The sequence below is a fragment of the Castor canadensis genome, chromosome 12 (genome assembly GCF_047511655.1).
Source record: "Castor canadensis chromosome 12, mCasCan1.hap1v2, whole genome shotgun sequence".
NCBI lineage: Eukaryota > Metazoa > Chordata > Mammalia > Rodentia > Castoridae > Castor > Castor canadensis.
Window position 1 is genome coordinate 76,840,555 of NC_133397.1, and position 144,179 is coordinate 76,984,733.

General features: G+C 39.9%; 2 protein-coding genes and 1 non-coding gene across 4 annotated transcripts; 1 reads left to right on the forward strand and 2 right to left on the reverse strand.

The window, feature by feature from the left end:
- The first annotated feature begins 42,972 nt into the window (after nucleotides 1-42,972).
- Nucleotides 42,973-46,172, forward strand: Spmip9 (sperm microtubule inner protein 9). The gene is made up of 3 exons (XM_020188455.2): nucleotides 42,973-42,999; nucleotides 43,817-43,909; nucleotides 45,605-46,172. The coding sequence occupies exons 1-3, from the start codon at nucleotides 42,973-42,975 to the stop codon at nucleotides 46,025-46,027; spliced, it is 543 nt and encodes a 180-aa protein (XP_020044044.2). The 3' UTR covers nucleotides 46,028-46,172.
- Nucleotides 46,173-61,118: 14,946 nt separating this feature from the next.
- On the reverse strand, nucleotides 61,119-121,335 carry Eif2ak3 (eukaryotic translation initiation factor 2 alpha kinase 3). 2 transcript variants are annotated; one of them, XM_074050153.1, is made up of 17 exons: nucleotides 120,805-121,335; nucleotides 108,976-109,105; nucleotides 96,168-96,362; nucleotides 94,423-94,556; nucleotides 92,465-92,702; nucleotides 92,107-92,269; nucleotides 90,982-91,122; nucleotides 90,079-90,201; nucleotides 87,858-88,078; nucleotides 85,526-85,638; nucleotides 81,965-82,087; nucleotides 78,458-78,607; nucleotides 76,872-77,652; nucleotides 72,590-72,757; nucleotides 64,645-64,746; nucleotides 63,588-63,650; nucleotides 61,119-62,295 (listed from the first exon to the last, which is right to left on the reverse strand). In XM_074050153.1, exons 1-17 carry the CDS (start codon nucleotides 121,110-121,112, stop codon nucleotides 62,095-62,097), a joined length of 3,354 nt encoding a protein of 1,117 aa, XP_073906254.1. In that variant the 5' UTR covers nucleotides 121,113-121,335; the 3' UTR covers nucleotides 61,119-62,094. The 2 variants fall into 2 exon arrangements, with proteins under 2 accessions (XP_073906254.1, XP_073906255.1); XM_074050154.1 differs by lacking the exons at nucleotides 108,976-109,105; nucleotides 120,805-121,335 and adding an exon at nucleotides 106,219-108,937.
- Nucleotides 68,766-68,956, reverse strand: LOC141415127 (U2 spliceosomal RNA). The gene has a single exon (XR_012440152.1). It is a non-coding gene; the product is annotated as a U2 spliceosomal RNA (small nuclear RNA).
- Nucleotides 121,336-144,179: the final 22,844 nt, after the last annotated feature.

Here is a 144,179-nt window from a genome sequence, read left to right on the forward strand (position 1 = left end):
CTCCCAAAGCCTTGCTTTTTTAATCTTAGGAATAAAAGAGCCACCCCCCCCACCACACACACGCACACGCACACGCGCGCACACACGACTATCAGGGGATGCAGTTACCTTTATCTGCATGAATAGGGACACTCTGGTGTTCTCCATCCCCACCATTGAGGTTCCAATCAAAGGGCGGGGTGCTAGGTTTTCAAAATGATTTGTGTCTAGTCTTGTAACCCTACTTGTATGCTACTTATATGCAAATATGAGCTTTAAGCTTCCAGGGAGTTAAGAGATCTGGATCTCATGGACACTGTTACTTTTTTTAGACAGTACTGGAAGAGCTCTCAACAGGGATTCTCTGAGATAAAAGCTGCATAAAAAGAGTATTGAACTTTTCAAAGACAAAGCCAGTTCTATCAGTAGTGTGTGAAGAATGGATCGTACCTCAGAGAAGAAGAAAAGGAAGCAACACCACCTCCAACTGGTGCTCTGTGCTCTCTACATTATGCAAAGCCTCCCAGAGGACCTTGTTTCAGAGCTTTAGCATATAGACTGCAGTCCATCCGTGGATCCTTTCTCTAGCTACCACACATGGCCCTGGAGGGCCAGGACTCTGGCATGGTCCCTATAGGATCCCCTACTCCAATACTGAACCTAACACATAGTTTGCTGGTGATGACTGCTTGCTGTGAAATGTTTGCTGCTGTTACTAATCAGAGGTGCTGATGACACTGACTCCTTGGAGATGATCATTTAGCTTCCTGTGTTCTGTTTCTTCGAAAGGTAAGGAGTGTTTATTTTTAAACTCAAGCTTATCCTTGAAGGAGCCTAAAAGAAAATTCTATATAAAGGAGGAATGTTAAAGTCATTTTCATGTTCAGGTCATTTCAGGTTTAAATATTAAAATAAATTTCTAAACCTGGCACCGGTGGCTCACACCTGTAATCCTAGCTACTCTGGAGGCAGAGACCAGGAGGATTGTGGTTCAAAGACAGCACCAGGCAAATAGTTTGCAAGACCCTATCTAAAAACAAAAACAAAACAAAACAAAACCATTACAAAAAGGGCTGATAGAGTGGCTCAAGTGGTAAGAGCACCTGCTTAGCAAGTGTGAGGCCCTGAGTTCAGACCCCAGTTCCACCAAAAAAAAAGTAAAAATAAAAACAAAATGAATTTCTAACTAAGTACTCTCAACAGAAAGAGTAAGCAGTACTCTGCTTACTCAGAACTTAGTAACTTGGTGCATAAAAGGGATTAATCCCAGATAATAAATTTTAAAATGCATCACATGAAACTATGTCTCAGTAGTGTCCTAGTCATAGAGTTAGCTTCAGAATTGAAATTGAATAATTAATTGAATTGGAGAAACAACTACTTAAAGAGACCATAGCATCTAGAAGGCAGGAACCTGCACTCCAGTAGTTCTGTTACCAAGCAGATCAATTAAGAGTACATCTCAAGTCATCCAGCATCTTGGACAGCGGAGAAATCAGGGAGGTGTTACAAAGGTAACAGCCAGTTCTCTATTTATGTAAAACCTATGCAATGGCTCTAATGTGCTCACACTGTGGAGCACTGGACACTTTTAACTCAGCACCACCTGGGAAGAAATAGTAGGGAAAGTGAGCTGACTTGCTCTATAAGGGCAGGAACACATCTTTAGGAACCCCAAAGGAACAATCACCTTGGTGAAGCATTATTATTTCTATAACCCAAAAAGAGGGAGAGGAAAAAAATTTTGTGGTACACACTAAAACATAGCCTGATTCTTATTGCACCAATGCTGGGAGTAACCTGATAAAGTGGAAGTGCAGTTGTCCCTTGGTATCCAAGAGGGATTGGTTTCAGGACACCCTGCCCTAATCACCCCCTCAGATATCATAATCCAAGGGTGCTCAGATCCCTTACCTAAAATGGTGTAGTGTTTGCATGGAACCCACGCACATCCTCTCTTATGCTTCACGCAAGCCCTCTACCACTTGAGCCACAGTCCAGCCCGACCTCTCACACATTCAATCAGCTCCAGATTATTCACAGTTGTAAATGGCATGCAAATATTTGTTAAACTGTATTATTTTGAGATGCTGTCTCAAAAATAAAAAGTTTAATTTATAGATTAGGAACAGCGTCATTCAGGAATAACGGTGAGGAAAATACCTATCCATGCTTGGTGCAGAGGCCACCATTGGCCACAAGGTAGCATTTTCTCTCCTTCAACACTCTCAGATCTCTTCCCTAATCTACACATCACTTCATTCTGGTGCATTCAGTGTAATGTTTGGCATTCAGTGAGTGGAAAATTAAAGTTCTGCTTTTTGGAACTTTCTGGAATTACTTTTTCTAGTATTTTTGATACCAACATAGTTGGTTGACTGTGTGGATGTGGAAGCCAAGGACACAGCGGGCTGAGTATAAACTTCTAAAGATATTTCCACATTTAGATTTTAGATGTTGTGTCTGGTTTTCTTTTCCTTTCTTTCTTTTTTTGGATTTGGGTTTTGAGACAGGGTTTCACTACCCAGTCCAGGCTGGCCTTGAACTGGTGAGCCTCCTGACTCATCCTCCTGAGTGCTGGGATTGCAGACAGGAATCTCTGTACCTGGCCTACATCTTTTTTTCCCCTTGCTTTTGTTGCTTCTTTTCCCATTGTTCCTCCCTCTCCTCAGATTCTTTCCTTTTATATCTTCTTTTACTTAGTTTAAACTGGCATAGAAACTGTGCATATTTAAAGTGTATAAATTGAGGTTTTGACATATGAATGTACTGTGGAGCTATGATCACAATTAAGTTGACATTTCTATCACCTCCAAAGATGCCCTTGCTGTGTGCAGTGCTGTCCGTACCCCTCCCATCAACCACTTCACAGGCTAGTGTACATTGTTAAAAATTTTGTATGAATTGAATCATATAATACATAGCATTTACTGTTTTTTTTTTTTTTTATTTTCAGTTCTGGGATCAAACCCAGGGCCTTGCACATGGTAGACAAATGCTCCACCACTGAGCTACGTACCCAGCCCCAGCATAATTATTTTTAGATTCATCCATGTAGTTTTATCTATAACATTTTATTTTATTTCTGAGTAGTGCTACATTATATGGGTGCACCATGATTTGTCTCTTCATCTATTAATGAGCACATTACATATGACATTTGGAGCTATTACATGTAAAGCTGCTGTGAGCATTTGTGTACAGGCCTGTGGACATATGAGTTCTTTTTTGAGTAAATACCTAGGAATGGAATAGCGGTGCATATTTAAATTTAAGAAACTGCCAAACTCTGTTCCAGAGTGGTTGCACTACTTCCATTCCCAGCAGTGTAGAAGAGTTCCAGATCCTCCTCCTCTTCACCCGCACTTGAAATAAACCATCTTGATCCTATTAAGCATTGTAATAGGGGTGCAGTTGTATCCCATTGTGGTTGTAATTTGCATTTCTCTGATGATTAATGATGCTTGCTCCTCTTTGTTTCTTCCTGTTTTTTTCTTTTTCCCCTTTTGTTGATCACTTTTTTTCTGTACTCAGTTAATTTTTTGTGTGTGTGTGATTGGATCACAGGTATGTGTATGCCTTTGAGGTCTTTTTCAAGTACACATAAGGTTCCTACTGAATTAAAAAGAGTAACATAGTTTTCCTTTTCCTCATTATCTCATAGTAGTATTATAAGGAATATTTTATAGCAAATGGACATATATTAGCCTTCCTAGGTTTCAGATGTTCAAAATTCACTATGAACAAGAAGTCCAGCCTTTCTATTTCAGTATCCACAAAATTGAAAAGGGAGTAACTTAAATTCACTCTTGTGAATACTTTTGAAATTCTATATGGGAAAGATGCATGAGGTGGGGTGGCATTTGTGGAGATGAAAGCCTAAATAATACATGATGATACCCTCTCTTAAAATCTTATCTACAGAAGGTTTCTGTATTATTTGCTGTTGCTGTTATAAAACCTAAAAGACACGTTGTCCTGCTTTGTGTTTTACCAGTCACGTACTGTAGCATGCCATTGGCCTGTGCAGGGACAGCTCTCAGAGCACTACAGGAGCAGGTGGACAGGTGCTGGTGGCAGGGGCAGGGGCATTTACTACAACAGCCTGCAGCCTCTGCAGTCTGGGTCCATGACTGCTCAACCTGGAGTGGCTCTCCAGCAGGCAGAACAATCATCAGATTCTCTCAAGCAAGACACAGCAGTGAATGTATATGCATGTGTTGAGGGGGTGGGGGGGTGCTGAGTGGAGGGGAGACAGAGGCTGGATTGCTAAACATCTCAGAGAAGTCAGAAAAGATTCTCAGACGAATACATTTGTCCTCTCACTCCATACCACCCCAAATCAGTTTTGTTTTCCTCTGTTTCAGTTACCCGTGATTAACTTCATTCTGAAAATATTACTACAATGCAAAGAGAGAGAGAGAGAGAGAGAGAGAGAGAGACCTTATTCACATAACTGTTTTTGTGCATGTGTGTGTGTAGAGGGGGTGAGGGGTTGGCATTACTGGGCTTTGAACTCAGGTCTTGAACTCACTCTACCACTTGAGCCATTCCATCATCCCTCACGTTCAATAACTTTTATTAATACCATATTGTAACTTTTCTATCTTATTAGTTATTGTGTTAGTATCTTATTATGCCTAACAAAACTTTATTTTTGAGAAAGGATCTCACTTGTGTAGCAATCTGGCCTTGAACTTGCAATCCCTGCCTCAGAGTGCTGGGATTATAGGTGTATGCCAGCATTTCCCAGCAAACTGAACTTTATCATTAGTTTATATGTATAGAAAAAAATAGCATTTATAGACTTCAGTACTACCCATGGCTTCAGGCATCCACTGGGGAGTCTTGGGACATGTCCCCTATGGATAAAGGAAGACTACTGTGTATGAAATGAAGCAAGTAGTTAATCCCAATGCAAAGCAGAACTAAGTTAAGTCTTCCAGAGTAGGGCTAATCAAAGTAACTGGTCCATAAGTGATTTCTTAGTTGATCTTTTGGAGATTGTGCTAGAAGTTAAGTCAGTGCCCTATTTTTCAATTGAAAGCTCTTGTTTTGAATTGTTTTATATATGTGTAATTTTCACTAAAAGGAGTGCTTGGCAGCCTGGTGGATTTGCATTCTGGTTTCAGTTTCTCAGCTTGCTCCTTGCTGACTGGTAAGGACCAGGCTGCAGAACCTGGCCTGCAGAACTCATTTTATGTGGCTCTGCTACTTTCTGTGTGACTACAGGAGAGAGAGTTATTAATTCTGAAAGGTATATGTTCACTTTTGTCTTTATGACATTTGTTGTTTGGCCTCAGGGCAAGCAGTATATTTCTGGAAATTGCAAAGAACAAAGCAGTTAAAAATTACATGTTTGTTTTAAAATGAAAAGAAGCTTATTAACATTAACTCTGCAATGCATGTTGCAAGCAATAAAGAATTAGTTCTTTGAGAAATAAATGTATAATAAACATAATAGTATTTTTACTTATTAGTCTTGAGAAACAAATGAAATTCTAAAAGGCATCATATATATGTAGTTATTATTATTATTTTTTAGCAGCACCAGGGTTTGAACTCAGGGCTTACATGCTTGCCAGGCAGGTGCTCTTACTGCTTGAGCCACTCTGCCAGTTGTTTTTTTGTAATGGATTATTTAAAGATAGGATCTTTGTTTTCCCAGGACTGGCTTCAAACCTCCTGATCTCTGCCTCCCAAGTAGCTTGGCTTACAGGTGTGAACAGTTGGCACCTGGCTTATATGTGCTATATTTGCTAAGCACTGGAGTATCATCTGCATGTTATATAACACACAGAGACAATGGTTGCACCAAGCCTTGCAAGAGAGCTGTGGCATGCAAAGTAATGCCCCCCCAAAGATGTCCTCATCCTTATCCCTGGAACTAGTCAATATGTTAATTCATTTGGATGCATCTAAATTTAGGATCTAGAGAAGAGAGATTATCCTGAATTACCTGAGAGGAGCAAAGTAATTATCAGAGTCCTTGGGAGGGGAAGTCAGGAGGATCAGAATCAGAAAAGGGAGACTGACAACAGAAGCAGAGGCTGGAGTGACATGCTTTGAAAATGAAGGAAGGAGCCATGACCCAAGGCACACAGGTGACCAACAGACACTGGAAAAGGCCAGGATTGAATTCTGGATCCTGTAGAAGGAACATGGCCCTGCAGACACCCTGATTTTTAGGACTTCTGACCCCAGAACTGTAAGATAATAAACTTGTGTTGTTTTAAACACAAGTTTATGGAGATTTGTTCCAGTAGTGAAAGTAAACTACTACAGAGGATAGAGCTACCCATTGTGGGCTTACCTGCCTAGCAAGCATGAGGCCCTGAGTTTAAACAAACCCCAGTGCCACCAAAAAAAATTTAGAGATACCCATTGTGTTTACTGATTGCTTGATTGGCTCTCTTCTGTTTGCCACGTATCAGTACATCTAACTTACAACCAAATGAATGCCTTCTGTTATATTTTACTTTTTTTTTAAGTGAGATGGGGGTATTACTAAGTTACTCAGGCTGGCCTCAAACTCCTGGGCTCAAGCCATTCTCCTGCCTCAGCCTCCTGAATAGTTGAGACATACAGGTGCAAGCCAACACACCTGGCTTGCAAATGGCTTCTGTTATTAACCTCACTTTATAGACAAGGAAACTGAAGCCTAAGGAAGGAGTTAAGGATGATGGTCCCTTCTTTAATGCAATTCCCATCAAAATCCCAATGACTTTCATCAAAGAGATTGAAAAATCTACCCTAAAGTTCACTTAGAAACACAAGAGACCATGAATAGCCAAGGCAATACTCAGCAAAAAGAACAATACTGGAGGTATCACAATACCTGACTTCAAACTATATTACAAAACAATAACAATAAAAACAGCATGGTACTGGCACAAAAACAGATATGAAGACCAGTGGAACAGAATAGAGGACCCAGATATGAAGTCACACAAGTATACCCAACTTATTTTTGACAAAGGAGCTAAAAATATACGATGGAGAAAAGACAGCCTCTTCAACAAAAACTGTTGGGAAAACGGTTAGCAGTCTGCAAAAAGCTGAAATTAGATCTGTGTTTATCACCCTGTACTAGTATTAGCTCAAAATGGATCAAGGACCTTAATATCAGACTCTAAACTCTAAAGTTGATACAGGAAAAAGTAGGAAACACCTTGGAAATAATAGGTATAGGCAAGGACTTCCTCAATGGAACCCCAGCAGCTCAGCAACTAAGAGAAAGCATAGACAAATGGGACCTTATAAAACTAAAAAGCTTTTGCTCAACAAAAGAAATGGTCTCTAAACTGAAGAGACCACCCACTGAGTGGGAGAAAATATTTGCCAGCTACACATCAGACAAAGGACTGATAACCAGAATATACAGGGAACTCAAAAAACTAAACTCTCTCAAAATTAATGAACCAGTAAAGAAATGGGCGTGTGAACTTAACAGAACTTTCTCAAAAGAAGAAATTCAAATGGTGAAAAAACACATGAAAAAATGCTCATCATCTCTAGCCATAAAGGAAATGCAAATCAAAACTACACTAAGACTCCACCTTACCCCTGTTAAAACAGCCATCATTAGAAACACCACCAACAACAGGTGTTGGCGAGGATGCGGGGAAAAAGGAACCCTCTTACACTGCTGATGGGAATGTAAACTAGTACAACCACTCTGGAAAAAAATTTGGAGGCTACTTAAAAATCTAAACATAGACTTGCCATTTGATCCAGCAATACCACTCTTGGGGATATACCCAAAGGAATGGGACACAGGTTACTCCAGAGGCACCTGCACACCCATGTTTATTGCGGCACTATTCACAATAGCCAAGTTATGGAAACAGCCAAGATGCCCCAGCACTGACGAATGGATTAAGAAAATGTGGTATCTATACACAATGGAATTTTATGCTGCCATCATTGTGTGCACATATGAATAAAGGAAATTAAAAAAAAGGATGATGGTCCTTGGCTTATAAGAGCTGAATCAGTATTCGAATGAGTCCCTCTGGCTTCAGACTGTGTGCACACAACTATGCAGTTGCCACTCCCTGGAGAGAGTGCAGCCTTTGGGATGGTTAGCAGAGAGGGGAGGAATTACAAGCCAAATGTCCCTCCTAGAGGACATGTTACTCTACAGCTTTACCAGCATCTTCCACAAAATATTGGATAAGACAAGACAAAAATAATGGCAACTTTCTCATTCTGTCTTTCTGCCTTCTGCCAAGGGAGCCAACTTCCCAAGTAGCAGGGTAGCCAAGTGTAGAAGAACAAGCAAGTTGAGAACTGGTTACCCATAAGCTGGATGGTGAAATTTTTTTCAGCAAAAGGTAGCTTACAATTTAACTGCAATAAGCAATCCTTTAGATCAAGGTCGAAGGTATTTTCTAGAAATCAGACAAAATAGGTAAGAAAATTAGAGTGTCAGGCCAGAAGGTCCAATATCCAATAACAAGAATTCCAAAAAAAAAAAAAAAAAAGCCAAGAAAATTGGAAGAAAAAAGCATAAAGAAATAATTCAAGATAGATTCTTAATTTTTTTCTTTTTTTGGTACTGGGGTTTGAACTCAGGGCCTATACCTTGAGCCACTCCACCAACCCTTTTTTGTTGTTGATGGTTTTTTTTTGAGACAGGGTTTCAAAAACTATTTGCCTGGGCTGGCTTTGAACTGCTATCCTCCTGAACTCTGCCTCCTGGGTATGAGCTACCAGTACCCAGCCAAGATGCCTAATTTTGAAGCCTCTTAAATTAAAAAGCTCTACTGAAGGCTGGGGATGTAGCTCAGTAGTAGAGTGCCTGCTTAGTATGTATGAAGCCCTGGTACATTGTCATGAAATTTTAGCTGTAGGAATTGAGAGAATATTTCAAAAGATAACAGAATAAAAGTTAAAAGTAGCATACTAAGGACTCTATCAGAGTATAATAATAATTCTGGATAGTAGAGAGAGAAATTTAGATATATCTTTAAAATCTAGAGGTATAGCTAAAAATGGTAAAACAACCTAAGTGTCCATTAACTGATCAATGTATAAATAAAGCTGGGGTAGCCACAAAATGAAAAAAAAAAAGAATGAAGTGCTGATACATGCTATGAACAGGCATGAACCTTGACAGCAGGATTTTAAGAAGTACCTCGGGGGCAGGGGGGAGAAATGAACCAAGCCTTGTATGCACATATGAATAATAAAAGAAAAATGAAAAAAAAAATAAGAAGTACCTCCCACATGTTGTAGAGCTTCACTTAGATATACCCAGAATAGGCAAATCATTAGAGAACATAGATTTGTGGTTGCCAGAGACTAGTCAGTAGTGGGCATAGCGTAGAGGGCAGGTAGGTAATAACTGCTCATGGGTACAGAGTTTCTTTTTGGGGTGATAAAAATGTTCTCAGATAGATTCTAGGGTCCGTCCATTCACTGTCCGAAAATATCACTGTACTCCTTGTGCTCATTTGACCATTATACTTTGTTGTTGCATGGAAATGTCTTTGGAAAGGGTGTGCTGTATTACTAGCACATCATTTATCACACAACACTTGCTAGGAGTTGGCTGGCTGATAGTGTGCAAGAATCCCTAGCCAAGCTTGCCAGTCAGAGACTAGAGCACCTTGTCCTTCAAAGGCCAATGACAGGTGGCTGCAACAAGTCCTTTTAGGTGGCAGAATGAGAAGAGATGGAAAACACATACCTCTCCCTGCAGGGGAGGTAACAGAGAGGGTGAGCTCTCATGCTGTGCCTGAAAACATTAATGCACGTTTGTTCGTAAGGAGCTGGGCTTTCACAAACTCAAGGCCCTCTGTCTGTCGTCGGCTAGGCCAGAGATGAGGGTCCCACCTGGGCCATCCCTCTTCGTCATGACGCTTCACCAACCAGGCCTCTGAGAACCATAAATAAAGACCACTATGAATGGCTGCTCTGTCTGACCCTTTAACCTGAAATAAAAATAAAGCTTGGAGAATGTAATCCCAACTCAAGTCTCCTTCATGGGCTTTTCCTTCCCTTACCTGTTGACAGGTACCTGCCAGACCTCACAGTAACCTTTGATTCAGCTGTAATGGCATCTCCACACTTAGCAGAGGTCTGCCCTGTAATCCTTTCTGAAGCTTAAGTCAATTTATATGGTAACCTGAGAGCCATTTCCTGCTTCCCAGTGATGTCACTGTCTGTTAACACGTATTGGAGTGACCACTAAACTCATGCTTAGGGCGACAGAGCCGAAGATCACACCAAACTAGAGCTAACTTCAAACAAATATCATGTTTTCAAAATGAAAGAGACATTTTATTCCCATACATCTTTTGTAAATCCTTAGGATGTGTCATTACTTGTTTTCAGAGCATAAAGGGTAGATTTTGTAAATAAAAAATTTGCACTAGAGAGGGCAAGTATTTTTGGAGATAAGGATGGCAAATTTGAAATTGGGGTGGAAAGTCATGGACATAAAATCAAATCATCCAGACCTCCAACTGAATTTTAAATCATGTCTCCCCTGAAATGGATTTGCATTGTTAAAAGTTATACCCAGCAATTTGTGTAAAAGAAGATTTGAAATGTCTTTGTTCTCACTGTTGGGGATTCTAGAGTAGATAGTGCTGTAATCTCTCTATGTTTTATAGTGTCTCTAATGCAACTCAGTGACAGAATTTGCCCAGCATGCCTGATGCCCCTGGGTTCGATCTCCAGCACTGAAAAAAAAAAGACCAAAAAAACCCAAAACAGTATCTCCTAAACAAAAAAGACCAAAAAAACCCCAAAACAGTATCTCCTAAACATAGCAAAATTATGATCATGTTGTTACAGGACAGATGGACTATACTGATGATGTTGAGGGCAAAGATGTGTGTGGTGTGTGTGCATTTTGCTTAGTTCTTTGTTTTGTTTTGTTTTGTTTTAGAGATAGGGTCTTACTAGGTAGCCCAGGCTGACTTCCAACTCATGATCCTCCTTCAGCCTCCTGAGTGCTGGGATATAAGCATATGCCACCATGCCTGGCTTTGCTTTGTTTTAAATATAAGACCATGATTAAAATAATATTTGGCTTTAAATTTTCTAAATATGCCTAATTCCAAAATGTCAATATTCTCCTTCCCTACAATATTAATATCCTATTGCTGCTGTAACAAATTACCTCAGGGCCTCAGTGGTAGGATGTTTGCCTAGCATGCACAAGGTCCTTACTCCAGTCCCCAAGCCTGTCTGCCCCAATGGTGTTAAATTACTGTGATAATTTACTGATGGTAAAAAACTTAGTGGCTAAGCAACACAAAGTTCCTTTCTTACAGTGCTGGGGCCAAAAGTCTGAAATCAAGGTGTCAGTCATAATGCATTCTTTATTGAGGCTTTAAGGGTAGACTCCATTTCCTTGCCTTTCCTGGCTTTTCCCAGGTTGCCTGCATCCTTGAGTTTGTGGTCCCCTTCCTCCATGGTCCACGCTCATGACTCCCCCTGTGCTCCATCTTCACCTCCCCCTTATAATGACTCTGGTGATTACCCTGGACACCAAGCTAATCCAGGATAATCTCTCATTTCCATCTCTCCCTAACCCCATTTGCAAATCCCCTTTCCCAGGGGAGCTACATTTCCATAGTTTCCGAGGTTAGAATGAAGGCATTAATGGGGAACGTGTTCATGCTACCACACCTTTTACCAAAGGTGCCCTTGCCTTTTAAAAACCTGTGAAGTGGCAGTGGGACTTCATAAGCAATAGCTGAGATGCAGAGGAAGATGTGTTTATACCTGAAGCATTTTCACTGCAGCTCTTCCCAGGAAGTAGTGTGCCAGCTGACTGTGGGCCCAAAGCCTCCTCGCAGTGGGTCTTCCCTTTGGAGCTCTGCCTTTTGCTGTGGGAGGGCTGAAAGGGCATTGGACTTAGAGTGACTTTACCAAAGCCTAATCCTCTCCAAGGCATGCTCCTTAAATTGTGAAAGGGGAATGACACATTGCCTGGAGAGAGAACGGAGGCTGGCGTCAAGAACTCCAAATCTAAAGGACTGAGCAAAGGTATATTCCAGAAACCCATTCTAGGATACAAATTTTGTAGCTAGAAGATGGCTAGAGGCAGAAGAGATTGGAGGTCCTATCATTTCAAACCCTGCCATCAGATGTGGAGTCTGAGGCTCAGGTGGCTTCACAGGTCACACAGTTCATCCCTTGCTGGGTCATTCGTGGAAGCCAGGGATCCTGGTTCTTGGTTCCATTGCATCCCAATGTAATGACAGCGTAATGGGCTCAGTACACAGCGGTGCGTTCGCTGGGTTTCTCTCTCTAGGGCTGCCCGAGGTGCTTGTGCATCACCACCACCCACCAGACTCTTCCTTTTTGCAACACTGTTCAGTGAATAATTAGGGCTGAGGTGGGGCAGCCCCACAGCTCATGATCGCAATTCTGTTTTTCACAACCAGAGATTCATCCAAATAGTCTTCTCCCCAACTCTCATTAATTTAAACCTTTACCCATTTGTTGTTTTCGTGTTTCCAGCCATTTCCTGAAACAATTGCTATCCATTTGCAAACAAATATGAAATCCATATTTCATATCATGTGCAAAAAGATAACTCAGAATGGATCCTAAACCTACCCTATAAAACCTCCAGAAAATAAAGTACAAGAGAAAATTTTGTGACTTTGGACGAGGCACAGATTTTTTGGCTGTGACGTAAAAAGCTCCTTGGAGGAGCTGTAATGCTGACTGTGACAGTGATTACACGTCCGTATGTGTGTCTTCAAGTTCATGGAAACAGAAATGAGAATGGTGACTTCAGTGTATGCAACCTAAGATGACTTGTTAAAAGAGAAAAAGAAAACAGAAAAAGGAAGTCGTGTTACATGTAAATATCACAGCTGTTTACATGCAATGATAATCAGAGACTGGTCCTCTTGGAGGTGGCAAATGAAGTGGTATCAGCTGAGTTTGAGGCAGAGACAAGGGAACGGCTGAAAAGATGTACTTCAGAATAAGTTAGGGCACATTCCTCCTCTTCATTTTTCTGGGAGGTTTTGTGGAGAGTTATAATTTCCTCCTTAAGGGGTAGAATTCACCAGGGCGGCCAACTGGGCTTGGGTTTTGTGGGGAATTTTTATGTGAGGTGGGTTTTAATTGCAAATTCAATTTCCTGCAGGGCCTGGTAGTAAACATGTCTGTAATCCCAACACTAGAGAGACTGGCAGGAGGATTTCAGGTTTCATGGCCGGCCTGGGCTACATAGTGAGACATGTCTCAAAAATAAATAAATAAATAACTCATAACTTACAAACTCAATTTCTTTAATAAATGTAAAACTATTCACTTTATTTATTTCTTCTTGAACAGGTTTTTGTAGTTTCATCTTTCAAGGAATTTGTTTCAACAGAGTTGTCAAATTTTCTGTCACAAAGCTGTTCATATTGGAAAACAAAAAATTAAACTATTGCTCTTTGTAGAAAATACCAGAAAATATACAAAGGAGCTCCTAAATCTAATGTGCCCTCTCTCACTCCTAATACTTGCCATTTTTGTCTTTTCCCTTTATCAGTCTGGCTAGAGATTTATTTATATTATTGATCTTCACCAAGGACCAGGTTTTCGTTTCATTGATTTTTTTTTCTTCTGTTTTTCTGTTTCATATCTCATTGGATTTTGTTTCCACTGACCCCTTCTTCTGGTCACTTTAATTTCAATTTGATTTTTTTTGTTTTTTTTGATTCTTAAAGCAAAAAACTGAGATCTTTGATTTAGGTAAATTGCATGATAGAATACAAGAACCTTGGTTAAACTAGAATTTCAAGGAAGCAAGGAATGGTTTATAGTATAAGTATGTACCAAGCATTGCACAGGACATACTTATACTAAAAAAAAAGCACTATTTATTTGAAATTAAAATTCATCAAGTGTCAGGCACTAGTGGCTCATGCCTGTAATTCTAGCTACTTGGGAGGCTGAGATCAGGAGGATAGAGATTCAAGGCCAGCCTAGGCAAATAGTTCTAGATACTACCCCATGTCCAAAACAACTGGCGTAAAATGGACTAGAGGTGTGGCTCAAGCGATAGAGCCCCTGCTTTGCAAGCACTAAGCCCTGAATTCAAACCCCAGTCCCACAAAATAAATAAATAAATAAATAAATAAATAAATAAATAAATAATTCAGCCAAGTGTTTTGTATTTTTATTTGGTAACTCTAACAACCCTAACTTAGGAGTTTTCTTCTTTTCTAATATTGGTATTTAAAGTTACAAATTTTCCTCTAATTTTTATTTACATCATACAAATTTTGATACTACATTTTGATTTTCACTCTGTTCAAAAACTTTTCAATTTCCTTTTTTATTTCTTTTTTAGTTATCTAGAATATATTATTTAGTTTTAAAATATTTGGAGATTTTCTAGAGATGCTTGATTTTATTTTTCAATTTCATTTCATTATGATCATTGAATATGCTTTGTATGAGCTGAGTGTTTTAAAATTTACTGAGGGCTGGCGGAATGGCTCAAGTGATAAGAGTGCCTGCCTAGCAAGTGTGAGGCCCTGAGTTCAAACCCCACTGCTGCCAAAAATAAATAGATAAACAAATAAAATTTACTGAGATTGATCGTATGGACCAAAACATGATCTGTTTTGATAAAAGTTCTATGAGAATTTGAAAAGAATGTGTATACTGCATTTGTTGGATAGAATGTTCTATAAAGCAATTCTCTTGATCAAGTTTTCTACATCCTTACTGATTTTACTTGTTCTATTCAATATTGATAGAGGAATGTTGGAATCTCCATCTTTAACTGTGGGTTTGTCTATTTCTTCTTATTGTTCTCTCAGTTTTGACTCCATCTATTGTGAAGTTTTGGTATGTGGTGCAAAACCAATAAGGAGTGTTAAGTCTTCTTGATGAATTGACCTTTTCATCTTCATGAAATAATCCTCTTTATCCTAGTGATAATCTTTGCTCTAAAATCTACTTTAATATTAATATACCCATTGCAGCTTTTATAAAGAATTTGCATGCCATATATAAGCACATATATGTGTGTATGTATATAATGTATGTATTATAATATACACATAATATATTATATATTATATAACAATAATGTATATATTGTAATGTATACATTATACATGTGTATATTATATACATCATACACACACATACATATATATATGCTTTCCCATGCATTGAATTAATTTTGTTTTTGCCCATTTTTTGAATTTATTGTATCTTTATGCTTAAAGTAGGCTTTCAGCTGGGAGTCATGGTACACACCTGTAATTCCAACCCCTGGGAGGCTGAGGAAGGAGGATTATGAGTTCCAGGCCAGTCCACGTTATATAGCGAGACCTTATCTATGTATGTATACATATATATTCACACACACATGTGTGTAAGTGTATACATTTATATAATATACATGCACACACAAATATTTAAAGCAGAATATTTGTGTGTCTCTGTGTGTGTGTGGTACTAGAGATTGAACCCAGCCTCATGCTTGCTGGGCAGTGCTTTACCACTTGAGGCACAAGCCAGAAAGCCCCAGTTCTTTTGTTTGTATTTTGTTTGTGAAACAAGGACTCACTGTGTAGCCTAGGCTGGTCTTGAACTTGGGATCCTCCTGCATCTGCCTTCAGAATAGCTGGGATTACAGGTGTGCACCACCATGTCTGGCTTATTTTATATTTCTATAAATCAGTGGCAAATGGGAAACTTTGGTTTTTAGTTGGCCTTTTTTTGTGGTATTGGGATTTGAACGCAAAGTTTAACATTTGCTAAGCAGGCATTCTTATGCCTGAGTCACATCTCCAGCTCCTCTTTCTCTTTCTTCCCTCTTCTTTCTTTCTTTCCTTACTTCTTCTTTCTTTTTTTCCTCCTTCCCTCCTCCCTCTTTCTCTCTCTTTTTCTCTCTGCTTTTATGCCCGGGATCAAACCTAGAGCCTTGCACATGCTCAGCAAGTACTCTACCATTGAGCTACATCCCCAGTCCAAAGCAGGCTTCCTGTAGGCAATGTATAGCTGCTTTTTATTGATCTGATAACCTCTGACTTTTTTTTTTTCCTTTTTTGAGACAGAGTTTCACTACATAGCACAGGTTGGCCTCAAACTCATGATCCTTCTGCTTCAGTCTCTCCAGTGCTGAGATCACAGGCCTTTGTTACCATACTTGGCTAATCTCTGACTTTTAACCACAGTTTTTAGATGTTTATCCTGTACTTACATGTTAGACATTGTCTGAAAGAAGGAATAGTAAGCCAGGTGCTGGTGGCTCACGCCTGTAATCCTAGCTACTCAGGAGGCAGAGATCGGAAGGATCAAGGTTCAAAACCAGCCCCAGGCAAATAGTTCAAGAAACCCTATCTTTAAAAACCCACCACCAAAAAAGGGCTGGTGGAGTGGCTGCCTAGCACCTGCCTAGCAAGAGTGAGGTCCTGAGTTCAAACCCCTATGCTGCCAAAAAAATAAAATAAAAAAGGCTGGTCTTGAGTACCAGAAAATGTTTTCAAAGCTGCATTTCATTCCTGGTATATTTATTTATCTGTATTAGTTTTCAGACTTGAATGAGTACAAAAATCTCCAGGTTTTAAATTTTTAGATTCCTGGGTCTCACCCCCAAAGAGTCTGAAATGGAGGCCTATATCTGGCCCTGGAACCTATATTTAATGACATATGCTACACTTCCTCTGCCATCACCATGATCACATCAATGCACGAGGCCTTCATCACAGCTGGAGGAGTACTGGATACTTCCCAACAGGTAGAAAACAGCAGGTCCACTGCATATACCATTGTTTTTTCTTTAGGTTACCAAAAATACTGTCAAATATGCTTGGGTCTGCCTGGCTACTCTCAGTATGAGCTGAGAGCATGAAGTGCCAGCACAAACCAGTTACCACTAAACATAAGGCAATATTCATTGGCATAAGTAGAGCCATTTGAGAAGGCAGATTTATTTTTTCAGGGCCGAGTCTCTATTGTTTCACCAAGAAATGGGAGAAAGGAAGGTGACTATTTAGGCAGTGGCTCATACCTATAATCCTAGTTACTTGAGAGGCTGAGATCCGGAGGATCATGGTGTGAGGCCAACTCAGGCAAATAGTTTGGGAGAGCCCATCTCCAAAATAACCATAGCAAAATGGACTGGAGGTCCAACTCAAGTGGTAGAGTGCCTGCTTTGCAAGCACAAAGCACTGAGTTCAAGTCCCAGTCCCATAAAAAAAAAAAAAGACACTCAAATGAAGACTAAAGGTTTTGAACAATTTATGCAACTGCAGCAATCAGAGCATCTGTAGCACTGGAAAATATTCCATATTTGCATTTATTTTGAAACTGATTTTCCTTTTTTGGAAAAGTGGGAGATGTTGGAAATTCCAAACAAAATGACTTTTTGTTTTTCTTTTTTGTGCTCATGCTGGTTGTCTCTCCCGGAATGTTCCTTTCTGCTTATCCCTGGAATGGTTCATCCAAATCTTGCTAGTTCTTTGAGGCTCAGCCTAAATATCCCTCTTTCCACAAGTCTACCTTTCCAGATTTACAACTGAACTAGGGTCAATTCTGCAAATTGGTTTTTTGATGAATGATGTTTACCCAATGGCCCTGCTTTATGTGTAACCTTACAACCAATCAACCTTGGAAGACAGATGTCAAATGAGGAGGAGAAATTATATCCTGGGCACATAAGGGGAAAACAATTCTCAACTGCTGGTTCCCTGGCTTCTGGTAGAGGTGAGAGATTCCGCCCACCAAGCAGGCTCTGAGAAAGAGCCATAAGTATGAGAAAAGAAGTGCTAAAGACTCAAGAAGGAAAGATTGGGGCTCAGTGATAGAGAGCTTGCCTAGCTTGCATGAGGCCCTGGGTTCAATTCCCAGCATGGCAAAAAAAAAAAAAAAAAAAAAAAAGGAAGAAAAAGATAACATTCTAAATATTTTCAGTAAACTTTTATTCAAAATTCTAGCAATAAAATATATAGGTAAGTATTTTTTTTTACTTTGCAAAAGTGTTTATTTATTTAATTTTGTTATACTGGGGGTACATTGTGACATTTACAAAAGCTTCTGCAATATATCATAGTTGAATTCACCCCCTCCACCATTCTCCTTTATCTCTCCTCTCCCTATTCCTGGAATAGTTTCAACAGGACTCACTTTTTCACTCACATGCATATATATACAATATTGGCACCATATTCACCTTCCTACCCCCTCTTCCCACCTCCTCCTCCCTCCCACTGGTACCAGTCCCTATTCTGCCCTCCTGTTTTGTTCTCCATTTTTGTAAAAAAAAAAAAATTCTGTTTGCTGAAGATAGCTATATAGGAAGTTTCCTTGTGACATTTCCATGCGTTATAACCTGAATTGGTTCATCTCCATTTTTCTCCTTTCTACCTTAGTCCTCCTTCTTATAGTGATTTCAAGGTAAATATCTTCAGTGAACTTTTATCCAGTATTCTAGCAACAAGGAGTCATTTAGCACCTCCCATGCCAGAAGGTCTTGGTCTGTTTGGGACACCAGTCCCGCACACGCACAGACTACGCGTGAAAATCTAGGCACTTGGAGGAGGCATCTGTGGGAAGTGGCATTTGAACTGATGGCCAGTGAAGAACAACAGGTTCATTCGGACAAACTGAACAGTAAGAAGAGGTGACAACCAATAAGAGGAAAGACTTTTTTTGGGGGTGCCCAGAAGTGGCAAACAAGGCTGGAAAGGCAGCAGATCGGGATGGTTTATACAAATTCAGAAAAGAAGTCAAGGTCTTTCTGTTCAACAGTGGGACCTGGTCAACTCATCCAAGATCTAACAGGAGCCATCCAGCGTTACAGAGATAGTATCTTCCATTTGCAGTAATTAAATCATCATTTTATTTTTTTTTAAGTCTATTGAAGTTTCTAGGCCATCTCACCAAGAGTGGGCAGTGAACCATGCACAGATCAGGCAGTGTGAGAAGACAGATCACCCTAGAAGGGGGCTCTGTTTATCCACAAACACCTTGATGACTTGCAGTGATGGAAAAGCAGACGCAGGTAAAATGTAGGTAGCATAGGCTTTAGCACATTACCAGTGCTTCTTTTAACTCTCTCACCTTTGTTCTTTTCCTTGTCACCTTTCTGCAGCCCTGTGACTGCTTGGTTTCTGTGAAAATGACACAAATACAGAGATTGTTTCAAGGTATTACTTTGTGCAGGTGTTATACCCTACCAGATATAACCCAGGCAGCTTCAAAACCAGGAATGAAGTGGTGGAGCACTTGCCCAGCAAGACTGGGTTTGAGCTCATCATCAACAACAGTGAACACCAAAAATATTATGCCCGAGTCCTCTTTGTCCTTCTATTACTCAGTACGTCTTGCAAATAGTATACTCAATATTCAGTAAAAACAGGCTTCTCATAGTAGTTATTTGCAACTATGCCCCAAATTAGGATACTGCTCGTGGGAATATAAAATGAGAAGGAGTATGTAGGGGTCGACTGGGCAGAATGGATGCTTAATATGTTTTTTTTTGAGAAAGGGGGTCTCATTATATAGCCCAGGCTGGTCTTAAACTTGTGATCTTCCTCCCTGCCTCAGTCTCGCAGTAATGGAATTACAGGTGTGTGCCACTGTGCTAGACTAAGGCTTAAATATTTATAATATACTTAATTACCATTGACTCGGATTATCAGTGAATTGTTTCTTCTTCTTTTTTTTTGGTGATACTGGGGTTTGAATTCAGGGCCTCGTTTGCCTAGCAGGCATTCTACCACTTGAACCAGGACCTCAGCCCTTTTTGCTTTAGTCATTTGTCAGATTGGGTCTTGCTTTTTGCCTTGGGCCTACCTTCCACATAGCTGGGATTACAGGTATATACTACCACACCCAGCTTTTTTTTTTTTTTGAGATAGGGTCTTGTTAACTTTTTTGCCCATATTGGCCTTGAACCTTGATCCTCCTATCTGTCTCCTGTAGCTCAGATTCTAGTCATATGCCACACACACACAATTTTTTTCTTTTAAAATTTAACTTACAGGGTTGAGGATGTAGCTCAGTGATAGAGTGTGTTCTTAGCACATATGTCCAGACAGCCCTTTCCCTTCAGCCCCGTCCAGCTTCTGGTGAATGTGGGTTGCAGGGAAGGCTCAGAGGGACCTGGATTTTCTTCAGAGGAACCCTGCTTTTCCCACTGTATGCGTACCAGACCCATCTTCCACTCTGTACCTCTCACCACAGCTACCCTGGACGTAGATAATGTCACCCTCATTGATTGATGGCAGCTCAAGTCCAGAGAAGCCAGTGACCTGCTATCCACACAGCCCACTCACTGTGGGAGTCAGGATTCAAACACATCCCCTCTGCTCCCAACTCTGAGTGATCATTTTGAACAATTAGCAGCACCTAAGAAAATATCAATCACATCATCAGGTGTCACCATGCCCCCATCTCCCACCAAAAACAACAAACTCAAAAACATAACTGCAAATCATAAAGCAATATCTCCATGTCTTAATCAGCTAGGTCTACAAGAAGAGCTAATTGCTTGGATCAGTGTCACCTTCAAATTGTATTGGCAAATATTTTATTTATTCTTGATGGTGCAAGCTAAGAAACAGAAGTGTGGAACCTAGAGAACCAATGCTTTTGTTCCCATGTTGCTTCGTCTAGAAATACTAGTGATCTCTCTGCTCCTTTCCAGTATTTCTGATCTATAAAATTAGGATAAAAGCTTTTTTGACTAAGTCAGCTAGGGTGGGGTAAGAATTCCTGGGATACAGGCTCTATTCCCTCAGGCTTATCTCTGTTCTGCCTAATCACTTTGAAATTAATGGGGCCTCAGGGCCTCGCAGTTGGGGGTGGCACAAGGATGCATAAAGAGAATTTTTAGATTTTATTGCATTGCCAATGGTATGAAGGCATGAGAAGGAAACAAAAGATAAGGAAGCTTTAAAACCAAGTAGTAGAAATCACCTCCATCAGTGGCCTCCTAAATCAGATAAAAGCTTCTTTTTGCATACATATAATCTGCAAGATCTTCCATTCCTGGCAATATCCATGGAGTGAGGAACAAAGAGGGAAGTTGTGACTGAAGGGTTAAACAAAACACTGAGACCTTTAATTAATGTGATTGTGATTATGATTTCCAGTAGTATAGAGATGTTGCTTTTAGATTCTGGTACTAAAAGATTGCAACTTTACTGTATTGGGGCAGGGATGTTACTCAGTGGTAGAACACTTGCCTACATGTGCAAATCTCTAGGATTGAACCCTGGTACTGAAAAAAAGAAAAAGAAATTTTACTACATTAAAAAAAAAAATCACAAGGGTCTTCAAAAACTGTACTGCTTGTCTTAGAACTCACAAAGTTTATGACATTTAAGTCGGAAGCCTTTTAGAAAGCAATGCCTGTGTTGAGCATCTTGAAGTTTTGGGAAGGGCAGCAGAAGAATGCCAGGAGACTTTCATTAGGGAATATGGAGGGTAGATTTTCACTAGAGAGGAAGTGAGATGAAATGTCTGGGGGAAAACAAACACTTCACACTTCAAGGTGGACTGAAATTTCCCCCTTGCCCTGCCCCTCTTCTCCCATGACCTCTAAGACCATGAGGCACCTTAGCTGAAGTACAGATCAAAGGGGGCAGGTGACTTTTGACATAAAACGAAACAGCCCAGTTGTTTAATTATCTCTTCATGTGAAAGGCCAGGTTTTACTCTGCTTGTCTGTCAGGATAGGCAGGTAGTTGTTCAGTACTGTGGTTTTATTTTCCGGTTGGGTTTTTGTTACCAAACAGGAAAAGTGAGCCAATGGCAGAAGATCTTGGAATTAGTTATGTTAGAGTGATTCTAGTGAACAAAAAAATTTCAGATCAATAGAATGTACACCTAATACTTTCAACTCAGAAGCCTGCTAACTGCAGGCTTAGGTTTAAAAAAAATTTTTGTACGGTTGAATTGCCAAATACTTTTCCATACTCTGCAGTGAATTATGTGGCAATATTTAAAATGTCAAGCTCAAACATTCTTTGCTAGTTTTGCCTGAGTGTCTCCTTTGACACCTTTAAGTTTTAAGGACATGAAGGGGCAAATGCAGTGCAGCTCTAGTTAAGAAGGAAGTAAACATATCATTTGCAGTGAAGACATTATAAATACCAGTCTGAATCAAATTGAGGTCAAAGGCAGGAAAGGCAATGAGGTAGCTGAAGAAGTGTGTAGACTTCCTAAGCAAACAAATCACACACCACTTCCTAGCTGTGTGACCTTGGGCAAGGTAGTTCAGTTCTGTGGTCCTCAGCCTCTTCATCTGCCATACTGGTATTCTGATACATGATAGGATTGTGGTGAGGATCTTTAATAATATGCGTGGAGTAAGCTGTCCATGATCACTTGTTCAATGACCTTGGTAAAGCAAATTGCAGCTCTGGCGTAATCATAGGGCCAGACCATGTAATAACTCTCTATCAATGAGCACACTATTTTTAAATCTAAGTTCAGTGAATTTAGGGATCATAAGAGTTGTTCCTTTAGTCAAATTTTGCCAGATCGATTAGATGTTACACTGTAAGTGAAGTGTGCATGACGTACGTTGAAGTTGTGTGACTCTGACCAAGGCAGAGCAATACCCTGAACCAGCCCTCAGGTGGTAATGACACCAGCCCCAGTACCCAGTAACTGCACTGAATTCCACGTTGACGTCAGCTCTGCAGTTAACCAACTGTGTGACTTAGGGTAAGTTACTTAACTCTGGGCCTCAGGGTCCTCATCTGTAGAATGGGTTCACAAGGGGAGCTCCCTCTTAGTGCTGTCAGGAGAACAAAAGGCAGTAATCCTGGAACAGCATCTGGAGCCTAGTGTTAAATGATATTGGGTAGTTAATGAATACTTACTGCCTTGTGCTCATGTTTTAAAAATTCTAAATAGCTCTTGCAAAGTACCACTGAGAAAGGTGCTAATAGGTCTCTTTTACAAATGAGGAACCTAGGACACAAAGAGTTCAAGGTAGTTGCTCAAAATCAGGCAGCTAGAGAGAGACAGATTTCTGTTCGGGATGGGGTGGGGGGTGCCATTGTACCCATTGCATCCTGGGTTGGGTCTTTGATGCATGAAAACAGTCCCATGTGCCCTGGGTCCTGAGGGGTCCCAGTCCTTCTGCATTCAAGGTGGCAGTGGAGGAGCACTTGCTTACCCAGCACCAAAGAGTAGGGCATGGGGGAGTCCACAAAGTAGTGGGAAAGGGAGTGAAGGCCTTGTCTGAGACATTGTCTCTGGATGACTCAGATCTCACACTTGTACAGAATGTACAGGAAACACTGAGGTCTTTGGTTTGTCTAGCAGTTTCTGGGTGAGTACACAGAAATACATGCACAAGGTGTTTGTGCACGTTATGATTGATAGGCACAATAAGAGATTATTCAGTGTTTAGTGTCTAGTTATGGGGGGTATTGGATTAGGCAGGTTTGAGCCTGTGGACAGTGAGACATAAGTTCAAGGGACTCTGCATACTGCAGTGTTGACCCTAGCAAGGATCGTGATCTCAGAAGAGCATCAAGCAGCAGCCATGTTGGAGGCAGCTATGTTGAGAAAAACGCTTTCAAGCTGTGGGGTGTGGTGGTAAGAGGCCAGGGTACTCACTAGGAGGGAGCCTGATCTGTAGTACTCTGACCAGGGATGCTCTCTGAGGTACTGTTCACCTAAGGCACTGTTTAAAGGGTATTTCAAAGGAGGAGCCCCAAAATTGCAGTGCTCCCCACTCCTTTCTGTAGTCACACAGGCTCTGTTTTGCCTCTTTGGCCCAACCAGTGCCTAGTTAACAATAGGGGACCTTTGTGACACCTCCAGCGTAACAATCCTATCTCCATGGTTATGGTGGCAACACCAGTGCAAATGCCTTACTTGAAGTGGTGCTGCTGGAGATGGAGCCCTTCATTTGGTTGCATGAGTGGGCCTTGTCATCAAGCTAAGAACGGCATTTCCCCGCAGCTGTTCTCCTCTCTTGTCCAGAGCACGTGCTGCCGCAGACATGGATGCCCTGTGCACCTGCTGGTATATTACATTATGCTCAGAAATTACTGTTCTGAAAATACGGACAAAAAAAAGTAAATTTGTAAAGACTTCGAGTTATAGAGTGAAGGACAGGAGAAAGGGCATCTCTCACAGCAAGCCCTAAGCTTTTTGTGTGTGTGTGTGTGTGTGTGGTGCTGAGTTACACCCACAGCCCAGTCCTAGAGCATTTACCACAGTATTGAAGTGTATGTGATGTTGTCATGGTGTCTCTTCTTTCAACCTGCAGAAGTCAGTGATCTACAAGACATGAATACGTGGTAGTATTTGAAAGCCTGCTGAAGGTGTTAGAAGGGAGTTTAGAGTTCTTTAAATTCAGACATCCACTTGGATGACTTATGGCTTCTCAAACTGTGCATGGCCAGTGCACACTTGGGTGACTAGACTAGAAGCAAATAATCATGGGTACAATTGCTCTAAAAATCAGAGCCGGGTTACCTGTGTGGAAAGGGACATTTTTGACCAGAAGGAGCCTTTGGGCTTGAGTGATGTGCAGGGCTCTATTTCTTAACCTGGGTAGTGGTTACCATACATGCAATGCACTAGAGTAATTCATAAAGATGTATTTATATATTTTAAGCCCTTTTTCTTTTTCTGTTTTTTTTTAAAGAGAGGGTCTGAGTATGTAACCCAGACTGGCCTTGAACTCACGATCCTCCTGTGTTAGCCTCCTGGGCATAACCATTTTTTTTTCTGTTTTTTTTTTTTTTTTTTTTTTTGGTGGCACTGAGGTTTGAACTCAGGGCCTCAGGCTTGCTATGCAGGCACTTTTACAGCCTGAGTCACACCTCCAGTCCCTGGCCTTTTTTCTTTATGTGAACTTTTCCACAATGAACAATAACAAAACGTTTGTTACCCACACTCCCTGGTCCTCCCTCCTTCTTCTTCACTACTTTGGTAATTGATAGCACTGTTGAGGGTAATGGGTCCATCAGTTACTAAGGTATAAGGCCTGGAACTTCCATCCTTCTCTCCATTCCGTCAGCAGCCCCCAAAGTCTCTTCTCCCTCCGGGCCTCACCATCTCTTGCTACCACAGGGCTATCATGTGGACTCCTCATGGTCACTCTTCCTTCCCACAAAGACAGTAAAATTTTTAAAAAGCTTATTTTCAAAATGCTTATGGTTTCACAGGAAGCAGCGAGAATATACAGGAGGTCTCACATACCTCCACCCAGTTTCCCAGTGTTAACATTTTATGTGACTATGTTATACTATCCACAGTGGGAAATTGACAAGTGTACATCCCTGGGGCTCATTCAGACTTACAGTTTTACCTGCACTCGTTTACACGTGATGTGTGTGAGTCTGTGTAATTTTATCTTGAGTGAGGATTCATGTGACCACCAGCACAATGAAGACACGGTTACACAGATCTCCCTTGTGCTACCATTTATGGCAATACCCAGGCTCCCTACTCCCCACTCTTGTCCCTAACCTCTGGCCACCCTGAACCTCTAAGATTTTGTCATTTTGAGTCGTGTACATGGAATCATGCGGTGTGTGACCCATTGTGATTGCCTTTTTTTTTTTTGTCATTGTAATGTTCTTGAAAGCCATCCAGATTTTTGTGTGTATCAATAATTGTTCCTTTTAATTGCTGAATAATAGGGCTGGTGGAGTGGCTCAAGTGGTAGAGTGCCTGCCTAGCATGCATGAGGCTCTGAGTTCAAATACCAGTACCACCAAAAAAAAAAAATTAATTGCTGAATAATACTCTGTGGTATCAGTGTAAAGTAACATTATTGTTGTTGTTGTTTTATTGTTATTATTTTGGTGGTACTGGGGTTTGGACTCAGACCTCACACTTGCTAGGCTGTAGCAGGGAGGAGGATCAGAAGAAAACAGTCTAGGCCTGAGTCCAAAAAAAGTAGCAGGGAGGAAGGGATGGCATAGCAGAGAGATAAAACCTGAGAAATCTGAACATGAGGAAGGTCACGTAGCACCAGGGAGGGGAAAGTCACATAGCACTAGGGCAAAGTAGCCAATAAAATTAAATATAACCATATATGGATTAGACCTTGCTTTTTGCTTCTGTAACTTGCTTGCAAGGGTATCTAAGGTGAGACCCTTTTGTTCTTGGGGCTCAGCCTTTGGACACGAGTCTGCTGAGTCTGTGCTGCTGGCACAATAAAACATTGCTTCCTGCTAATTGCCTCAAGAGTCCTGTGTCTCAGCTAGCAAACTCCAGCAACAAGGCAAGAACTCTACCACTTGAGCCACACCCTCAGTCCTAAAATAATCTTTTTAAAATAAATAAGAGCACAGAATGCTGTATACGGAGGTGCACATCTGCAATCCCAGCAGTGGGTAGGTGAAAGCAGGAAGATTGGAGTTGAAGACCAGCCTGGGCTCCCTTCTTAGCTAGTTAGCAAGACCCTGCCTCAGAAAAGCAAAGCAAACAAAAAACAAAACTCCAATCAGAATCTCCAGACTTCAATGGGGAACAGAGAAGAAAAACTTCCCTTTTCCTCACCCACAAGGCGGAATCTCCTGCTGCCTCCACACCCCCTCACATTCCTCCTTTCCTTCCCACTCATCACTGAGGCCTTTGTGGCTCCTAAAACTAACCCGGCTTGTGCTTCTGTGCTGCTCACTCAGATTACCTCCCCCAGCATCTCCTGCCTCTGGTCCTTGCTTAAATCTCACTTCCTCAGAGAGGCCTTCCCTACACTGTTTTATATAAATGGTGGTACTCCTCCCCTACCCTCTTTTCTTGCCTATTTTCTTCCTTGCACTAATTATGTAGTGCAAATTATATTTCCTTTATTTCTTAGTTTTCTTGCTTAATATCTGTCACCCTTACCTCTAGCACACTGATCAGACGCTAACAAAGGAATGAGCCGAGTAAAGGAGTTCATTGGTTTCTGAAGATGCTGATGGCTAACATTGTACTTTTAGGCCAAGTCTCATCCAAAAAGGGATTTGAGGTGGCTTGCAAAATTACAGATCATGCAAATAAGGGAAAATAAAAATAGGAAAAGATGGTCCACAACCTGCAAGTGAGACTTGGACTGGCTGGTCTCCATGGTGTATGTACCAGCAGTCATCAGCCTAGTGGACCACAAGCAAAAACACAAGCAAGGTGACTTCAGGTTGTGGTCAAGGACATGAAAGAAATAAGTTAAAGTCCCAGGACTTGCAGAGTCTATAAAATTAAAAACAAGTTCATTTGTTTTGGAGACAGTTAGTCCTTATTCTGGGAATTGAGAGAAAAAGTTAGCATGGATCTTAATTTTTTTCAGGGAGTAGGGAGGTGGGACTGGGGTTTAAACTCAGGACTTCACACTTGCAAAGCAGGTGCTCTACTGCTTGAGTCACACTTCCAGTCCATTTTGCTCTGGTTATTTTTGAAGATAGGGTCTGTCACCCGGGCTGGCCCCAAACCTCTATCCTCTTGATCTTAGCCTCCCAAGTAACTAGGATTGCAGGAGTAAGCCACTGTTGTCTGGCTTAATATTTTTACTTCTCTGTTAACTTTTTAAAGGATGTATTATGTGTTATAGTCAGACCCTAGGAAAATAAGAGAAGAAAATGACAAGGCCACTTTGCCCTTTAGAAATTATGGGGGAGCGGTCAGAGTGGCTCAAGTGGTAAAGCGCCTTGCCTAGAAAGGGGGAAAACAGGTCCCAGCTACTGATAATCTCTCTACTCTCTCTCTCTCTCCTCTAGATTCTATTCTACCTATTTCCTGCCCTCTGATTAAATGAGTTATCCAGAGTGAAGTGGCAGGTTAGTGACCAATTGGACCAAGAGAGCAAGTGTCAGATGTCAGCCTACTGCCCTTCTGCAACATCTACCCCGATTTGCACAGTAAAGGGAAGTTATCCCTAGTAGCTAATGAGGAATTTGGGGTTTCCCACACCTTCAGCCAGGATTCTACTTCATTTCTCTGTGATTCTCTTGGGCCTTCCCTCCTCTGTGTGAGAGTTCCAGATGAGGTTTGACTTCTCTTTTGTTCATGGTGCTAAGAGCCACCAACAGTATCCACAGCCACTTGCTTTACAATGGGGGTGGGGACATTTTCCTGCAATCATGGCTGCATGTGCCTACCCCTGATTCAATCATAAGACAAAGGAAGTAAGATACCCTGATTGGTTTAGAACTTCTCAAAGTATGGCTGCTGGGCCAGCAGTACCTGCATCTCCTGGGAATTTGCTAAAAATGCAAATCCTCGGGATCGGACACTAAATTCTCAGCTCTGAGGGCAGGCTCAGTAGTTTGCCTGTCAGGCTTCTGGGTGATTCTGATGTACGCTGTACTTTTCTCTTGGACCAATCAGATGCCATCTAGTGTGAGCTGGGGCGGAGGTTCTTCTACCTTAACTGCATAACTGCTGTGTGATGGCAGAGATGGAATGGGTGCTAGAGGGACAATCATAATGGTTGCTACCCTTAGCAATTAAGATGTCATGGTTGATTGTATTCTTTGTTTTTTATTTTTTGAGACAGGGTCTCACTGAGGCAGATCCTCCTGCCTCTACTTCCCGAGTGCTAGGATTACAGGTGTGCATTACCATACCTGGTTATGACTGATTGAATTCTTTATTGAATGCCTGTTCTGCACTAGGTCACTGTGCTGGACACTTTGCACACATATTCTCTCTTTTTCTTTCTCAGTCTATTTCTTGGATTTTTGCAGTGCCAGGGATGGAACCAAGGCCTTAACATATGTGCACTGCTGCACCCCAGTGCATATGTTCTCATTTAATCTTTATCACAAATCATTGAGGATTTATTCCAATAGCTGAGGAAACCGAGGCCCAGCGTAGTTAAGAATTTATTTAAGGCCTTATAGCTAAGTGTTGGGGTTGGAATTTGAACTCCAGCAAACTGATCCCAGAGGTTGTGCACTAATGAATGACCAGCCTACAGAACCTGTGGTAAGTACTCTCAAGAGCACTGCAGAGGCACCTAATGTGCCCGCGTAGCGGGTCAGGAGGGGTTTCCTGGAGGAAGTGACAAGCTGGGGAGGAGTTTGCTAGCTAGGCAAAGAGGAGGAGAAAGAGTGTGCAACGGTCTAGAGCCCAGAGATACTGTGTCTGAGGACCTGTGACTTCAAGGCAATGTGGGGAAGGAGAGGCAACGAGGGTCTCTGAGAAGTGGACAGGGGACTCGGTTGGTGGCTCCTCCAGGAGGAGGCACCAGCTTCTGACTCCCCGTGTGAGTTTCCCATAGTCACAACAGCAAAGAACTACAGTAATTTATCCTACAGGCCAAGAGGCCAGGAGCCTGAGGTCCAGGCACCCATGGGGTGGTGCCAGTGGGGTGGCTCCTCCTGAAGGATCTAGGGAGACTGTGCTCCCTTCTTTCCTCAGTGTCTAGTGTGGCCAGCATCCCTTGACTTGTGGATGCCTTGCTCATCTCTGGCTGTTGTCACATGGCCTCCTCTCTGGGTCTTCTTTTTTAAGGACTCTTAGGACTTTGAGATCCTCACCTCAATTACATCTACAAAGACCCTATTTCCAAAAAAGGTGAGCATATCTTGGTAGGGGGGTGGTGGACACACAGTTCAACCCATTAGCATGTCCTGTGTGTGGGCTCCTAGGTCTGCATACGTTTGTCTGTTTAAATTTACAGTAGACACATTGGAAAGGAAGTGGAGACTACTGAGGGCCTGTGTGAAAAGGAGCCCCTCCCCCACCCTGTACCCTACCTAAGATGTGTTTTTTTTCTTTTTTAAAAACAGCTTTATTAATGTGAGGGTGGGGGGAGAAGTGGACGGGGAGCCCTAGAAAAATCTCTGTGGACTAGGTGATAAATAGGTACCTGTGGGCAGCAGGGAGCATCCAAGGTTCTAACCGGGGGTCTGAATACACTGCCATCGTGTTAACTGACCAAAGTAAAGTACACTCACAGTAGGGATACATGGAGAAACCCCTTTGAACATTGACTTTGGAATTAGCAATGAAAGATAGGACCGTAAAATAAGTACAGTGTGCATGTGTGGGCGGGGGTACTTATGGGAGACGAAAGATGAATGGAGATGAAGGTGAAGGAATTCAGTTGATGGACTTCATATACATGTACAAAATGGAAGAAGAAACCTCTTGCAATTGCTTTAAGTGAGGTAGGGAGGGGGTGTGGGGCCAATGTACAGTGTAAGCCTATTTGAAATTATCACAATGAATCCCCCTGTACAACGAATATATCCTAATGAAAATGAAATAAAAATTACAAAACGATTCTGTTTGCTGGGTGGAGAATTGAGGGAAGGAGGAAAAGTGAGCTAGAAGTTCCTTGCCAGAAATGACAGTGGCTAGGAAAGGCACCACACCGGTGGAACTTGATTGTGCTGCTCTTGATTTTGTTTGACTTTGGCTGATATGTGACCTCCTCACAAAGATGAAGAAGTGTAAGTTTTAGGGAAGTAGAGTTCAGTTTTTGACCTTATAGACCTGATAAGAATTACAATGAACTGTATATGTGATATTTAAAAAAAACCCACAGGTTTGGGTTGATGGGGGAGGATGACTACCACATTTTGCCTTGTACCAGGTGCTTTATATGTGTTGTTTCTGTACCATTCACCTACCCTGCAAGGGGGCATTTTTATCTGCTTTTTTCTGTAAGAGAATGCAGTTATATAAACTGCCTAGGAATCGCACTAAGAAATGGCAAAGCGTTGATGTTCAACCTAAGTCTGTATTCTGTGCATAAAGTCAATCTGCTCCCCCAAACCGAAGTCACCATTAGCAACTGCTACGGATTTGGGATTTTCATGCATGATTTCTAATTCTTTACTTAGTTATATGTAGTGATTATAAGTAACTGTATAATTTATATGTAATATTACATAGGTATGTGTACAACTCATCCCAGAGAGTGAAATTTCCAAGGGTAGGACCATGTCCTTTGTTCACTTACAGATCCCTCATGCCTGATGTGCTCACTAAACACGTGTAGAGAGGAGGGAAGGAAGGAAATGGTGAAAGCTTCCAGGTGTTGTTATATGTAAGTGGTTAATTGACTTTAACAAGTGATACAGTCACACTCAAGATTTGGGTAGGAAGAGTAGGGGAAAACAAAATTTTACCTGTGTATACAACAAATTACAAATAGAGAAGAAATTTCTAAAGGCTGAATACGAAATTATATTTATCTGAGTTATGCAAGAAGTTTGCTAGTAACACCACCAACAACAGGTGTTGGCGAGGATGCGGGGAAAAAGGAACCCTCTTACACTGTTGGTGGGAATGTAAACTAGTACAACTACTCTGGAAAAAAATTTGGAGGCTACTTAAAAAGCTAGACATTGATCTACCATTTGATCCAGCAATACCACTCTTGGGGATATACCCAAAAGACTGTGACACAGGTTACTCCAGAGGCACCTGCACATCCATGTTTATTGCGGCACTATTCACAATAGCCAAGTTATGGAAACAGCCAAGATGCCCCACCACTGATGAATGGATCAAGAAAATGTGGTATCTATACACAATGGAATTTTATGCAGCCATGAAGAAGAACGAAATGTTATCATTCGCTGGTAAATGGATGGAATTGGAGAACATCATTCTGAGTGAGGTTAGCCTGGCCCAAAAGACCAAAAATCGTATGTTCTCCCTCATATGTGGACATTAGATCAAGGGCAAACACAACAAGGGGATTGGACTTTGAGCACATGATAAAAGCTTTAGCACACAAGGGAGGGGTGAGGATAGGTAAGACACCTAAAAAATTAGTTAGCATTTGTTGTCCTTAACGCAGAGAAACTAAAGCAGATACCTTAAAAGCAACTGAGGCCAATAGGAAAAGGGGACCAGGAACTAGAGAAAAGGTGAGATCAAAAAGAATTAACCTAGAAGGTAACACACATGCACAGGAAATTAATGTGAGTCAACTCCCTGTATAACTATCCTTATCTCAACCAGCAGAAACCCTTGTTCCTTCCTATTATGGCTTATACTTTCTCTACAACAAAATTAGAAATAAGGGCAAAATAGTTTCTGCTGGGTATTGGGGGGAAGAGGGAGGGGGCGGAGTGGGTGGTAAGGGAGGGGGTGGGGGCAGGGGGGAGAAATGACCCAAACCTTGTATGCACATATGAATAATAAAAAAAAAAAAGAAGTTTGCTAGTAAAGTGAATCAGTAAAGGGCATGTATCTATGTAATTTGTCCTGAAGTCTTCTTTCTTTTCTCAGTATTATCATTAGTTTTCTGTGTTATCTTATGTCTTTTTTTTTTTTTCTTTTTGTGATACTGGGGATTGAACTCAGGGCCTCATGCATGCAAGGCAAACACTAAACCACTGAGCTATATCCCCAGCCCTATCTTATGTCTTGTATTGTTAGAATATACAGAGAGGAGCCCATTTAAAATCAACCTTTAGTTCTCATGATTTTATAAACCATATAATGGAACAGGGTCACTTGACTGCAAAAATACTTCATACAAAGATACCATCAGATATAATGGGATCCCAAAAGACAGGTCCATGGGCAAAATATCACCAAGGTCTTCCTCAGTTGTTCCCAGACTTCAGGGTACAAAAGAATTTCCAGGAGAGCCTGTTTAAAATGCTGATTCCCATGCACCCCCACCCTCTCCCATCAACTTCTTATTTTGAAGATCTGGAGTGGGGCCTGGAGAGTCTATTTTCTTAGCAAATGCCCCTGCAGGAGCAAGGACCACACTTTGATTCACCAACTTATCTTGAAAATGTCAGTCTTTTTCTCAACCTCCCATCGCTAGGTCTGCGTTATGAGGTATGAACAGGCTGACCTCAAAGTGACTGACTGCTCTGTCAACGCCATTCCTGGGACGATGCTCCTCTCTGCGCTTCGTTCCAATGTGATGGCATGAAGGGAGATGCTCTCACAGATTACCCCTCCAGCATCAGGTCAGGCAGGGAGGGAATGAGGGTGTGACTTACTGATCACCTTGCCCTTTCAACATCTAATTGGCCCGACCCAGCACTGACCCTAGACGCGGGCTTCAAAAAGCATTTGAAAGAATTTAGGAAAGTTGACAGAGGAACACAGAGATGAAACAGCTCGGTGAATATGTTGCAGTAACCGGTGGGCAGAGTAATGTCCTTTAGAGGTAATCTCCTTCCTGTTCTTTTGCACATAGATGTCACCATCACAATCCAACAGCACTATCAGCAATCGAGAGTTACTGAGCATCACAGAATGTATCCTAGATTTATTATGGGGAAAAGCCTTGCAGAGCTAGTATTCTTCGTTCCATTTTCAAGCCTTTGGGCAAAAGATTTATTCAGCTATCTCCAAGGATATCAAAATTATATTTTTCGTATCTTCACAGAAATGGTTTCTTCCTCTCGTGGTCATGGGCATCTTTCCATAGCAGTTCATCTGAAGATCTTATTTTCTTAAAAGAGATAAGAATGTTTCATAGTGGCTCTGCACCCCAATCAGTTTCTGCTAGTGTAGATTTAGGTTGATGCAGATTTTTGTGATTTCAAGTAACGCTGTAATAAACTATGTCATGCCTGTTTTTGTACAAGTGAGTGATCATTGATGTTAGACTTACATCTAGACTCGCAGTTGCTAGGTCAGTGGGTAGAGCCATTGACATTTCTTTGTCTTCCAAAGATTTTGGCAATGTGTACTCTTAACAGTAGTGCCTGTTTCCTCATGTCAGTACTGAAACTATATATTGAGAAGCAGCTGTAACTTTATGACGCGATAGCTTAATAACTCTTATCTGTCAGCTAGGAGGAATAAGTTGAGGCTAAAGAAGCAATAGTCCCCATGAGGCAGGATAGGAAGGTGTTTGGTCATTTTTGTGTCTGTCTTGGACAATGGTCATGTTTTCTCTATGCCAAGATGTGCGTGTAGAGGCAATCAAATACAGTTGTCCCTCATCAGTGGCTACTCTTTGTCTCACTTAATGGTTTTTTTGGAGTGGGACTGGGTTTGAACTCAGGGCTTTATGCTTGCTAGGCAGGTGCTCTACTGCTTGAGCCACATCTCCAGCCCTAACTATTGTTTTTAATCTCATACTGTTCCTAATTTATAAATTATGCTTTATTAGAGTGGTAATAAACTCAGGTGGTAAAACAGCTGCCTAGCAAGTACAAGGTCCTGAGTTTAATCCCCAGTACTACCAAAAATAAATAAATAATAAATCACACTTTATCATAGGGTTATATAAGGGGAAAAATCATAGGGTGGGATACTCGTTGCAGTTTCATGCAACCATTGTGGGTCTTGGAATGTACCCACCATACCTGTGTGTTGAACAATGAAGCCAAAGGCTCTGAGTTCCTGTCCTATCTTAACAATTTCGTGGACTCTTTTGGCATCATTTCTCACATACTGTGCATACCCATCTCCCTGCACACATCCCTGACCAGGCCCTGGCTGGCTGCCTTTTCCCTGGAAGACTGTTCTCTACAAACAGAACAGGTGATCCCTGAAGTGTCACTTCGTCCCAAAGGAATCAGAAGAATCTCCATAGAAGCTTCTCAAAAGTAGGATCTGAGTCAGAAAGGTGGCAACAGGAATCCGGATTTTAATGTGTATCCTAGGCTGGTATGGAAAACCAAGCGAGACCCTGTGTGGGGTTGGTGAAGGCATTCTTATGGGGCAGACCTCTCTGAAGCACAAACACATCTTAATTTTCAGAGCTGTCCACTTAAAAGCTAATGACTTGCTGCTGTGGGTCAGTCCTGTGTCTCCACCCCCTCCCGGAGAGATGTGACAAGTCCACAGGGCCCTTATCCAGGTGGCTTCCTCTTACCTGCCCTGCTGTACGTCAGGGCCTGATCCTGAATGAACTCAAGGATCTGCTTTTTGTTTGTTTGTTTGTTCTCAGGTGAAGGGGTTTCCATTTCTGCTGAGGGCTTTCCAGCCCAGGCCCCTCTTGGGACAAGGGTGTTTGCTAAGCTCTTGGTGGCTTCAGGCTCCAGGCTCCTGGAGAGCAGGCAATACCCCACTGTGCTGGGGAGGAGGCCTTTGTAGTGTTGACTTGCTGTTTGTGGTTCTGACTCCAAGGGAAGGGTTGCTCCTAATTAAAGGCATAAATGCTTTAATCCCTGGCCTGGGGGCTTCCCATGGCGCATTAGCTGTATTAGGAAGGAAATGGATTGTAATCCCTTTAATATAAGCCTGGAGGAACTCGAGAGCTTCTGGTTTGGGAGAAGAATTTCCTCCTGTGATTTAACAATATTAGCATGTTGAATTTGCATGGACAAAAACTTGGGGCCCTGTTCTCCCTCCTGGCTACAGGGGTTGAAGTGGGAGTTACTCTCAGAAGGGCTGTAGGGGCATTTTTCAACAATAATTAAGCTCCTACAGCGTATCAGATCCAGAGCTGAGTAACTGTATGCATTTTTCTTCTTTAATTTTCACATCCACACCTGCGAGTATGTATTAGGATTACTATTTTAACAATAAGAAGTTGTAGATTTAGTGGCGAATACCCTCACTAGAGGAAGGAGCGGACAAGCTTGTTGAGAACCTTGGGCACTTTGTATACACTGATTATTGTCCTGTTCACATTTTTTTTTTTTGCGGTACTGAGGTTTGAACTCAGCTTACACCTTGTTGAGCTCAGGGCCTACACCTTGAGCTACTTCATTAGTCCTTTTTTTGTGAAGGGTTTTTTTTGAGATAAGGTCTTGAGCATTATTTGCCTGTGCTGGCTTTGAACCTCGATCCTCCTGATCTCTGCCTCCTAAGTAGCAAGGATTACAGGTGTGAGCCATTGGTGCCCAGCTCACACATTTTTTTTTTGCATTCTTTTAAATAACATTTATTTTAACATAACTGTGCTTGGACACTCATATTGATATTTATAATGCAGTTTAGTTTATCTTATTCTACACAGTTTGAACCCAAAACTCATATGTGATTGAAACTTAAAAAAAAATCAAAATGGCTGGGGGGTGGCTCAAGTGATAGAGCGCCTGCCTAGCAAGTACAAGACCCTGAGTTCAAACCCTAGTACTGCAAACAAAACAAAACAAAAACCAGCCAGGAGTAACTACAGACATATGCATAACAGAGTATGTCTGTGTCCCTAGTTATTGGAGAGATGGAGGTGAGAGAATCGTTCAAGCCCATGAAGAATTTGAGGCCAGCCGGGCAATAGAAGTGAGACTTTTGTGTCTTTAAAAAAAAAAAAAACAGAATATGCTTTCTGGTTTATTTTCCATCTCTTCCAAATTTAGAAAAGATCCCCCCTTGCATGCTGCTAAAACAGATAAGACCATGAAAAATGTGACTGTTTTGTGCTTCAGAAACTTTCGTAAGATGTATTACACTGTAAAAACTTTAAAAATTAGTTCAAAGTGATATTTTTCGGCCTTCCAGTGCCAGTTACAAAAGTTTGGTATATTGCAGTCTGGAATTGAGGAAGACTGTGCAAAGCAGGGTTTCAGTCCCCAAGAAAGAGGACTCTAGGGCTCGCTGGAGTGAAGTAAGTTGCCTGGGCTTCAGAACTAACACCCTCTTGCCCCTTCAGGTTGTTGCCTTAATGTTGCTGCATTGGAGCCAAGAGATTTTGCAAAACCCAGCCACAGCAAAGGTGGCAAAGGGGATGCAAGAGGCCTGAGTACCTGGGCCCAGTGGCTTTTATCACCCTTCTGACCTGATTCCCCTCCTGCCAGTCCTGGGAGGCAGCAGGATGTCCTTTGCTGCTGGGGCCATGTTTCTCTGCTGGGTTAATTACTGAAAGAAGAGGTATTGTATATCTTTCCTAATTGCTTCAAGTACTTCCTAACAGCAATTTCAGAGTATGTGTCATATGTCCAGAACTTTCTTCTCCACCCATCTGTTGACTCACTTTCTGCACTTACAAGCCCTCAGCTCCCCAACTGGGATCCGATCCCAATTGTACTCATGGTCTTACTCCCCATACCTGGCTTTCCCCAGCTTTTCTCACCTCATCCAAGAATCATCAAACTCCAGTGGCTCATCTCAGAAATCTGGAAATCTCTTTGATACCCCTCTATGCCTTGCCCCTGCCTCCTAATGATGATTAAATCCTATAGAGTCAACTTCCAAAGTGCCTCTGGAACCTACTACTTCTCTTCAGATCCACTGTCATCTCATCCAACTGGTCTCAACCACTACTATCATCCAGTGGCCTGGAAAAGACAAAGTCAAGGACCCTCCTGGATGTGATAAGGTCCCACCTTCCTCTCCAGCCTCATCTGCACTTTCTCTGCTGTAGCAGAGCAGCCTCTTCACACATGAGTCTCTCTCCAGCCTTAGGGTAGTGAGAAGTCTCCTTTCCCTTTAGGACTGAGTCAAAGTGTCACTACCTGAGGCAAGTCTTCTCCGACCACCCCTCAAGATGGATCAGGTCCCTATACTCATGCTTCTCCTTAATGTACATGTCATAATTGTAATTAAAAACTTACTTCTGGGCTGGAGGTATAGCTCAAGTGGTAGAGCATTGCCTTGCAAGTGCAAGGCCCTGAGTTTGAAGTCTAAAAATGACTCACTTGTTAGCTAGACATAGTGACACATATCTATAATCCCAGCACTTCAGAGGCTGAGACAGAAGGATAGTGAGTTTGAGGCCACTTGCTACACAGCAAGTTCAAGACTTGGCTGGGCCACATAACAAAAAATTCATTTATGTGATTATTTATATATTTGCCTGTCATATGTAAACTCAAGGGCAGAGGCCATTTCTATTTTATGTTATCATATAATTGCAAACCCTTGCGTAATGGAAGACACAGAGCAGGAACTCAGCAAAGATGAGCAGACAAAGATACTGCATCTGTTTTACAGATGGTTAACGTAGAAGATTTTTACCTAATGGGATAAGGAGAGGAATTGCAGGTATGCCTTGCTCACCATGAAGATGTGTTCTTAGAAAGGTATTTGGCAGGTGATTTTTGTCATTATGAGAATGCTGTAGAGAATACTTACACAAACCCCAATGGTATAGCTTGCTGCACACCCAGTCCGTATGGAATATATATGTGTGTTAAAGTCTGTTTCTCTGAGAGCCCTGATGAACAACATGAAATTAAATCAAGCACAAGAAAAAATGATGCCATTAAAAGACACAGTAAACACGAGATGTATGAGGCTTGCCAACAAAACAGGACAACTGTTTTACAGTAAACTTTTTTTAATAAGTAGTTGCACACGAAAATAATGATAATAGTGTAGCAAACACATAAGCCTGTAAATAACCATTTATTATCACTATCAAGCATTACGTACTGTGTGTATTGTGTGTGCTAACTTTCCTGATAGGCAGTGCAGCCTTTCCACACTCACGTTAGTGATGTGTGGTCCTGTGACCTGTTGTCCTAGGTGATAGGAGTTTTTACACCATTTTAATCTTATGGAGCAACTGTTACATGTGTGGCCTGTCATTGACTGAATTGTCATTGTGTGGCACATGGCTATATCAGGATTTGAATCTAGACTTCAAAAATCTACTTGGTAATGTTTTCCTGATTATTTTGTGTCTTGGGCACAACGATCACTTGTTTTGTCCCGTATGTCCCCTCCACTGCCATCCCTGTGGCCATTCTATTTTTTGCCCTATTCTTGCCATCTCTTTTTTTTTGGTGGGGGGGGATGTTGCTGGAGATGGAACCCAGGGCCTTGTGCATACTAGGCAAGCTCCACCATCGAGCTGCACACCCAGCCTTCCACTTCTTTCAGTTTTACTTATCCCCACCTTCCAGTGACAATGTATTGAGAATAAAAAGGCAAGTGAGATTTGATTCTTTACTCAAACATCCCATAGCTTAAGAGCTAGGAGAGTGGCTCAGTGGTAGAGTATGCACTTAGCATGTTCAAGACCTTGGGTTCGATTCCCAGCACAAATAATAATAAAATAAAATTAAAACAACACAGCCAACCAAACAAATAAAAAACAATCTCCCAGTTTGGTAGGAGAAATAACTATTTTAACTTTCTAGTGCTAAAGTTGTTGGGACTTTTCAGCTAGAAGTTAGAGACTCATCAGAAATTGGCATTAGAAAGAAAAGGAATGTATTGGTTCACATACACTGCAAAGGGAAGACGCAGGTCAAGCTTCTAGCATGGATGTATCCAGGGCCTCAGTGTCATAATGCCGTCACTATGTCTCCATCTCATGGGTCTTCTTTCCTCTGTGCTGATTTCATTCTTGGCCAGGCTCTCTCTACTAAGTGTTTCCTGACTCAGAAAGAGAGAGCACCCTTCTCAGAAGGGGACATTGGGGAGAGGGTGTAGGTGGGTGAAAATGGTGCAAATATTGTGTACACATGTATGTAAATGGAAAAATGAGACCTTTTGAAGCCATTCCAGGAATGAGGGGAACGGGGGATAAAAGAGAATGATGGAGGGGGTGAATTCAACTATGATATATTGTAAGAATATTTGTAAATGTCACAATGTACCCCCAGCACAACAATAATTTTTTAAAAAGAAGGAAATAATCAAATAAAAAATAAAAGAAAGGAAGATGACACTCATCAGCCCAGCTTGGGTCACGAGCATCTCAACGAATCCACTGCTGTGGCTGCACGCCCACGTAGAGCAGGCATAGGGTCAGCACTGCACACCATGTGGTCCCTAAAGCGGGAAACCTGACATGCCATTGTAGAAAGGTGAGGAAGGTCAGAGATTCACAGTAAACTCCGTCCCCTCGCCTCACCCATCTCTCCCTCCTCTCTAGAGCAAGCTGCTAGCACTTCTTTTTCCCATGGTTTCTGCGTTTTGGGCTTTGCACTTGCTGAGCCAGGAACCATGCCCCAGACCTTTGTATGGCTGGTGCTTTTGCTTCAGACTGTTCTCTACCATCACTCTCTTGGAAAGGCCTTCTCAGATCCCTGTCCGAAGGACCCACTCAGTCATTCTATCACACATCACCTCACGTATGTGCTGATGGAGGCTGGCTGCTTATCATGCTGTTTACAGATCTATGTTTCCCTGTCACCAGAATATAAACTGTGTGCAAGCAAGAATTTCCATCTATTTTGAAAGACAGCTATGCTAACCACTGTACCACCAATGCTCAGTGGATTTTCACCTATTCTGTTCATGCTAAATCTGCAAGGTTCAGAACAGTGTGCCCAACACAAAGCAAGTGCTCAATAAATACTGGTTGGGTAACTGAGAGCAGTCTATGGTGCCATCAAATGGGATCAGGGAAAGCTTCCTGCAGGAGCTGGTCCTTAAATAGAGGGTAGGGTTTTTTTTTTTTTTGGCATTCATATATATATTTATCATTTTCACACTTTCAGTGTACAGTTTGGTACCATTAAGCAAGTTCACAATATTGTGCAACCATCACCACCATCCATTTCCAGAACTGCATCTTCCCCACCTGAAACTCCATGCCCACTAAATATTAACTCCCTCAGCCCCTGGCAATCGTTTTACTTTGGTGGTACTGGGATTTGAACTAAGGGCTTTGCGCAGGTGCTCTACTGCTTAAACCACACCTCCAGTCCATTTTGTTCAGGTTGTTTTGGAGATGGGGTCTCGAGAACTATTTGCCAGGGCTGGTCTGCAAACTGTGATCCTCCTGATTTCAGCCTCCCAAGTAGCTAGAATTACAGGTGTGAACCATCAGCACCTATCTTCATTTTACTTTCTGTCTCTGAGATATCTAGAATATATCTCATACAGATACAACATTAATTCTTTGGTGACTATTTTTTTCCACCGAGTGCAAAGTTTTCCAAGTTCATCCATGTTGTAGTATGTGTCAGAATGCCTTCCTTTTTTTTTAAGTTCTGGGGCTCGAACTCAGGGCCTACACACCTGGAGCCACTCCGCCAGCCCTTTTTTGTGAAGGGTTTTTTCAAGATAGTGTCTTGCAAACTATTTGCCTGGGCTGGCTTTGAACGGCAATCCTCCTGATCGCTGTGTCCTGAGTAGCTAGGATTACAGGCGTGAGCCACCAGCACCTGGCTTCAGAATGCCTTCCTTTTTAAGGTCGACTAATATTCCATAATATTATATACCATATTTGGATGATCCATTCATCTGCAGATGGACCTTTGCGTATTGTGAGTAATGCTGCTAAGAACATTGGCATACAAGTATCTCTGAGTTCCTACTTTCAATCCTGCTTGGGATGTAGCTCAGTGATAGAGCACCTTACCTAGCGTGAGTGAAGTCCTAGATTCAATTTCCAGCACTGTAAAAAATAATTTAAAGAAAATTAGATTAACTATTTTCAGTTCTGTTTGATTTATAACCAGAAGTGAAATTACTGGATCACATGGTACTACTGTGCTTAAACTTTGTGAGAAATCACCAAACTGTTTTCCATAGTGACTATACCACGTCACATCATCACCAACTTCTCCAGCACCCACAACCACTTTTCTTTTCTTTTTTATTTTTTATCTTGGTGGTTCTGGGGTTAGAACTCAGGGCCTCGCACTTGCTAGGCAGGTGCTCTATTACTTGAGCCACAAACCCACCCCTTTTTGCTTTATTTTTTTGATAAGATCTCACATTTTTGCCAAAGGCGGGCCTCAGACCTCAATCCTCCCAATCATTGCTTCCTATGTAGCTAGGATTACAGGTTATATCACCACCATGCCCAGTTCTATTTAATTTTTTTTTTGAGGAGTGGCTCATGTGGTAGAGTGCCTGCTTATCAAGCGCAAAGCCCTAAGTTCAAACCCCAGGACCACCAAAAAAGAAAAAAAGACAGAAAATTCCTTCCTTAAATAGCCATCCTAAGGCATGGGTAGAGTTTTGACAAATAGGTTGAGCCAGCCTCTGTGGGAACAGAAACCATCGGGAGCTAAGGTATATACTTATGTCATCAACCACATAGGGTTCTGTTTTCCTCCCTCTCCCAGAAACAGACTGAGCTGTAGAGTATTAGAAAGACATACATCCCTGGGTACTGTCCAATGCTGCCAGGTTCACAGTAGCCCAGGTGTGCTAAGACACCACAGCTCACTCTGACAGGGCAGCTGACCTGCAGGAGAGCTGACTAGCCACCCACATCACAATGACCAGGGCCTATGACCGAAACAGCCTCCACCACACAGGTCAGAACTGCCCTGGGAGACAAGTATGGGAGTGGAACAGTGCCCATAGACTTCACGTGGAGAGAGTGTGTGGGGTTTAAAGGGCTGCAGCATTGTCGTGCCTTGGCAGAAGGAGGGGTAGGCTCTGTCTGTACTGATGCTGGTCTCCAGTTCCAGAGAGAAGCTGTCTGTGTGTAAAAAGGAAGGAATACAGGAGACAGCTGAGGTCTGGCCACCCTGCTGGCCACAGCTTGTTAAACATAGTAGAGCTCAGGGCAGGGTTCCCTGGAGTGAAATGGAGTCCTTACCATGAACTTAGGGGTCTGTGCACACGTGGCGGAGTGAGTTCAGACAGCTCACCTGTGCCTGGGCAGCGAGGCCTCTCCTAGGACTTCAGGGCTGAGGGTGATGGGCAGGGTTGGACCCTGGAGCTGCTATCCTTCTACTGAGAAAGTAGCGCCTCATAACTTTCTTCCTCTTGGACACCCTGCTTCTGAACTAGGGTGCCCGAGTCCTAGGCCTGGGCCTGGCTTCCTCTAGGCAGGGTGAGCCCTGATTCAGGGGGCCTGTGTGCCAGAGCCTCCTCTCTCTGGCTCATGAGAGCCCCTTCTGTGCACATCTTGGCAACTCAGCTGTTAGGGATGTTGATGGCTTGAAATGCACCATGGTGGGAATATTTACACAACAAGAATTGGCAGATGCTGTAAACCCAGGGCTTATGTTTGCCAAAGACATGGTCATTAAAACCTTTACCAGCATACCACTTGTCCTGCTATCTGATTTACCTGTTTGAGAGGCAAATCTGATGCTCTAAGAGTGAATCCTAATTCCTTCCAAGTCCTGCTCTAGTGCCCTTGTCCCAGGGCCCCTGTCTACCAGCTCATTTATTCCTTGGGCCTCCACATGGATGATAGGGTAATCTGCAGGGTGGGGGTTCAGGGGGAGGTGGAGAGGAAGGGGCTAAGTGGACTAGGATGGGTCCATGCATGGTTGGCAGAGGTGGGGGCCAAGGCTATTTCCCCTGCTTGGGCCAAGGAAGGGCTAACAAACTTGTCTGTCTAGGTCCTTGATCATGGCAGGTGTTGTGTACCCCAGACAGGTGAGTGATGTGGGTTTCTGTCACCTGTGACTGTCTCAGGGGAGGGCCAGGCTCTTTGGGACTCCCTCTGATCATCATTCTGGCATGATGTTTTTATTTTGTTTGGTTTAGTTTTTTGCCACAGGCATAGGACAGCTAGGTGTTTGCAGTGTTCTGGGGAATTATTTATTTGTTTGTTTGTTTATTCATCATGCACATATTAAGTGCCCACAGTGTGCCAGGCACCTGTGCTGCATTTTGGGGCTGCAGAGATGTCTAAGTTTCAACACTAGGTTTCAATCTAGTGTGCTTCATTAAATCCTTGACAGAACACCCAATCAGTGCTGCCATGAAGAGATGCAAATTCTGCTACCAAAGCAAGGGGGAAAAGGTTTCATTCTTGGGAGGTGGAGAATAAAAGGGTAGGAGATGTTTTGAGGAATGACATTTAGTTTTGAAGGATACATAGGCATTTGCTAGTCAGTAAAGAAGGACAATTATTGGGTTTCCATCAGGAGATAAGAGCACGTGCCAGGGGCTGGCAGAGTAGCTCAAGTGGTTGAGCATCTGCCTACCAAGCCCCCACAAAAAAACAAAACAAAACAAAAAGAGCACATGCCAGGCATGTGTGACTGTGGGGGGAGGTAAGGATGGAGCACAGAGACCTTGAATGAAGGGAGAAAGATGCATGGTAAAGGGACAAAGCCAGGTCATGAAGGGCTCCTAATGCTAGGCCCAAAAGTTGGCCTTTGTTCTGCACACAATGAGAAGCCATCCAAGAGCTTCAAGTGAAAGAATGAAAAGAGAGAGTTTGTTTTGTATCCTCTCTGTCCTTTAGGCCCCTGTGGATTTAGACATGTACCAAAGCTCCTACATGGTGGACTATAAGCCCTATGGGAAGCACAAGTACTCCAAGGCCATGCCAGAAGAGGTAGGAAGGCATTCTAGCTTGCCATCTGTTCAATTGTCCGCTGAAATGATCTGTCTTCTTTTCTTTTTTCTTTCTTTTGTTTTTTTGGGTTTTTTTTTGGTGGTACTGGGGTTTGAACTCAGGGCCTCACAATTACTAGTCAAGTGCTCTACCACTTTACCCCAGCCCTGAAATGGTCCTTATTTCAATGTGGACATTTGTGGCACTTACTTAAAATGACGCCCAAAGTCAGGAGATCTGACTTAGAGGTTTTTTGAACATGCATATATGTCTGCAAGTATGTGTTAAAAATATATCAAATGTAAGTCATGCATGCAAAAGATTGTAAAATACACATTCGCAGTTTAAATAACCCCATTATCAGTCAGCATAAAATAGCACATTAACAGTACCCTGTTGCCTCCTGTGTATCTCCAAACTTAACCCTCCTCCCACCCCCACAGATAGCCAGTATTCTGAGTTTTGCTTTAATCATTGCTAAACACACAAGGGTGCGTGTTTTGCTAAAAATTAGTTTTACACTGTATGTCTGTATTTCTTTAAAATATTTTGGATTACTTGTACCCTTCCATGGCTTTCATGTTTTTGCTAAATATTGTGGCTTATTATTCATTTTCTGCTGTGTAATACTACCTTGCATGAATATGCCACAATGTATTTGTCCCCTCCCCTGTTGATGGACATTTGAGGTATTTATTTTCTTCCTACTCTCCTCCCCCAAATGCCGCAATGAAGATGATACACAGCCTAAGGTGCAGCTTATCCATTCTGGGAGTAGGTCACGTTATAGGGCATTAGTTCAACTCACTGTTTCCCAAAGCAGTGGTACTAATTTACACTATCACAGCAATGGACAGTCACTTCTGTCACTGCAGTCACTACTTGGCATTGTCAGACTTTGAAATTTTTGCAAATTCAATGGAGGTGGAGTCATATTTCCTTGGGGTCATAATTTTGATCTCACTATTAATGAGGTTGGGCATCTTTTCATTGGAAATTTATTATCCAGTGAAATGTCTGTTCCTACCTTTTCCCTATTTTTCTACTGGGTCGCTTGTCTTGTTCTTCTTAATTTGTAGGAATTCTTTAAATATTTTGGGCCTCTTTCATCTGTCAGTTATTGGTGTAGCAAAATTCTTCTCCAGTTTGTGGTTTGTCTTTATACTTTATCTTGGTAAATATATGTTCTTATTTTAATAGAGTCAAATTTATCAGTCTTTTCATTTTTATTTCATATTTTTGAGTGGAAGAGATTATTTCCTATTCTGAGCTATCACCATCCAAAATAAGATCTATACAAAGATGGACAAATTTCTGAAATACATGACTTAATGGAAGTAGAACACTGAATAGACTATAATAATTTGAGTCATTTGTGTATAAACCAGGTGAGGGAACTGTACATAATATATGTTGATATGTACATAAAATATTTCTAAAAAGATATAGAAAAAGCACTGATAAGAGCAGTTTTCTCTGGAGATGGGCACAAAGGGAGGAGGAGTGGGAAACAGACTTACTTTTCACCATAAACTCTTTTAGATTAGTTCAGGATTTCCTCCTGTTGTATGTATTAACATTCACAAATGAATTTAAAAATTCTTTAAAATAAGCAAAGTGTGTCTGCCTTGGAGGCTTCCAAGGGAAGCTGTGTTATCTTTCACCTTTCCCACATGTGATTTGTTTCTAATACAGCAGGGGAAGCTCGACATGCAGCTCCGGGACAGAGAGTTTTTTAGGCCGATCCCTAGCCCCAATCCGAAGTTGGAGGATGGGTACCCTGCCTTCAAAAGACCCCACATGACGGCTAAAGACCTGGGGATCCCTGGCTTCTTCCCACCACAGGCCCCTGTGGTCACAGAGGAGGACAAGTACAAGTTCACCAGTATCTGGCCTTACATGTACCCAGCTTCCCCGGATCTGTATGTGGCCCTTGGCGAGCCCAACCAAGTTCACCAGAGGACTGACTTCCCATGCCTCCTGGAGCCCAAGTACCAGCCTGCTGCAGATTTGGGCAAAGGCTACCTCCTACTGCCTGGCTGTCGCTGTCCTCGTCACCAAAGAATCAAGGTTCCCATCTTGGATCGGTGGGGACCCTTGATGCCATTTTACCAGTAGGAGGAGAGAAAAGCTGCTATGGGCTATCCCAAGGCCTGAGGAAATCCCATGCCCACTGCTCTGCCCTTGGGAAAGAGAGGGGAACTGAAAATAAACCTGGAAAGGTGTTCCTACAATGTCAGGTCTCTCTCTGCTTGTACTTCCTTCATCCCTGTCCTGCCCAGGGACACTGAATCTCCTCTGCAGATGGAGGGAGGGAAGGAAGGAGGCAGTGTTAGACAGAACTGAAATTTGTATCATATTTCATTGTGATTAAGAGTCCTGCTGTGAAGATTCTCACAGCTTTGGGCATTTGCTTACTGCTGTAGTTTGAACGTATTCCCCAAAAGTTCATGTGTTGGAAACTTAGAAGTGGGGCCTTTGGGAGGTAGTTAGGATTAGATGAGGTTACAGGGTGGGGCCCGATGACACTTGTGGCTTTATAAGAAGACCTGCTCTTGCACACATGTCACATTATGCAACTAGAAGGCCCTCCCCAGATGCTCCCGAGCCAAATAAATGTCTGTCCTTTGTAAATTATCAAGTCTCAGTTATTTTGTTACAGCAGTAGAAAATGGACTAAAACACAAACCACAAACGTGCTATTGGATACATTTTCCCCTCAATGCTCTTATTTTAGTTTTTGCACTGCTTTCCCCCTTGCAGCAATTAATGGCAACAGTTCAGAAGACATCACTTTATACTTTTCTTCTTGCTCAGAGGCGTGTATGTAAACACATACAGCTACACACTACTCAGCGATGGGGATATGTTTTGAGAAATGTGTTGTTAAAGACTGAGCGGCAAGGCTTTAAGTGGTAGGGCATTTACTTAGTAAGTGGGAGGTCCTGAATTCAAACCCCAGTCAGTACTGCCCAAAATAAATAAATAAATAAATAGATAAATAAATAAAGGCTCTGTGGGGCAGTTTCATCATTGTGCAGACATCATAAGGTACATTCTACTCACGCATTCGGAAGTGTGGTCTGGATGGCTGTGACATCACTTAGGCATGGGACTGCCATTGTGTGTGCCGTCCATTGTTGATGGACACACCATTGCATTGCATATGACTGTGTGTGTGAGTCACCTCGGTAGGCTAAACTGCTGTAACAAGAGAAACAAAATACAGTGCTTTGACTATATTTCTCTCTCATCTAACAGTGTAGAGGGTAGTCTATCTTTGTTAGGGCTCCCATCCCTAGGTCCAATATAGCTACTAGGGACTGAATTATGTACCCCCAAATTTACATATTAGAACCCTCATCCTGTTGGGCACCCGTGGATCACGCCTGGAATCCTAGCTACTCAGGAGGCAGAGTTCAGGATCCTGATTCCAAGCCAACCCAGGCAAATAGTTCTTGAGACCCTATCTCAAAGAACCCCATTACAGAAAAAGGGCTGGCCAAGTGGCTGAAGCAGTAAGAGTGTCTGCTTAGCAAGCGTGAGGCCCTGAGTTCAAACCTCAGTGACCCCTCTCAAAAAAAAAACCCAACAACTAAAACCCTAATCTCTGATGTGATATTTTGTTACAGCAGCCCAAGCTGACTAATATAGCAATGGACTCATTTGACATCTTTCAGTTAGTAGAAAGCAAGAAGCACCCAGGTAGTCAAGGTACATTTTCTTTTAGGGGCACAATGTAGAAATAATATTCTCCATTTCCCATCATGTCTCCTTGGCCAGAGCTTAGCCACATGGACACACCAAACTGCAAAGAAGGTTGAGAAATAGAAAGTTTGTGTGGCCATATGAACAGCTAAAAAATGAGGGGTTTACTTGCATAGAAGGAGGGTACATTTTGGTGGATATTAATCCATCTTGGTCACACTACATGAGAGACTTTCTTTTTGGGATCACATCAAACACCAGTGCTTCCCCTAGGGAATCTTGGTAAAATGCAGATTCTGGTTCAGTAGGGCTGGGGCTTAGGGTAGGGGGTTTGTGTAATTCATAATGTCTTCCTTTTTCCTGAAGGAAGAAAGGAAGGGAGGGAAGGAAGAAGGAAGGGAGAGAGGGAGGGGAAAGGGAAGGAAAGAAATGAAAAAACTCAGTTTGGTAGTACTGTCTCTTAAATCCTTAGTGAGACAATTTTCCAAATGTTCTCCATCATATGAAATTCCAGCAGTAAGAAATGAACAAAAGATTGGTGCTGAAGACTTTACGTGCTTGCTTTTTGCCTGTTGATTGCTTTTTGCCCGTTGACCAGATAACTAGAACTATCTGCATTATCTATGCAGCCTTGGGTTTTATTTACCTAAAGACATCTCTCTTTGGTAATGACAAACGTGTTTTTTTAAAAAGCCTGGTTTTTCTCAATATGCCTTTGAAGGCTTTTAAATTGTTTCACATCTGGTCAAGTTGAGATTTTTAAGAACTTCATTTTTAATTTTTTTTTCATTTTTAATTTGTAATAAAATTTTACAACTTGATTTTTTCAAAAAAGTCAACAAACTGCAAGCACCTGCTAATAAAGTTCTTAAATAATTGAAAAAAAATGTTCTTCATCAGTTGTAAAATGCTTTTCTTGCAGTTTATTCCTTTCTTTCCAGCTGATTGCAATCTTTAGTGAGTCTGTTTTATCCACAACACCTTCTTTTTTAGGCAGTACTGGAAATTGACCACAGGGCCTTATGTTCAGGCTCTCTACCACTTGAACCACATTCCCATGCCTTTTTTTCATTTTTTCATTTATTCATATGTGCATACAATGTTTGGGTCATTTGTCCTCCTTATCCCCGTCCCATGCCTTTTTGTTTTAGCTATTTTTCGAATAGGGTCTCACATTTTTGCTTTGTCTGGCCACACCACAGTCCTCTTATTTACATTCCCTACACAGCTGGGATCACAGGTGAACACCACCATACCTAGCTTTGTTGGGGTCTAGTTAACTTTTTGTCTAAGCTGGCCTTCAATCCAGATCCTCCTGATCTTCATCTCCTGAGTAGCTGGAATTACAGGTATAAGCCACTGAATCTGGCTGGAGTAGTCTTTGGAGAGAAAGCAGGATTGTGAGAACTCCAAATTGGGTTTGAGCTGGTATCTCCATCAGCCTCTGTGCCTTCCTAGTGCAAGTTCAGGCCTGATCTGGTAACTGTGTCTAATCAAGGAGATACCTGATTTGGTCAACAGACATCTTAAGACTCTTCACTCCTAACTCAGTTTATTGCTGGGGCAAAGAAGGCTAGATGCCAGCAGCCACCCATCTTCCATCCTTTTGTGCTTTTTAGAGCTCTCTGAGGTTCCTTGAGAGAGAACTGAGTGCCATAAAGTGGAGGTGGACCGGGACAGTTCCACTGGGAATGTGTAGCCCAGCACACACCTTATCTTGTTCAATACCTACCTTAACCATACAGTTAACACACCATCACTCATTTTTTAGCTAAGAAAACCAAGGGCTTGGGTGAATTCAGCAAAGACCATACAGGTGGTAGCTCGGCTGGCCTTGAAGCCTGGTTTCTTTCATGAAATCTCACTTTGACATTTAATTTAGTAAGGATAATTACATCCGTCCATGAGATACAAATAGGAATGTGTGTGGATGCACTTTAAGAATTTAAAGGTTAATAAAGGGTTCCTTTTGATTATCAATTGAACTGACTGCTATTTTGCTGGTAGAGTTTCTGCTGCCCAGAGCTGTGGCCCCCCCCCCCAACCCCACTATGATGTCCACCTGATGGGGTGCTTTTTGTCATTCCTTGGCCTGGGGAGGGGGAAGATCTTGCTAAGCAGGCTGCAGAAATAGAGGGGGACTTGGAGGTATTGCTAACAGTCCTTGCATGTGTATATTCCCGAGTTTACAAAACACAGCCGCAGATGGTATCAGCCTTCATTCTCAATTCCTATGTCCTCTCTGGGATTGCCCTCTCTGGGACATAGGAATTCTTATGCCCATTTCACAGAGTGGCTGAAAGAGGGATTCAGCCTCTAGGCTTCTATTCCAGTGTGGCCACCCACTGCTGGTCCCTAATTCTGAGAGCTCCTGGCTGAGGGGCGGCATCTGAGCTCCTTGGTAAAATGCTGTCTCTCAGCCCCATTGGGTCTGGATGGACATTCACTGGGTCTGGAGTCAAGTCCAGGAATCCACATGTTCACTGGTTCTGTGAGGCTGAGTGGCTGCTCTGCGGAAGCAGCAGAAGGGGCTTCAGAGCTCCTGAAGTCAATCCCTGCTGGAGAGAAACCTGTAACTGGGTGGAGGGGATGGGAGATGGGGGTTGGGGAGCATTGCAGGGTGGTCCTTGGGTGTGGGCACATTAGAGCATGTGCAGATTGAAATGTCTCAAGACCTCTCTGGCCCAGCAACAGCCAGAATGTGTCCATTGATCTCCAAACGCTAAAATATATGTGGATTTTGCTTACCTGAGCTGTCTAGAGCAAACTCAGTGACAGACAGACAGTAGGATGGTGGCTGTCAGGAGCTGAGGGAAGGGTGGGGGAAGGGAGGAGGGAATGATTAAGTTTCAGTTGGCGAAGATGAAAAAGTTCTGGAGTTAGAAAGTGGTGCAGTGCACTAAATGCCACCGAATTGTATACTTCAAATTCGTTAAAATGGTGAATTTTATGTTATGCGTATGTTTCATCACAATTTAAAATAATAGACGTATATATACATAAAAGAAAGGTTTATTTAAGTCTGACATAAAGTTCAGAAACTAAGCTGGATGTGGTGGTGCATACATGTAATTCCAGTTACTGGAAAGGTGGAGGAAGGAGGATCACAAGCTCAAAGCCAGTCCAAGCAAAGTTAGTCAGACCCTGTCTCAAAAACAAAATACAGACAGGTGCTGGTGGCTCACATTTGTAATCTTAGTTATGTGGGAGGCAGAGATCAGGAGGATTGCAGTTTTAGGCCAGCGTAGGCAAAAAAAAAAGAAAAGAAAAAGAAAAAAAGCAAGACCCTATCATAAAAAGGGGCTGGCTCAAGTGGTATAGCACCTGCAAGTGTAAGGCCCTGAGTTCAAATCCCAGTACTGTCAAAAAACGAACAAACAAATGGGTTGGGGGACATGGCTCAAATGGTCAAGCAAGCACTTGCCTAGAGTATGCAAGGCCCTGAGTTCAATCCTCAGGACTAAAAAAAAAAAATTTAGAAACTCTAAATTTAAATTAACAGATTGCCTACTCATTAAAGCAAAGTTTCTTTTCTTTCTTTCTTCCCTTTTTTTTTTGAGGTACAAGGGCTTGAAACAGATGGTGAGGGCTGATACGTTTCATGGGGAAAGACATAAGTATTCTTCTACCATTTGACTACAAATCTCCTTTAGAACTTTGCAGTCTGTGGGAATAATTAACTACTTGGAGTCTTTTAAACAGAGCAGCCCACTTGTGGTTTATGAAGGGGAAATCAGAACTTCAGATGATAACTGGGTTTAACATGCTTAGCTATTTGCAATTGTGACATTTAAAACATTGAAACTAGCTTCCCAAATGCTCACATCCTTTGGCAAAGAAACTCCTCTTGCAAATACTTTTCCTACAGAAATGACTTAAAAATCCAAGGGGGGGGGCTAGTGAAGTAGCTCAAGTGGTAGAGCACCTGCCTAGCAGTGTGAAGTCCCGAGTTCAAACTCCAGTGCCACAAAAAAAAAAAAAAAGCCAAGAACTATACAGTGTGTGGGTGCTCAAGCAGTGCTATTTCATTGGGCGAAATGTCTTAGGGCTGGAGGTTCCCATGTTACAGATCGTAATACCAAGGTGTAAGGAGAGGCATTGGTTTGTGGTTTAGCATCATTATATGAAACAAGCTCTCAGTAATCAGAGGAAGCCAAATCCTAGGTCATGGCTAAAGCAAGAGTGGCCCACAGATGGGAGGAAGAGCATGGAGAATTTGCAAGTGCAGGACAGGAAAGCTCTTAGCAGAATGGGAAGTGTCTTTGGAGAGACAGATAGCATATGTGTGCTGGGTGCTCACAGCACTCCTAAGGCTGGACTCCTTCTACCGACATCTTGGCCAGCCCTTCATTGGGATCAGGAGATTTCCCAGAGACTGCCATCCAGTCAGGGAGGAGCAGTTTCCAGTGGGCAGAGGGAGTAGAGAGTGGGTGACAGAGAAGTGAAGGAACATGGTAGCTCCAGGAAAGGCCTGTCATTATTCCAGAATAGCAGAGTGGGCACATGCCAACCTCAACCTTGTAAATCTGCCTTTTGTTTGGTGGGACTGGGGTTCGAATTCAGGACTTCATGCCTGCAAAGCAGGAACTCTACTGCTTGAGCCACACCTCTAGTCCATTTTACTCTGGTCATTTTGGAGATGAGGTCTTGAGAGCTTTTGATCGAACCTTGATTCTCCTGATCTCAGCCTCCCAAGAAGCCAGGATTATAGGCAATGAGCCACCAGCACCCAGCATGACTCCAGCTTTTTTTTGGCGGTACTGGGGTTCGAACTCAGGGCCTCATGCTTGCCACACAGGTGCTCTACGCTTGAGCCACTCTTCCAGCCCTTTTTTGTGTTGAGTATTTTCAAGATAGCATCTTGTGAGCTATTTGCCCAGACTAGCTTCGAACCGCAATGCTTCTGATCTCTGCGTCCTGAGTAGTGAGGATTATAAGCGTGAGTCACCAGAGCCTGGCTGAGTCCAATTTTTAACCAAGGATGACCAGCTGCTTTCCGGGGAAATGAAGCAGGGGATAGATAACATGGCCAGATTTCTGCTATAAAACATTCTCTTATGTCAACATGAGCTAATTCAAGACTGGAGGTCAATAGAGCAGTTCTGAAGTTTAGTGAATGATGGGAACCAATGAATGTAGTCTGCATGCACCTGAAATTTTGCTAGCTGTCTCATTTTGTTTGTTATGCTTATGGATCTGAAATGTCCCCTGAAGGCTCATGTGCAGATGAACACTTGCTCCCAGCTGTTGGGAGGTAGTGGAACCTTTAGAAGGTGGGGCCTAGTAGAAGGAAGTTAGGTTACTGGGCTCATGCTTTTGAAGGGGATATTGCACTCTGGCCTCCTTTTCTGCCTCTTTCACTCTCAGTTTCCATGAGTATCCTCCTCCATCATACCCTCCCACCATGATGTACCTGCCTCTCCACAGGCCCAAGTCACCATGGATTGACACCTCTGAAACTGTGAGTCAAAATACATCCTTCTTCCCTTTAAATTGATTATCTTAGGTCTTTGCTAATGATGGAAAACTAATACATCGATGATTTATTTTTGTTTTAATTTTTTATTTTTAAGTTTTTAATCAACAGAGAGTTCTGCTCGTGTACTGTGTCCAAGTCAGTTCTCCCTCAGCCTGTGTCTGTCCAGACTTCAGGGATCAGAAGAAAGGATTACAGGTCTCTCTAGACCAGCTCCCTCCCCATAGGGATTGCTTGGGAGATAATAACAGAATTAACCATGGCTCTGCTGTATTGGATCTTGACAGTGCCAATCTGCCCTCTTGGCAGTCAGGCTAGCACTAGTACAAAGGGAAGGTTAAAATCAAACTAAAATTTCACCCACAATCCATCTCTAACACTAATGTGCACATGAATACCTTGGCGCTCCCATTAAAATGTGAATTCTCATTCAGTGGGTCTGGGGTGAAGTCAGGATTCTGCATTTCCAATGCTCTCGATCCAGCTGCCACACTGAGTGACAAGGCCTGCGGTTCTGAGCCTTGAATCTTGAATGCACTTGGAATTACCTGGGAGCTTTGAAATATCCAGGGGCTGGAGATGCAGCCCAGTGGAAGAGCGCATGCTTCACACATGACCTGGGTTGATTCTCATAACTCCCTTCCCCTTCACCCTGCCCCAAAGTAATAATAACAGTCCTGATGCCTGGGCCCCACGTCCACAGGTTGTGATTCATGGGGCCAGAGTGAGCCTGGAGATCAGCATTTTGTTGTTGTGGTGGTGGTGTACTGGGGCTTAAACTCAGGGCCTTCAACTCGAGCCACTCCACCAACCCTATTTTTGTGATGGGTTTTTTTTTTTTTTGAGATAGGGTCTTGAGAACTATTTGCCCAGACTGGCTTTGAACTATGATCCTCCTGATCTACACCTCCTAGCTAGGATTGCTCACATGAGCCACCAGCACCCGGAAGCATTTATTTTTTTTTAATTAAAAACAATTTTTTTTTGTAGGTTGAACTCAGGGTTGGATACTTGGTAGGCAAGTGCCAGTGCTCTACCATGTGAGCCACACCTCTAGTCCTGGCAGTTCTTAAAGATCCCAGTATTTAAAGACTAGGGAGCACCAACACCCATGGCTCATGCCTGTAATCCTAGCTACTCAGGTGGCAGAGATCAGGGGGATTGAGGTTCAAAGCCAGCTTGGGCAAATAGTTCACAATACTCTATCTCAAAAAAACGCATCACAAAAAAGAGCTGGTGGAGTGGCTCAAGATGTAGGCCCTGAGTTCAAGCTCCAGTACTGAAAAAAAATAAAAGACTGGGAAGTGTGCCTGAGACTCACCAGGAAATGTCTTTAAAATTCAGGTTCTAGTGCAACCAACCTTAAGGCTTTGACTCTATAATCTTCTGTAAATCTTGCAAGAGGCCCCAGGAAGAACGTGCAAACATCCCCAGAGAGTCTGCGCAGGTGAAGTGAACCATACTTTGAAGATGGCTGAGGGCAGTGATCCTTTGAACTTGCCCAAGGACCTGATTGTCACTGGACAGAGCCTACTACCCCTAGGCTCCTATTCCCATATTCCCAGCAGCACACCAACAATAAGTAAATCACATTAAAACAAAACATCTAACAATCCCAAGCTGGAGATATAGTTCAGTGGTAGAGTGTTTACCTAGCATGTGCAAGGCCCTGGGTGAAGCCCCTGCAGTGAAAAAAAAAAAAAAATCCTTTTACTTGCTTTTTTTCACTAAGGATAATACTGAGCATATCTGGGTGATTCTTTTTTTTTTACTTTATAGTTCTTTTAAAACTAACATAAGTTAATTACACAAAGGACTCTTATTGTGATATTTACATGCATGCATATAATGTACTTTGATCAAATTCACCCCCTCTATTACTTTTTCTTTTCTTTTCCTTTTTTTTTTCAGCACTGGGGTTTGAACTCAGGGTGTCACACTTGTTAGGCAGGTGCTTTTTTTTTTTTTTTTTTTTTTGCAGTTCTGGCATTTAAATGTAAGGGCAAACCTTGAACCACTTCACCAGCCCTTTTTGTGATGGGTTTTTTTGAGATAGGGTCTTGTGAACTATTTGCCCAGACTGGCTTTGAACCTCGATCCTTCTGATCTCTGCCTCCTGAGTAGCTAGGATTACAGGTGTGAGCCACCAGTGCTGAGCTGTGATAGGTGATTTTGAGATAGGGTCTTGCAAATTATTTGTCCTGGCTGGCTTCGCACATTGATCCTCCTCATCTCTAGGATTACAGGTGTGAGCAACAGGTGTCCACCTCTATTACTCTTTCTTAACATCCCTCCTCTGTGTGATTATTTCTAGAGTGGGCTCCAAATTTGGAATTGCTTTGTCAAGGGAAACTAACTTTCAAATTCAGGCAGATACTGTTAAAAAATTCATCAAAAAAAAAAACAAAAACAAAAAGCATTCCAGTTTGCATTCCCAACACTATAAGAGATTTTTTTTCTGTGCTAGTTTTGAGCCACCTGAGCCTTGTCAAGAGAGAATTCTTTCATCACACTTTCACTTACAAAGTGAGTAAAATTTTTGCCATATAATAGAGGGATAGTGAGATTCCATTGTTGCTTTTATTTGTATTTCCCTGGTGAGTAGTCCAGATTGAGTTCAATCCACTTAAAAAAAAAGTACTTATAATTCATCTGTGATTTGCTTGATTACACCCATCCTAGATAAATCCTTAGACCAGTAAGCCTCAGTGTCCTGTTCTGTAAGATGGGAGCCACAGGATCTCTTGAGATTTTGTGACTATAAACTGCCTGAAAGAGAACTTGGTATGCAGCCGGTGTTCCAGAAACCTTCGCCTTTGAAACACCCAGAAGCCCACCCGCTGGCCGCCCAGCAGGTCTGCGCCCAGAGCGGGTCCATCCAACCCCTGGCCCGGCGGTAATTGCGGTAATTACTGGTGCCAATGGACCGTCTCCTCCCGCCGCATCTTCTCCCCCGCCACACCTCCCTAGTCTTTGGTTCTCCAGCCAGCCCGCCCTCCCGCATCGGCCTCACAAGAGGACCACGCACCCGCGCCGGCTTGACTCGGGGATGACCAGCTCTTCCTTCCACTCTCAACCCCAAAGCCCAGGCGACGGAGCCGAGAGCGCCGCGCGCCGGGGAGCCCAGCCTTTCCTAGGTGTCTGTCGTCCCCGTGTGGCCGGGCTGAGCCCTTCTTCCCGCGCCCGGTCTTTGCAACAACAATCCTGGCGCCACTCCCGGCTGCGCCGGAGCCGGGTTCCCGACCCCAGCCTGGAGCGGCCGTGCAGCATCTGAGCATCTTTTCTCTCTCAAAGCCTCCGGCAACGCTGGGGAGCCGCAGGAGGGGCGCTAGCTGCCCTGCTGCCGGGCAGTCTGGGCTCAAAGTCCTGGAAGGAGGGAGTCATTCCTAGCCCTCGCCAACCCCTTGTCTAACAAGGGCTGTTTTTGACATAACCGTATTTTCCCATTTGCATAAAACCTTGCCTTTACAGAATCAAATGCCAGCCTCTGTTTGTAACTTCCGTATTCAAAGTCTCCATTTTTTCCCCCAGAAACATTGTGGTTTTATAGGCTGCGTTTTACTGTGCCGTTGTTTTTCTTTCCCTTTTTCTTCCTCTCCTGTTTTCTTCCTTTCTACCTTTGTATACCTCTGGCATATCCAACGGGGTTCTTTCTCTACTTCTCTCTCCCACCATGTATTTGCATAAAGCCCTATTTGTATGATTTCTTTTGGTGGTACTGGGGCCTGACCCCAGAACCTCACACTTGCTAGGCTTGCTAGGCAGGCACACTACCACTTGAGCCACTCCACCAGTCCTGTATGGCTACTTAAATGTCACTGAATCTTCACAACAACCTACAAGCCAATGGTATTACACCCATTTTAGAGGTGAGGAAACTTAAGTTGTGATTTCATTTTAAGTCTCCAATTTTTGAAGTCTGTTTACCAGATTTTATGCTAAAGGTTAAATGTTTTATTGCTTAATCTTCACAAGGGCTACTTGTTGTAGTAGGCAGTTTAGAGAGCTGAAGGGAAACTGTAAACAAGAAGTAATGCAGCAGGCTAAGATTCCAAAGCCCAATGCTGCCTGAGCACCTGTCATTGCTAGAAAATGCCCTCTAGATTGGAGAGAATTTGGAGAAGTGGGAATTATTACGCAAATGTGACTGGTGGAGTGATAATACGGATTATTATAAGCTCCCTGTTATGTTAATGTAGTTATTTTAGTTGTTGCATTGTTTCCTCACATGTAAAACAGCAGTGACATTATCTGCTTTGCAAAGATCCTGGTAGAATTAAATGAGATCGTGTTAACTTCTTTTATAAAGCAGAGCAATAAGATCAGTTAAGATATTGCAAATTCTCTTTATTGGATTTTTACTTATTAATTTTTTTTGGTGGCACTAGGGTTTGAACTCAGGGCTTCATGCTTGCTACGCAGACACTCTTACCACTTGAGGCACTCCACCGGCCCCCCTATTTTATTAATTTAATATCATTGGTCTGTGGATGTAGCCCAATGGCAGAGTGAGTGAATGCCTAGTATGTGCAAAGCCCTGGATTCAGTTCTTAGTATTAAAAATCAAAATAAAACAAATGCAATTATTAATCACAAAGCTATTACATCATCAGAAAGAAGCCCAAGAATACTGAGATACGTCTGGAAGTCAATAATCTCCTTCCACTCTCTCCTGACATCCCCAAGGTAACTAGCGCAGTGTTTGGGTGTGGAGCTTTTAAAAACCTTATGCCCACTGGGTGCCAGTGGCTCACTGCTTATAATCCCAGCTACTCAGGAGGCAGAGATCAGGAGGATCACAACTTGAAGTTCCAGAGACCTATGTTGAAAATACCCAATACAAAAAGGGCTGGGAGAGTGGCTCAAGCAATGGAGTGCCTGCCTAGCAAGCACAAAGCCCTGAGTTCAAACTCCGGTAATCACACGCACGTACACACACACACACACACACACAACCCAAGAACTTCATGCCTGTGAATTTTGCACCTTGTATTTGCCATTCACCTGCTTGTGCTGCTGACTCTTTTGTGTTCATAGTTTCACGATACCCATAGTGCGCATGTAGCTTCATTTATTCAGCTGTTCTGAATATGTCTTCAGAAGATCCTTTGGCTCTCTCCTTTGGGGAGGAGCACTTTTTTCTCCTTCATTACTTCTCTGTATCAAAGCTCTCACTCCCTCTGGGTGGGCTTCTGCGTAGTGAACATTCTTCCAGGACCCTCATGGGAGGCACATGCACTGTGCAAAAGATGATATTCTCTGGGCCTCCCTTCCTCCCTCTCTCCCTTCCTTCCTTCCCTCCTTCCCTCCCTCCTCTTCTTGTTCTGGGGAATTGAACTCGGACTCACACGTGCTAGACAAGTGTGCTACCACTTGAGCCACACCCCCAGCCCTCTAGGTGCTATTAAAACCTAACATCATTTAGGAATGCAGTGGGCTCGCTCTACTCAGCACAGCACCCACCTCCCCACCAAGTCCTTCAACAATTTAACACTGAAGAGTAGTAACTGAGTGCTCCTCTGGCTTGCTAGGAGCCACACATGCTTAGTTCCTCCACAGGAATGTCTTTCAGCAACCATTGACCTGGCTCAGGCCCTCTGACCTCATGCTGAATAATGGCTGTGGCCTCCTGCCTGGTTCCTGACTCCAGTTCTCTCAGTCTAGTCAACCCTCTTCCTCAATTGCCATGGTGACCTTAAAATCTGTCATTATATTCTCCCTCAGTTTGAAAACTTTCTATGGCTTTCCATATGCTAATAAAGCTCCAATGATTTACCACCAAATTCTGGGAAACTCATCACAAGGGGACATTTGTGGAACAGGGGTCATTCCTTCTGTCCCTAAATCATACACTCCTGGATTTTATGGAATTTCCCACATCGGAAATTTGAAGCCATTGTTTCCCCATCTACAGTTGGTTAATTTCAGTGTCTTGACCTTTCTGCCTCAATAATACTTAAATTGGTCTACTTCTCTCCACCTCCACTATTGAGAACTCTCTTCCTTATTTCCTCCTAAGCCTTCCCTGTTCCAACTTTTCTTGGTCTTCCCAGAGGAATCAGTGAAGAGAGCTATTCCAGTGATCCAAAGGGGAAGGCACTGAAAAAGGGACTAGGGAGGGATACTAAGAGTTGTTGCAAGTAGCTAGACACATGTCATTCTTATCTTTATTGTTTTAATTATCCACATGAGAAATCTGAAAGCAATTCATAGCAAACGCATTATAGGACTTTTTGCAGTTGAAATTTGCAATATATGATATGTTTAGGTCTCCTGTTAGTGTGCTTTCTGATCTCATGATGCCTTGGATGTTTGGGGTGGATTAAAGAATATTATTTCCTTCAGCTGTCTGCATACTTTTTGCCGGAAAAGGTGGGAATGTGCCACCTGGTGGTAGCTAATGTAGTTATAGGAGTGGAATCTTCAGGGGGAAGCCTCCAAGGCAATAAGCAGTGCCCTGACAATCTAGTTTGGGGACAGCAAATGTTCCCAGGAATGGGATGTATTATTAGTTGCTGCTACTTTAAAACCTAAAAGATACATTTCCCTCTTTTGCATTTAATTGGGTACATATTTTTCTTTTTTCTTTTGGTGGGAATGGGGTTTGAACCTAGGGCTTCATACTAACTAGCAAAGCAGATGCTCTACCATTTAAGCCATGTACTCCAGTCTATTTTGCTCTGCTTATTTTGGAGATGGGATCTCGTGAACTATCTGGCCCCAACTGGCCTCAAACCTTGGTCCTCCAGATCTCAGCCTCCCAAGTAGCTAGGATTACAGGCATGAACCACCAGTTTAAGCATGTCTTGAAGCACTTGATGACATTGTGCAGAGACAGCTCTCAGGGCTGTATTGGAGCTGCTGGCTAACCTGCAGCCTGACAACGGTAAGTGTAGCTAGTGCAAAGTGCTAAAAGCAGAGGTCAGTGTGTGCATGGGCTGTAGGGGGGTTTGGAAAGATGCCAGTAAAGCAATAGCACTTGAAGGGGGAGGTGGGCTTGGGTCTGTAGACAGATGGGTGAGAATGCAGGAGACAAGCCTGGCTACCATTATGGACTTGGTAAGTGCTGCCGGTCCAGCCCCTTGGTCTCCCCATCCTTAGATCTACGTTTCTGAAGGTGGCAAACAAAGGCATATCCAGGATTAAAATGGCTGAAGGCCAAATTACAATATCTGAGAATTTACAAAACCTCAGGTATCATGGTATAAGGGAATACACAAAACACTGAGAATCAGAATACCTGGGCTTTGGGTCCAGTCCTGCTCTTGCTGGCTTTGCCATTTTGAAGAAATCATAGCACCTTTCTGGACCTGAGTTTGGACTTAAGTAGAATGGCAGGTAGTAAGAGTGCCTGCCAAGGCTAGCTCCCAGGGCTGCAGTAGGGGCTGATGATCTTCAGAGGGCTGAGTAAGTTGTGGTGGGAAATCAACAGGAAGAGAGTAGGGAGCAGCAACTAGAACGAGCTGGCCAAGAGATGGAGAGGACCAGGGTGAGCTGGCCACGAGCCAAGCAGCACCTTGGATGAAGATGATATCTGAGCAGCAGTGCTACATCTGAGTCTGGATACAGTCCACAAATACTTAGGGAGTATTTTCCTGGCTTACAAACTGCTCATAACTTTGTGTGGTAAATACTCTTTGTCTGAGATGGAAAACTCATGCATTTAAGCCTCAAAGAGTGTGCCCAAGTCAGCCCAGGGTGTCACATGCTTTCATGGGGCACATATGGGATACTGTGACATCAACACAGCCAGCATTGCCACATCTTTTCTCTGTGAGCTCTTCCTTTAGATCAGGGCCTTCTTTCTATTCCCAACAACATCTAGGGATTATGAATCCTGTGAATTTTGAAAGGGCTCTGTCAAGTCCTTAGAAATAATTGGAAGAACACTTGTCTCGAATAGGTTAAGAATAAGTTTTACTGACAGTAGGTTTGTTACCTTTCAAATACCTATAGTCCCATTTTGTAAATTAGGAAATCTGCCTTTCAGAACTTATTCCTCCCAAAATAAGCATCAACCATAAGTAATTTAAAAAAGTTTTATTAAATCATTTAGACTTGAAAAAAGTCACAATAGTTAACACACTTATGTGTGTTCTGTACACCACCAACCCAAATGGATTGATTTCAGAATTTTTATAAATAAAAAATAAACATATTTACAGGAAAAAATAAAAACATGTTAGCAAGTGAGATGATTAAACTTATCTATAATCAATCTGGGGGATGTACCAACCTACAGGATTACAGATTACATATAAGATGCATTTTATTAGGTTAAAACGTTCATAAATTGAAAGTTAAGTTGTAATAGATAATCCATTTCTTATTATAGGTTTTTTTCCTCAAACCAGAATTTTTGACCAATTTACATAAAAAGCTTCATTTTCCTTTATCGGAGGTAAAAATACAAAAGCTCTTAAACTCTCCCTAAAACTATCTAAGGAATAAAGCTAGTTAATGCTACAAATAGAACTATAAAACTACAGACACAAATTTATACAGCTTGTGCTACCTGTCCTCCAAAATAGTGCAGATTTGTCATTTACCCACCAGGGACAAAACGGAGTCAGCTTTTTTAGAAATCAGTTTCAAAATCATCATATCTCTAGAAAGCATATTTCTAGAACAATAGTTACCATAGGGGAGGACTTACATTCTTCTGTACTATAAAAATATTTCCATTTTAAATCTCTCTATATTTTAGAGATTGCCTCTACCTCCTAAAAGGTAAAGGCTATAAATCTGGGTCAGCTAGTTTCAGAAACTATAAAAGAACAAGGACCACATGGCATTTAGACAGAGACTCTAAGTACAGCAAAAATCAAGAGTTGGCTCAAATTAGGTTAGGTCCTAAAATCCAGTTTCAGTTTGACTTAGAAAAACCAGTCCAAATAAAATTGAGTGAAGAATAAAATTTTCGAGTCCACCGTTTTGGAAAACCACATTCTTCAGAGGTGGCTATTCTGTGTTACCTGCTTGGGTTGCTAGCACAAGAAGGCTAATTGCTGGGTAAAGGGCTGTGGGAGCTGCTAGGCTGTCTTGAGTGTTTGGTTCCTGATGAACTCAAGGAGCGTGACCGCTGTCTGAGCACTCCTTTTCCTGGAAACTCCAAGTCCTCAAATACAGCATTTTCAATGATGTTTGTGGCTTCTGGTCTTTCCATGGGGGATGGAGAAAGCATGTCTTGAACCATCAGATACTGAAATACAAAAAGCGTTTTTGATAAAAGGGCCAGATTTAGATCACTAAGCAACTTTATTTTATTTGCAATGCTGAGGACCGAACCCAGGGCTTTGTGTGTGCCTGTGCTAGGTAAACTCTCTACCACTGAGCTACATTCCCAGACCCAGCAAAGTTTTTCTGAATTTAAGTTTGTGAACCATACAGTTTCTGATACAACTAATGCAGTTTGCTATGTAGAAGTCACAAAACAGTCATAGACAATATGCAAACCAAACAGCATGGTTGTGTTCCAATAAAGGTTTATTACCAAATAGGTAGCAGGTTGGAGCTGAACATGGGCCCTAGTATGCCAACCTCTGCTCCAAATAAATATGAACCATTTTGGTGGTAATTGGTATTTTTCTAACATATTATAAAATGTTTTAAAATCACATGCTTGAAGCACAGACACCATCTGCTTTTAAAAATAATCTTACTACTGCATGCAAATGTATAATTATCTTGGTAAAAATTTTAATTAAAAAATAACCATGCCAGAGATCAGTACCCAACACTTTCTCATGATTTTTAAAATACTTTTTTAATGTGCCATATATTCTTATAAGCCACCCTGAAAATACACTCAACTTTGAAAAATGTAACAATTTTTTAAAACATTTTAAAAATTAAATTTTATAAAGTTAATTTTTTATGCAACCCTTCATTATACTGATAATATTGGGTTAAATCTTGCCCTTTTCTGATTTGATCATTAACATATACTATAATTTACTTCAACCTTAATTATTTAAGAAAATTCAAGATTTTACCAATGTATAAATTTTAAAATGATGTTTGTAGACCATACATACTATGAAATAAAAATAAACAAAATCTGTAAAAAGAAAGACAATTTAAAGAGCAGCTTGATTTTCTCTTCTCAATCTTCCTCTGTTGATTATACCCATAATCAACAGAAATTAGCAACTTTTGTTTTTTTAAGGCTAAGTCATTTTTAAAAGATCTCTAGCAAGTTCATCAAAGTAAAGAGATTGATGGTTTGATCATAACCGTGACCCTGTTCCTGTGAGGGTGCCCTAGGAGTTCAGCCTTACTTAAGCAATGGGTCAGGGCAGCTGACACACAGCCTGACCTCTGTGGGGTGCTGGGCTGAGAAGTTCTAACAAATGGTGTGGTCTTGGGAGAGGGCCCTTTACTCTCTTTGGCTTCCCTATCTGTAAAATGATGAAACTGAGAAGTTGACTGTCAAGGACACTTTAACTTCTAAATATGATTTTAAGGAAAATGAGGGATGAGAATTATACATACCTCACGAGGATATTTCTGAGTAAACAGTGGTGGAAATTTGAGATTTCTTACATCAGTTAAAGTCTGAAAGGAAAGAAAATTTATTTATTTTGACATGTGGATTTATTTAAATTTTTTTGTGTGTGGTGCTAAGGATTGAACCCAGGGTCTCATGCATGCTAGGGTAAGCCTTCTACCCCTATCTTTTCACTTTCTGGGTAGTGTTCTTTGTTATAGCCCATACATTTTGATGTAGTTTGGTTCCCAACTTACTTACTTAGGTTGGACCTGTTTTATTTTCCTTTTTGGAAGATTTTAGGGTCCTTAATTCTAGTGTCATGAAATTTGGTTGCTTTGTTTACTTTTTCTCCATTTATTGTACAGAACACTTGATAGTTCCTTCTAGTTAGAAGATATGAATCTTTTGGTTCTTATGAGAACTTCCTCCTCTTCTACTAAGGCCAGAAATCAATTAAAACAGATCTAAAACTGATAAATTAAGAAGTAGTGATAAGAACATAAATTTTGGAAATTGAAAGGTAAATACCAGGGACAACAACTAGAAGAGTTACAAGGTATGGGGAAGAATGTGATAGGCTTACTTTTTTTTGGCAGTACTGGGGTTTGAACTCAGGGTCTCACACTTGCTAAGCAGGTGCTCTACCACTTGGGCCACTCTGCCGGCTCTGTTTTTTTGTGTTGGGTATTTTTGAGATAAGGTCTTGTGAATTACTTGCCGGAACTGGCTTTGAACAACAATCCTCCTGATCTCTGACTCCTGAGTAGCTGGGATTTAAGGTGCTTGGCTATAGGCTTACTTTTAAAAGTCCTTGAGTACTGTCTTAAAAGCTGTGGTCAAAGTTTATTCTGAGAACGAAAAAAATGAATGATGTGTAACTTGCCAGCTTTTAAAAGTCTTTGAGTTGTGTGGCCACTTGTCCTCTGGAAAAATTTTCTCTGGCCAACTGCTACCACTATCTTCCCCACTCCTGTTACTCCATGGTTCTCCTGGCAATTCTTTCTTTAGCAAATGTTAGCTTATTTTCTTTTTCAACCTTCTTTTGAGGAGGATACTTACCCTGACTCTTTCCATCTGAGTGCTAAATGGGTACAGTAATTCAAATAGAATGAGGCCTAAAGAAAAGATGTCCACTTTATGAGAGTAGTTGTTTCCGTGAATCTGAAATACCATAAAAAACATATTTTTAAAAAAACCTAACACAGGACAGGGCATAGTACAATTGATATTATAGCATTACTGAATGTTAACATTTACTTAGCTACTTCTTGTCTTGGTTCAAATGTAGGTATGATGTATAAAAATGTTAGGAAAGAGTTAATATGTCAAGCCTCTTTGCCTCTACTCACTACACCAGGTGTAATTACACTAACTCAGCATTACAGAGGGAAAGCCCAGGTATGGCTCTGAGATAAGCATCAGTAAGGCAGAAACCTGGAGCCTCATGCCCCTAAGAAAGTGTGAGGGAGCAGAAAGAACTGCTCCACTCCCCCTGAGGTGAAGTTTTTCAAAGCCAACGCTATCTCAGGGAAATCTCATTTCTAATCATCTTAGTCCTCACCCATTTTTATGAGAAAATCTTCATTACTCCAAACCACTAATCAACTGTGGTTAGCTTTCATTATGGCACTTAATTGAGGACTACTTTGCATTCTTAGTTGTATTTTTCATGTGTGCATTTCTTATTCTTCACAACTAGATGATAAAGTCCTGGAGGGAAGAGAACTGCTTCTTTTGTATTTCCATCATTCAGGGCTAAGAATAGAGAAAAGCCTGATAAAAACTTGTTAAATGAACAAATGAATTACTCTATTAAAGAAAGCCTTATTCAAATGAAAAGTGACCTCCTGGTGACTCAGAAGAGCTCTTTTATTTGTGAAAATTTCTTTAGGCCCCAACTTTGGTAAACAGCCCAAGAAAGTATCACTTTGGAAATGCTCTACCCAGCATTTCTTGACTGGGGGATGGTGGTGCTGGTTGGGGTGGGTGGTAACAGCGGTGGCCTTGGTTAAGAGCCCCTTACAACCTCTCTACACCACACTTGGTATCTGCTTCCAGGTTCCTTCTATGCAGTCAGCCAGGCTCTGCTCACAGAACAGAGGTAGAAAGTTCTAGTGACACATCAGCTGTGTCACCCTCCTTCTTTCTAAGTGACTGCTACAACCTGAACCCTCCTTTACCTTTTATCCCTTAGGCTTAGGAAAGTATGTGCAAAGATGATGCTTATAGGGCACAGTGAAAAGGACACCATCACACACCATTTGGACAACATAAATGGGCATAAACTTCTAAGAAGTAACTGGGCAATAAATGTTTATGTCCATGTAATGATCCCATCTAATTTTATCCACCCTAGGGTAGATGGAAATGTAACAGATTTGGGTTCAGAGGTAATTACCCAAGTGACAGTCCTAACTGCAAAATTTACAAGCAACTAAAATGCCCACAACAAATGTTGAGTAAATTGCTGAGCTAAGTGAAAGCTACACAGTCAAAAATACTTTCTAAGAATGTTTAATAATACAGGAAATGCTCATATTTTAATATTGTGTCCAAAATTATGTTTTCCATTAAAATCTCTGCTACGTCCTTTCTAAGAGATTCGTCTTTTTTTCTCTGTAAGTAGAGTCGCTAGAGAGGATAATCTTTTTTATTTAAAACTATTGAAATCAATGGTGATGCTGCTGTTTTCCTGCTCTGCAGGTGTTGGTTCCTAGGTTGTTTTACATCTTCCAAGAACTGCCTCCAACGAGCAGGTCACTAATCAGTCGATGTTATTGCACTGCCAACTTTAGATGCAATGCTATTACGTATGTAGGGAGGGTCTTAAAACAAATTTATCTCTGAGCAGAACTTTGATAACCTTTCCATTTCTTTCATTATTTTCTTAATACTTTGTATGAGTATCTTACTTCTTTATTGACCTGATAAGTTATTTATTTATTTATTTATTTTCTGATACTGGGGATTGAACCCAAGGCCCTAAGCTTGCTATGCAAGTGCTCTACTACTTGAGCCATGTTCCCCAGTCCTTTTGTTTGAAGTTTTGTTTGGAGATAGGATCTTGCTAACTTTGTCCTAGCTGGCCTCACAGTCAAAATCCTCCTGCAGAGGCCTCTGGAGAGCTGGGATTATAGACATGAACCACCACACCGGCAACCTAATAGTTATTTAGGAGGGTTTTTAAATTGCCAGAAGCAAAAACAAAAATAAAACAAACCAAAACCCAAATCAAAACAAACCTCTATAACTTCTTTTTTACTGCACTATGATCATAGAAAGACACTTACAATCTATTTTCAAAAACACTAATCTTTCTTTGTAACCTAGCAATATAAAATGAAAGTACACCTCATTTTAACTTATCCATCAAATAAATATTCAAATAAATGTAGACCAACTATATACAAAGCCTAATATATTTGCACCTAGCTTCCCTTTCTGACTTTTCTTTTTAGAAAAAAACTGTAACCCAATCTGGTTTTCCCTTCAATAGGGACTTACTTATTGTCATAACTAATATTTGGCTTAAGCTTTTCTTTCTTTTTTAGACTCATTGAGATAAGTGTATTACTTTTTGTAAAAGTTACGGAATCATAAAATGATGCAACAAACTCAAAATCTCAGGGTCACTAATTGTATACAACACTGAATTACAGGTATTCCTACTGGGCAGGTTGAAGGGACTCCCCATATGTTAATCCGGACAAACAACTTCTTTCATTTTACAATCCACCATCTTTTGAGCCTCAGAGTCCCCTATATCTGGTAGACAGGGAAAGAGAAGAGACAAATCTCAGCCACAATCTGAAAATGATATACATTCTCTGCAATCACACTCCATTTGTGTGAATTTGTTACTTTGCTTCACTTAGATTCTAAGTGAAGGATTCTAACAAATACAGTTTTTGCATAAGCAGTTGCCAGCAAAAACTGCAATATGGAAGGAAAAAAGATGATTTATTAGTGGCAATCAGGGGATTGCTTCCACAATTGCAAAAAAATCACTTTGAGGAAAATAACCACCACTGGGATGTTCATGTTTAGTTCCACTTGTATTAATTTCTAGTAACATGTCAGGTATGTTGCAGCTTCAGCATTCAAGCTTTTGTTTCTTTTGTATTTCTATGCCTTTCATTTTGTTGTGGTTATCTTCTGTAGTGATATTGAAGGTAGAAATATTATTTTAACTCTATTTCCTAAATTTATGTATGTCAAAACCAAATCCCTACTCCCATCTTCTTTCTCTGCTCTGACCATCTTCCATTTCTTTGTTAACATGTGGATTATGATAACTATATTTAAAATTATAAGCCTTTTACTAAGAACATATTTTGGATTTTACATGTAATTTCAATTTGATATTGACATTCACAAGAACCAATGAGATCTAAGCTAATTAATTCTGAATTAGAATTTTTAGAAGTTTCTCTTCCTTTTTTCAGACAGAGTCTTGCTACACAGCCCAGGCTGGCCTCAAACTTGAGCTCTTCCTGCTGCAGGCTTCCAGGTGCTGGGATTACAGGTATGTACCACAATGCCTAGCTCCTATGGTAGGTAGGTAGCATATTCACATTCACATGGTTAAAAAAAAAAAGTAATAGTTTTCCTCCCATGAGGTCCCTCATCTTCTAGGCCCATCAGCTACTTTACTTGCTCTGTTACTGTTCCATATTTGTTTCTTGTATATCCTTCCACAATTTCTTTCTTTCTTTCTTGGGGAGCAGGGGACAGTACTAGGGGTTGAACTAAGGGCCTCATGCTTGCTAGGCTTGCTAGGGAGGCACTCTACAACTTGGGCCACTCCATCAGCCCTGTTTTGTATTGAGTTTTTTTGAGATAGGGTCTCAGGAACTATTTGCCTCAGGCTGGCTTCGAACTGTAATCTTCCTGATCTCTGCCTCCTGAGTAGCTAGGACTATAGTTGTGAGCCACCAGCACCCAGTTCCTTCCAGAATTTTTTTACATATGCTAAACAAATATATAATCTACCTTTTCCTTCTTTACATAAAGGTAGCACACTGTACACACATTTCTGAACCTTGCTTTTATTTTACTTGAGATTAAGAAAAAAAACCTCTTTCCTATCTAAAAATGCCTGATTTCTTTGCAAATAAATAAATTCATGGCCAGATACAAGTTTGATGGGTCATAATTATTTCTTTTTTTTAAATCCCCTAAAGGGGTGCACTCTTGCTGGAGGTACTTCAACACCAGGTTGATGTGTGGAGTGGACTGGGAAAGCTCCTATTCTATTTCCCCGTTCTAAAAATCCATTTAATATACTGTCCTCTGATAGAAGACGTATCAGATATTAAACAGATTAGAACAGATATTACACTTGATCTTAGCCAAAAGGCTGAGGAGTGATTCAACTATTTTTTTTCAATACTGTTGAATGTTGCTTTATTGTCTCCCAGGACTGAGTGCTATAGAAAACAAGTTCTGTAGCTCAACCTGTTTCTCTTACCTAAGTACTTATACCATTTCCCCATTATCTTTGAAATTTAAGATGTTTAAAGATAGGACACTTTGTGAACACATGATAAAAGCGAGAGCACACAAGGGAGGGGTGAGGATAGGTAAGACACCTAAAAAACTAGCTAGCATTTGTTGCCCTTAACGCAGAGAAACTAAAGCAGATACCTTAAAAGCAACTGAGGCCAATAGGAAAAGGGGACCAGGAACTAGAGAAAAGGTGAGATCAAAAAGAATTAACCTAGAAGGTAGCACACATGCACAGGAAATTAATGTGTGTCAACTCCCTGTTTGGCTATCCTTATCTCAACCAGCAAAAACACTTGTTTCTTCCTATTATTGCGTATATTCTCTCTTAACAAAATTAGAGATAAGGGCAAAATAGTTTCTGCTGGGTATTGAGGGGGTGGGGGGGAGAGGGAGGGGGTGGAGTGGGTGGTAAGGGAGGGGGTGGGGGCAGGGGGGAGAAATGACCCAAGCCTTGTATGCACATATGAATAATAAAACAATTAAAAAAAAAACATGAAAAAACATCTGAATAGTAACAGTTCAGATACTTCAAAAGTATACAATGTAACAGTAAATAAAGTCTCCCTCCTCAAAGGCAATTCCTGTTACTGTCCTCTGATAGGAATCTTCCAAAGATAATCTAAACTAATCCTGTGGCTCTCAAAGTGTGGTCTGTGGACCCCTGTGGATTCCAATACTCTTCTGGGAGATCTGTGAGGCCAACTCTTTTTGTAATAACACTAAGTCATAATTTTCCTTTCATTATGTTCACTCTGTCACCAATGCTGTAACAACTGTATTCTTCAGTGTCCACATTCACAGGTTAAAAAGAAAAAACTTCAAACCACATTTTATGTAAAATGTCCTCAGGGATATTGTCCAATGATAAAATATTTTGGCACAATCAGAAAGATTGGTCTAGAAGACTTTTTTTTTTTGGTGGTACTGGGGTTTGAACGTAGGGCCTTATGCTTGGGGCAGGTGCTCTACTGCTTAAGCCATTAAGCCAGCTTGCCTAGAAGTCCTTTAAGCTCCCTTCCAGTGCTAAAATCTGTTATTCTACCCAATAACATGGCTACCCAATGTACCTTAAACATTCCGTATTCTTAAAGCCTTCACATGGGAATTGTAAAAGGTCTTTCCTGCCATCCTTTATCCAAATTTCATCATCATCGTCTTCACTCAGATATTCACCCCCTCCCGCTATCCCAGTCTCTAGTGAACTTTCTTTAAGTAATCTCTCATTGTTTTATGTGCAAATCACTGTATTTGCGCAGAGCAAAGCAGACTGTCAGTCCTCATGGAAACAGCCTTATGCTTCATGTGTGTTTCCTAGCATATAAGTAAATATTGAATGAGTGATATGGGAAAAATATTTTTAAGTGTCCTTGCTGGGCAGTAAAAATTATTAATTGCATTAAATCTATCTATATACATATTTTTTGTGGGACTAGGGTTTGAACTTGGGGCTTCACATTTGAAAAGCAGGCACTCTACTGCCTGAGCCGTATCTCCAGTCCATTTTGTGCTGGTTATTTTGGAGATGGGGTCTAATGAACTATTTGCCTGGGCTGGCTTTGAACTTTGATCCTCCCAATCTCAGCCTCCTAAGTAGCTAGGATTTCAGGCATGAGCCACCGATGCCCTGCTAAATCTATACTCTTCATACATACCCTTTTCATAATCTGTGTGGCAAAATGGGCCCTGTTCATGAAGCATTTCTGCTCTGCACCAAAGCACAATGGTTATCTCAAGAGAAGGCACTGTGCAATTGTCCAAGTTACAACATGCCCCAGCTGCTCCTCACAGGGCACTGCCACACTGATGTGGAAGAATGGAGTGTTGGACAAATTGTGGTCATTCAGCTTGGGTACTTAACATTTCCTTATAGACGAACAATGTGAGAATCATACCTCAGGGAAAACAGACAGTATTTGTTGTCAGTGGTAAATTGAGCTTTCAAGTGAAAAGTTAAGAATTTGTATATATCATTAAGAGGAGCATGACAGCTTCCTAAAACTTGCCTTTTCTGGCAACATTTGGTGATATTAACCTAAATGACTTTTAAAAATAGATATTGTATAATAAACTGTACCAACTTTTGGAAAAGTGGTATAACTTAGGAACCAATAGTTTCCAGATGACCAAAATGGAGCAAGAGATATTAAAGTGACAGAGTACAAAATGCCTTTTTTTGTGTGTGTGTGTGTGTCTAGTTTTCAGACAGGGTCTCTTTTCCAACTATATACCTGTGTGAGCCCAGATTTTCTTCATATACTTCAGCCAAAATAACATATTGCAATGGATTGAATGCAAAAACAGATGTAAAAATCTAGCTTTTATAAGTCAGATATTAAAGAGAATTACAAAAGTGTAAGCAAGTACCGTTCTTTCTGATAATAAAAAAAAAATCTCAAGATATGATAGGTTGGGCACTGTGGTACCCACATGTAATTGCAGTTAGTTGGACAGCTGAGATCAGGAGGATTGTGGTTAGAAGCCAACCTCGGGACAAAGTAAGATCCCATCTCAGCAAACAAGCTGGACATGATGGGACATGCCTGTACCAGGTACATGCCAGCTACACAGGAGACTACAGGGTAGACGATCATGGTCTGAGGCCCGCCAAAGCAAAAACGTGAGACTATCCAAAAAACAACTAAAGCAAAAAGGGCTCGGGGTGTGGCTCAAGTGATAGAGCTCCTGTCTAGCAAGTGTGACACCTTGAATTCAAACCCTAGTACCATGAAAAAGAGAAAGAAAAGTGAAGGATTTAATAATATTGTTTTAGGTGAATTAATTAAACTTTATAAATTTTTTGGTTTTAATTTCTAATATGGCAAATATTGACAGATAAAATTCTAGAAGAAAAATTTGTAGGTTATCAATCATTTTTACAAGTATAAACAAATGCTGAGACCAAAAAGTGTGAAACCATTGGCCTAAGCACAGATAAGCTTGTGCATATCGTTACTCTGGCGGTGGCTAGGTTTGCCACTCTGAAGCTCCCAGGATGCCCTGCTCCCACCACTCCTGCAGTCCCTGCCCAGCTACAGTGCTCTTCCTTTGAAGACCCAGCATCCCTCACACCTACACAACCCAGCCTACATACTGCTATTTCCTGTCAGGGGTTAACCTGTCTGTGCATAACCAGAGGGTGGTTTGGTACAGAACCTCTGTCTCTATCTGGCTCTGAAAACAGTTTCTACATTGTCCACACAGAGCAAGCTAGCATTAAGTTTGGGAAGGTGGCTTTCAAGACTCTTTCTAAACTTCTTGTTGCCAGGCTCTGGTTCAGACGGTGAGAGCATGCTTTATGCACTGTACTCTTCTTCCTCTACCTCTAATTCAGGTTGGAGTTGTGTTGCCTGTGGCACACTAGCTTCATACTTTTCAGGCGATATACTACTGGATACTTTAATGATACTTTAATATACTACTGGATACTTTAATGGGAAGAGATTCATCAGGTATAGTTGGCTTACTGCCATGCTGATGCCAGGTCTGAAAGACTCACCTGCTCTGGACTCATATACAGTTTGGTCCCTACTTGTCCTGTGTGTGTGGCATAAGCTGGCATTGGAGTCAGAACCGTTTGTTCTTCCTCATCTTGGTCCATTGCAGTAACTAATCCAAAGTCTCCAACCTTGACTACGTCATCCATTGTAAAAAATATGTTGGAAGGCTGGAAAAAATAAAACAAACAAGACTAGAGTGAGTGTTTATAGACATGAGAGAGAAAGTGAAGGGAACAAATGATTTCAGAAAAGAAATACAGGAAACTAGGTATTCTCAAGAATATTTCTCTTTAGGGTGGGGGCGGGGGGAGAAATGACTCAAGCCTTGTATGCACATATGAATTAAAAAAAAAGAATATTTCTCTTTAAAATGGGCTAATATGAAAACAAAAGTGATTTTTCTATGTCAGACAAGTAATGTGGGTAAAGAAAAGGGAAGGGTAGCAAAGAGAGCTGGACTTATTGAGCATTTACTTAAATGCTTAAGAGATCCATATTCCCTAGGGTCCAGCACACTTAATCCTCAGTCTTATTATTCTATATACTCTCTCTAGGCAATCTTCTCTATATTTGTGACTTAAGCCATAATAACTATAAAGGTCATTACAACAGCAAATGTATAATGGCACTTGTAATGTGCCAGCAGTTCATTACTATTAACTCATGTAATACAATACTCTGAGATGAGTCCTATTAGTTTCCCCCATTTTACAGATGTAGAAACTGAGGCCCAGAAGTTAAACAAATTGCCCAAGGTTACCCAGCTAACAAGTAGTAGAGCAGGGATTCAAATCCAGGCAGTTTTGTTTTATTAGGAAAGAACCTTTTGTTTTACTGTCATGTCCAGCATTTAGTACAGGTAATTACTGTCTGATGATGAGTGATAAAGACCAATCTTTTGGTTTGTGTCTGAGAGGGGAATCAGAACACTTAACTATTACTCTATGCTGCCCCTTCTAAAACCACGTGCTCTCTTGACTATATCTACAACCCTGCCTCTGTCTGAGTTCCAAACCTTTCCATGAAAACTACTTATAATAGGATACATCTCATCAAATGTCTCATGGGCTCCTCAAACTTGAAAGTGCCTTAAGAAACACACCATCTTCCCCTCACAGTCTACTCTATCTTGTAAGTCACATAACATAGACATTAAAATAAGGAACAAAGAAGCCATTTGTTCATGAAATTGAATCCCATTATGCTTCAATACTGCCAGAAAATAACATTTTATTCTTAATTTCTAAAATACTATTTTATAATTTTGACTTCGAAGCAATGAAGCTTTTGTGAATTAAAAACTATGGTAATAATTTATAGCTCTCCCACAAATCACCATGTATCAGAAATAATAATAGACTTGGCTGGTTTAACCTTTGCTCCCTATACCCCTCTTCTGATGAAGGTTACTTACTGAACCCTTAACAGACAGCTTTTTGGTTCTCTAGCATTTATCCCACAGTGCTTCTACCAGAAATATCTTGACTTTGCTTACCCTTCTTCCTAAGTGTATAGCAACTCAGCTGGTGCCTAAACCAATCCATAGAATCCTATTCCTTTGTTTAAGTGAATAAGATTCCTATTCACTTGTTTAAGGATGGGTCTGTATCCTTGATTTACTGAGTAGAACAAGATCCAGGACTTTTGGCCGATAGTCTTCCTCCTCTCTTCTCATCCAAAAGTTCCAAAAGACTTAAAAGAAAAACATGCAGTCCTAAGAATTCCTGACAATCATCCTGAGACTATGAGGGGAGAGGCTGCCTGAAAATAGAAATAAGAATGGGAGGACAGACTAGGTTCTGACCAAATCATTTGCTCTTACATAAAGCTTTACCTGAATCCTCAAGAGTTTAGTAACACAGGCTAACAAAGTTCCTTCTGGTTAAATCAGTAAAAATGTTTTTGGTTGCAAATAAACAAGCAATCAAAAATTCAATATGAAATGATATGAACATCTAGAATATGTCGATGATTGTACTGAGGCTATAATGAACGAACAAAACAGACATGGTTCATGCCACCACCATGAAAAACAGAGGATAAATAACCCAGGTGTGAAGAAAATGATGAAGGAGAAATATAGGTTCTATGAGAACACTGTGTATTTGAGGAAATAAGAAAAGCCCAAAGAATAAAAGACTAGAAGAAAGGCTGGAGAGGCAGGAACCAGAGGTGCTGAAGGCAAAAATGTGACCAAAATACAAGATGGGAGAGATCCTAGAAGGTTTAACATTGAGCTCAAAGATTTAGGTTAGAGTATAGCAAAAATGTATAGGCTTTTTACAAAGAAAAAGAAAAAGAAAGTAAGAAAGAAGGAAAGGGAGAAAGAAAGACTGGTTCTGAATTTCTGGGCTAACAGTATGGCTCAAGTGGTGGAATGCCTGCCCTAATATTACCTGCCCCACCCCCCGCCACCGGGGCCACACACATACCCAAATGAAAATGTATAGGTTTTTCTTCTGGGGAAAAAATATTGGTGGTATTTTTTTCAGCATACTAGAAATCTTTAAAACGAATTGTTTTGAAAAGAATAAAACCTTTTCGATTTCAAGAAAAACTAAAGAGGAAATTACCTTTCTTCTAGGATTTACTCTGTGTGTATACAAATACAGAAAAATCTTTAGACAACATTGAAGAATTAAGCAAATATTCGTCAACATCTAGTTTACATTATAAAATCAGTTGAATATTCAGTATTAGTGAAAACAAAATGATTTTGTCTTTCAGCTTAGCATGTATGTGCGCATGTGTATGGCAAGTGTCCAAGGACAGTATGTACATTAGCTAGTTGCTTTCCATCAAATGAGGAATGTTTCTCATATTTAAACCTTAACAGGTAGTAGTATCTCAAGTTAAAGGTGTCTATCTGCTCTTTTGTAAGTTGTTTTTTCTACTCCAACCAAAATAATTCATCTCTGAAGTTTTCATTTAGTGCAGAACAATTCCTGGCAACCAGTTTGCAACCACATCAAAACCACTGAAGCATAGTGATTCTACAACTAAGTAACTGTTATACTGGAAAATAGTTATTATTTCTAATTCTTCCTCCTTCTATCCCCCCAAATTCTTAAAATACACTCATAATTTAAAAACCTGGACTGAAGATTAGCTCAAGCGATAGAGGGACTGCTTTGCAAGCACAAAGCCCTGAGTTCAAACCCAGTCCAAAAAACAAACAAACAAAACCCCCCAAAGAACTTAAAAACCTACAGCTGATTTTAGAAAATAACTTTTGTCCAAATATCTACTTTGGTATATAAAACCAATTTTGTCTAAAGTAAAGTTAACAATATTAATTATGGTGGCACATGCCTATAAACCCAGATACTGGGAAGGCAGAGATATGAGGTTCATTGGAGAGCTTTCTGAAAAACAAACTAAAAGGCAAAAGGGCTGGGGTCATGGCTCAAATGGTAGAGCTCCTGAATAATGTGAGACTCTGAGCTCAATCCCTAGTATGACTAAAAAACAAAACAAAACAAACAAAAACTAAAAATAGTCAAAAAGAAATCCAAATTTGTTGAGAATTTAAGTTACTCACATCAGAAAAATATTAAAACACTCACTACACATCAACTGACAACTGCTATAAGCATATGGAATATGGCAGAAATTAGTTAGATAAAATTAGTTACGTTAGCTAAAGTTCCATACATTTATTTTCAGGAACACATCCTATGGAAATGCATGTGTTTCAGTAAGACTTTTATACAAATTAGATCCTGTATTAGTACACTGATCAATACTGTATACATTGAAATTAGATCCTAAGGCCTTAGAGCTATAATTACCTGGTTAACCGTTTGCTACCTTTTTCCATCCACTTTCTCCCCCAAAGCACAAACAGTTCAGAACTGGGTGCAAAACGCATGTCTATCTGCTGCCCCAGCTCAGAGATTGCTAGTGAAAAGAACACATCTCTCCTTCCACTGGGGTCTCTTTTACCACCACCTGTAGGGATCCAGGGATATTTGTGTCAGGGTTATTCAATACTATATAAAGAACATGGTTCAACTGGTTGTGGTGGATTTTACATAGCCTTTTTTTCATTTCTCCATCAGGACTATTGGGAACATCTTTTACAGTGAAATGAACACAAACACATTATAGAGGAGAATGCATTGTTTGCCTGAAGCTTTCGAATGTGAAACTTCTTACTGCAGGCCCCTTCAAACTACCTTCTCAGACCTTTGCTTTTGGATGCCTTTACTCTCCTCTGCACTGCTCTGAACCCCTGAACATCAGAGGGAAACCTCTGCATGATATTCCACAGCTACAGACCTTGAGGTCCCTGTGCATGAGTCCTTTACTGTGCAGAAACTCCACGGCCTCTGCAATCTGCAGGAAGATGTGCAGACACACGCTCCTCTCTCTCTCCTCAATGGTACACCGTCGATTCATCCAGTCTTTGAGGTTTTCCTTTCTGCACAGTTGCATCTGAATGTACAGATACACCTTTGGTGAGCTGGGCTGGAGTTTCTCCGTAGTGTTCTTAGTGAGATCTAAACTTAAAGTGGTTGGTCTTGGAGGAGAAAGGGACAATGTAGCTTCAGAAGAAGATTTGCTGCTGGAATACTTGAAATCAGTTAGTTTATTAGTATAATGGTTGCCAATGTGTAGCTGCTTAGTTTTGGGCTCTTCCTTACTGGATGCGTTATCACAACCAGAATCTTCAAACACTATGGAAGAGGAAGTTCTCTCCCTTGACCCTACGTAGGGAGAAGCTTCAGCAGGGCAAAGTTCAAAGGAGTGCCCTTCATCATTGCCATCCATAGTACCATCTTCCACATCACAGTCTGTTAGGCAACTGTCCTGGAGGTTGTGTGCTGCATCCACTGACCCACTGCCATTCCCATGGGCTATTCCTGAGAGTTCCAGTGGAGAGAACTGGCTCTCGGATGAACTCGTCTGGCCACAGGAAATCCCCACTGAAAAAGACCTGCTTCTTTGAGGTGAAGGAGCTATGATTTCAATATGTTCCTTGGTAGAGAAAGGATCCATTCTGCGAATTTTAACAGATGGTGCATCCATTGGACTAGGAGAGCTGAGTGGCCAGTCTGTGCTAAAAGTGGGAGAAATATAAATGGGTGGAAGTAACTATGTGATGATTAAGTTATCTTTGCCTAAAAAAAGCTTCAACTATTATAAAGCCACTTACCAAATGACAGACAAAATGATATATAGACTAAATATAACATGTTATATGAGATAAAGAACATCTTTTTCATTTCCTCTTGAAATTTTAATTTATGCTTTGAAATAGTTATTTGGGACTGTCATACTCAATTCTGTAACCCTTGTGCAAATCATAGTGGCTTACTGGGACTTGAGACAAGGGGTCATTTCACCTGGTCCTTGAGCCTACTATAAGCATCATTGTAACAGGGTAACTGAGGTGGATCTACTGCTGTGCAAAGTTTTGATCCAGGTGTTTTTAAAAGGGCCTTCCTTCCTATAGTGCACAATGGTTAACATGGGGAATATATTCATGATACCTAAGATTACATATTTTTAACTGAATATAGTTTAAAACTATTTAAAAGGGAATTGTAAGTTGATGTTAAGAGAAAACTTTATTAAAAACTTTAAAAAGACAAAATAGAAGTAGACAACATATTGTCTTGTATTGAGAAAAAACACTGTGAATCCCTCAAGCATTATTCATAGAGCACTACTACTAATTAAAAAAAAAGTTTTCAAAAACTAAATCAAATCTCACTTCACAAATGGCTAGAGAAATTTCCAAAACATGATGATATAGAACTCTGCTATTCTTTCTCTTAAAATAGAAAATAGAGAGTAGAAATGATACTGTGTTCATAGAAGCAAAAACCAGCCTAAAAGGAATCTATATCAAACTAAATTACCTTTCGTCTTTCAGCCAAATTTCATCCATCTGTTCTTGCCACTTCTCTGGTGGTGCTTCCAGCCAGGCATTGAAATACCTCACAATACCTGGGTGTTCCAGCTTGGCTAAGGCTTTAACTTCTCGCATTACCTTCTCCCGAGCCAATTCACTGAAAGACAGAAAGCAGAAGATGCTTAAGGTTGTCTATATCTGAGGTATTTACGTCCAATAGTGAAAACACAAAAGGTTATTAATACACTGGCGGTCTCTCCTCAAATCTAAAATTAGGAACAGATGAGCTAGCCCTGGGTATAATTCTAAAAAAAAAAAAATCACATAGCAAATCCTAAAATTAAAAAAAACCCATGCATTTTTAATGTTTTTTTCCCTTCTGGAAATAAGTGTTACAAAGAAAGCTTTCTTGCCTGACTAAAAAAATCAATCTTCACAGACCCTTATGTGTTCAGAAAAGAGAGCTTAGCATTCCAGCCCTGGATGACAGAAACAGACCAACCCAAAAGGGTACATACATATTACAACTCAAAACACTTGTACAAGTGCATTGATTGTAGACGCTTCAATTACTCAGTATCACAGGCAATGAAGCTGAACTAGAAAAGCATCTGGTTGGCCCTCAGCCCTGCTGGGAGGTTTTCAGATATCTTTAAGGTCATTCATGTTGGTTTCAGATCTATATGGCCTTCCCAGCAAAGCTAGCTTTGTTTGATAAATATTTAAGTAGAGAGACATATGCAAGTGTATGCACTGATGGAATAAGTAGAAAAATGCACACAACCATATGAACATGTTTGCATATTAAACACAGAAATTTATTCACATACATATGTATCCTTAACTATCCACCTGGGTGTCTCACCACACTCAGTAGAATATAAGTCACATACGTAGTATTTGATACAAGTATCTACATACACAAATACAAACACATATACATTTCTAAAAAATAGACATACCTTGTAAAGTATGTCAGTTTATAATAAATATATATAAATACTCTCCCAAAAATACATTAACAAACAAACATGGAAAAAGAAAACATCTGGATTTTATCTTCTGCTTTGACAGCTTTTCTGATGTCTCTAGTCTAGGGAGCCCATCATTACTTTAAACAACATAAATAGATACAATTTATATACTCTTTCATTCCCAGGAAAATGTCAGCTACTCCAAATTTTCCCTTCCATGCTTTGTTACTGTTAATGTCCCCAACTCTCCCAATCCAAGGATCCTGGAATTTTAAAATTCTCTCACTTCTAGATTCCCATAGCCAATGACCAAATCCCATCATCCCCTCTTTTTCAAATCCTTATGCTCATTCTTTATTTTAGGACTGAACTGTTGCAAAGCAATCTACTAACATCCCGACCCTTCTCCTTTCCTTGGATCAGCCATTATGTTGCTGCAGAGTCATCGCCACTTTGATCACATAACTATTCTACTCAAAGTAGAATAAAATCTAAACTCCTTTGCCTGGCACATAAGATGCTGTAGCCAATCCTATTCACCCTCTCTTCTATACTCACCTATTCTCACTCTTTGCCCCACTCATTCCAGAACGTTCCCCATTCTTAACCACCTACTGTTAATAGAGAGCCTTTTCTCAGACTATCCTCCCCTGAATGGCTGTCTCCAGAACCCAATGTTAACACCTCCATAAAGCTTGCCTTCCTTCACTGCTTCTCAGCTTCATCTGCTCCTTTATGAGAAGCTGTTTACTAAGACAAGACACAGCTCACAATCTTTCTTGTAGTATAATTTATTTGAGCACCAAAAAGTTATAGGCTTCTGCAGGGAAGAAATCTTGCTTAATTTTAATATCCTATGTGGTATATGGCATATATGAATACTTACTCAAGTGTTCACGAAAAGAAAAGAAGTAGTCACATAGTACTCAAGCCATCAAATTCCTATGCCTCTATCAGTTTAAGAAAATGCATCTACTACATATGAGGACAGCACAGCAGCAAAGAATTAACAAGAACCTTTTACAGAGACTGTAAGGAAAGTATTACTGAAAGCCAATCATCTTATTCCTCACACTGTTAGGAGCCAGAAATGTGGTCAAATTTTATATAAAAGATGAACACTACAAAGTTTTTTTAAAATTACAAACCAAGTTAGAAATCAAACTGTTTAACAATAAGAAACATTTAAAGAAAATATGGCACATGTGCTAAATGAACTATTAACAAAGCCATTCTTTATTACTGTTTTTTGAGATAGGGTCTCACTATGCAACCCAGGCTGGTCTTTAACTTGAGATCTTCCTGTTTTAGCACCCATGTGCTGGGATTACAGGCATGCACCACCATACCCAGCTAATAAGCCTTACTTTTAATGCATTTTGGTATGCAAATACAATTCTCAATAACATAAAAAACTCTGAGGATATAATGAAAGAAGCAACAGACAAAACTGTACAGTGTAGTATTAATTATTTATGACTGGAAAAAAATCAAAAGACAATACTCTAAAGTATTAATACTGTTTATTACTAGGTAGAAAGATTATAATACCATTAGTTTTTTTAGGGGGTGAGGGTATTGGGGTTTGAACTCAGGACCTCAGTCTTGCTAGGCAGGCACTCTACCACTTGAGCCATTCTGCTAGTTCTTTTTTTGTGTTGGGTGTTTTTGAGATAGAGTCTCACTTTTTTTTTCCAGCCTGGATTGGCCTCAAATGTCAATCCTTCTGATCCCTGCCTCCTGAGTAGCTAGGATGACAGGCAATGGTGCCTGACTTGTTTTTGTTTTTAAGACAGGGTCTTATTATGTGGCCAAAGCTGGTCTTAAACTTGCTATATAAGCCAGGCTGGTCTCAAATTTCTGCTTCTCCTGCCTTAGCTTCCTCAGTGCTGGAATTACAAGCATGTACCATCACTCCTGTCATAGCTTCTGTTTTAATACTTTATTTACTAATGATACAGTTTGGACTGGAATGTCATTAGGAGGGTGCCCTTGAAAGGGCTATGGGGGTCCTGACATTTTCCTCTTTCTCACTTTTTGGTGTCCCTGTCATGAAATGAATGGTTTGCTCTACCATATGCTCCCTGCCACAATGTGTTGCCTTCCTGTGGGCCCAAAAGCAATGAGGCCATTTGACCATGGACTGAAATCTCTGAAATTGTAAGCCAACATAAACCAGCTCTCTTCATAAGTTGATTAGCTCAAGTATTTTGTTACAGTAATGGAAAAGCCAACAAATACACTATAATAAACAGAAGTCATTTTTAAATGCTGTGATTTATTAAAGTCTATAGTTTTTATACATTCTAATAGGAAACTCTTCAGTTGTTAAGAAGCAAAAATGAGACCTTAATTTAAAGCAAATAGAAAACAATCTATCTAGATCACAACTTTTAGACAACTTGTTACTTGGTAGTATTTAGAACCTAAGATTTGGAAGGTCAGATTTCAATGACTAAGGAATATAATAACAAGGACATTTTGTCTATGATAGATCATATAGTGCTAATTGCAAATATACTAAAAGAACCATCCATTACCGATTGGGTAGACGGATCCTCTTGATAGCATAATTGCAGTCATCTACTTTGTTTCTAGCTTCAAAGACAACTCCAAAACCACCACGACCCATGCACTGGATTGGTTCAAAATCTGTTAGATATCTTAAAAAAAATAGGTGAAAAATTTAAAGATTTTAAAAAGTTTTAAATAGCACAGCAGCAAGGAAAAAATTGGCTCAATCTTATCATTCAAAAAGTATATAAAATGAGTAAACTGTCAGAACTTATTCAACAAAGAGTTTTACTAATGATATTCTTAGCTTTTCTCTTCATATATATGAAGCAAATACATTTTTATAAATTTCATAGGGAAAAAGGGATATATATTAAAAAGTTTTGTTTTATTGGAAATCACTTGTAATCACTTGTTCTTATAGCAATTGTACTATTCATTTTGTCCTATTCAATACTTTCCATAATCTACCAAAATATCACATTCTCAATTCTTTAATCTTTTATTTTCTATGGCATTTTGTACTCAGTTAAAAATGTATTTTAACTGTATTTCACTGCATATATATATATGCAACATATATATGTATGTATATATGTATATGTATATATATATGTGTATATATGTATATGTGTATATATATATGCATATATATATAATTTTTTTGGTGGTACTGGGGTTTGAACTCAGGGCCTCATGCTTGCTAGGCAGACACTCTTACCACTTGAGCCACTCTACCAGCTCTCATTGCTTATAAATTTTATAGAAGGAAATATAGTCAATCCTACTATATTTAAGCCAGAAATCTTTTTATTTTTGGTGGTACTGAGGTTCTGGGCTTTGAACTCAGGACCTTATGCTTGCTAGGCAGGCACTCTGCCAGCCCTTTTTTGTGTTGGGTATCTTCAAGATATTGGGACAGGGTCTCATGAGCTTTTTGCCTGTGTTGGCCTTCAACCATCATCCTCCTGATCTCTGCCTCGTGAGTAGCTAGGATTACAGGATTAAGCCACCAGTGCCAGGCAAGCCAGAAATCACTCTAGGAATTACCAGGATTATCTTCCAAGTCAGTATGCTTACTACTGAGGGTATTCAGACAGAAGCTAACTCACCACCTGTCACTTACAGCTGGACCTCCACATCGCAGCCTGTTTCTCCTGTTAGTTCCTGATTTCACATACCTGCACTGTAGATACCAGTCAGTTTGCACCATGCTCTCTCACAATGTCAGGGCTTTTGCTGGTGTGGCATTCATTGTTCTTTGTACTGAATGAAACCATATTCTTCCTTCATTCTGCAGCTCTCACCACCTTAAATTTTCCTAGACCCATGTCTTAATGTTTCCATGGCACTGTACACATATTGCTTTGAACTATTTAGATTTAGTCTCAGAATTTTGCAGTGATTTATATGCAACTCACTTTACTCAGCACCTCTGTACTTTGGGGAACATGAATGCAGGAAAGCATTCTTGTTTCTCTTTATACTTTCAGAACCTGGATATTACATGGCAAATTGAAAATGTCACAAATGCTTATTGAATAACTGTGTGAATTAATAAGTGAATGCATGTACACAATGTTGTGGAAATTATTCCAGCCACAAGGGGGAGAGGTGAATTAGATGCTCTTCGGTATGTCCCTTATGAAGGTAAGTTTATTACTTTATGACTTGTACATCATATTAATTTAGTAGTTGCCTCAGCTGGTTAGAGAACAGAGTTAAAGAGGAGACAACCCTCCATGGGCCAATTACCTTCACAGAGAATGAAGAGTAATAATCTGTATTCCTAAAAATAGCTAGTCAAAGTTCCTCAGTACAAATTCATCTCCCTAAATGCAAAAGCTCACAAAGTTCATGTCCTACTCCTGGAGGGCTAATTGTATTATCTTCCTGTATTACATCTTCTAAAAAGAATGACATCTTATACACGATTATAGACCTATAAATATAAGCATCATTTTAGCTAAGGTCTCTGATGATAAATGACAAACCTGGGATCTGAATTCATGACTGAACCCATAGTTCTTATTCTTAATAGTGCCTAGGATATACTAAGCACAAATAAACATTAAATATTAATATAGAAATCCTCTATTTAAAATTGCATATCAAATAAAGTTAAAGAAAAATGGATTTAAGCCTAGTCCAATTTTAGAGTACAGTATTCTAATGCTCTTGACATCAGTCTTATAATGCTTGTGGTACTGCAGCATGAGCTCAGGGCCTCACACATGCTAGGCAGGCACTCTACCATTTGAGCCACTCCACCAGCCCTTGCAATGCATTTTTATTCACAATGCCATGCACCCCTCTCCATCTCTGTCTACTCTTAAAATTAAAAATCTAATTCAAATGTGACCTCATATTTGATGTCCTCTTAAATTTTAAATTACCACACCCATTCACTAGTTCATGGCTTTTTTTCCTTAATTGTTTGTTTTACCTCATATTTTATTTCCCCATAGACTTCAAGCTTCTCTAGAATAGTTCTACTCTTCTTATTTCTCCCAAAGCCTAAAATATTGCTCTGCATAGCACTGCTCAGAGTAAATGCTGAAAGAACAATGACTGGCATCAGTGATGGATTATTTCAGGAAAGTTGGTGGGTTCCTTGTTCTTTTCCTTTCTCTGCCTGCTGCCGATGACAGCCAACATTTTCATTAACAAGGATATAAATGTAGCCTTTATCATGTGTTTGTAGTCTAATAAATTTTGCTTTGCTTGTGAAATTCACTGGTTTTACCATCCTCAATTGGCAAAGAATCCTGACTAATACATACATCTATCTAATACTTTCAATCTTTTCTGTCATAAAACCATTACCCTAGAGACCTAGTAGCAAAGTTCCTTATCACTAAAGTGAGAAGAAAAACACTAAACAAAGGGAAAAGTAGCTATCATACATGTAATATGAAAAATAAACCATAGACCATCTCCTATACCACATGGCATCAAAGATAGTTTATACCTTTGAGATACTGCAACAGCTTCTTTACTTTTACTTTTAAATAACTTTAACTACCTACTTTTAGCTAACCCATCTTTCTCTTTTCTTTTTAAAAATTACATGTTCTATTGGTGTTTCTCATTCATCTATCTACTTCCTATTCCAGACAGAATAAGGGATAAAATAAAGAACTGAGTATTAAGAAATGTATGGAAGGGCTGGGGTGCGGCTCAAGTGGCAGAGTGCCTGCCAAGCACATACAGGCCCTGAGCTGAGGTACCAGTACCAATAAATACAACAATAAAACCGTGTAGATATTTACATCACAGTCTAGTGAACACAATTATTTGGTACTGTTAAGGCCAATTCCAGTACTTGGTGAACACTAAGTAGCCAAGTTATCTGAGTAAGAATTTAATTTGATAGTTGAAATTCCAGCCAATACAGCACTGTGTTTTTATCCTTCTTTGGGTACAGACCACTTTTAAGTTACTAAAGGTTAGGTCTATTTTATTTACCTAGCTATTCATACACTGACAAATCAGTTAAACAAGATATTAGTTTAAAGGTCACTTCTTTGATTCAAATGGTTGCCTTCAGAAGCTATAAGAGCATCAATATTTCGTAAGACTCTTACCGTGATACATATCCAGAGTTTTTGAGGTCATTCCAGCTACTGTCATTGGCTTCTCCACTTACAGAATCATATTTATTTTCAGTTTGACACTGAGTTTCAGATTCCTTCCTTTGCTAATAAGGTAGAAAACAAAATCACTACCAGTACAAAGTTGAACTAAAGTTAGTTAATAATCTTTGGTTATCAAATAACATTGAAAAAGATAGCTTGGAGAAAAATAAAAAAGCATTATAAAAAAGAAAATATGGCAATTCCCTTTACTAGATTTAAGAAAAAAATTTATATTGCCACTTCTATCCCTTTAGTTGTTGAGGAGATTTTGTTTCTTTATATAGCCTAACACATAATTAAGATACAAAGAGAAAGACAGTACACCTGTAAGTATGAGTGCAGACTTCCAGGCACGATTAGAGTTACTTCTTTCCTAACTACTTTGTAGATGGTTTTAAAATGCCTCCAGCCATAGGAAATTGATTTTGGCAATGTATCTTCACCAATATCTCTTACATGATCTTCCAGAGGTTGTTAATTATTACGGTCAAAGTCAGGGGCTATTGTAGTTCATCTATTGAATAATTGCTTCTTTTAGTAAATCTTTGCTGAGTTCTGATTATGCGTCAGGCCCTGTGTAAGGGACTGGGAAAATGGAGGTAAACATGTAGATTGGCCCCTGTCCTTAAGAATGTAGTTTAGAGGCAGAGACAGAAATTAGACATTACCTATTAAATACTTTAGAAAGGAGAAACCAGAGTGTTCTCAGACATAGGCAGAGAACTAACACAGAATAAGGAGGTTAAGAAAAACTTCTCAGGGACATGATAACTAATTTTAGACTTAGAGATATGAAGAGTTAATCATGTGAGAGGGAAGGGAGATGAGTTGAGGAACAAACAAGGTTCAGAGACAAGGTCAGAGGATGAGCACTATTGGGCTAGGGAAAGCATGATTTCAGGGGGCGCTGAAAGAAGTTCAGCCTGGTGGCTGTGAGCTGTGGAGAGAGGAGGAAGGGATCAGAGTATGGTGAGAGATGAGTGAAAGAACAGGCAGGGTTGAATCATTCAGAACCTTGCATGTTTTAAGAAGTTTGGACTTTATCCTAACAATAATGAGGAGTCAGTTATTAGAGTTTTTAAAGCCAGGAAGTGCAGCAAGAATAGCTTGCAGACAGGGAGAAGACAGACTGAGGGTACAGAGTCCAGTTAGAGGCTATTTCAGAGTTCAGAAGAGGTGTGTTGATGTTTGTACCAAGGAAGCAGAAATCAAGATATGGAGAAGATAATGAATTTAAAGATATTTAGGAGGAAACCATTAACAGAATTGGTGACTAATGAGAGAGAAAAGAATGACTTTGATTCTGGTGACACAGTATGGCAATATACTTCATTTGAGAGAAAAATGCAATGGAACACTGGGGGATGGGAATGGGGGCGGAAATGAGCACAGTCTGAGACATGGCTCATTTTGAGCTATTTGTGTAGCTCCTACTAGATAGTTGGTCCAGAAAGAAGGGAGCCTGTTTATAAGATAACTGGAGCTGGGAAAGTAGAGGAGTCTATTTTAGGAGGTTTTGTGAAATGAACAGAGAAGAGTGAGCCCTGAGGTATGCTGATATGACCAGGTAAATGTAAGGAAGATGAAGTCCTGAGGTATCTACAAAGCACCCAAGAAGGAGACCAGGAAAGCATGGTGCCATGGAAATTAGTTAGGAAATGTCAAAGAAAAGTGTTCAAAGTGTCAAATATGGAGAGACTCTGTTAGAAAAGGACTGGAAAATATCCACATGTGAAGAGAAGATCACCTACAACTTTGGCAAGAGCAGCTTCCATGGAATGGTAGAGATGGAAGCCAGACACAATAGGTTGAGGAATGAATGGAGGTGAGGAAGTGGAAATGAGAATACAGCCATGTACCACATATCAACATTTCAGTCATCAATAGACCTCAAATATAACAGTAGTCCTGTTATAATGAATCTCAAAAATTCCTATTGCCTAGTGTTTTCACTGTGCCTTTTCTAGGTTTAGACACACCAGTATTTATAAGTGTCTGCATTTCTAAGTACAGTAACATGCTATACAGTTTTTGTAACTGTATAGAAGCAAAAGGCTATATCATATAGTGGAAGCACACTCTGACACTTGCACAGTGACAGAAATTGCCTAACAATATATTTCTCAGAGTGCATCCTTGCTGTTATGTGACACATAACCATATAAGTGGCAATGATTTTGGAGTAAGATTTAAGTACATTTACTCTCTCCCCCTCCAATAATATTGTTTTCTATATTCTAAACATTTTAAATACATTAGATTCTAAAAAAAAATGTCTTACTCTGTGAGGATGAGGATGGAAAAGTCTGCGCACAATAAAAGTTGTTGCTATGATACAAAATAAAATTGTCCCAACTATTTCCTTCCACCAGTGTAACAGAAGAACAGGATCCTTTTTGCGGATATTTTTGCTGTAATTTGGGTTGTCGAGGAATCTGACTGTGATTTGTGTACTCCGTTTGTTCCTTTCTCTCTTGTAGTATGGTAAATAATAACCATTATCTTAAAAAAATAAACATTACAAGGGTTTTTTATTTTAAGGTAAACCAAACAGGCCCATCTTTAATTGTTAAAAATGATTTATTTTCCTATGACATAACAATAATTCCTTTTTAAAAGTTTCATTTCTTTAACTTTTTTGGTGGTACTAGAATTTGATCTCAGGGCTTCACACTTGCAAAGCAGGCACCTGCAAAGACTGCTTGAGTCACACCTTCAGTCCATTTTGTTGTAGTTATTTTGGAGATGGGGGTCTCATGAACTATTTTTCTGGGCTGGCCTTGAACCTCCATCCTCCCAGTCTCAGCCTCCAAGGTAGCTAGGATTACAGACATGAACCAACACCTCCTGGCTTCATGGAAGAGGTTTTTGGTTTCTTTGTTTTGTTTTTTTTTTAGTGGTATTGGGGGTTGAACTCAGGAGTTCATGTTTGCTAAACAGGTACTCTACCACTTGAGCCACTCTGCTACCTACCCCCCCATTTCTTTACTTTTTAAAATCTCTTTTCTTCAACACATTTGAAACATTTTCCTTTGTCTTACTTTTTCTCTTTATAACATAAGTATTTTAAAATTTCTTTATATTAAGTAATAAGACCAGAAAATAATTTGAGTCACCCAACTTATTACCTCATTAATAATGAATTCAATCTTGTGTGTGTGTGTGTGTGTGTGTGTGTGTCACTAGTGGGGACTGAACTCAGGGCCTTGAGCCATGTCCCAGTCCTTTTGCTTTTTAGTTTATTTTTCAAATGGGGTCTCACAAACTTTTGCCTGGGCTTGCCTATTACTGCGATCCTCTACCTCTGTCTCCTGAACAGTTGAGATTACAGATGTGTACCACCACATCTCACCCCATAATTCAATTCTTTAAGTATAAAAACAAGTACTCAAGCTTCCTTCAAGATGTTCTAAGTTTTCTTTTCACTTGAGATCAATAAAATACCAAATTTTACTATAACACTTTCTTTACATCTATAGGAAACACATCCCCATCATGTTAAGCTGTCAAAATTCAGTTCGTCTTAAAAACCACCTTTTTTTGTCTTCTACTTTGTACTACACTTAGATACACTAAACAATTCTCTCTTACCTTGTCTTTTGATCAATTTCAGATAAAGGCTGATGTTTCTAGTTAGAGCCTCTTTTTTTTTTTAAAATCAATTTATATTACATATAATTTTCTAGTTCTAGCATCTAGGATAACTGATGAGTCTGTATTTTTATCTGATGGCAGATCTGAGAATTTTTTGTTTGTTTGTTTTGGGTTTTTTTGAGACAGGCTCTCACTATATAGCCAATGCTGGCCTTGAATTCACAATCTTGAGCATTTTTTAAACAATTAACTGTTCAAGAGACTTTCACATGTGACTATATCACAATTTCAAAAAATTGCTGCTTACTACACAGCAATGTATTTCATGGTAAATTACACCTATTTTTAACTTTTGCACTAATTTATCTGAGGATAAAGTTAAAATAGCCTCATTTATAGCATTTTCATGTCGATTTATGGGAAATACCTGTTTTTCTTATTATATAGACTACGATGTAGTCATAGATAATAACATGCATCATATAGGCTAATAATTAAATGAGAACTAATAGCAAGAAATGTTTATTGACATTTATGATGTGCTAACTGAGACATTATATGCATTTTCTCACTTAGAATTCATAAGAATCCAATGAATAATAATATTAGTGTTATTTTATTATTTTCTTTTTCTTCTTGTTATTTTTATTATTATCATTTTATAGATAAAGAAACCGAGACACAGGGAAGTTAGGTGTTCCCAACTTAGCACATGGCAAAACTGGGGTTGAACCCTGGCAAACTGACTTTGGAGCTAGCATGTTTGTCACTACATTTAATATTGCCTCCCAAAATATTTTTCTATGCACCAACTAACCTCTCTCCATTTGAATGCTCTTAATTAATTTCATATAATTGAATGAGGCAAATAAAACTCAGTATTTTCAATCCAGAATAATTACACTTACCATATGGATATTGTAAGATTGAAAGTGCACCATTACTATATTCTTCATGAGAAAACTTATCATTACTAAGACATTTGTCAAATTCATCAGATCCTACCAAGACAGGAGTTCTGGAAGGAGAATCTAAAAGAAAATGATAAAATGTTAATTGTTATGATTTTAATGAAAATGCATGTGCTCATTCATTGAATAAACTGATATTTAACCACAGTTGAAGGATGTTATGTCAAACAAATGGCTCAAGGTTCCTCCAGTGCAAAGTACACAGTATTATACAGAATACAAAGCTGAGCATGGTGTGGTGGCACACACCTACAGTCCCAGTACTCAGGAGGCTGAGGTGGGAGAATCACTTGAGCTCAGGAGTTGGAGACCAACCAGCCTGGGCAACTTAGTGAGACCTGGCCTCAAAACAACAACAAACAAATTCAGAATATGAGTCATTTAAAGAAGCAATTAAAATATAATGAGACACGTACAGTAAAAAACAAACAAAAGATATGGAAAGATAATTTTAAAGAGGTAGAAGTAGCCTAGTATTTGAATTCAATTCATTTATATTTCTTAAAGAATATGATGATTTGATAAACAGGTAATTTTTTATGCAAATATTCTTAATACAAATAGGTAAGCACTAAATTTTATTTTGGTGTGGTAGTGAATAAGAGTTTTTCTAAATTGTACTGAATGTATTGACATTTATTTCTATAGAAGCAACTATTGCTTTCAAGAAGAAATAGTCTAAATGACAATAAAATCATTACTAACATCTATAATGCCTTTCCAGTTTATTGGTAGAATACAAAGGGTATAATAGTTCTTATGTCTACAATATTCAAAACAAGGGCATAGACAGGTCTCTGAACATTTTAACAGTATTTATAAAGTTTATCATTCACTTACGAATTAAGGGCTTCCATTTGATTGTTGGCAAAGGAATAATTGCATTTTCATTATTGACAGATTCCAAGGCTTTGGGACTCGAAGGAAACTTTTCTGAAATTCTGACTGATGACTGCAGATACAGCTGGCCTCTATACATCCCTGAATCAACGAGAATAATGTCAATCATGTAATGATATTTTTAAAAAGTTAACTTTGATTTAATACAATCAGATTAATTCTACTTATTTCTTTGTGTGCTACATAGCTCTTTTCAAAGAAGAAATCTGAGGGCCTGAAGTACTCAAATTTGACTCAACAGATACTCAGTAACAAAGAAGTACACCCAGAAAGCTCATTCAGTGTTTCTCACTTATTCAAAGGAAAACTGTTCCAATGTAAAAATTTAAAAAATAGAAAGTCATTGTACTGTCATGAAACCAACAGCTTAGATGAAGTAATCTTCTACTTAAAGAAAGTTTAAACATCTATAATTCCAGAGCTCTGGCTAACAATTCAGTCAAATACTATCATAACGTGTATATGACATTCATTCCTTCCAACTCTTGCCTTTCATGGAGTTTGAGTTGAGGTGTGGGTATACACATTGATAAAGCTTATATAATTTTATGAGTACTTAATGACCCAAACTAATCCAAATAGGTTCAAGAGTCTTCAAAGTTTATTATATTAAAGGCTTCTTTAATTGCTCAGAAACACACAGAATTTTATTCCTTTTTTTCAGATCATTTGTATAGATGTACTGAAAGCAAACCGACAAACTTTAATCTTTAAGGAGGTGATGGGGTGGGGGGCAAACTGAACACAAATAGAAATGAAAATACAAATATAGACAGTTGTAGACTCTGAGGATATGTATATCATGCTATACAATAAGAACAATACACCTTTCTAATATAGTTCTCAGATGAAAAGAGTACACTGTAAGTAATTAAATTTTAGAACAGGACAAATGGAAAAATAGCAGGAATGGCTATCAAGGTAAAATCTTAAGGGCAACCTAAATCAAAGAATGAATTTAGGAATTAAAACTATGACAAGCGTTCCTGAAGTAGGAAGAAACAATGCAAGAATACCATCTAGATGTCAGTGGGTACTACCACCAGGTAAGAACCATCTACTCACCCAAGTACACACTGTTCTCTGTGGCTCCTCGAGCAGCTTCTACAATGTCTTCTTCATCTTCTAAAACTTCTTCATTAGATGTGTAACTTGTATCATCAAAAAGACTGATGGGAATGATTTTGCCATCCCTAACCAACCAGGCGGATGCAATTGGAGTACAAAACTAAACAAAAATGGAAAACAAATTTTAAGTAACTCAAGCAGTTTCAATTAATAGAATGCCACTTAAAATCACAAATTTCTTAAAGCATAGAGAATAAATTGAGAATCCAAAATGGCAGTTTTTACCCTCTTCCAATAAATGTGGTCAAACTGGGAGAGGAGGAAACATTTATGAATTCTCAGTGGTTTTAGGTACCTGGTACTCCCATTCCATATGTCCTCCTTTCTTATTAAATGCCATAACCTTCCAATCAGCAACTGAGACCTTTATTATCACTGTGTCCAGTGTAGCAGCCTCCTGTTCTTCCACATCTGAAATAATTTTAGACTCTTCTTTGTTTCCACTGGGTTTAAAGGTGCTTTCAATAAATCCGGCTCTAGTTTCGATGTCTGGAATATACCGAAGTTCAAAGTGGCCAACACTGAAATTCCACCTTAAATTTACAAAGGTGTGTTTTAGAAATTAACATTTACATAAAGGGGTCAAATAACACAGAATTCATCTAGACCTGAAGAAGTAAATACTAAAATTTTATGATGAGAAATAGAACAAGTCAACATAACTTTCTGAAAAGGAGCACTCTGCCGATCCAGGCCACAAGAGGGCTTGTGAGAACTGTGTGCTGACCCTTTTAAAAAAAAAAAAAAGGTTCTGAGAGTTGTGGACCTATAAAAGCTAAGGAATAGATTTTTTTTTTCCTCAAAAATTAACAAACATTCACACTTACAAATCAGAGTGATTTTCTTAAAACACAGTCACCTTAAAATGAGGTGGCATGCAGTCTGCCTTACCTCTTAATCACGTGGGCACATTTTATTCAAGTGCAGAGAAGTCAATAAATCTCAATTAACCCATAAATTTCAATTAACCAATTAACCAATGTAAAAGGCAAAATGAATGAATTTTAGATTCATATGAAAATCTGGCATCAAAGAGGCAACCTCCTGTCAATCACCATAGCTCCAGTGATAGATCTCTACTAACCAACAGAAGTTTTAGTCCTTATCCATAAAGTGACATAATGATTCCTCTATAGTTAGTAAATTGAAAAGTCACTTAACTATTGATAGTATAATGTCTTATCAGTTAGACATAAAATGACCTAGCTAAGAATTCTCAGCCTAATGAAAAATATATATATATTTAAGGAACATGGATCTTAGAACCGCACCCTCTTCCTATTCTGGTAACTAAAAATTCTGTTAAGTTGTACTTTTGCTCCTACAGTGGCTGTGCTCCCACTGAGTACTCAAAACTCAAGGAAACAAAATCCCATCAGGGTAAAGAAGGTCAGGCCTTATTCATAGTCTAGCAAAAGAAGAAAGAGCAAATAATACATTCTTAACTGGGTTTGAGAAAACAGTTTTCAGGAAAGACAAGTGAATTATATTGCATCAGAATGGACAAAATCTGAAAGTCTGGTTCACTTTCAAAAGATAAAGATGAAATCTAAGGTTATTTTTACTACACAGACAAATATTAGGATGAAAAAATTTGGTACACAATAGAGGATCAGCATATCTTATGTTTTAATCACATATTTAAATGTATAAATTGCATAAAGTGTTCATTATCTAAAGAAACAAAAAGGTATTAGACCAAACAAATGACTTGAATAAAGGAAGTAAAGTGGTTATTCTAAAATTGGAGGTTGGGGATGCAGCTCAGTGGTAGTAGTACACTTGCCTCGCATGTGCAAGGCCCTGGGTTTGATTCCCAGCACTACAAAAATAAAATAAAATAAAGGATAATGAGACAAACTATGAAACTACCTACTACACAGAACTAAAGGCCAAATAGGCCCACTCTCAAAGAAACACATGAACTCTGTCTTAAGAGTTTTCTGCAGTCAAACTTTGATCAGTGAGGTTGCTATGAAAAGTATTATTAACCTAAAACACCAAACTAAGACACCATCGTCCCATGGGACTCCTTCTGGCTACTATACCCTGAACACATGATGAGCAGTTCAGTTTAGAATTCGTTAGTAACTATGAGGCTATTTTTAATTTGGGGCCTACGTTTCTCTTAAAACTGTAGTGTGTCTTTAGGGCAATAAAATAGTTCTCAGAATCTCTGCAAAGAAAAATCTGAAACATTTTGGTCTTAGGGTACCTCTAAATAGTATCAATATCAACATTCTCTATACTCACTTCTCATTACCACTACGAGGTCCAACAGCTCTAACAGTTTTCTGGGTGCGTTGCAGAAGCAAGATGTCTTCTTCTTCTTCCAATTCATCACTATCCCATCGGCGACACCCCAAAGCAGAACAGATATATCTCACCTGAAAACAAATATAAAATGGGTAAAGAATATAAATCACAGAAGATTAGAGATATTAAAATAATTTCTATAATTTTTAAAAAGTAAAAGGAAATTAAGGAAATATATAAAAAGTAACCAAGTAATAGAAGCATTATGGTTACCAACTCCTAAAATGAGTTACTTAGAACCAGGAATGTTTATTTCAGAAAATGATTTTAAGATTTTGGGTTATTTTAGTCTTGCTTTGGGAATTTCCATGGACTAAATAAGAAGAAATGACTAACCAGTGGAATCCTAGCAATAAAGTCATCAGTAAAATTCCAGGTGAGTTAAAAAAAAAAAAAATCAACTTCACAATTAAGTGGTTTTAAAAATTTGAACCTTTTCTAATAGCTTTAAATTTAAGATGCTTCCTTCAAAACTTCATTAAAAGAAAAAAGAATACTACTAGCATGATCTGAACTAAAACCCTCACAAAAAGAAGTGTACTTGCTAGAATACCAGAGTTTTGTAGCAGCATATCTAAACAGAAACAGATAATCAGATTTGATCCTACTGTTTTACAGAGAACAGTATTGAAGTAAACAGAGATTGAAGTGCTTGCTAGAAAAAAAATGGGTCAGGCAGGATGGCATAGCCTCCTTAATACAATGCAGATGCAGGAAATTGTCTGCAAGAGCAGTAAGTGCTAAGGCACTTAGATGAGGAATGGTTAGTTTGAAAACTCATGGATAAAAATGTCATGTTTCTATTCTTCCTTACTTTAGAGTAAGTCTATAAAATGTTTACAAATAAGGTATTAAAGGGTTTAAAAAGTTTTGTCTTTTATGGCAGCACTGGGGTTTGAACTCAGGGCTTCATCGTTCCTAGGCAGGCACTCTTACCACTTGAGCCACTCCACCAGTTCCTAAAAGTTTTCTTTTAAAAAAGGATGTTTTTAGTTATAATAATGGATTTATATTATAAGACTCAATCTTAGAAGATTATATTTTGATTGTGTCTCAAAAGCTAATATTGGAGAAAGTCTAGGTCATTACTTTGCCATCAGATAGACCTAAGTCAAATCTGACCATGGAAGTTTTTAAAGTCTCAGTTTTCTCAACTGTAAAATAAATGTATGCTTTCCCCTTGGATCATCTTTTTATAGGCTCAAACATGATAAATAAATGATTGGAAATTATTCTTATCACCAGGATTATTATTAATCTTTAAAGGTTCCTCATTTGTTAAATGTGAATAAAAATGTACAATTCTTAGGAATATTGTAAAGATTTCAAAATAATGACACAGTAAACCATATTTATTAATTCTCTTCCTCATACTCTCCCTGGCTTTGCTATTTATTCTTATCTTACATAAATGTAGTTTCCCTTATCTACTTCATAGTTCTTTGTTTTTTTTTGTTTTTTGGTGGTATTGGGGTTTGAACTCAGGGCTTTGCTCTTGCTAGGCAGGCACTCTACCACTGAAGCCACTTTGTCAGATCCATAGTTCTCTTATTAAAACAAATGCTATTCTTAGGGGGAAATTATAGTAAACCTTGACGACTAATAGTATGGTTTAAGAAATTATTTCCTCTATTCCAATTGATTCTGATATCTCTCCAAATAAATCTAATATTTTCACTCACCTTTCCACTATATGCACTGAGTCCATATGAAGTGAGAGATTTTCCTCCAACCAAAACAACATCATCTCCAAATTTATAAGAAGATTCAAGAAGGGATTCAACAGTGAAAGGAACGGTTTCCATGCTCTCACGGTCTCGGTCCCACTGGAAGAGGTCTCCGTCCAGGGAAGGGATTATCATCTTATTTCCAAATACCTAAAACAAAAGCTAACTTTAAAAAGGTTCATAACTTTAACAGTAGTAACTAAGAGCTAGAGTCTTGAGTCTAATGTACTCCAGCCTCCTTTTGAGTAGCATATCAACCAAAGTACTTTAAAAGAACTGCCAATTACTCCTAGGGCCTACACATAACCATCCAGTATGGTTTTTTTCAACTCTGTTGTGGGTCGAGACCATCCCACAATGATAGGTGAGTTGCTAAAGAGAGTTTGGGGATCCAGTGACGTCAAGGGGTTACTACAGTTCTTATAGCCAATATGCTAATGTACAATATGATTTTCTAGTAAATGGATAACATATGCAGCATTTTCTATGCCTATTTCACCCAGCTCAATTACTGTCACAGATTTGGATCCAAGGAACACATGTTTGGAGATGTTGATTAAATAGTATACCTTTTCTCCTTTTATTTTCTTCCTTAAATCTGATATGAGTCAGAAATCTGGTAACTAAGCTTCCTGGCTTTATGTGCTCCATAATCTTTTCTTCTCTAAACAACATTTACATAGGGTCAACCTATATGTGAGGTATAGTGTTGGTGGTTAGGAGAGACCAGCTCCTTGTGGAGCTTTAACTCTGTTATCAGGAGACCACATAATAAATAAGTAAATTATATAGCATGTTAGGTGACAAATACCACAGCAGAAAAAGTAGAACAAGATAAAGGGGTACTGGGAAATGTAGAGTAAGTTGGGCAAGCACTCTCACTGAGTTACACCTCCAGCCCTTGTACTTTGCTTTTTGTGGCAACTAAAGCTAAAACAGTGGGTGCATTTAAATGATACATCAATCACCAGGTTGGGGTAGGTAAATCTGAGTGTATAAGGGCTCCCTGCTTTTTTGGTACCATTTTTATTGCTCTAGCTTTTTGTAGTTTAAACTTATTTCCCAGTTTGAGGTTACAAAGAAAAGAAAGGTATTCAAGAGCCTTGTGAGAGCTCTATAATTCAATGCAGAAGACTATACCATTAAAGGCTCATCATAACTCTGGGCACTTAAAGATTTCTATCTTTACTTTTAATGGAAAAAACCTGATTTTTAACAACTTCTCAAATGACATTGGTATATATCCCACCTAACATTATCTTAAGAGTTCTAGCATTATTATTTTATTTTTGGCATTGTTGTATTTCTTAATAACATATTATTTTTAAAAAGTTAAAGCTTTTCTTTTCATCTTTTGTAGAATGTCCAACTTGAAGTTATCATTAAAACAAATTTGGGTCACAGTATGCATACTGCACAGTAACAGTATGTAGTACTTAGCCAATATGATCTCCTATTTCAAGTTACTTTATCAGTTAGAAAATCAAGTATTTATTGTTCTCGACCTTCCATAGTATGTTAGGTATTATATATTCTATTTACTAAAGGAGTAGATTCAAATTATGATAAACTTTAAAAATAGGTATTTCAATTGTCTTTTCATCTCAGTAGTAATATTAGGTCAAGTACAAACAGGGAAAGCAAGTGTGCATCACTAAAAGAAAGGAAGAGCTAGTAGGTTTATGGCAACCAGAGAGCATTTATTTTGACTTGTTTCCTCTTCCACTAACACTCTCTTTTCCCCTGAAGCAGTAGCAGATCTTTAGGGACCCAGTGACTCCTAACTGCAAAAAGCAACTGTCAAACTAATGTGGACTAAAATTCATGTCCTCTTTTAAGAATGATCTATGCATCTCCAAAAGTAAATGAAAACATCTTCAATAAAAAAAATATGGTTTAAACAACCAAGAGTGTTTGTGATGATTGATCATATTGAGAAAACTGCCTTATTTTAAAAGTTAAGTCTTCAACAGCATTAACTCAAGAATGCAAAACATAAAACAATAACCAAAAAGAATTATGATTCCATATTGAATCATTATGTCATATTTATGAATTATGATTTTACACGTTCACTTTTAAATAGCTGCTCTTCACTAATTGGCTGCTTATGAGTCATACACATGGCTGCTGACCTTTGCACCAATCTCTGTGAAGTCTTTCAGGCTGCCCATGTGAAAGCAGATGGTGTTTTTCCTTGAGAGCCTGAGAAGCGATATATATGCATGCAGTTCAGGTAGAGATGACATCACCTCTCACAATAGCATTACCTCACCCTCTAAGCAAAGGAATGAGTCACCCAGATAGTCAGCTGCAAATCTCTTGGTAGAGAAAAAAACGTAGGTTACAGTGATGTATTTTCACATTCCAGTGATTTGTCCCTGTAAGCAGCTATTTGTTCTGATTCACTACTCTGCATCTCAAACTAATTGTGGGACTTGCTTTTCCCTTAAGTCATTTAAAAAAGAATTATCGTTATTTCATATTCATTTCCTGTTTGTTTTTCCCTGTTCACAGTTTTAAAACAAAAGGTCTGTCACATTGGCTAGCAAACTGGATACCAAGGATCTAAAGTCTTTATTTGTGCAATTACCAAGCAGTTTAGTAAAGTAATTCAATTTATGTTCCTAAACAAAATCTAAGTGGCACATGTAATGAATATCAGCGGCACATGTAATGAATATCAGCGGCACATGTAATCAGGGTTACATCTGAAATTAGAATGTGAAAATAAGAACTCTAATTTTCAAGTGGAAGGAACTTTGAGAAAACAAAGGAAGTAGTACTATTAGAATGAATACCATCAGCAATAAAAAGTAAAAAATTCCTCTAGGTATATGAAAAAAATTCATTTAGCTTTTCCTAGTTTTCTATGCAACCAACCTTCCCCACCCCATCCACTACACACATAGTTTGATAGGATACATTCAACTTTATTTTTACTATGAAAAATTTCAAACATACAAAATCTAAAGAAACCAATAGAGTAACTCTCCATGTACCTAGCATCTAGTTTTAACAATTAACATTTTGTCAATTGTTTCATCCATTTCTTCTCACCACCTATATACATGTTTATTCAAATAAAAGCATCTAATATTCAAATTTCCCCATCTCAAAGTTAAACTTTACAATGAGGAATTCCAAGTCTACATATTATATTTAATTCCCCACTGCCCCCCAAGCCCCTTTCACTTCCCCCTTTTCAGGCACTGATTTGCTTGAGAACACAGATTCTCTGTGCTATAGAATGTCCCACAGTCAGGATTTTGCACATCATTTGTATTTCCTAAAAAGTGTGATTAGACCTGCAGCTTTGACTTGATTCTATTCAACATTTTTTTTGACAGGAATACTTTATAACTGGTGCTATCTACTTCCTATCTTATTAGGCATCCATGAACTACATGAACTACATCCATGGGCCAAATCCCACCTGATCACTGTTTTGGTAAGTAAAGTCTTATTGGAACACAAAAGAGATTTGTTGAGTTTGGAGTTACTGAGAGTTCTCTAAGCAGAGATGTTAAGGAGGCATTTAACTAAATGGGTCTTGTGCTCCCAAGAGAGGTCTGATTACACACAGAAGGGTTAGTACCCTGAGAACATCACTCACCTTTAGAGTAGAAACAAAGAACAACTGATGGCCAAATTAGAATTTAACATTTTAAAATTGATAGAATGATGAGGCAGAGAAAAAACTTTTTCAAGGATGAATTGGTGTTAATGGGATTTAATGGACTTTACTATTTTCCCTCAGGCTTCCCTACCTGCTACTGGGTATAAATACTTTACAAATGTTTTTAAATATAAATTCTTCCACGATAACTGGCTTATAAGGCAAATGCCTCATTGAGACAATCCCTTAATCTATTAGGGTCTTGTGAAAGTCTTATAGCAAAGGAGAACATCAAAAATTCTTTCCATTTTGATTATGGAGGAATTAGGGGAACTTGGAAAGAAGTAGGAAAAGTCAGGAAGCCTATCATATACCCAAAGTGGTATATAAAGCATTAATTAGTAGTTTGAGGACAAAAAAGACATACCTTTTAACATAGCTGTGGAGAGTGATTATGACAATGAAGTGAAGTAAGTTACTGTAAGAAATTTCGTAAAACAGTAAAGTGTTAGTTTTTATCCAAGGTCCCACAGTGAGTGAGTGGTAGAGTCAGGGACCGCAGGAGTGGGTCTGGTCAGTCAGTGCTCTGTACTGATTCCATATCTTGATTTCATATATGGATACATGTTGTCTCCAGCACCTTTGTTTGCAAAACAACCAGCACATATGACTGAAGGTGTGGATCAAGTGGTAGAGTGCCTGCTTTGCAAGCACAAAGCCCTGAGTTCAAACTCCAGTCTCTCACACACACACACACACACACAAAACCAAACCAAACCAAAATAAAAATCTTAACAACCAGCACAGACAGGAAAGTAATTGTTCTAGGTAAAGGGGGTTTTCAGGTAAGAAAAAAGTCAACAAACACTTTTATGTATTTTACTCCATTTTAATAGAGTATTTTCATGTATTTCATAGCTTCCTAGTATTGCAAAGTTAATTAATTTTTTATTAGTTCCTTGGGATCATTATTGTAAGCATCACTTACTGTAGTATCCTAGAAGTACTCCCTAAATGATCCTTGGTCACCTTCCTTCTTAAACTTCTCTTGAACCCACCACTTCACTCCATTTCTACCATTACCACCCCACTCAAAAGATCATCCCCATCTGGACAACTACTACTGCGTCTCTTTACTCCAGTAGAATAGAAGCCATCTCCTCACTTCTGAGCTTAGTGTAGTCCATTCTCTAGAATGATCTCTTCCTCTTAAATTCCTTCAGAGGTTTCCCACAGCTCAAGAAAAAATCCAAAATAACTAAAATACCTTACAAGACCCAGCATAATCAGACCCTGACCCCCCTCAAAGAGCTCATCTCTGTTTCTCTCTGTTAACATTCTCAAATTCTTTCAGTTCCCTGAGCATGCCATGATAATTTTCTCCATCACAATTCTCATTCCTCTCCCAGAGCAGTCCTTCTCCACCTTTCTACCTATCTCTTGCCTAAGAAGCTACTTCTCATCTGATCTCCTGAAAAGCCTTCCCTGACCATCAAACAAGGTAAGCAATTATCCTTCTATCCTTTCTTAGTGCTCCATTCTGCCTAGGGCAGTTGCCATGTCCAATTAGTCACACTATAATTGTTTCATATCTGTCTCCCTAACTGACTCCTCACAATGCCACATAAGTTTCATAAGTGCAGGGATCACAACTGTCCTAGGTGCTGCTATACCCAGCACACAACCGTGTCACAATAATGAACTGGATTTTGAATATGTTAACTTGGGGTGCCCGTGACTATCCCACTGCGGTTGTCTTATGGGCAGTTAAGTCCTCACAATGAGCTGGGTAGCACACTAAATATGCTGTACACATGATGCTGCTGAATAATTAACCTTGGTAAAGCACATGAAGAATCCGTAGAGAAAATGCAAATATGCTGGTAAGCACCTAGTTTATCTAAAAAATGCATGAAATGTTGGAAAGGGAGAAAGAAGTAAACAAGACAGGTATTTGAAAAAGGGTAAAATTTTGGAAAGAGGAAAAGGAATAAGCAAGAAGATCTAGGGTTGGGTCTTGGCTTTACTACATCAGAACAAGGTGTGAAGTTTTTGAACTCCAATTTTCTCATCTGAAAAATGGGAGTTAATATGAATATTTTCTTTATAAGGCTATGTTAATGATTAACTAAGAATAGATTTTATACCACTTTGCAAACTATTAAGTACTAATCAAATAATACTTTATGTAACAACCTATTATAGGGCTGCTTACTTTTAACTTCTAATGCAATTTGTGTGTATGCTTGTGCCAATATTGTATGTATATATGTATTTTTTAAAAAGTCAAAAACAAAAATATAAACTCTTTTTAAATCATTTTTACATTTACTCACGTGTGTACATTGTTTGGGCCATCTCCCGCCCCACCCCCCAGAAAGTATGAACTCTTAATCCAAAGATATCTGACTACCTATAATTTACCATAAGCCTTACTTTATCACTGGAGTTAACAAGTAGTTGAGATGATCTAGCAGACGGAGTTATGAGATCTTTCAGCAGATCTAGTTATTAGCAAGTGACATGCTTAAAAGGAAATAAAGGGGGGAAAATCTGGGAATGATTTGGTGTTTATTATCTTCAAAGATTGTGAATTAATCTCAAGAACCAAGAGATACCAAGTAAATAATGTTCAACTTAGTCAACCTACAAAATACCACAAAGATATCTACCAGAATAACCTTTTAGGCATACCTTTCACACTCATGATAAAAGAACAATGATTTTAATAATGACCTTTGTCCTCACCAGACTAATACATATTTATAAAGTGGAAACAATGTGCAGGAAGAGTCCATTTCCTAAAAAATAGTGTCAAATCAGTTTCTCATTTGGCAATATCCATACTGGAATAAATTGATTTAGTTTGCAGTTTTCAGCCAGGGTAAGGGATTAATAAAACAAAATTAAATCAAAGCACTGTTTCATTTCTACAATTAAAAGAAAAGCAGTTTGCTTAAGCAATTATTATTATTTTTTTTTTCATTTTTCTTTTATTATTCATATGTGCATACAAGGCTTGGTTCATTTCTCCCCCCTGCCCCCACCCCCTCCCTTACCACCCACTCCGCCCCCTCTCCCCCCCCCCACCAATACCCAGCAGAAACTATTTTGCCCTTATTTCTAATTTTGTTGTAGAGAGAGTACAAGCAATAATAGGAAGGAACAAGGGTTTTTGCTGGTTGAGATAAGGATAGCTATACAGGGCATTGACTCACATTGATTTCCTGTGCATGGGTGTTACCTTCTAGGTTAATTCTTTTTGATCTAACCTTTTCTCTAGTACTTGTTCCCCTTTTCCTATTAGCCTCAGTTGTTAAGCAATTATTTAAATGTTGGCTTGCTACATAATTGACAGTCATTCTTCAAAACAGATCACCATCTTACATGACATAGCAGGCTCAAAATGCACTTAGTGTGTGCAAATGTACATGTGATATGTAAATATGTATTTTATGTACAAAATGAAAAAAAATGTGGACCAGGCGCAGTGGCATGTACCTATAATCCTAGTGCTCAGGAGACTAACGCAAGGAGGATCAAGAGTTGGAGGTCAGTCTGGGCAACAGAATGAAACCTGTCTCAAAAAAATCTTTTTTTCAAAATGACTTAGACAACATTTAGTACACATCAGAGAATCTTTAAAAGAGATGACAGATCTTTTTTCAGGGTGGGGGGTGGGTTGAGACAGATGGACTCCAACTGAGTACTAAGATTACAGGTTCAGTTTTTTGTTTTCTTGTTTTGTTGTTTTGGTATTGAGGATTGAACCCATGGCTTCAACCACTTGAGCTATATTACTAGCCCTTTTGTTTTTATGTTGATTTTGAGAAAGGATCTCACTAACTTTGCCCCAGCTGGCCTCAAACTTAAGATCCTCCTGCCTCTGACTCCCCAGTAGCTGGGATTTATAGCTATATGTGCACCACAAAGCCTGGCTCAGGTTCAGTTCTTTTAAAAAAGCAATATTAAAAGGGTCTACTAATAGACTCTTTGTGGACATATCAGTAATTATGGAAAGTGCCTTCTTTTTTTGAGACAGGGGTTCATAATGCAGCCCAGGTTGACCTCAAGCTACACTCAAGTCTGGGTGCACTCTTTTAAAAACACTCCCTCAAACCTGGCATGGTGGTACTTGCCTGTAATCTCACCACTCAGGAGGCTGAGGCAGAAGGACTGAAAGTTCTAGGCAGGCCAGGTGCCAGTGGCTCACACCTGTAATCCTAGCTACTCAGGAGGCAGAGATCAGGAGGATTGCAGTTTGAAGCCCACCCAGGCAAAAGTAGTTTGCAAGACCCTATCTCAAAAAAACAAAACACAAACCCATTAAGAGAGCTGGTGAAGTGGCTCAGGTGTAGGCCCTGAGTTCAAACCCAGTACCACAAAAAAAAAAAAAGTTCTAGGCAAGCCCAAATTACATACAGACCCTGCTCATTTTTGTTTTTAAAAAGGGCACTCCACCTTCTAAGACCCCTGTACTACTTAGGATAAACACAGGCTACATGGCAAGGAGGAGGATGGAGAACAGCAGCATCTTAGTTGTCTGTTTCTGCACCTGTCTGAAACAGAAAGACTTGTCCTCTGGGGAGAACCATGCCCAAAATAAAACCCCAAATTCTAAGTATAGACTTACAATAGTGTTGTTTGTTCTTTCTGGAGGGAAAAAAGGACATTTTAGCAGAAAAACAAAACAGAAAACAAACATGGTATTTCCAAATAATGAAAATATAAAAGTAGCCATCAAAGTACAAATTAGTTACAAATGTATATGCAATTATAATATTCTTTATAAAGGCATTTTAAATAAAGATAACAAAGGCCTTTGTATTTATAAATGTGTTCCAAGAAGTTGATAGTTCAAGGATATTTTGCTACTGAGATTTTAAATGTGATTCAAAGCCTGCCCAGAGACCCCTAAAGAAAAAAACCATCATTAAATAAATTGCTATTTATTATTAAAACAAAATTTTAAGACAAACAGTAAAGAACCATCATCAAATTTCCTTAGTGCTTTTTCAAATTTGGATCTGCATTTAAATTACCAGACAAGGGCTGTGGAGTGGCTCAAGCGATAAAAGCACCTGCCTAACAAGTGTGAGGCCCTGAGTTCAAACACCTGTACTGCCAAAAAAGAAAAAAAAGAAAAAAAAAAACCAGACAAAAGAAAATCAGATTTCACCTCAGGAGATCCTTCTGAAAATTAAAAGCAAAATTCTTAGCAATTACTAGCTGTCAAAAATACTAGGCTTAGTCCTTAGGGCACATCCATTAAAATGCTCAGAATGAAAATGAACCTAAGGTTCATTGTTCATGCTAATGCACATAGGCACATACATTTATAGTTTCAACTAGGTTTTGTATCAACATTCTTTTGAGGAAGTTTGCAAATACCCTGTTAACAGGAAGGAGTGGCAAAATGAGATCAGTGTCCCAAGGCACCTCAACCTTCCTGCCATATGCTATTCATTCTAAATATAATGCAAAACACTTCTTAAAGGAACTGTCAATCTCCCTGACCCACCAGGAATTTTCACTGGCATAATCAAAACACCACTAAAGCAATGTAACACACTACTTTATATGCCTTTTGGATCAGAAAAGGTTAAGGCAACATCAGAGAAATCCAGGAGGCAATGAGGTATGCATCTAGTACTAATTTGTTATGAATGTGGGCTTTTTTGTTTTTAAGTCTTTAAATGTAATTTCTCTATTTGAGTGTTCCATGAACTTGAATGCACCTGATTCCTGAAGTTAGAACAATCTTTAGAGATTTAGTCCAATCTCATAATTTTATAGAGAAAGTTAATGGAGGAATCATGACTAGTACTGAAGCTCCCAAATCCTAGACCCTCCTCTGTGACACCACAAAACCTGCAAAGTTTCCATTGCTTTTAAATTTTTCTAGCAAATGTACATGTAATCCATAATCAATTCCTCAATGAATAATGACTTCAATTCTTTCTGCCTGCTGAAAATAACCCTCCTCCTTACATGATCCTTTGCAACTAAACACTGGGTTTCAGACAGAGAAAATTAACTATTATAAAGGTTAGGGAGCGTCACAAAATATTATGCCATATGCATTTAGAAATGTATTACTACTCTGTGCATCTAGCTTAGGATGTTTCAAATGGCAATTTTTGATCCTCTTTTTGTGGTATTTTGCCCAACTTTTGAACACAACGTCTAGATGCTGTGCAGCACCTATCTTTATAAACAAGAGTGAATTCAAGATCATTCTCCTCTCCTTCCTAATATATTTGTAAACTCACAAATATTCTTACAATATGTCTGTCATATACTGGATAGCAATTCTCCAAGTGTGGTCTGTGGACTCCCTGAGGAGTGCAAAAGGTCAAGTAGTTTTCATAATGGGGTGCTACTGACCTTTTCACCGTGTTGCTATTTGGACTGACGGTATAAAAGCAATGCTGGCCTTATCAGGGTTGAGCACCAAACTAGCAGATGTCACGTTCTTCACTGTCACATACTTGTAGCAACAGAAGAATCAAAAACAAACCATTGCACTTAAGAATGTTATTGATTGGTTCAGTGGTATGGCATTTGCTGAGCATGCTGTGCAAGGCACTATGTTCAATCCCAAGCACTGCAAAAACAAAACACCCCTGAAATGTTAGTTGTATGTGGTGGTGGTGATGCACACCTATAATCCCAGCACTCAGAAGGCTGAGTCAGGAGGATAGAATTTGAGGCCAGCCTGGGCTACGTAACAAGATCCTGCCTCAAAAAAAGCTTTTAAAAAACTCAGATATAAACCATGAGGAAAAAAGCTCTTTGGAGCTGTCAACAATATTAAAGAATATAAAAGGGTCCTGAGGCCAGTGAGTTTGAGACTCACTGTATTTTATGAACAGCTTGTGTTTATAAAGAGGATGTACATTCAAATGGGGAAAAGACTCCACAGCAGACAAGTACAGTAGACTCAGGCATGTCTTGGTTCCATCTTAATCATACAGTAGAAGGCCTGTGACTTCAAGTAAATAACTTCTCTAAATATTAGTTTTCCTTTTTTACAAAATGTGACCAACATATCAACATCAGGATTACTAAGAGAATTACATGTATGTAAGAAATATCATTAGCATTTCTACATACTAAACATATGCTCAAGAAATTGTCCCAAGAAGTTGGGGCAATTGTAAAATCTAATAAATCTATCATGTTAGCACAGATAGATCAATGACTTTAGATTTTCCTTCTCTCTTTTCTATAAAGTAGAAAATTAAGAACTAGATAGTGTAAAGAAGTCTTAGGATTCTTCTCGTGCATGTAATGTGGCTAGTTAAGCTTTCACTTATTGCTATAAAGGTGCACAGTGAAACTTAAAATATACTTGTGATTTAACATTTCAAAGCATTCAATTCACAGGATATATGGTGGGGCATGGGTGAGAGGGAGAACACTTTTTAAAAGACCTTTAATAGACCACAGGAAATAGTGAAGACTAGGGACAATTAGGGAAACTGAACTGTAGTCAAAAATATAGCTAACATATTTGTCACTTGTAAGATAAAATTTGAGGACCACTAGCTGTTTATAATTTAAACACATTCGACAGCACTTGGGTTATTACAGGTATTTACATTCAAAATAAAAAAAGAAAAACAAGTATTTGCACTCTACTTTGTCATACTATGCAACTTATCTATTTTTGTGTGTGTATGTTTTGGTCTGCAAACACACACATGCTTTGCATCACTCCAACACACTGTAAAATTACCTCAGAGATAAGCAGCTTATAATCTTCTCATTTTGCTGATCATCCTTTATGTCTAGTTTAAAAATAAAGCAAAACATGTATACCCAAGCATAATTTCAGAAGAACACAAATAAAGTTTAGCTGGAGTAGCAATTCATGTGAATACTACTCAAAAAATTTGAATACCAATTCAAAAATTATCAAATTGCTATTTGCATTAATAATTCACAATACAACAGAAGCTCACTAATCTCAAAAGATATTTTAGCATGCTACATGACAAACAGTAGGCACTTAGTCAGGACTAAGCACATAGCAAAGATGGAAATTTGGCTGTGTTTTCCCTAAGTACCTGCCTGGGTGCAGCAGAAAGGAATTCAGGCTGAGTTTACTGGAAGGCATAGGGAAATCTGTTATTACAGATGGATTGCTGGTAGCAGTTTTCCCATCAGAAAGTTCCATCAACACTATTCAGGTCATTCTCAAGTCCCTCATGTTAGCTTTTGTCTTTTTCTAAACTTAATGCTAGTTAGGAAGCTTTTTAAAGAAAAAAAGACTACTGATGTGTAGTGTCCTATGTAGAAGACTGAGGGCATTCTGGAAAATAGTCACAACTCAAAGATAGCCTTAGTTTTAAATGAGCTAAACAGAATAAAGCTCTGAAATGGGAGACTTAATCCATCCAAGTCAAGACTGAAGGTGAGGAAAATACACTCCCCTCCTTCAATCCTCCTCACTCACTCCTACCTCAGGAAAGCAGGCAGGGTCCTTACTTTATTGATGAGGACACTAAAGCTCTAAGGAGCTGAGTCATTTGTTAGTCTTGAGTCTTAAAGTAATATGCCAGAGTAGCTTTGGAAGCAAGATTTGAATCCCTATTTGTTCCCTGCTACCATTCTAGAGCTCAAAACTATTAAGTACAAATTTCCTGCAAATAATCAAATTTGTCTAGAATTACATTCCAAGAAAATTTCAGATGAATTATGCTCATAATTAGAATGCACATTTGAGAGAAAATGCAGGGAATGCCAATATATGGGATTCTGCAGCATAGATTTCCAACTAGTAAAACTCAATTCAGTTTTTATTTATATTTGTCTTATTAGTCTTAGGGATGTTGTGATAATAAGAAAAGATGATCATGTTATAGTTCAAGTAATGTGCTATATTGATATGTCACATAGTATTCATCACTCATTATATGATTAACTCATTTCATGCCCATAATAATCTGAAGAAGTAGACTATTATCCACTCCCTCTTATAGGAGGAATATTGAAGAAAGAAAAATAAAGTAATCGCCCCAAGGGGACACAGCCTATAAAAGGCAGAGAGACCCCAAACCTAAGTAACTGAGCCCTGAACACCAGCAGTTGCTCATTGTAACTAACCTTTCTAGTCAACATTTAATAGAAAATTCTTACCTCTGGCTTGCTGAGGCTAGATGACACCAAGGAACCAGATCCCACGTCCAAATCCCACTGCTTTTTACCATGATTCTCAGGATCCAAAGCTGCAATTCGTCCATCTAAAGTGCTAATAATTACTAATGATCTGTAAATTTGAAAAATAGGACAAAATTGGAAAAATATCTAAGCCGTTGTGCATTTACTTCTATACTTGAGAGAAAACTGGCCTCTACCCAGGCCCCTACTGGTAAGAGGGAAGAGGATAGGTCACTTCCCTCCAACACTGATGGTCTTACCACCATATCAATCTTTAGAACAAGGCAACTTCAATATGCTTTTTATCTAAGTCCCTTATGAAAAACTCCAGATTCCTAGGTCACCCCTTCAAATTACCTAATCCCCATAAAGAACTCAATATCCTCAGTTCTGTTCTCTTCTCCTTTTCCCCACCTCTAGAAAGCCATTCTTTTGAAACACTGATCCTCCCTAAATGTTCACTTTCCTTCTTGCTCACCTACAGACCAGGCTTTCTTAAGGGACTTGCTTCCCTACAGAAGAATTTTTTCCATCCATAACCCCTGATCAGTGGGTCCAGTGATGGGGTAGGTGCACCCCTTGTATCTTCCTACCATTTCTGGATCACTTTCTTTCTTTTCTTACACAAAATCCTCAGACAATTCCAGCCATTACCCTTCCTAGGAGTTGTGTACTGATCCTTAGGTCACCAGCTCCATTCCTGGAGGATTTTAACTGATGGCAACTGTCACTACCTCACATATGCCTGCTCAGGTCTGTTGATTTTCATTATCTGTCAACCTTGCCTCAGTCACTCCTGTGGTCAGAGCCTGCATTTGTCATTACCAATAGCACACTACTTATCCACTGAAATTTGAAGCATCCTACCCAAGTCACCAACCCCTTTCTTTCCAGCTCATTTCCTCTGTTTCCAACTCTAGCAAACCTCTGACCCCACTAGAAGATACATGCCATTGGTCCTTTGACCTTCACTACCAGCATGCTCCCACTTCTTTTGTATCCAGTTTAAATTCCACAGATCTTCATCTTAAGCACTATCTTGTAAACAAACACCCCCAACTCCCTACCCCTCACTCACATGTCATACTCTACTAACAGAACTCCAACCCTAGCTAAATTTAATTTTCTCCATTGTTTATTCCTGCACCTGTGCAATGGAATGCAGCTGGAGAAAAATGTAACCATGCCGGAGCATTCCCATCAGCACTTGCTACAGATTGAATACCTCCCCAGTATGACAGTATTATGAGGTGACATCTTTGGAAGTGATTAGATAAAGAAGGTAGAGCTGCAGGAGTGATGGCAATATCCTATAAAAAAGCGGCCCAGACAGGTGTGGTGATCAAGAAATATCTTCAGCATAGCCAACATGCTTTAAACAGTGGTTCCCACAGAAGATTCACTAATTAAGGCCTCATAGTATCTGTATTTGTATGGCAGCATCCCTTGCTAAGAACCATTATATATAAATTATCTCAAGTAAATCTACCAGTCCTGGGACTGATGTGGCTATTAGTTTAAAATTCTTTTGTAAATTTGCTACATAAATGAAGGAATGTAGTATAATTCTGATGTTAGGATTTGATTATTGAAACTACTAGATCAATCTCATATTTGTATCTTGAGAAATAAAATATTTCAAGTTAAAAAAAAATAAAATAAAGTAAAAATAAAAGTGGCCCAGACGGGTGTGGTGGTGCATGCCTATAATCCCATCTAGATAAGAGGTGGAGCTAGGAAGATTGAGGTCGCAAGCCAGTCCCAGGCAAAAAGGAAGAGGCCTTATCTGAAAAAGTAAACTAACATAAAAGGGTTGGAGATGTAACTCAAGTGGTAAAACACTTGCTTAGCAAGCTCAAGGCCCTGAGTTCAAACGCTGCTAAGGTTTTGTGGTACTACCACACACACACACACAAAAATGGCTCCGAAACTCTTTCACCACATGAGGAAACAGATAGAGGACACTACCTATGAGGAGTTGACCCTCACCAGACACACACTGAATCCACTGGTGCCTTGATCTTGGTCTTTCTAGCCTCTGGACCTGTGAGAAATTTTTCTGTTTTTTAAGGTACCCAATCTATGATATTTTGTTATAGCAGTCTGAATAGACAAAAACAGCATTCAAACCTGCTATCATTTCCCCCAACTTAAAAACCAAGTCAGCTGGAACTGGCGTTGCATACCTATAATTCCAGCTCTTGGGAGGCTCAGTCAGGAGAACTAGGAGTTTGAGGCTAGCTTGGGCTACATAAGAAAACCCTGTCTTAAACAAGCAAACAAAGAAATCAAGCAAAACCCCTCTCCTGGCTCCAGCTTCCAATCTATTTCTTGCTTCTCTTTGCCACAAAACTCTTTGAGAGAGCTCTTACATACTCTAGTCTCCAAAGCCTCTACTCTCCTTCTACCTTGAGCTATTTCTAATCAAATTTTTTGCCCCCATCACCCTACTTAAGTAGTTTTTATTGGAGTCATAATGACCTTCACAATGGTAAATCATGGGGGGGTGGTATCAAGTCTCAGATCTCAGTTTATTTGACTGTCTAGCAGCACTTGACAGTCCATTTCTATATTCTGTGAAACACTCTTTATGTGGCTTCCAGGACATCACACACTCTTGATTTATGTCTTTCTTTTTAAAACTCAATTCTATGCTATTTATTCTCAGTTCCATTTTCTGGTTCCTCTTCATCTTTCTTCTCTCTCTTAAAAATTTTATCATTTTTATATTTACTCATATGTGTATACATTGTTTGGGCCACCTCCTCCCACCTCCCGCTTTTTTTAATACGAATTCCCTAGCAAGCTCTGACAGGTGTCAAAAAAACAAATGAACAAAAAAAGCGTCATCATCTGTTGTGTTCCAAGCTACATTGTGTGATAAGCTTAGGGGTATTCACTGTGGCTTCTTCCCATAGCACGTCTCTGGATGGGAGCTATCACTTCAACTGTGGCTGGAATTAAGTAGCACTACTGGGACAAGGCAGATATGCCACTCTTTAGACTACATAATCCCAATCTAAGGTATAAATGCTTAATGACATCCATTGAGAAAAGCATCAAATAGACAGATACTGCTAAAAACCAAAATCCTTAGGTTGAATGCAGGGATAACAAGATGACAGCATGAAGGTAGACATCAGGCATCAGAACAGAGATGGAAAAACAGGGAGAATAGAAGGCCATTTACATCTCCATGACTGCCCTATTTTGAGGTTTCCATGAACAAGATGAAAAACTTTTAATTTATTCAAGAGTCAAAGAAACTACAGAGGCAGCATTACTGGAGGAAAGAAGGGGGGCCTGATGTCAGTCATGGGTGCACATCCCATGGCTCTGTCTTTATTCTCCTGAACTTGTTTTCTCATAGGTAAAAAACAGTAAAAAGTAATATAGGTAAAAATAATCTGGATGCTTACTTCTCACTTTTACCTTGTTTTAGTTTATAAGGGCATTTGTTTGGATGATTCCACAGCAAGCAGTATTCCAATCTTTCCAGCTACTCTTAGGAAAAGTTTCCAATGACCTCCTTCCTGTCAAATTCATTCCCCTCATCAAGTGTCCTCACAGGAGCCATTGCAACACCAACCAGCTCCTTACTCAGACATTCTTCTTCTCCTAGGACTAGTTTCTCACAGACCCTCCCATCCCTTATCATCCTTACAGGTCTCAATCTAGCAGGCACTTACCCTGTCTGTACTGCATGTCCTTCTTGGAGAGCCAAGCCCACAGCTCCATCTCTCTGTGGATTATGACAGCCCCAAACCTACACAGTATTTGTGGTTTGCCCTCCCTTTCTCTACCCTACCCAAGCATCTTCAGCAGAATCTGCATGTTACCACCATGTTATGTTCTGAATATGTTATATTAGAAAATTAAACTTTTCACCCACAACCTCTTCTTCCTCCTTTTTCCCTTCACAGCATAACCATTCACCCTATCATCTAACATTTAAATCAAACATCAACTGCCTATTCCCTCACCCTCTCCGTTTAGACAACAGTCATGTACTCTTGATTCTATTTCTGAAGCTGGTCTTAACTCCCTTTCTTCTTCATTACCATTGCCCTGGCCCTAGAACAGATTCTCATTCCTCATCAGAACACAACTTAAAAGGCTCTCTGACATATTTTCCTGCCTCATGTCTTTTTCTTTTCTGTTCTTCCATTAGTTTTGTTTCTCTAGTAGAAATGTGATCAACTTCTGAAACTCCTCTGTGCCCACTAAGGAGAAAGCACACTGCCTGGGATGGGACAGAAAACCTTTCACAATTTAGTGTCAATGTTTTGTATGGGGTTTTTTGGGGGGGGACATAAGGTCCTGGAGGTTTGAACTCAGGGCTGTGTACTTGTTAGGCTAATGCTTTTAGTGTACTTTTCTAATCTCAATTTTCTGCCTCTTCTTCCAACCTAATCCCCTCCCACCCATGGCAACACCCCCCCCAGGTGTTTAACCTTTTCGACAAAGTCCTTTTGTTTATTTATAACTTCTTCCATGTCAAAATATTTCATTGCTAAAAAGAATATTTATAATCAATCCCCCCTTCTTTAAAGAAAATACTTAAGAATATTCAGGATTTCATGAAAGAAATAACTGTAACTACTACCTAAGGTTTGATACAATTCAAATTCAAAGCAAGAAGCATGACTCTTTAACTAGCTTTCTTCTTGCCAATGTCCAATCTCCATGAGATTATTTTAAAATGCTGACAGTCTCATAGATTCTTCTATGCAGATCCATACGGTCCAGGAGCTCTGGCTTAGGAACCACTGCTTTGTACTTATTGAACAAACTCCCCATTGTGCCCTTGACACTTATGTTAAAGGATTCGCTATTTTGACACTTCCATTCTCTTCACTTCCATGCTACACTTATTGTCCACTGTAGTATGGTTATTCTTTAACACATTTCCCTGTTGTACTTGGAGCTTCTCAAGGAAAAGACATTTAATGGCTCTCAAGAACTAACAGCACCTAGCCCCTAATAAAATACAATAAATATTTACTGACTGAATACGCTTTGGTAAGGCAGACATTATCCCATATAACAAAAAAGAGGCTGAGAGGGATGTGACTTGCTTAAGATCATGCACCAAGTAAGTTTGAATGGAAGTGCGAATTCAGGTTTCCTAACTCTATTATTCTGTCAACTATGAGTTTACTTACATGATAACCACTATGTTAATATAATATGCAGCATTTTATTCCTTTCAGAAATCTCATCAAAGTATCATTTATCTTCTAATTGCCCCAGTTACGCTCTCAACTTAGTAGAAATGACCTTATACCATCATGAATACACAATTTTTAAAGAACTATTTGCTTTGACTTAAGTTGCTCAGAATACTTTCCTACTTACAGTTAAATTTATTGGATTCTGATAAGTGTATGCTAAATTCCTTCATAAGCTAATTTTAAAGGAGGTTTATCTTCTGTAGAAATGTCCCATTGAGAGAAGGAAGCAAGTGAAAGACGAACATCACTGGAACTGAATTAACAACTGCTTATTTTAAATTTCACATTTCTTTTCTTAGAGGGAAAGAAAGCTGCAAATGTGATCTGGCTGAACCTTTTGTTTGTTTGTTTTGGTTTTTTGGTGTAGCCAAGAATCCTCCACCCAAACATATGCTTTCACTAAAGGAAAGCAAATGTCTCATCTAAAAACAAACTAGTAATAATTGGATTTTACTTCCTAGCCCTCACCTACTAAGCAAATCTTCAAAGCAAACTCCTATATTTAAATATATCATAAGCCTAACCATGCCCCAAATCAAAACAAATATAATGCCAAAAATGACCAACCCTACTTGATCACTTTGACATTATCAGCTAGACCTTGAAGAAACATAACCTAATTTTTCAATGTTACAGGATAACATGAGAGTGATAGATATCCTTTTCCTTCTAGATTAAAACATTTTTCAGGCCAGGTATGGTGGTTCATGCCTGTAACCCCAGCACTAGGGAGTCTGAGCCAAGAGGATCATGAGTTTGAGATCAACCTGGACTACAGAGTGAGATCCTGTCTCAAAAAACAAAACACTTTATTAGGAGTTGGAACAATGAATCCCTCCTATACAATGAATATACGCTAATAAAAATGAAAAAATAAAACACTTTCATTTTGGGATCACTTTATTCAATGAAAAAAATTTAAACAGAATGGTTATTTACAAATAGGACAGGATTGAAAAGAAAAATAAAAAACATTTAATCTCTTCCCTTCACATTTAGCTCTACAACTTACAAGTTTTTTTCTTTCCAGTTCTGGGGATTGAACCAGGGCCTCTCAAATGCTAAGCACATGTTTTACCACTGAGCTATACTCAGCCCCAGTCTGGGTTTTAAACAATCTGCCATAAAGATATAAAAGCATCTCCTCTCTTATAAATACAGCAGAAAAGAAAGCAGGTTCCCAGGCAGTAGTTAGGAAATGACAGTCATGTCATAACTATTGCTCACAGCTGCCAATAGAGAAGGTCCCCTCTGCAAAATGCCAATAGCACACACATCTGAGATCAAATAAAGAACAGTGTAGTCCCTGTCACATATATACTTATACAGAGTCCAGGTATCAATTAAATTAAAAACAACTGTAGGACGGTTAGTCCACTATTGGCCCAAAGTAGGTTTATTTTGGCTTACAACTTGCTTTGAAAGTTATGTGTAAATTCTACCTCAAGAGTGTAGAGTCAAAGAATGAACACTGTTGGGACTAAATGACTGAACTTCCTTACAACACTATATTCTGAGATGCTATATAATTCAATGGTTCTGACAGTAAATAAACAACAAACAAAAACATGATTATGAATTTGAAAATCTGAAGAATCTGGTGATTTCTGTACCTTTGTTTCACATCAGCTCAAGTTGTAAAAGGACAGAGAGGAAAGAAGAATTAACCTAGAAGGTAACACCTACGCACAGGAAATCAATGTGAGTCAATGCCCTGTATAGCTATCCTTACCTCAACCAGCAAAACCCCTTGTTCCTTCCTATTATTGCTTATACTCTCTCTTCAACAAAATTAGAGATAAGGGCAAAATAGTTTCTGCTGGGTATTGAGGGGGGGGAGCGGGAGGGGGTGGAGTGGGTGGTAAGGGAGGGGGTGGGGGCAGGGGGGAGAAATGAACCAAGCCTTGTATCCACATACGAATAATAAAAGAAAAAGGAAAAAAAAAAAAAGAAAAGCAGAGTTTTAAAAACTAAAAAAAAAAAAGAAAAATTATGGAGGGCACCCTCTCTTGGGACTCCGACCAGCTCTGGGAGCTCTACTCTTTGTTACTTTTCTATCTCATATGAGTAAAGTGAGACTATATATATATATATATATATATATATATATATATATATATGAATAAAATGAGACACTTTACTCATTGAATAAGAAAGTTTGCCAAGGTCTTTGTCTCAATTCCATCATTTATAAAATAAAAGCAGTGGGTGAGATAATATAACACCTTCTCAACGAGAGAGAGAGAGAGAGAGAGAGAGAGAGAGAGAGAGAGGAGAGGAGAGAGAGAGTAAATAAGATGTAGTATCAATGTATGTGCTAGATGGCAGGTTCATGAATGCTTTTTTTATTCTCCTTGTCAGTGTATCTGAAATGTGCATAACTTAAACAAATAAATGAAATCTAATAAAGATACATTATAACTGTCATTAAAATAGCAAAAGAAAACACCATTCTGGAATTTTATGAAAAACGTTTAAATAAACGAGCATTCACAAATGCCCAGTTTTTTCAAAAAAAAAAAAAAGGACAGAGAGGAAAGAGAAATAAAGAGGAATTAAATCCTCTCACATTTGCAAAGATTCAGTTTACAGAGGCACAAACTGAAGTAGCACAGACAGCAGTGTCCAATTTAGACGTACATTCTTAGAGAAGAGCTAGAGACCACGGAAAAGAGGAAGCATGCTATGCAATTAGTGTAATAGAGGAGCTACAGCCACCTCTGTACAACTTCTGAGGTTGTCAGGATGTCTTCCATGTGAAGATGCCCGACCTACTGAAAGAACCCCAAGTAACACTTTGCAATTGGCTATTAGTGTTAAGAGTCTGAAAGTGGGTAACATAAATTATGCAAATGCCCATAAAACCTAACAGTGTGGTGAGATTATAAAGGCCTTCTTTCAAACTTTCTACAGTGGCCATGCCATTTAAAGTTCAACTAAGTATAATGGTTAACAGCAGAAGCATTGACATGATTGCAACTAGAAAGACAAATTTATTTTAGCTACTTGAAGAAAAAAAATTTTATTCACTTAATCACATGCTTGAGATGAAGTGAGCATTCTGAATGAAACCAATGAAGAGCAAGAAATTATTATTTATTTATTTATTTGCAATACTGGTGATTGAAGTCAGGGCTTTGCACCTGCTAGGCAAGCACTCTACTACTTGAGCTGTGCCTCTAGTCCTTTTGTTTTGATTTTGTGGGTCTCCACGCCACTTTTACTGGGCTGGCCTCAAAGTGGCGATTCTCCTGCCTCTGCCTCCCAAGTAGTTGGGATAACAGATATGTATCACCATACCCACTTGTTTTTTTGTTTATTGTTTTTGGGTTTTTTTGAGACAGTCTCACAATATAGCCCAGGCTGGCCTTGAATTTTTGATCCTCCTGCATCAGACTCCCTAGTGCTGGGACATAGGTATGTACCACAACATCCCTTTTAAGAGCAAGAAATTCTATTAAGAGAATAAAAAGAGTGAATTGGAGAGTCTTGCTTGTTAAGCTTCAAAAAACAATGTGCAAAAGTACAGATCTTAATTCCCCACCTCCCTCTTTTTAAGAGTTCTGCATGTACCATAGTTCTTCACAGCTGTTTGTAAGAATTGCTTGGTCAATTCAAATCTGTTCCCCTAATCCTCCTTCGTAAAACAAACAAGATACTGGCCTATTATTATGGAACCGATATTTTCTGGGTTTTGACTTTGTTTTTTAAAAGAGCACTTAGAAAAAACTTTGATAAACTCTGCATATTTATCTTTTGTTGACTATCAAATTACTCCCCTAAGGTTTCTGAAATGTTTGCACTCTCTTAACTTCACACTATCAGGCAGATTCCTCAGCCAAGTCCTATCTTCTCCTAACCAGTTTTATTTGCCAGAGATCACATATTCTCTTCCAGGCAAAATTCCTCTATTTGCCCATTTCTGCGGGGGAATAAAAAAATATGTGATCCTCCTGCTTGCCAGTAGATTCTCTCCAACTACCTTCACCAATTTGTTTATTCCTTTCATTCAACCTATAGTCTGGTTCCCTCCTCACAGACTATGAGAGAGGTCCCTTGTCCTAAAAACCGCCTCCCATCAATGAGGAAAGGAGGGAGTGAGGCAGAAAGGGATGAATCGGTAGCCTTTTGTAATCTGTGTATTATTTCTGCTGCTTTATTCTTTAAATGCACTCATCACCAAATCTTTCTTTCCAGTCCTCGTGCTATATTTCCAACCTAGCTAGCTATATTTTTATCTTCTCTGCTAGCTCATTTTCCTTCCGAAAACAAGGCATTTCCTGAGGTCTTCTCATGGGTGCCTCCTCTTTCTCACAACTTCAACTATTTACCCTACCTCCTTCCAGCCCCAGTCTACTCATTCTCACCTGCCTACCAAATGTCTCCCTCTGAATGTCCTGCCTGCTCCTCCAAGTAACCATCTCCAACACCAACCCCCTTACCTTTTCTTTCCTGCTCCCCTAAACCTCTTGATCTTCCTATGTGTGCTGTCATCTTCTGGCCATCCAGTTTCAATCTTTAGACAGAGGTGCCAAAGAGAAGGAATCAACTCACCTGCTAGGAACCAAGATTTTGGCTCAACGCTCTCTCAAATCTGTCTCCTGTTTTATACCATATAACACTGAACTGCTATAATACTCTCTTTTAGCATTTCTTATCTCAAGTTTTTCAGCACACACTATTGCTAGAGAAATACCATTTCAACAAAATTTCAATCAGGCCTGACATCCAAGATACTCTACATAACATTTGTCAAACTAATGTGCATGTGAATCACATGGTGATCTTGTTAAAATGCAGATACTCCATCAGTGGGTCTGAGGTGGTACAATTCTGGGGTTATAACATATTCCAAGTGATGATGTTGTTAGTGTAAGAATATACACACCCACAAAATATAGTCCTGACCTATTTTTCTAGTCTCATCTTTTACACCCTTCCTGCCTAGCATACATATCTGTATCTTTTATATACACACAAGTCACATCACACACACGTACAGAGACAAAATATTCTCTAAACATAATTTCCAGCCTCAGTGCCTCTTGCTGTTTTTTCCAAGTCCAATGTCTGTCAGAATTCTACCCACTTTTCATGAAACAACTCATTCTGCCACAGCCTTTTCTTATCTTTTAACTTACTTCACCTCCATGTCCCAACCAGTGAACACCATAAAAACCTTGTGCCACTCATGACACTTAACTGTTTCTGCTGCATAATGCCATTAGAGGTCTCCTCATTTCATCCTCACTGCTGGATTGCACACTCCTCCCAAAGAAGGTAAGCAGACAGACCTCTCAGCCTGACCTCTGTAACCCCAGGGCTTCTTGAGCCCTTGTCAGTATAAGAACCTACTGAGGTAAGAAGTGTATTCTAAGAAAAACAAAACATTTTACCCTGCTTCAGGTAATTTACTTTGAACAGCTGCTTCAGAAGTTTCTTTAAGATAAACAAAAACATTCTTCCAGGAGGGTTGATGGAAATTTTGTCACATGTTTGCTACATAAAAAATTTTTAAATATGATCATTCAAATATTACCTAGAGAATGTTAGTATTTATCCTATTTATAGTAGTCTCCAGGTGTATAAACTACTGACATTTAATTAAAAATTAAACCTAACTTGGTATGATCTAGTAATTGCTATACTATAAACTTAAAATAACTTCTAGTCCAGTGTCTGGCCCTCCCTGGCTAAATTTACCTGATGCTCCCTTTATCATTCCATTTCTTAAATAGCACTTTCTCCTCAGGAGTGCTAATTAACCATGAACATGTGTTACATTTGTACCCAGACTTTGAAAAGTGCTTTCAAACATGTACCTGACTACATACTATGTTTAAGAAGGTTAAGAAACTCAATCAAGATAAACCTGTACTAAGTGTTTATATCAACCCTTTAAGTATCAAAGAACTGCCAGTATTCAAGAACCTAACCACAGCTCTTAAACTTTATTGTGTTCAAGAATTGTCCAGAGAGTTGTTAAATACGCAGATTCCAGGTTCCTACCCTCAAATACTGTCTGATTCAGTAAACCTGGGGTGGAGCCTAGAAAACTACATTTAGCCAGCATCCCCAGGTGGTGAATCTTTTGCAGGTGTTCGGCAGATCTCAATTACAGAACTACTGATCACCACCCTCGTCCGGGGACCACTACAGAGTTGTGTTTGAAGCAAAACGTGCACATCTCTTCTGAAAATCCTTTCTCAAAACAGCTGGCAGGCAGCACAGGAATAGGGTGATTCACATAAGGAAAAAGGAAGGGAGAAAGACTGCCTGGAGGATGGATAAAGCCCGAAAACAATAACAGGGAAAGTGACGTTTCTGGACAACCTCTGCGCTCCATTCTCCCGGCATCCTCCCCCGCCCTCATCCTCTCTCCTTGAAGATGCTGTGGTCGCCGGAAATCAGGGACCGGGCGCTGGGAAGCTGAGCCCTGGCCCGGAGGGGAGGAGGGCGTCGCGGCTCCCCGCGCCACCCGCTGCCCGCTGCCGGGACTGAGGACGCCCGGCCCCGACCCTTTACTCGGTTCTCGCGCCTAAACGAGGTGCCTCGCTGAGTCCGCAGCTCTCACCTGCCGCGCGGCCGCAGCTCCGCGTCGTCGTCGGGTTCCGGTCCCCGCGACTCCTGTTCGCCCGCGGCTGCCGGCAGTGCCTCAGCGTCCTCCACTGTCACTTCTGCCGCAGCCACGGTCCCCGCCGCCGGCACTCGCCCGGCCGAAGTGGGGGCGGCTGCGGCCCCCAGGCCAAACGCCGCCTCGGCCGGCGGTGCGGGGAGGTTGCGGGTGCGCCCCGTGGCCACGATCCCTGCCACGAGCCCCAGCAGCAGCTGTAACATCAGCAGCGCCCGCGCCAGCTGCCCCGGGCGGGCGGCGCGCTCCATCAGCGGCCGGCCCAGCGCGCGGGCATGGAGGCGCAGCCGCCGGCGCCCGCCTCTCCCGCCGCTCCGAGCCCCCGACCACAGCAAAACGCGCTAGGGACTCCGCCGCCTCCCGGACCGCCTGAGCAGCCAGACGCGTTCCCTTAGCCACGTCTTAGTCCGGCCTCCGCCACCAACACCTGAGTGACAGCCTCCCGCGGACATCGCCCATTGAGCAAACGTTCCTCGCGTCTGCTCTCTGATTGGTGATGAGCCTTGCCACTCTGCGAAAGGCGGACTTTTCTCGGTTGTCAACATCACACTTACCAATCAAATCGTACTTTCGTCAGCTGAGGCCTACCCCTTTTCTGGACACGGTTACCAATAAGAAAGGCCCCTCCCCAGAGTCTTCCTAGCTGATTGGCAGACCCTACAGTTCCCGGAACACCTTTACTGGAACAGATTGGCTCTTCCAGTGGTTGTCCTCGCCCCTCAAAGTCAGGCGCTGCAGAACACTTGAAGATTATTGGTGTAAGAGGATGCCCTTCAAAGAGCTGAGATAACTGTTTTTTGATTGGTTGGAAGCGGCACTTAATACGTGGCGCATTCTGACTGTGAAGAGTGCTGTCCCCAGTGAAACGGGGAGTGGGCGGCAAGTCCCTAGTGGCGAGGAGGCGGCCAACCTTAAAGAGACTGTTGCTGTGGCTCTTCTAAAGTCGAGTCTACTTGGACAGGCAAAAATGGAGCAGAAAATATGTGACTGCACAAATCGTGTGGTCCCTAGAAGTGGATGGCAGGGATACAGGGGGCTCAGGAGATGACCCTACCAGTTGTCAGGACGGTGGTGAGAGGTACAGTTTGTGATGGCAGTGACCTATAAATAACTCAGTGCAGCCGATAAACCTCCTTCCTCCTTATAAACGGGAAGGAGCCCAAGGTCAAATAGTCACAAAAATGGAACTTTAATTCAAGTCTTCTGACTGGTCTCGCATGCTTTGCACCGCGCTACAGGACTGTTGAAAGGAGAGAGAGTTGAAACTGCCAACAGCCAAAGTGGACAAGACTGGGATTTTAGCTAAGGCATTTGAACTTTTCTTAACAGCAGCCAAGAACACCCTGAAGATTTTTGAGCAGATGAGTGAAACAATACGAAGTTGTGTTCTCCAGTAGTGTATTCAGAAGAACAGCATCAAGATGAGACTCATCAGAACCCTGTGGAGATTTTTTAAGACGTTAGCAGTTTGTGTACAAACTACATTACATACCTAGGTTATTCCCTGTTTGCATACAGTCATGCTCTATTTTCTCCTGTTCAAAAACAAAACAAACTCACTTCACCCTCTAGCTCTTACCACATTTCTTTGCTGCTCTGTATAGCAAAACTCTAAACTCCTTGTCTTTATCTCCTTTTCTCTCATCTCAGGCACACTTTAGTCAGGCAACCCCACCAAGACTGCTCTTATTGTGGTGGCTTTTGGTAAATTCAAAGGACAATTCTTACTCTGCATCTTAGCTATGTTTCACTCAGTCTTTCCTCTATGAAGTACTTTTTCATTGGTTTTCCTGCTCTCCCATAAGGCCTGTCATAACCCTCAAATGGCCCCCCAATTCACTCAGTATGAAAGCCAAAAGTCCTGAAGCTCTCCGTGTACTAGTTTACTAGGGTTACCATATCAAATGCCACAGAACATGGGCTTAAACAACAGAAATTTATTCCCTCACAGTTCTGGAAGCTGGAAGTCCGAGACCAAGAAACCAGTAGGACTGGATTCTTCTGAGGCCTTTCCTTGGCTTGAACATGGCCGCCCTTTTGCCTCTTCATATGGGCAATTCCTCTGCATCTGCAGCCCTTGGTGTCTCTCTATTCTCATGAAGACACCAGTCATACTGGATTAGGGCTCCACACTATGGCCCCATTTGAACTTAATCACTTCCTTAAAGAGCTCATCTCCACATACAGTTACATTCTGAAATACTGAGGGTTGGGACTTCAACATGTATACTTAGGACGGGTGGAGGGGACACAATCCAGAACATAATAACGGGATATCTGCAAGACAAATTCCCTCACTTAATTCAAGGCTTTGTAACCTTCCCAAGAAAGCCCTCCTGTCCCTTATTTATAATTGAAACCCTCTCCTGCTTTATCTCTCTTCTAGCCCATAAATAGTATACTTTCACATTTGCTTTGTTTATTGGCTCTCCCCCACTTGTATATAAGTTCTGTGATGATTTGTTCATTTATATATTTCAGGAACCTAATATAGGGTAAGATGGTTAGTAAGCATTAAATAAATATCTGCTGAATGAATGAATAAATACCTGAGGACTGAGGGGAAAGAAACAGTGGGAAGGAAGAGACTAGTTGCTGTACGTGGAGGAAGTTAGAGAAGCAAGATCCTAGAGCATCCTGAGGAAACTGGAACAGTTCTGCCTTCCGTGTTGAAAGCAGAGATTAGGAGGTACCCCTAGAGAATAAATTATTTTGAAATGTAGATAAAATAGAGCTCAAACAAGCTGGCTGTGTCTACTTAACAAAACAGGAGCTAAGACCTCCTGCCTAAGTGACCGATTATAGTAGATGACGTGAGGAAGGTGTCAGGAAATTAACACAAGATGAAAAATTATTGTTAACTGCCTGTAATGGCCCATTTGAAATTAGCTGGTGTGTTTATTTTAGTATACATGGTTTTCATGGTTTTGTAAATTTTTCAAAGAAATGATAATGGCATGATGAAGGCTATTAATCTGACTAATGAATTAGGAGTCTATAAAAAATGTAGAAGTTTTGTTCATTCATTTTTAACAGTCAGGAATGCTGCATGACCACCTGCATGCAATGAGAATAAAAATGTGAAGAAAACAGCTGTGGTCCCTGCCCTTCTGAAGCTTTAAAATATACCTAGTTAGGGGAGACAGACATTAATTATCACAAAATGTTTTATTTATAAAAACAAAGATAAGTTCTGTGATGAAAAAATACAGGCATGGGTTGGGGACATGACTCAAATGGTAGATCATTGCCTACCAAGTGTGAGAGGCCCTGAGTTCAAACTACAATACTGCCAAAAAAAAGGTATAGGCAGAAGAACACAGTAATGAAAACTGCCATTTCCTTTTTAACCAGGAAAATAACAAGCAAATATTTCCATTTTGAAAAAAGAAAACACATCCTAATTATAGGGCAGCTGACTGGGTCAATAACTTGAAGGAACGAAAAGCAAGTCTGCCAGTTTTATGTCCACATAGGAAGTCATGGTGACTAGGTGAAATCTGAGTGCCTCAGGAAAGAGTAAAAAGTGGGGATCTGGGAGGACAGACAGCTGGTCAATGAGTCTGGTCTGGGAAAATAAGCTGGCACTTGGTGACCCAGAGCCAGGGCTGCCTAGAACAATTAAGATTCTAAAACTGAGCTTGGTCTAGAAGGTCTGTGAAACAGTTCTAAGATTTAGAAAATACAAGCTCAATCCTTAAACAGAGAGAATCTGTTTGGATTGTGTTTGGTTGTAAATAACAAAATTTCATGTAGTAGGTAAGATAAGTGAGGGGTTTGTTTTTCTTAATGACACAGATGTTCTACAACGATTTAGACTTGTGCTTTTTCTATTTTTCTGTCCTTCATATATGATATCCTCCGTGTCACAATCTCTGGATGGCAATCACAATCTCTAGCACCATCTCCTATCACAGGTTAGGAAAGGGGAAGGACAAATTTGTCCTTATCAAAGAGCATAAGCCCCACTAGGGGGTTTTATTTGGATTTCACAGATCAGACCATTTCACCACCCCAAGCTGCAAAGGAAGCATACCGTTACTCCCAACAAAATTGGGGCTATGCCACTGAGGATACAGGGGAGAACTTATAATCAGCCTTATTGAAGTATAATACATGAAATTATACCTCTTGAAAATATATACTTGGATGAATTTCAATAGATGTATGCATCACAGTTGAGATACCGATTATTCTCACTCCCATCACCCTAAGAGCTTTCCCATGTCCCTTGCAGTCAGTCCCTCTTTCTGCCCCCACTCCAGGTAATCACTGATTTGATTAGTCCTCATTTTCTGTAATTTTTTTTTTTTTGTAGTACTAGGTGTTGAATGAATCTAGGGCCTTGAACTAGTGCTCTAACCCTTGAGACACAACCCCAATGCTTTTGCTTGTGTTCTGAGATAGGGTCTCACCAACTGGCTGAACTTGACCTCACAATCCTCCTGTCTCCACCTCCCAAGTAGCTGGGATTACAAGTGTGTACCACAACACCTGGCTTAAAAATTTTTTTTGATGGGACTGGGGTTTGAAACTCAGAGCTTCATGCTTGCAAAGCAGGTACTCTATCACTTGAGCCACACCTCCAGTCCATTTTGCTCTGGTTATTTTGGAGATGAGGATATCACAAAATATTTACCTGAGCTGGCCTTGAACTGAGATCCTCCCAATCTTGGCCTCACAAGTAGCTAGGATTACAAAATGCCTAGCTTGGAATTTTTAATAAATGTAATCATGCAGTATATATACTCTATGTCTGGCTGCTTTTGTCCAGTGTTTTTTAATTTGTGCATGTTGCTGCATGTAGCAATACTTTGCTCCTTTTTACTATCATGGTATTCTATTGTGTATGTGCTGCATTTGTTACCATTCACCTGTTGCTGTACATTTAGGATATTTCTACACTTCTTTTTTAGTGTTGTTTGTTTCTTGAGACAGGGTCTTGCTTTATAGCCCAAGCTGGCCAAGAACTTGCAATTTTCCTGCCTCAGCCTCCTGAGTGCTAGGATTTACAGGCATGTGCCAACATGCCTGGCTCATTTGGAATATTTCTAACTTTATTACACATAAAGCTGTTATGAACATTCATATATTAGTCTTTGTGCAGATGTAGATTTTAGGTTTTTTTCCCATTGTTGTCTTTCTTTTTTTTCCTCCTTCTTTCCTTTCCTTCCCTCCTCCCTTTTTTCTTCTTTCTTTCTTTCCTTTTTTTTTTTTTTTTTTTGTATTTTTAAAACAGGTTCTCACTATGTAGTTCAGGTTGCCTCAAACTGGAGATCCTCCTACCTTTGCCTTCTGAGTGCTGGGAGTACAGGCATGTATGGACCATGCCTGGCTATAGGGTTTTATTCTCTCTCTCTCTCTTAAGAAATTACCTAGATGTGGGATAACTGGCTCATATGTAGATGTATGTTTAATTTACAAGAGTCTGCCAAGCATTTTTCTAAAATTCTAAAATTTCCAACATTTGGTAACTATTGGTCTTTTTAATTTTAGCTAGAAGAGGCATGTATGTGATGTTATCTCATTGTGGTTTGGCTTGCATTTCTTTGATGACTAATGATTTTTAATATCTTTTAATGTACTTATTGGATGTCCTCTTTTGTGAAATGTTTATTCAGAGTGCTCATAAAGGGAATAAATTTTATGGGAGTCATCCAGCAGAGTATGCTATGAAATTTGCAGCACTCTATTAGATAGAGATTGGCATAATGATGCTGGATAAGAACAACAAAAGTACTTAACTATTTTAGGAACAGTTTGGTAATTTCTGTTACAGTTAGATATACACTTTTGAAGTGATCCAACAATCTCACTCTTCGAGTGGGATCACCTAAGAAAACTGAAAATGTACATTCAGACAGAGACCTTTGTGAAAGTGTTTATACTAACTTTTCCATGATTGCCCCAAACTAGAAACATCAAAAATTCAATCGACTAGTAAATAGATAAGCACACTGTTGTATGTCTGTATGCTGCAGTACTACTCAGAAATAAAAAGGAACAAACATGCTGTTGATACACACATTATGTTGATATATTTCAAAATCATTACACTAATTGAAAGAGGCCAAATATAAAAACTACTATATCATTCCAGCTATATGGCATTCTGGAAAAGGCAAAACTATGGTGTCAAAGGGGATGAGATTGAAAGACAAGGAGTCTTTTTAGTATGATGGAAATATTGTAAGTCTTGTTTGTGGTGGTAGTTATGTAAAAACTCATAGAACTAAAAAGAATTTTAGTTCTATTTACTGAATATAAATCATATGTTAGTAAACCTTACTTAAATAAGCAAGCAAATAAAAGACAATACAGACTTTCTCTCTTCCACTTTGCCTAAAAAATTGGGAGGACATGAAAACCAAGACTTTGTTTACAAAAATCAAGATTTCAAAGATTTAGCCAGTTCTGTGACAATATACAAAATTATATGTGGCTTAGTTTGATGTGACATATGCTATTTAAATAAGCCTGAGAGTGTACTTTCCTTAAGCATTAGAAGTTATTTGAATGATGAAGGTGGAAAGCATAGCCCAGAAGGTTCGAATTAGGGAGTGCAGATTTCATAATAACAAGTCCAGTTTTTTGGAGGCTGTTTCAGACTTCAAAGGGATAATTGCAGCTGCTCGTGGTGGTGTATGCCTATAATTCTAGCACTCAGGAAGCTGAGACAGGAGGATCTCAAGTTCAAGGCTAGCCTGGGATACACAGTGAATTCCAAGTCAGCCTGGGCTACATAGGAATACCCTCTCTTGAGAATACCCTCTCTCAAAAAAAAAGAAAGAAAGAAAGAAAGAAAGAGAAAAGAAAGATGATTAGAGTTAGAGCCTATGGAAGAGGGCCTGGGATCCCCAAAGATCTGGCCCAAAGACAAAGTAGTTTATCTGTGTCTCTCAATGTGTGGTCCTTGACTTAATCAGAACTGCAAAGAGAAGGGTTTAAGACTCTAACTAAACAAACAAATCTTAACAAACTCCCTAAGGGTTTTATGCATACTAAAGCTAGAGAGGTGTAGAGGTTTAGCAATAATATCTTCATTCCATTGTGGATACTGTGAAATTCATTAGTTTTCTGTGTATTTATAATTTATTGACACGTGCATGAATTTTACCAAATCCTTCTCATTGAAACATTATTCCTATTCCCATCAACCTCCCCAAAAGACCTAAATTTCCTCTTTACAGTATACTAGAAAATTCTTCCTGGTATTGTAAATTCATCTTAGCTGCTTGCAGCTTGATTATGGGTTGTGGCCTCTTCACTGTAGTCACTAGCTGGAACCCCAGGACACAGACCTGAAGTAGTAGACTGCTCTCCACCCATATCTTCCAGCCCAAATTTTATTCTCTATACTCACCACACAAGACTCTATGTGCAGATCATAGGGCAATTAAAGAGGAAAGAACTCTTGAAATCAAACCCACCACAGAGAATCTCTTCATATACATACCTCTGTCCATAGCCTGGCTCTCCTGACCTCATGTTCCTCTATTTGGGATGTGACTACTTTCACCTCATTTTACCTTCCTACCCACAAAAATTGATCTCAGGCCAGGATTCATGCCTTTCCCATTGTGTTGGTTAGCTATTGTCACAACAAATCTGTCTATAACCAACCAGCCTAAATACAATGGATATCATTGCATAGTTCATTCTTCATCATGTGTCTTCCTGGCAACCAGGGCTGTGTTCCACAGTGAGGTGGATCCAGATCTACTTGTTGATCTCTCAATCTCTTAGAAGAGTGGTCACGTTCTTCTCATGGCAGTAACAGAAAGGCGAGAGAGCAAGCCCCGCCATATGTGTGATATTTCAAAACTCTGCTTTCCTGTGTTTGCTGACATCCTGGTAGCCAAAGTACACCCCATGGCCAAGTCAAAAGTGAGAGGGTGGGGAAACACATTCCACACACTCTGTGACCATAGCTGTATGATGTGTATTATTACCCCTGGGGAGAGAATTGTGACATTTGTTCAGTCTTCCACACCCACCAGGAGTATTTGTCCCCTTATGTGAGTGACAAAGTCTAGAGAAATGTCTCAGCACTTCACTAGGACACTGACTAGTGATTGTCCACTCTTGAATTCACATGGTCTAGTCCAGTCCAGGGCTAAAATGAATAATCCATTCTGGTCCTCTTGTGAAGCCCTCTTTAGAGGATTTGCAGGCTTGCAAGTATAAATGCAGCAATAATGCCAGAATATAGGCCCATACTCAAATGTATGCATGTGCCGTGTGCATGTGTACATGTCCAGCCATACAGCCTCTTCTCCAAAAATAAAAATTTAGTGTCTGAGGTTTAATGTCTGAGAAGCATTTTCCTAACCACTTTATAAATTGCAAGGAATACTATTTCATAATGGCATCAATTGGCAGCAGTAACAAAACGATATCAGAAAACAACCAAGGCATGCAGGACTTGAGGGGGTTAGAATGGGAAAGAAAGAAAAAGCAATTATACAAGGGTAATACCACTATTTTCATCCTTGATGCATTTGCTGAATTATAAGGAAGAAGTTTAGAGTCTTGAGGCCACACAGAAAGGTGCAGCTTAAAATTTAAGAGTCTCAAAATTTGCCAAGCACTGGGGGCTCATACCTGTAATCCTAACTACTCAGGAGACAGAGATCAGGAGGAACGTGGTTTGAAGCCAGCCACGCAAATAGTTCACGAGAACCTATCTCAAAAAATATCCAACCAAAAGGGCTGGTGGAGTGGCTCAAGTGATAGAGGGCCTGCCTAGCAAGTGTGAGGCCCTGAGTTCAAACCCCAGTACTACCACCAAAAAAAAAAAGAGTATCAAAAGGCAACAGAAACAAGATGTGGAGTTCAAGGTGATCTGGAGGAAAAAAAAGATACATAGAATGTGAATGTGAAAGGTTCTACATACATGTAATTGGAGTCTTCCAAAAGGAGAGATGGTAGAAGCACTAGTTGAAGAGATACTAAGAATTTATAAAAAATGATTAAAAGGGAAAACAAGCCATGTCACAGATTCTTTGAAACCTTAGTAATCTAAATACAAAATAAAACCACATGTGGGCCCAGCATAGTGAAACTGCTGAAAACCAAAGTTCAAAGAATAATCTTAAAGGAAGCCACAGATGGGAGAGAGGAGGAGATACACATTGTCCTCAAAGGTACAATAGAAACATTGACAGGTGACTTTCTAATAGACAAAGAAATGACATTGCTCAAGTGCTGGGGAAAAAATTGAACTTAGAGAGCCAGGCATGGTGTTGCATGTCTGTAATCCCAGCATTCTGGTTCATGAATTTGAGAACAGTATTTTCTACATAATGAGACCCTGTCTCAAAAAATACTATACTCAGTGAAAACATCTTTTAATGAAATTATTTCAACAATGAAAGAAAAAAAACACAAAAAGAAACTCATTGCCAGAAGATTTAAAGTAAAATTAAAATAGATTACAGCACAAAAGATGGGATAGGCAAATGCAGTGAAGGTGATCAAAACATTGTCTAGGAAAGTAAAGCACTGGTTTACATTATACTGCAATAGCTCAAGGATGCATGTTATATTCTCAAATAGTCACTTAATGACTAATAAGGTTTGCACAATGACAAGTTAATAGAAGGAAAATAGAACAATAAAAAATTGTCCCTATTTAAGTGGGCAAGAAAAGAAGGGAAACTATCAGGTTAGACAAGCAGACCAAAAGGATACTCAGCTGTAGATTTAAACAATCTACAATTGAACAATTACATATGTAATCAGTACTTCTCTTAAAAGTCAGTTTATAGGGCTCAAGTATTTTCTAGAGCAGTTTTAGGCTTATAGCAAAACCGTGCTGCACGGCCTCCTCCAGTGTTGACATCCAACACCAGAGGGTACCTGTGCTACAATTGGTGAACCCACAGCGGCATATCATTATGGTCCCAAAGTCCTTAGTTTACATTAGGGTTTATCCTTGGTGTTTACATTCCACGGTTTGGACAAATGTGTAATGACTTGTATCTACCATTTTGGTATCACACAGAATAGTTTCATGTCTTAAAAATCCTCTGTGTTCTTCCTATTCATGCCTTATCCCCCCAATTCCTGGCAACCACTGAGCTTTTCACTGTCTCCATAATTTACCTTTTCCAGAATGTCCTATAGTTGAATGATTATTCAGTATGTGTTACTTTTAGACTGACTTCTTTCACTTAGTTTTTCTTTTCTTTTTTTCTTTTTCGTTGGCAGTACTGAGTTTTGAACTCAGGGCCTCACACTTACTAGGCAGGCACTCCACTACTTGAGCCACTCTACCAGCCCTATTTTATTTAGTAAGATGCATTTAGGGTTCCTCTGTGTCTTTTTGTGTCTTGAAAGCTCATTTCTGTCTCATGCTAGATGATATTGTATTATCTGCATATTCCACGGTTTATCCACTCACCTACTGAAGTACACTTTGGTTGCTTCCAAGTTTTGGCAGTTATGAATAAAATGTCTATAAATATCTGGGTGCAAGTTTTTATGTGGATGTAACTTTTCAAGTCTTTTAGGTAACTACCAAGGAGTGCATATTCTGGATCAGATGCTAAGAATATATTTAGTTTTGTAAGAAATCACCAAACTGTCTTCCAAAGTAGCTATACCATTGTGTGTTCCTAGCAGCAATTGTTGAGTGTTTCTCTTCTGCCAGATCCTTGTCAATATTTGGTGTTGCTAGTGTTTTGGATTGTAGCCATTCTAGTAGGTATATTGTGGTATCTCATTGTTTAAATTTGCTGTTCCCTAATGACATAAGTTTGGGCATCTCGTCATAGCTTGTTTTTCATCTGTGTATCTTCTTTAGTTAGGTGTCTGTTCAGGTTTTTTTTTTTTTGCCTGTTTTTAATTGGACTGTTTGTTTTCTTACTGAGTTTTAAGAGTTCTTTGTATATTTTGGGTAATAATCCTTTACCAGATATATCTTTTAAAAATATTTTCTTCCAGTCTATGACAAAGTTGATTTTAAGGCAAGAAATATTACTAGAAGCAAAGAAGGGCATTTCATAATTATAAATAGTTCAATTCATTGGGATAATTGAACAATTCTGGGACTTAAGCATTTTCCAGGACTTGGGGCTTTTTATTTTAAAACACAGAGAACTTGGGCAAATGGGACAGTCTGGCCACCTTGTACAATAATAATAGATTAGGGATCCTGTGTGTCAAAAATGAGTCCCTGGCTTCTTCCTAGTCTCTGATATGCTCCATTCCCCACCCTTTAACACATTCCTCTTCACTCATGCCTGATAACCCAATTGACAACTCTAATGTCTACCTCTGTTTTGTGATTTACATGGACTATTACATCTGCTATTTCTGTAGTCCATCCCAATCTCTCTTTAGGCTGTGGTCATTAATTCTTTGGGGACTTTTCCCTAAAATTTTGTATTAAAAAGAGGGTTGTGTGTGTGTGGGGGGGGGGGGGAATTTATCTTTCTATCTATCTATCTAATCTCCAGAAGAAGAAAGCAGGTAATAGAGTTGCCTTTGGGACAACAAGCAGGGTAACCAAAAGACAAGAGAGACATTTTCTTTCTTTAGCCACTTTATTGGGATATCATCTATTTCATCTATGTATAGTTCAATGGTTTTTAAAAATTTTTATTGACAAAGTGGTACAATTAGGAGAGATATTTTTAACTGTATCTGTATCCCTTTATCTCTTTTGAATTAGGAACCAAGATACTGTATCAACTATCACTGTTCAAATAGATGAATAAAATAAAACCACCACCAAAAGTATCTGTTGCCTTTCTGGTCTATCATACAATTGAGCATTAGCTTGTAAACAGACAATGTTTTCTCCTTGTTTCATACATTCATTCATTCATTTTTTTAAAGCAATAGTGGGGTTTGAACTCAGGGCTTTACTCTTGCTAAGCAGGCCTTCTACCACGTGAGCCACACCCCAAGCTCTCATACATTCATTCTTTTTATTTTTTTTTGCTGGTACTGGGGTTTGAACTCAAAGCCTCAGACTTGCTAGGCAGGTGCTATACCACTTGAGCCATGACACCGGTTTTGTCTTGTGTTGGGTCTTTTCAAGATAGGGGCTCAAGAACTCTTTGCTCTGGCTGGCTTCAAACAGTGATCCTCCTCATTTCTGCCTCCTCAAAAGCTGGGATTATAGGTACGAGCACTGGTGCCCAACTCTACATTTTTTTTTTTTTTGTGGTACTTGGGCTTGAAATTAAGACCTTCACTTTGAGCCACTCCACCAGCTCTTTTTTGTGATGGGTATTTTTGAGATAGGGTCTCGTGAACTATTTGCCCAGGCTGGCTTCGAACCACGATCCTCCTGATCTCTGCCTCCTGAGTAGTTAGGATTATGGGTATGAGCCACTGGCACCTGGCTTATACATTCATTCTTTAACAAATATTTTAAATGCCTACACTGTGGTTGACCTGCTAGGAACTGAAGTTTCATACACAGACAGAAATCATACTTGTCTGTGACAACACACAGCAGTCATCTTGTATGGTCCTTAATTGGTAGCTCCTTGGAGGATGCTTAACTGCATTTCCTACTGCATTCTTCCCACTTCAGGTGGTGGGCACACTACCTAAAGGATTTGGATTTTGTTTTATGTTTGATTATTTTTTTGAGACAGGATCTCACTATGTAGCCAAGGCTGGTCTGGAACTTGCTCTGTGGCCAAGGCTGGCCTCAAACTTGAGCTCTTTCTGCCTTTGACTCCCAAGCACTGGGATTATAGATGTGTACCACCACACCTTGCCACTTGGTGTTTATGAATAGGTATGTTGAAAAAGAAAGTAAGGTCCCAGGCGCACTTCCAATCAGAAGGATCTCTCAAGGCTTTCAGTGCTTGGGTAAAATTATGTTGCCAACAATCAGAGGATGGAGGGGAGCACCTGAAAGACTATGGCCTGGTATCCAAGTTTTCCTCCCACTTGTCCCCCCACGCTCTTGCAGAGCACTGATTTCAGCACAGTACTCTGTCAGTATTTTCAGGCACTTGTCACCAAGCATGACAAGTCAGGGTAGGAATGTGTGCAAGGGAGTGAATTCATGTTTGATCTCACAACTCCCTCCAAATTGGCCCAAGTCAGAACATTTTTTATAGATGTTATGTTTATTTTCAGTGCCGTTTCTTAACTGATTTTCTTTATAGCAGTACTAGGGTTTGAACTCAGGGCCTCACACTTACCAGGCAGGTACTCTGCCTCTTGAGCCATCCTGCCAGCCCTTTTTTGTGTTGGATATTTTCCAGATAGTGTCTTGAGAACTATTTGCCCAACCTGGTTTCAAACCATGATCCTTCTGAGCTCTACCTCCCAAGTAGCTAAGATTGCAGGTGTGAGCCACCAACTTCTGGCTTTAACTCTGATTTTCTATAGCAAATCTACATTATCAGTGTATTTTTAAGTTAAAAATAAAGCACAGTCCTCATGGTGCCACCTACAAGAAACCTTCCTTGTCTCTTGCCCCCACCTCTCTTTGCCCTGTTCCCTTGGTTTCCGTAACACCCAGTTCACTTTTAGCAGAGCGCTTACCCTGAGGCATTTTGTCACCTGTTTAATTACCTGACCCTCCTTAGACTGATTTTCTTAGGGCAGGTGTTGTGCCTTTCATAACTGGGTCTCTAGGGCCTTGCAATGAGGCCAAAGGTATAGCAGGAACTTTGGTCTTTTCATCTCTTCTGAGTTTTCTGCCTTTAAGCACCCAATTCAATCAACAGCCCTGAGTGTTCTCAGAGAATGCTTATTCCCTGAAAGCAACTGCCCACCTTACTGAGCCCTGAGTACATAGCAGCAGGCAGTGAGTGTGAGAAAACAAGGGCTCCGGAGTCACTTGACTGGTGCATCCATCTTAGGAATGCTGTGGGCCAAAGCAGATCTTCAGGTATATTATTTAGGTGAGTGTTATATTCCTTGGAAATGGGAGAAAAAGGGAGTGGACAGAGATTAGAACTGGAACTAGGATTTGAGACCAAAATATAAAGTGAGAGATGGAAAGGTAGGGAAAGCATGAATCTCTGCTTTTGAAGACAGATTGATGGAGGAGGGATGGAACATCACCTAAGCACTGGACTTACACAAATCCAACTTGGCAGAAAGGAAGGGAGAAATAGGCAAACAAGCAACAGTGGGAGGGGCTGAGAAAAGAACATTTAAGAGAAAAAAGTATTTAAATAATCCAGGGTTTTATATTTTTATTAACATACAGATGAGTCTATCAATATTCGCTCAGTGTCATCCCTGATGAGCTTGAGGAGGCAAAAGTGATGTCTCCCTTGACTTTTGTGGGGTGGGATTTAGCCTCGACTGCATTTGGACTATGGAAGGGGGATTTCAAAAATGCAGATACCTGGGCCAGGTGGTTCATGCCTGTAACCCCAGCTATTAAGGTTCTGGGTCAGCCTGCATCAAAACCAAAACTAAAACAAGTTAGGTGTGGTGACTGACACATGCCTGTAATCCCAGCTGCTCAGGAGGTGGAGGTAGAAGGATCATTGCTGATGTTGACCTGGGCAAAAGTGAGAGACCCTATCTGAAAAACAGACTAAAAGGGCTGTGGGTGTTGCTCAAGTGGTTGCAAGGGAAAAACAGGGCCTTGAGTTCAAACCATAGTACACCAAAATAAATGCAGATGTGCAGATGCTTGAACCCACTCCCAGGGAGTCTGGTACAATTAATTGGTTGAACATACATCAGGATTGTTACAGCTCTCCACAGGATGCTACTATTCAGCCAGGGTTGAGAATCTATGCAGTTGTCCTTGGTTCCTAGTTGACTGCTCCTATAATGACTTCACATTGTGCCAAGTGTGATTCTAAGTGTTTAAAGATACTCAAAACGACCTCTCCTCTTTATCTGGTGTTCATCTGAGGAAAAATCAATCTGTTCCATTGTTGATTATATTTGACTTATTAAGAGTTTGTATGTCTTGATGCTGGCTGTGTGTATTAAAGGGATTTCCTTTTATATATATATATATATATTTGTGGAAACATGCTCTTTGTTTTTTCATCTAACAATAATTTTACAATATAACTTTCTTTAGGAGGAGTGGAAAATAATTCTCTTTCTTCTAGCATGTTTATAATAAACTTTTTTTTTATGGTACTGGGGTTTGAACTCAGGGCTTACACCTTTGAACCACTCCACCAGCACTTTTTGTGATGGGTTTTTTTCAAAATAGGGTCTCCTTGAAATATGTGCTCAGACTGGCTTTGAATCTCGATTCTGCTGATCTCTGCCTCCTGAGTAGCTAGGATTACAGGTATGAGCCAACAGCAGCACTTTTAAAACTTTTTAAAAATAATATATTTTGGTGTACATTAATTGCACAAAGTATGGGATTTCACCATGCTATTTCTGTATGTATGTATGTATATATATATATAATATGCTTTGATCATATTCACCCCCTCTGTTACTCTTTTTTTTCATCTCCCCTCCCTTCAAACACCTTTTAAAAAAATTTCTTACATATTTTATTTACTTATTTATTTATTGTTGTTGTACTGGAGGTACACTGTGACATTTACAAAAGTTCTTACAATATATCATAATTAAATTCATCCCCTCATCATTCTCCTTTATTCCCCCCTCTTCCATTCCTGGAATAGTTTCAATAGGTTTCATTTTTCCATTTACATGCATGTGTATCTTGCATATTTTTAGTGGGTTTAATTATGACCTTTTCATATGTGTGTATAATATGTACTTCAATCATATATTCTCTTCCATCCTTTCTTCTCACCCTTCCATTAACCGTCAGTTCCCTCCCCCATAGTCCTCCATTCAAGGGATTTTCTTTTTTTAAAAAATTTTATTAGCATTTATTAATTGTACAAAGGGGTTTCATTTGTATAATGAACTTTGATCAAATTCACCTCTCAATTACTCTTTCTCATCCCCTTTCTACATCCCCCTTTATTTTATAGATTTTAGTGAGTTTCATTACACTATTTTCATATATACATATAATGTACTTTGGTCATATTCACACCATTACCCTCTCCTTTCCCTCCTCAATAGCTGCCCCCAATGGTCCCCTTTTACATTCATGTCATATTATTACTATTATTATTATTATTGTTAGTCTAGATTCTGCATGTGAGAGAAAGCCATTGAAGGAATTTTCAAAGATGATTTTTTTTTTCAGAACTGGAATTTGAATTCAGGGCATTGTGCTTGCTAGCAGGCACGTGAGCACTTGAGCCATACCCCCAGTCCTTTTTTGCTCTGATTATTTTGGAGATAGAGTCTCTCTTTTTGCCCAGGCCTTCCTGGACTATGATCCTCTTATTTATGCTTCCTGTCATCACTGGAATCGCACACTCCAACATGTCCAGCTTTCTTTTCCTTTGGGAGGGGTCTCGCAAACTTTTCTGCCCCATCTGGCCTGAAACTGTGGTCCTCCCCATCTCAACCTCTCTTGTAGGTTGGAATGTCAAGTGCAAACTACCTTACCTAACTATTGATTGAGATGGAGGTCCCGTGAACCTTTTGCTTGGGCTGGCCTCAAACTGCAATCCTTCCCTTCTCAGCCTCCCAAGTAGCTAGGATCACAGGTGTGAACCACCAGCACCCAGCTTCAAAGGTGTTTTTAAAATCTATCCAATGACTCCTTCCTCTTATCCCCAAATAGGTACCATTTTATTAATTTCTTGTGAATTCTACAATTCACAAGAGCATCTTTATGCAAATTCAACAAAGGCAAATATTTATTGTTTTTACTACTATTTGTACTATATTAACACACCACATTCTATTCTGCACCTTCTTAAAAAATTATTCATATGTGCATACAATGCTTGGGTCATTTCTCCCCCCTTCCCCCACCCCCTCCCTTACCACCCACCCTGCCCCCTCCCTCTCCCCCCCACCCCTTGATACCTGGCAGACACTATTTTGCCCTTATCTCTAATTTTGTTGAAGAGAGAGTATAAGCAATAATAGGAAGGAACAAGTGTTTTTGCTGGTTGAGATAAGGATAGCTATACAGGGCATTGACTCACATTAATTTCCTGTGCGTGGGTGTTACCTTCTAGGTTAATTCTTTTTGATCTAACCTTTTCTCTAGTTCCTGGTCCCCTTCTCCTATTGGCCTCAGTTGCTTTTAAGGTATCTGCTTTAGTTTCTCTGCGTTGAGGGCAACAAATGCTAGCTAATTTTTTAGGTGTCTCACCCCTCCCTTGTGTGCTCTCGCTTTTATCATGTGATCAAAGTCCAATCCCCTTGTTGTGTTTGCCCTTGATCTAATGTCCACATATGAGGGAGAACATACGATTTTTGGTCTTTTGGGCCAGGCTAACCTCACTCAGAATGATGTTCTCCAATTCCATCCATTTACCAGTGAATGATAACATTTCGTTCTTCTTCATGGCTGCATAAAATTCCATTGTGTATAGATACCACATTTTCTTAATCCATTCATCAGTGCTGGGGCATCTTGGCTGTTTCCATAACTTGGCTATTGTGAATAGTGCTGCAATAACCATGGGCGTGCAGGTGCCTCTGGAGTAACCTGTGTCACAGTCTTTTGGGTATATCCCCAAGAGTGGTATTGCTGGATCAAATGGTAGATCAATGTTTAGCTTTTTAAGTAGCCTCCAAATTTTTTTCCAGAGTGGTTGTACTAGTTTACATCCCCACCAGCAGTGTAAGAGGGTTCCTTTTTCCCCGCATCCTCGCCAACACCTGTTGTTGGTGGTGTTGCTGATGATGGCTATTCTAACAGGGGTGAGGTGGAATCTTAGCGTGGTTTTAATTTGCATTTCCTTTATTGCTAGAGATGGTGAGCATTTTTTCATGTGTTTTTTGGCCATTTGAATTTCTTCTTTTGAGAAAGTTCTGTTTAGTTCACTTGCCCATTTCTTTATTGGTTCATTAGTTTTGGGAGAATTTAGTTTTTTAAGTTTCCTATATATTCTGGTTATCAGTCCTTTGTGTGATGTGTAGCTGGCAAATATTTTCTCCCATTCTGTGGGTGTTCTCTTCAGTTTAGAGACCATTTCTTTTGATGAACAGAAGCTTTTTAGCTTTATGAGGTCCCATTTATCTATGCTATCTCTTAGTTGCTGTCTGTACCTTTTTAAAAGAAATTAAGACTATTTAGGCATTTTAGCACCCAGATTACAAGTGCTAAATGCAAATTTTCATTTAAATGAATCAGGAAATCTTGGAGAACTCACTCATTGTAGATTTGAAGAGGAAATACCTAAGAAGATCCTGATATAACTTGTCTTATAACAAAGAAAGAAAGCTCACAAAGATGAATAGACTCATGTATAAACGATTCAGGTTCCAAACTGCAAAGGCTTGCTGTTGGCAATCATGGGCTATGTGAGCATTGACAGATTGAAACCATCAACCATGATTAAATCCATAATGATATTCCAAGAATGTCACAGAGGCGTCTAGAGAATCTCATTACTTATAAAAGAGAAGTGAGGATCCAGAATTTCTATTCAAAGTACTACTGAGGGTTCATACATGATGAGGGAAGCTTCTCTTTATAGAAATATTCTAAGCTGAGCATGGTGGTGCATATCTGTAATCTCAGCACTCAGGAGGCTGAGTCAAGAGAATCATGAGTTTCAGTTAATGGAAAACAATGATAGAATATTATCACTCTGCACCCCTCATGAATGAATAGATGTAGGGCCTGGAGCTGAGGTAGTGGCATCATAGTAAAGAGACAGCCCAAAATGTAATGTACCTCTCAAAGTGTACACTTTGACTAGTCATCTGATTAGCAAAAAATGAGAAGAAAAATAACAATGACCTGTTGGATTGTACCTATATGTATAACCATCAGCTCATGGGAAAGATAAGGGATGGAGGAATATTTTAAATCATTTTAGAGCAATGCTTAAGTAAAATCCAGACTTGACAAACTTAAATAATTATGACGGGGAAAGAGATAGAAGGGAATACTATAGATTAAAAAAGATTTAAGAGTTACCCATCAATTTTAGTGTATATAACTGTGGGGAGAAAAAGAATTGGCATTTAGCAAGCATGAGACTGCTATCCTCAGAAAGGCCTTCTTACAAGGTTGATCCTTGGTTGGGATCCTTTAAATTTGAATTTCAGAAGGTTCCTTCCATTCCCTAACTGATAAGAATCGCATATAGTGAACACCCGTTTTCATTCTGGAATTCTGGTATGTATAGGCAGAGGGTGCTTGTAGGACCACTTTCCAATAAACACAGTGGGTACTGAGTTTCTAATGAGCTTCCCTGATAGACAACACTTCACATATCACAATTTAATGCTGGAGGAATTAAGCATATTCTGTGTGACTTCACTGGGAGAGGACTCTTGGAAGCTGATTTTTCTCTCTTTCTTTCTTTTTTTTTTGTGGCGGTGGTACTGAGATTTGAACTCAGGGCCTCACACTTGCTAGGCAGGCACTCTATCACTTGACCCACTCCACCAACCCCTGTTTTTTCTTTATGACCTTTCTTTATAATAAATCATAGCCATTAGCAACCACATAGAGTCCTGTGAGTCCTCCTAAAGAACCATAAAAACCTTGGAGTGGCCTTGAGAACACCAGACACAGCACTTTGTTTGGAACTTGATTCAAATAAATAAAAACTGGAAGAAAAAAGGATAAAGGAAATTTTGACTTGATATCAATATCAATGAGTTACTAATTTTTAGGTGTTTTAATAGTATTTTATTGTGTTTAAGATATATATAAGGCTGGTGGAGTGGCTCAAGTGGTAAGAGCACCTGCCTAGCAAGCATGAGGTCCTGAGTTCAAATCCCTGTTGTCAAAAAAAGAAAAAAGATATATACATCCACAAATACATACATATATATATAAATCTGAGGTTTGTTTGCTTCAAAATAATCTGGAGAGAAGTGGGTAAGGGTACAGAGGGAAAAATATTGGATAGAGTTAATGGCTATTGAAGTTGGAAGGTGTGCCAGGGAGGTTTCATCATAGTATTTTGTGTTCCTTTGTATATGTTTAAAATTCTCATAATAAAAATTTTAAAAAGAGAATGTATTTTGGAGATCTTTTAATTTCAGCTCATGGACATTTTCCTCATATTTTTCACTGCTATAGAGCATCCCATTGTGTGGTTTGGTCCTATGTGGATTTGCCTTACTATTGTCCTTAGAACCTTATCTCAAATGCCTCTCAGCTGAGCTCCTGGAGGTGTGTCTCAAATCACTAAAATAAATATTAACTTAAGAGAGCTGTTCAGTCATTCCAGACCAGGTGGAAAATGTGATGGTTCCTGGAGGAAATTCTACCTGAAACAAAATGAACTGGGACAAACCATGCTGTAGAGGAGATTGCTGTTGCTACAGGGTACCCAGGGATTAGGCTGGCCAGAATCTTGGTCTAGAATGGGTAGAACACGAGTTAGCAGCACTGTATCAGTCAGATTTCTGTTGCTGTGATCAAATATCTCAGAGAAACAGTTTAAGGGAGGAAAGATTTATCATGGTGGAGAGGCATGGCAAAGCAGAGAAGCTCACCTCATGGCAGTCAGGAAACAGAAAGAGAGAGACAGAGAGACAGAGGGAGAGAATGCCTGGCCTGCTCATCCTCAGAGGAGTGCTTTATTAATCTCTTAATTGCTTCTCAATCCATTCAAGTTGACAATCAAGGTTAACCTTTGGTGGGGTGGGGGTGGCTCATGACAGCAATCCCAGCTACTTGGGAGTTAAAGATAAGAGGATCATGGTTCAAGGCCAGCCTGGGGAGTGGGTAGTTAGGCAGACTCTATCTCTAAAAACAAGCTGGGAGATGGCTCATGGCTCAAGTAGCAGAGGGCATGCCTAGCAAGTCCACCAGGCCCTGAGTTCAAACCGCCCCACAAAAAAGGAACAAGCTGGGTATGATGGCCCATGCCTGTAATTCCAGCTATGTGGGAGGCATAAGTAGGAGGATCACCATCTAGACAAAAGTATAAGACCCCATCTGAAAAATAACTAAAGTGAAAAAAGCTGGGGGCATGACTCAAGCAGTGAAACTATTGCTTAGCAAGTGTGAGCCTTGTGCTCAAATTCCAGTACCACAAAAAAAAAAAAAAAAAAAAGAAATATTAGCCATCTCAAGCCCTATCCTTTGGGAAAGTGGAGGAGGTGACTTGTACAGCCAGGGAACAACAGGGCTGTCTTTCCGGGTGTCCCAATTCTGTGGCTAGTGGTACTTATGCTATTTTAGGATAATTGACCCTAATGCTTCAGGGAATGTTAGTCAGGAGTCTTCTGAGGCATGCCACAGAAAACAACTCTAACCATTTTGAGAAAATTTAAGGGAAATATTATTGTTGGAAGGATATGGGATGGCTCACAGAATTAAAGGAAAAGTGCTATTGTTTGGATGTGGTGTGTCTCCCAAGAGGTCTTGTGTTAGAGGCTTGCTCTTCAGTACTGGTATTGAGGTGGTGGGACCTTTAAGAGGTGGGGTCTAGTAGGAGGTCCTTAAATCTTTGGGTGCACCACTATTAATGGGATTAAGGTAGTTTTAGTGGGGCTATGAGTTAGTTCTCACAAGAGTGAGCTGTTTTATTTTTTTGGCAGTACTAGGGTTTGAACTCAGGGCCTCATGCTTGCTAGGCAGGCACTCTATCACTTGAGCCACTCTGCCAGCCCTTTTCTTGTGTTGAGTATTCTTGAGATAGGGTCTCATGAACTATTTGCCTGGGGTGGCTTTGAACCATGATCCTTTTGATCTCTGCTTCCTGAGTAGTTAAAATTGTAGGTGTGAGCCACCAGCTCCTGACTGAGTCAGTTGTTTTAAAAGCTTGAACCTGACCCCTGAATTGCTGCTCTCTGGCTTTCTGTCTAGCAATGTGATCGCTCCTTCTTCCCTGCTGTTCCATCATTCTGATGCCATCTGCCATGAGGTCTTCATCAGAGCTGAGCAGAAACTGGCACCATGCTCTTGAATCTCCAGAAGTGGGAGCTAAATAAATCTCTTTTCTTTACAAATTACTCAGCCTTACATATTTCATTATGGTAACGGAAAACAGAAAAATACTAAAAGCTAAACACAACTAAGCTTCTGAAAGCACAGGAACCATGGTGGCTTTAGGGGGGTGAAGGGATCTAGAAAGCAAGACCTAATGGACAGTTTCTTCAGAAATATCTCACCAGGAATGAATCCCCTCAAATTATTTTCTTTCCCATCATCACACTGTCAAAGTTCAAATTCTCTGGAGAGAGGAAGGATTGACATAGCTTGGATTATGGTTCCATTCCCAGGTAAGAGATGGCACAGCCCCTTGGTCACAGACCTCTCATGACCATGCGTAGAGGGTGGGGAAAGGGAAATCAAGGTTCTTTTGTCAGCTAATAGAGGCTGAGTGCTGGGCAGATGAAAACAATAGATGTCCATTACGGAGAAGAGGAAGACGCCTGGGTGGGCAACTATGCAGTTGAGAATTCTAGGAAAACTGGGTGGACTTTACTGTATAACTCAGTTCTCAATTGTCTCTAAGATGGGTTAACCTGGGAAGAAAGGGTACACTGGAGAAATATAGGACATATGACCGTCCTGCCTTTTCCTATTCAACAGAGTTTTCAAAACTCCCCAGAATATGTGTATTACATAATTTTACATTATATAATATACATGTAATTTAATATATTTATACATATATTTTAAACTAATGAAAGAAAAGGAACAACATGAAAGGTTCTGGAGAGGAGGATGTGCAATGACTCAAAAGAGCTCAGGGCAAGAGCTCTGTTACCTTCTCAGGACAATGAAGGCTCATCCATTGTGCAAAACCCCACAGAGAGCTGTAGGGGTCTTGTCTCTCTCAATTTACCTGGGCCACCAACAATTTGAGAAGCATATGTTGCCTATTGAGAGTTTTGTATTGTGAATCTATGGCTGTACCACCCCCAAAGCGCCCAATCTTAAGCAGGGTAAGGCTTCCTTCATATCTGGATGGGAGAGTTGTTACTGTGGTGCTAAATTGTGACACTCTTCATTGTAAAACCAGTGCGTATTCGAGAAACTTGGAAGGGTGGGTTTAGGTGAGAGCTAAGGAAGTTAACCAAACTCTGGAGTGGTTTATATAGGAAGTTACGGAATTTCCTTCTCAGATACCTGTAAACGCACAATAAAATAAAATAAATTGCTTAGCTATCAACTTCAAGATGGCTTTTCTGGATGCCTCCACTCAACATCTTTCATTCTCTTAAGAGCTAAAATAGTAAAAATAGAAAACATAAGTTATCTTTCAATTATAATTTGATGCTACTTTAGACACATTGCACAGTTGCTTTATGATCTGAAACTTGGTTGCTAAGATTTAGAGATGAGTGGCTGTTATTATTACTCAGCATTGTTCAGAAAGATCTAA

What these genes read in the sequence shown, in the direction of transcription:
- Spmip9 (XM_020188455.2), top strand. Translation starts at nt 42,973, where the DNA reads ATGGCAGGTGTTGTGTACCCCAGACAG. An exon ending in GTGTTGTGTACCCCAGACAG is followed by an intron (nt 43,000 to 43,816) that starts GTGAGTGATGTG and finishes TCTGTCCTTTAG; the next exon opens with GCCCCTGTGGATTTAGACAT. An exon ending in CCAAGGCCATGCCAGAAGAG is followed by an intron (nt 43,910 to 45,604) that starts GTAGGAAGGCAT and finishes TTTCTAATACAG; the next exon opens with CAGGGGAAGCTCGACATGCA.
- Eif2ak3 (XM_074050153.1), bottom strand. Translation starts at nt 121,112, where the DNA reads ATGGAGCGCGCCGCCCGCCCGGGGCAGCTGGCGCGGGCGCTGCTGATG. An exon ending in AATCTTACAATATCCATATG is followed by an intron (nt 88,079 to 90,078) that starts GTAAGTGTAATT and finishes TATTTTTTTAAG; the next exon opens with ATAATGGTTATTATTTACCA. An exon ending in AGGATCCGTCTACCCAATCG is followed by an intron (nt 78,608 to 81,964) that starts GTAATGGATGGT and finishes TCTGTCTTTCAG; the next exon opens with TGAATTGGCTCGGGAGAAGG.